At 37.2% G+C, this 119,475-nt stretch overlaps 1 protein-coding gene across 1 annotated transcript; it reads left to right on the top strand.

Annotated features, from left to right (window-relative positions):
• The first annotated feature begins 13,518 nt into the window (after positions 1-13,518).
• MYO6 (myosin VI) lies at positions 13,519-115,927 on the top strand. Its single transcript, XM_030944459.1, has 32 exons — positions 13,519-13,572; positions 42,725-42,863; positions 48,899-48,968; positions 53,598-53,671; positions 55,688-55,817; positions 56,817-56,922; positions 58,779-58,834; positions 61,044-61,141; positions 62,941-63,105; positions 67,601-67,681; positions 70,296-70,476; positions 72,588-72,732; positions 78,471-78,628; positions 79,180-79,271; positions 79,721-79,793; positions 80,644-80,771; positions 81,827-81,922; positions 83,396-83,569; positions 87,302-87,340; positions 88,991-89,084; positions 90,441-90,571; positions 90,684-90,761; positions 91,677-91,806; positions 92,562-92,652; positions 93,881-94,031; positions 95,407-95,615; positions 95,996-96,074; positions 97,804-97,964; positions 105,091-105,194; positions 106,439-106,570; positions 110,896-111,114; positions 112,527-115,927. Exons 2-32 carry the CDS (start codon positions 42,747-42,749, stop codon positions 112,724-112,726), a joined length of 3,762 nt encoding a protein of 1,253 aa, XP_030800319.1. The 5' UTR covers positions 13,519-13,572; positions 42,725-42,746; the 3' UTR covers positions 112,727-115,927.
• Positions 115,928-119,475: the final 3,548 nt, after the last annotated feature.

Below are 119,475 nucleotides of genomic sequence, written 5' to 3'. Positions count from 1 at the left end.
TTGTATTTTGGTAAGTGTACTTGGAATAGCAGATTGCCCACGTTACATTTTCTATGTTACAATTCTGAATGTTACATTCATATGTGCTTTATCTAAGTAATGAACATTTAAAAAGAAAAAAAGTGTATGATTACTATTTTTTCTAATATCCATGCAAAAAACCAAAATACCAGTGTTCATTGCTTGCTTGTTTGTTCTTGGCTTTACGTAGCATCAGACTAATGTAGGGACTTGCTTGGGTATTTCCAGTGTATTTTGATTTTACAACAATCTGAAATGTCATTGTTGCTTAAACTGCAAATATAGCCCTTTATCCCTGTTCTAGAAAGGCTTTGTCATTGAAGTGAGGAAAGTAAGAAAAGATTTGTTCAAGGATATATATATATATATATATATCTGCGCTTTTCTATTTATACAGGTATCTTTGAAGGGAACCAGAAAGTGTCACTTCCCAGGAAGGAATTTGTGGGAGTAGAGAAGGATCTTCTATCTCTCCCTGCAGATAATATTTTCTCTCCTGATTTTTCTACTGGAAGTGTCATTTACCGTTCCCTTCTCCCAAAGAGAAGCAGCTGAGAGTTCATCAGCTGAACTCTGGGCCCCTTGAGATTTTATTTTTGTACACAACATCCAAGTTAACCCAGTGCTTCATGGCCTCCATGAGTTTTCATTTTCACTAAACCCTGAAAATGCAGCTGCTAATGATGTTACTTCCAGGGCATTCCTGCACAGAGAACTCTCTGTGGCACCCTCTGTTACAGGGGGTTCTCTCACCAAGGCAGAGTGGTTGCACATAGAGCAATACAACTGTGGGCTGCTAATCTTTTGTACAGATAACTGTGGGATTTAGGGGAGTTGTTCATTCCATGGTTTCTCTCGCATAAACCCTGGGCCCTATGGAGATTATGTAAGTACCACATATATGTGTTCTGTTAGAAGTGACTCCTGCAGTTTCCTTGTTCAAAGAATGTGGGGGCAATTTCCTGGACTACAAATTAAATATGTAATGTGCACACCTCTGAGTTGTTTCCTCCTTCAAGTTTTTATCCAGTATTCTTGCCACTGGTGGGGAAAAATAGGGATGAAATAGTTCCAGATTGTGGAAATGCAGGGTCTTGTGTATCTGGCTTTAGTGCAACTGGCATATTGGAATAGTAGTTTATACAAGAGAGGGAAGGAAAATAATTTCTTTGAAATAAAGAGACAATTGCAGATAGAATGTATTCCTTCCTAGTCTAGACTTTCCCAATGGTATGTTTTAATTATATGGAATATATCCACATTTCATCAATACAGTAGTTTTCCTTTTTCTGATATTTGTGATGCAAGTTCATATTTTGATGCTGTAGAACTGTTTGGTTCTCTTACTGGGAATGGCCTGGTGCTTCTTCCTTTTCCTTTCTCTTTCCTGTCTTCCCCTTCACCTTCCCTCCCTTTTTACCCTTTTTCAAAGCTGTGAAGAAAGTGTTGGATTTACTGTCATTCAATGTTAAAGGTCTCAAGATCTCCAGTCACATACAGCAAGCTGATATACATGTTAAATATAGGAAACTTATTTTTTTAATAAAACGTGATGTTAATAGAAAAAAACCTACAGAATTAAGAATGAGTTATTTAAGATCTTCCTGACTTGCTTAAACAAGCACACTATTGCATGTGCTTGGTAAGTGTTTTTTATTAACATGATGGTGGGCAATGCTGCAATGTTTCGCAATCTTAACAAGTTTTACCAGTGCCTTTTCTGAATCAGATTTATTCAGTGGAAGTTAGTAGGGTGGGGACTCGATAAGTGTATTTAATAATTACATGACAACACATGCACTTTATGGAAAGTATATGTTGTGTATTTCTTCAGAGGATTCAGGCTTACAAGTGCTTTAGGAGTAGCCTGACTGCATTCTGCAGTGTAAGGGATCAGATGACCACCTAATTAAATGTATCTGTTTGTATTGTTTTTCAGCTTGGGTAGAATAACAGTTAAGAATTCCTATTAAGGTTTTAGATTCCTTAGCATAAAAAATGCATGTACTTGTGGTGCACATTTGCAGGATAGCCGCAAAAGCAGAGGAGACATCTAAGTAGTCCCTTGTGACATTTCTATTTTTCCTGCTGAGAAACTGAGTACACTCTTTAAAAACCAGAGACTTCGAACAGAATTGATTTTTAAGATTGCGCTACATTCTTGTCTTGAAAGAATCTGACTTCCAAAACATTCAGTAAAAAAGAGTGAAAAATCAAGCAAACTTTACAGCAAGATGAGGAAATTATGATGTTGATTTTTTTTTTCATGTCTTGCATAGCAAATGAGTGAAGCAGAAGATGTGTGATTTTTAATTTTATTAATATAGTACCTCTGGAAACTGAAATACTAGACTTCTCTTACAAACAAACAGCAGCGGTTTCCTTAATTTAGTAATTAATATTCTTTCCCTCTGATTTTTAAATAGAATTGATTTTTGGCCACTGGTTAAAGCTTTACGTTGATAACATGACACTTGTATTTTAGCATATGAACAGAAGTAGGTATAAAGATGCTTGCTCTTTGCAGTCTTAATTATTGGGAATAGTGAGAGGTACTGGAGTCTGATAAAAGGTTTTCTTTTTATTTTGGTACAACACTTTTTATAACAGTCTTTCTTCAGTGCTACATACTCAGTACCCCTAAAGAACCTCTGTGCAGTGAGTTGAGTTCACAGTACTTCTCCCAGTATTTTTACTTACCCCATCTACTTCTGGAAATCAAAGGGAAGCTGATGTTACAAACCACAGCTTTGAAACAGTAAAAGTGAGGCAACAGCCATTTTACTTACCTCTCACCACCATATTTTTGAAGTAAATCCATTCTGCTTTACTCAATAATGCCTGCTGAAAGATGAGATGAAAGATGTCTGTTTTCTAGGCTCCAGTCTGGTTAAGGGAGGATGTAATCCGTAAGGTGATTGTTCTCTCAGTTGTGGCCTCTTGTCGTTTTCTGACAGCCTTAATTTTGCTTGTTTTTAACAAATTTGCATTTAGAGTTGTGCAGCCCTGTGGTTACAAAAGGAAACTGGGTAATGTACACCATTCCTTAGGGATTCCTTATTCAGTTTTGAGAGTAATTGCTAGCCACAACCTAGATTCAAACAGCCAGCCTGTTTCTTTGCTAGTGTATATTTTCCCATTTGTTTGTTTGTTTTTTCCCTTAGTTTTTTCTTTTTTCCCCAGTGAAATTCATAGTTGATGTACCTGGGGGAGAGTAAGCAGTGCTATTTGCAATGCATGATGCTTAAAAAGATAGATAAGCTAGGTTCATACATGAATATATATGAACAGAAGATTATCTGCATTTTAAAGTATCCAAGTTCTAGTAAATGAGACAGACTTCACTTGCCTGCCTTTTTTACTTTTTGTTTTCCCTTCTTTCTTAGTTGTTAATGCTTATTAGTCATTATGTAACTCACTAGAGTTCTTTGGGGTATAATTTTACCCAAGCAATCATCAGGTAAGTAATTCAGCACTGGCAGGAAAGAAAACTATTGCATTTTTTAACTAAAAGATTCTTGTATATCTGCAGCAATAGGGCTGAAAGTACAGTATAAATAGATGGTTTATTTTAATAGAATAGTCAAATCCACATTGTATGTGTTGTATACCCATTTGCCCAGGGTAATAGTTGTAGATGATACTTGAAGTTCCATTTTCAGGACCAGGTTCTTTTACTGTAAGCTGACTGGATAAGGGAAATGGGAGCCAGACCAATTTAACTCAGCTGAGTATTTATTCCTCCAAAGCTGTGAGGATCCACTTAGAGGAAAAGCATCATGCTCTGGCCAGCCTGAGCTTCCTGCCTGCAGAGTCTCTGTAGATTCTGGCCTAAACATCAGAGATTAAAATATGTTAGATTTCCTCAGTGGTGCGCCTTAGGGAAATTTATCAACTATTTACACAAAACTCTGTCTGTTTAGAACTGTATTCTAAGTTTAGGAACTTAGTTTACTTTTGCACATATACTGATGTCAACTATGTATACTATAACTGAAGATACCAATGTTGTCTCACAGCAATAGTTTGCAAACTGTTAGCAAACCTCTACCCCATTGTCTTCCAGATGTAACTGTTTAAAACAAGCTGTGGCAGTGCCTGTTTACATCAGGCTTCTCCTTCCTAACTTACATTTTGAAAAACGATCCTGTTTTCCGTATTTTTATGTATATGTTAGAAATGCAGCGGTAGCCTGGACAGGGACATTATTATACATTGGACCAAACCTATGACATTAATTCTAGGAACTCTCAGGAATTCCTTTGTTTGGAATCTCAAGTATCTAGGATCTAAAGATTTAGGATGATAGAATGGTTTGGGTTGGAAGGCACCTTAAAGATCATCTCGTTCCAACTTAGCTGCTGTCACAAGGGCACCTGCCTCTAGACCTGCTCACAGACCCATCCCACCTGGCCTTGATGAATGCACTATTTATGTAGCAGACTGAAAATAATAATTATTTTAGTTCTAGAGAGCTTCATATTTGCATGTTCAAGCCAGGAAATTTATTTCATACTACGCATCAGTTGTATGGCAGATAATGTGTCAATTCTGTAATACAAAAAAGTCAGACAGGCTAACCCCAAAAGAGCACTATTACAAGATGGCACGTTTCTCACAGAAAATGGCACTAAATAGGTCATAAATTGTACTGGAATGCAAACAAATGGAGTATGCTTTTGACTTAAATGTTCATCAGTCCTGAAACTTAAACTGCTTTGTAAACAATATTGTAATAATATCTCCATGTTACAAAAGGGCATTAAAAGGCCGTGAGAAGTTGCACAGCTTCCTCCCATCCTATAAAACCACTGAGATTTCTAGCCTTCAAACAAAATTTGTACTGCAAATGAATGTTTAGGTTCCAGATTCAAGAAGACATTTTTAAGCAAATGTCTGTAACAATATGTTGAATGTGTTTGTATGGACAGCTTATGATGCAATATTTAATTAAAAAGTCATAGAGCTTTTTAATTTTTTTTTCCTTCTGTGGAAGCCAGGTCTTTGTTTTGCAAGGACACTGTTCTGTGGATGAATTTATTACCCCATTTTTGCCTCTACACCTTACTGTACAGTCTTTTTGTGAGTTTTTCATTCTGCTCTGTTATTCTCCATCTTTCATACATGGTTAATGAACTCGAATGCCATATAGTTAGCCTGCTTTCTAGCTTGCTTTCTCACTTGCATCCCTGTGTCTTGGTTGTCTGTGTAAAGCAAGTAAGTTTGTGGAGTCAGTGGAAGTTCCCTATTTCCTAGGGACATTGTTGAATTCAAATAGTTTCTTGAAATTTTTTTTCAGGCCAGCAAGATGCTAGGTGGGTGAACTTGGCTTCGCTCTTATTTTGTTCAGTCAGAGTTGCTCAATATCATTATCTCCATATTGCAAGTTAAGTGCTGGAGTTCAGGGAAAGACATTAAAAGCATTTTAGTTTAACTAAGCTGAATTACTCTAAACTGCTGAAATTCATGCTTCAGCTGCTCTCACTTGTCAGCATTGAAAAGTAAGCTTAGAAGGATGCTTGCTGTTTACTTAGCTACTTCAGAGAAAGCAGTTTTGTGGTTAGAACTGTTTGCTTAGACTGAAATTCTATTGACTTGAGATTTATCTGAAGCCAACGTTGAAGAAAGTGTTTAATTCTGTCTTCCAGTTTCTTGCTCTGTTCTTTACAGAAGTGAAGTGCTTTCAACTATACTTGTATGAAGCTGTTGTTTCATTGCACTGGGTTTGGAAACTCTGGCAAATCTGACCCTAAACATCTCAAATTGGGCACCTGAAAATAAGGATGTAGCTGATGATTTGTATTTGTAAGTATTAAGTTAATGATAAGTATTTGTAAGTAATTTGCCAAATGGGTAATTTTCCTATAGCAATAGGTCATGTGCTCGTGTTTGAAAACCATTACTTAAGATGATTTAAAAAGTGATACTTTTTTTAAAATAACATTCCCATTAACAATATGAATCATACAGCTCATAGTTGTCTTTACTGTGAAATTTGAAGTTCCCTAAACACTGTTAAGTTCCCTAACAGACTTAGCATCTGTGGCAAGAAGTATTATCTGAAGAAAGTGCAATCATAGAAGGGGAGTAAATTACGACTCCTTATACAATCTGAAAATTTTTGGATGCTTTCTATCTTCTTAGTGCTTATGTTTGTCTTACTTAATGTGTGTTTTGTATTGTGCACACTTTGGTTTTTCTGACTTCCATTGTCAGTATATGATGGTCACTCCTAGAACTAATGCTACAGTTCTCATTTTCGTTTTTCCATAAGCAGTCATAGTGTGTTGTCATTTTCCTGCTTACCTAGATGAAAACATGTGAGGGGAGAACTTGTTTTGGTGGTTTTTACAGGTTTTACCCAAGCATCACTTGTCCCTTGCTGTTTTCCCTCCTTCCAAACCCCTGATAAGATCCCTTGTATACTGGATCTCCTCCCAGTCTTTCTTGGCTCTTATATCTGTTAATCTTTTATCATGTCTCTAAGCTCTGTTCTTCTATCTACACTCTAGAAAAAAGGTCACTACTATCTTTTTCCCTCTGTGATCCTGTGTTGCCAACTTCAGCAGCAGAGAAGCTGAGGAAGTATGGGCTGGATGAGCAGACAGTGAGATGTATTAAGGGCTGAATATCTGGACCTGGAGGTGTGATCTATGGTACACCATCTAGTTGGAGGCTGGTAACAAACTGACCAGCCACTCTGTGATTCTGTGAGTTTTGCTGAGTTCCTGCACTTGGTGTGACAAACCTGGCTGATGCTGCTGAGGAAATACCAGGCGCTGCTGCTGCAGGAGTCCTGCAGTTCCAGATGTGCTGTTCTGAGAATGAAGCTACAGGGGTCAAGGCCAGGCCACATCTGATGCTCATCAGAAGTTCACATCTTCACAAAATCTGGTTCCATTTCAAGACTGTTGGCAAAAGACATAGCTCTGGCATAAAACACAACTTGCTTGCCAAATTTAAAACTATGCTACAAGTCTCTGGGCAACTTTATTAGAAAGTATAAACCATGTTACTGTTCTTTAACTATGTCAGCAGAAGCATTTTAGCTAGCATTCAATTTGCAGCAAATACCTAATTTGGAAAACTTTAAACTGGGCAGCCAAAGGTTAGTGAAGATATTATAAGCAACTGAAAGCAAAATGCAGCAGGTTTTGATACCTGCTATTTCTCTGGAATAATTCGAGTAGTAGTGCAATTCCTAGAACTGTTTGTGAACAGATAGGGGGTTCAGATTATTAGCACATTTAGTAACTGAGTCAGAACTGGACAATTTGGCACTCTCTGGGCCAAATAAGCATGCCAGGACAGAACGTCGTGCTACAGTGAGTGTTCAACTTCTCAGTGAAGTTTGCCTTATCTTGCACTTAGTCCTACCACAAGGGGTTGAAGAGCTGGTGGTGGAATTTAAGTGTGGGTGTAAAACCCAGCTCAAGGGCTGCTCACCACCAGGAAAGCACTCAGGGTGAGAGTTGGATAATCTAGTTATTCTACATATGGGAAGGGTATGGGGAACTAACTTGAGTCTGTCTGTGCTTTTGGTACCATTCAAGCGCGTGTGTAACTGTGCTGCAAAGGAATAGAGAGAGCTGAAAAATGTGCTGCTTTGGCAGCCTATTTTTCTGGCAAAAGAGTATTATTCCTTCATACAGTAATCAGGGGTCCCCCAGCAAGCTTGTTAAGTGGTTTGCCCAGATGGATAGCATCAACAGAGTTCACATCTTTGAGAGTGGATTTATTCAACAAGCAATGTAAATTAAACTCTCTCTGTTCTGTATAATAACCTTACAGTGATAAGTGAAGGCTAGACAGGAGGGTGGTGCCTGCAAGAGCTTTGCATTCCTACCTTAGTAGCATTAACAATCTTCCTTTTCAGCATTTTTCTCATGCATATTTTTTTCTTTTCTTGCTTCTTACATCAATATGAAGCTTAGGAGAGCTACAGCTGGACCCCCATATTTTGTGAATTAGATTATTGTCAGATCTCCTCTGGTCCCTGCCCAAAGGTGTGTAAGAATTTCAAGGGGATTACTTATTCGTCTTAATCTCTTCTTTCCCAAAACTAGCTCAAAAACTAAAGCTAAAAATGCCTAAAATGAACAGTCTGAAATGGGATGGAAAAAAAGTCTTGAAGGTATGTTTAACAGGCCATAATTGTTCAGGAACACACTAGATGAACAGTGGCTTTTACAGAAAGATTTACAAATTAGTTAATAACCCCACAGAATTCCCTTTCCTAAGATGTGTGAAAAGCCGTCAGTACCCTGATCTCAGTACTGAATCCACACTGAAGTTCATTTAACTGCAGGTGAGTAGCCCCTGCTCCATGAAGGAAGGACAGCCCTATTCCTGACATCTACAGGTCACCTATTTACTGCAGGCTACTTTTGCTTTTCAGATGAGCCTGTGGTTATTTTATTGGCAGCTGCTGTTCATTGCTGAAAAGGAATTCCATGTAGGTGATCACAGAATGCATCAAGGGAGAGTAGGGGCAGGAAGCTAAAATTTAAAAAAGCCAACTCTGTGGTAATTGCTATTGTGTGTCATCTTAGTTGCTTTTCCCGGGTTCTCTTTCCTACACTAGAGCTCCTCCCTGTCCTCCAGATGATGTATCTAAACCGGTGGGGCCCATTCTCCTTTTAAATATGCATGAGAGTGGGCCCATGATATCTTTGCCAAAGAGAAGCCTTAGCAGAAACAAAAGAAAATTCTTTCCCCAGAGACATGGGGCGTGTTCTACCAGGAATGGAATTCATCTGTCTTCAAACACTGGGATGGCTCCAGGAATATCGTCCAGCTACCCTGGGGTACTCTAATCTCTAATTTTCCTGTCCTCACCATTTGTGTTTATAGAATGGACTCACTCACAAAAGTAAAACAAAAAGCAGTGGACTTATGAAGGATTGCAAGTTCACAAGTCAGGGATTCCCCTTACCTCCTTTCATGCTATAATTTATGCAAGCCTTGTTCTCTGGAGCTACCCACAATTCAAAATAATCTATTTGCTTAATTGAATTATCCTTTAAGAAGAGGAAATTGAAAAATGGGGCCAGTTCAAGAGACTTAGTCAAAAAACAGCTTCAGAAACCAGTCACACATTGCTAGGGGTGAAAATGCAAAACCATTGATCTTCCTAAACTAACATGTTGTCAAAGAAAAAACTACTCACGAATTGAAATGAAACAGGAAGACTTTAAATAGGAACCCTTACCTTAAAACATAATGTCCAAAATTTTTTGTAACTTGTATGAAGCTGTTGAAATACAGAAGGCCTGTGGAAAAGTTAGAATATTAGAAAATATTCAGGCGTAGTCAAAATAGATGTTTATATAAACTCTGCCAGAAAGAGGGGGGGAAAAAAAAGGATCATTTCACTACTGTCAAAATTGGAGAATTATGTATGTGCATATAACACTAAGTAAAAGGAAGCAGATAAAATAAAACTTACACATTTCTTTCCAGTAAATAATTTACATGATAAGGAAATGAATGGTGCTTATCTAGAGTAAGCCTGCTTGGAAAGAAACCAAAGATTGATCCTGGAAGGAACGTCATCTACTACTGCTAAAATCCCAGCAAATTTTCTTGTTCTTTCTCTGAACATAAGCTGCTCAATCTTGAGCCAAGTTAGAAAGGTTCTTTTGCAAATGTATGAACAAGCTATTCTTTATCCAGAAAAATAATAGATAAATTGTGCTGGCAGCTTCAGTAGCCACATTTGCAAACCCTGCATGGGTAAGTCTAAAACTGTTCTATAACCAGTGACTTTAGTTTTTATCAGAAACTGACTGTAAAATTATAAAATAATTTTTGGGGAGTATCTAAGTGCTTAATCAGAATACTCAGCTGTTAGGAAATGCCAAGAGTTGCTGCTGGCAAGCTGTGAGGTGTTTTACCATGACCACATTACACAGATACAGTGTCATTACATCACACATGCACTCAGAGTATGCCAACAAAACAGTGTAAAGCAAATGAACTTCTGGCCTCACATTAAGTCATCAGCTGGGACTTAAGTCAGTGCCCATGGACATTTTTACTGGCAGAACTTTACCCATTACCTGTGATGTGTAAAACAGTTGTAGCTATGTGGAATCTACAGGGAAAGCTAGCTAATATCAACATAATTCAACCACGAGCATTCCACCTGGAGAGATGCATACAGTAAAGTCTTGAAATCAATGTCAAACCAGATTTTTGCATTTAATTTTTCATCATAAAGTGTGGGGAGAGAAACTGAGCAGTCATGATACTAAACAATTAAGAACAACCCTCTCAGGAGTGAAACTTTTAATGCAAGTATGAGAGCCTTTACCTTTTCCTATTTATATTGAATAGTCTAAAGTTTGATCCACTGAGTTATACACAAGAATTCACTTTCATTGAAATTTAAGTAGGACATTGTATAATATTATTTGAAATGAAAACACATGTAATATCCTCTCAGGGTTTTCTGAGAAATCACCTGCAGTCCTTTACCTGCCCATCCTTTCAAACCACCATTCATTGAGGCCAGGCTGGATGGGGCTTTGAGCAGCCTGGTCGAGCAGGTGTCTCTGCCCATGGCAGTGGGGCTGGAACTAGATGGTCTGTAAGGTCCCTTCCAACCCAAACCATTCTGTGATTCTGTGAACACAAACCTAATACCCTCTCAGGTATTTCTGAGAAATCATCCAGGGTCCTTTACCTGCTTATTCTTCCAGACTACCATTCAACAGCTCTGACAAAATATGGTGGTTCCTACAATGACCTATCTTTTTAAAAAATATATGGCAACTTTAATGACAAAAGTTTATAGTAAACATGACAACCTGGATTCATATTAAAATGTTCCATTTTAATATCTGGGTGAATGAAGACACCTTTGACATCTGAAATATTGTCAGCTCTTTGCAGCAGGGCTACAAGAGGTGAATGTGCATGTCAAACATCAAAATGTCCTGCTGCCTTGTATTGTTGATCTTTCTGCCTTTGGAATGCTTGTGGAATTCCTGGTAGGCCATCCAGAACACGGAGTTTGTGCATTGAAGAAGGTGCTTGTATAGCTCTGGTTCCTCACGAGACACCCTCTTGCTGCGGTGTGTACAGTGCGAGCCTGCCCTGAGTTCAGCGGTGCTGACAGGCCACCTCTGTGAGTTGGAGGCCACCTCTTGGCAGTGGAGGCTCCTCCACTGCTGTTTGCCCTGCCTGGTGCACAGAGGTGTGGGAGGAACAGGCTGATGCTAAAGGCACTCTGCCCTCGCTCCCAGCCTCAAGCTGCATCTGCTCCTTAGCCAGCTATTAAACAAAGACTGCTTGGCAGCTCCAACCCATCTGCACTGTTCCTGGTGTTCCGAAATGTCTTAGGCTGAAAATGCAGAGGTTCATCCAATTCTCCTAGCAATGAAACTGGAAATGCTCCTTACATGGCATTTGGTACAGGTTTTTTTTTTGTACCCAGGCAATGGGTACAGTTTTTTTTACAGCAAAACATATTTTGCTTTATTTTCTCTTTCCACTTCCCCCCCCTCCCCCTTCTTTGCTTAGGTTGAAGTTCTTGCACTCTGATTTCACTTGTGAGTCTTCCTGTATTTTCCCTGAAGATTCACAGAACAGATGTTGCTGTGTCTTGGGTTATTTTTAAATTTCCCAGGGAGAAAAGAGGGGAGAAAGTAGAGACATGCTGCTTCTGCTGAGGGAGAGGCACATCAGAGGGTAAGATAGTGCTCAGCACTGCTTGGATTGTTTACACTGGAAGTATTTTGTTGATGGTTTCCTGACATTATATCCTGTTTTGCTAACAGAGGTGGTTTTAGCCAGTCACCAAATTTACATTTTCATTTACTTGTCCATTCACTTCTTTTTTCCCCAGATAACAGTTATCCTTATCTCTCTTTTACAAATAAAAGTAAGACTGACTGTACAAAGTACTGAAAGGTAATGCCAAAGACAAGCTTCCGTGCTCTAGAAGTTATACAATGTTTGATTGTCCAAATTGTCAAACATTCTAAATTATGTCAAGTGAAGATGCAACCATCAAATTCACCTTGCCACTTTGCAGGCTAGTGGAATGTTTTAAAGACCAAAACAAGTCCACAGCACATTTCAGGAGTTGCAGGAATGTTAATCTGGACACAGGATTGAACTCCACCCGTGCTCTGCCCAGGATGCAGGATTACTCATGCACCTAATGCACTGCCATTTTCCTTCCATGTGTACATCCACTCTGATCCTTGAAAGAACCCCCTGAGTTTCCCTAGGTTCCCCCTAAAGGAGCCCCTGGGATTTCTCTTTATCCTCTAAAAGAGGCCAAGGCATTGTTATGAGTATCATATCTACTGGGTAGCTATGGCTTGAAGAAATTTATGTAAATTATTTATGAGCTAGTGGCTGTAACCACAATATCCCTGGTGTTGTCCAAACACTCAAAAAGGATGCCATGAAACACACCTGCTTAAAGAAAGGTAGCTAGGGCTGCAAAATCAAGGAAAACAAAAGATTTTGAAGTATTAATGGGTTTGTTTCCCTTTGTCAGCAAAAGACATATGAACAAACCATCAGGTGGAAAACAAGGAGGGCTTGCACGTACAATCGAGGTCATTGTGTTGCTCGTGAACTATTGTGGGGAGAGAAGCACGGTGCTACGGGAAAGCTGACAAACCAGCTGGCGACGCCAGAAATGAATCGTGGTAAAGCCAAGGGACAGGGAGGTGACCCAGAGCTGCGGCACGGGAGGGGTGGCAGTGAGTAGCACCGGCGGTGACACCCTGGCTGAGCATGATGCAATGCCGCCCGGCCGGGCCGCTCTGCCCGAGTCTCAGCAGCGCAGCAGCCGCGGAGATGAAGGGCTGGGCGAGGGGCACGCCAGGGCCATCCCGCAGAGCCCAGGCTGGCCTGGGCCGCCTCGCAGGAGCTACAGGGGCACAGGGCTGGGGCAGGCCAAGCTGTCCTGCTCTTCAGCGGGTGTGACCATCGCTGCTCCCAGCCCTGTAACACCCGCCAAGGCAGGAGCCTGGGGACACGGCAGGGACAGCACAGGGCCAGGGCGAGCCTGCGAGAGGAGCCGGGCTGAAACAGCCTCTGACTTCCAAGGTTTGTGCAGCAGCAGAGCCGCCACCTGCTCGGCGCCTTTCTTTGTGGGGCAATGGTCAGTAAAGTCAAAGCTCCCAAAATGACCCTTTATGAACCCGCGTCGATAAAAAATAAAGGAAGAGACCCAACACACAAAATAACCAGGGGCCAGCCCCTCAGCACCACCTCTGCCGCGGAGGGCACGGGCTGCGGGCCCGGTGCTCCCGAGGGGCGCCGCGGGGCCGGAGCTCCCGGCCAGGCAAGCCCAGCGCGGGCAGCAGGCCGGGCCGACCTTCCCGGCCGCCACCGCCCCGCCGGCGCTGCCCCCGCCCCCGGCCGGCCCTGTGGCGGTGACGTCCCGGGCCGGGCCGTGCCGGGCGGCGGGGGCGGCGCAGAGCAGCGCAGCAGCGGCGGCAGCAGCAGCAGCAGCAGCAGCAGCAGCAGCAGCAGGGCTGGCAGCGAGCGGGGCGCCGAGCGCAGCAGCAGCACCTCCATCAGCAGGTAAGGACGCGGCCTCTCGGCCTCCGCCGCCCCCTCCTACCCGCGGCGGGAGGCGTCGGCCGTCCGGCCCGGCCTTGGCGCTGCCCCTCGGCTGCCCCCGCCGCCCCTCTCCCCGGGCAGGTGCGATCGGGGCGGCGAGGCAAGGGCCGGGCCCTCGGCGGGGCAGCGCTCCGGCCGGCGCACCGCGGGACCGACCTGCCCAGGCCGGAGCTTAGAATCCTTCTGGACTGTGCTTGACTTCCTTAAATTGTCATGGAAATTCTTTCCTTTGTGGGCTTGTTTGGGTTTTTTTAGTATCGTCCTCTGTGAAATTCCATCCCTGCGGAGTTACAGCTGAGCTCCCCTCCTTGCTTCAGAAACATTTTTGTGCTGGTGGGATTGTTCTTCTAAGTTAAAATAAAATTTGTATAGCCTCTGCTGTCCGGACACAGTACGACTGGTAGTTCAGTGGAAAAACGTCTTCTGGAGTATTTCTGCTTGAAGTACTTTTGCAGGCTGCGGTTTGGAGAGCAGCGTGTGTCGCTGTGATGTACAACTAAAAACCAATACCCCATTCCTGTAACTTGCATCCATTACTGAATAGGAAAGCCTAAAAGGGCTCGTCTCCTTAATGGTCTAGAATACAACTTGCAGTGCAGCAAATATACGGCTGGTGCTTGTCTAATACTTGGCTCTCGGGTTCTGAACTCGTAAATGCCACCAAGGCCTGTAGGATGGAGGTAGCTGAACTAATAGTTGGCCGGTTCTGTAAAAGGATGGTTGTTATCTCTTGTTTCAGCGAACACTGCTGACTGCCAGCCCTGTTTTACAAAGGTGCAGGGAGGTAGTATGTCGCGGCTTGTGCCCTGTGGTGCTCCCGGAGGGAACAGACCTTTGAGGCGACCTAATTCCGTTCAGTTCAGTGGGCATCGCCGGGCTGCGGGCGGCCTATGGACTGCGTTCACAGCCGCCCGAGTACAAAGGTTGGCCACGGGACTGTCTTCCTTCTGTTGCAAGTGTGACAAATTAACAGGGTGGAGATGAACTCGTGAGCTAAATGTCATCTGCGCTTTTTAACTTTATTTTTTAGAGGGAAAAAAAAGCGCCTAACGAAAATAGAAAAATTTTTAAAATGTTAATTTTGAAAACTTAAAAGTGTATGCAAATCTCTTGCATTGTTTGTTTAAGTGCAATAAAACTTCTAACACACAAGTTAACTTTTAAATGTATCGTTTATAAAATAACTGCAAAAGAAAGATCTCAGTGTTGTTGAGGTGGGAGAGTAAACATCAGAATTAACAGAGCACAAGTTCCAAACCCTTGTGATGTTGCTTTTAATAACGTAGAAATTAAGATTTAGCTTGACACTATTTTTAGTGGATGGATTTTTGATGTGTCTCAGTTAATAAACTATTTAGTGAAGACACAGTTATGCCTTTGACTGTAAAACTATAAAGCCATCAATGCAAACATAAAGGCAGCAAACTTTCCTGCGAGGCTGAATAGCTTTCTGAATTAAAACCATGTCAGGATTAGTTTGCAGAAATTCTAAGTTGAACTAATTTCCCCACCCCCATAATTTCTAGTCAGAGGGGGCATTCCTCTATAATCTGCACTAAGTACTGTGTCCTGCAGCCTCCGGCATTGCCATGTGGCTTTGTTTTGATAATGGGTCAGTATTTTGACCCATTAACAATAATGTTCTCATAAGGAAGGTGAAATAGTGCTTCCTTGTGCCTGGTCTGCCAGGGTGGAGAAGGCTTTGTGACCCAGTCTAACATTTGTATTTTTGTGCTATTTGATAACACTGGTCTGAGGAAAGATTTCAGGTTTTAGAAATTTTGACGATCTTATGAGTGATGTGGCAAAGTTGAGTTGGGACTAACTTTTTATCAGAACAAAATGTGAAAGCATACGATTAAGCTGGCAGGTTCAAAATGAACAAAAGGGGTGTGTTTTTGGTTTTTGTGGTAAGTTAAGCTTTGGAAATCCTTCTGAAGCATGTGGATATTGAAAGTTTACAGGGACTTGAAAAGCAGCTGGACAAATTCATGGAAGAAAACCCACTAAGGCTGACTTGTGTGGCATGCCTGAAGTAGTTCAAGGAGTCCCCAAGCTGAGCTCAGAGCTGGGACAGTAGACTGGGAAAGTACTGTCAATTATTTATCAAATTTTTATATTAATTTCAGGCATTGACATAGTGCAGACAACAGACCTGCTGTCTGACCCAGTAGGGCTGCTCTTAGGAAAATTGTTCAACTGAAGTTTTTGAGAACAGCTGAAGTTTTTGAGAACAGCTGAACCAAAGGGACCAGGTACAGAGATAACAACTCGAAGTGATAATTGTCAGGAAATAATTATGAGTCACCATCAAACATTAGTTTAAGTGGTGCTGGGGGCAGTTCTGGCACCTTTGTACTTGTTGACATGGATATCTTTGATCAACAGAATTAGCACAAAACATGAAGGAGAGTGAGTAGGGCTTTCAGGCTGGGTTTTTGATGCTTTGCTTTGGAGGACAGAGGTTTCTGATAAGTTCGAAGGCAGTATTTGAGTACAAGATACTGTTTTCAGGAAGAAGATCCCATAATGCAGATGGGTAAAGTCGACTTGGCAGCAGTACCATGGAAGCAGATCTGAGGGTTATGTGGGATCACAAGAAGCACAGGGGTGCAGTACTGCTGAAGTTCAGCATTTAGCTTTTCATACTAGTGTGGCTTAAGTTAATAGAATAATGTGTCCAGTTTTGGCCACAGCCTGTTAAGAAAGATAAATTCAAATGTGTCCATCTACCAGAAATGGTCACTGGGGCTTAGGAAAGTTTTGGAAAACGGATCTGCAAAGAATATGTGTGTTTGGAAAGTGTTCCACAAAGCTAGACAAGCTCATTTCCAGCAGAAAGAGATGAGATGAGGGAATAGGAAGATGCTAGCGTATTAAAATTAGTGAGAAGTGGTTTGTGTTCCTCTGTCAGTGACTGTATCAAAAAAGATTAAACTAGTTTGCGCCAAAGACTTGATGAAGTTCTTAAAATCTGTTATGCCTTAGGGAAAACTGAAAGAAAGTAAGGTTGTGCAATCTCATTTCTGCAAAGGTTTTTGAAAGTCAAATAGTATTTGTGTTAAGGATTTATTAAAAACAGTCCTCAAAACTGTTTTACTTGTTCGCATGCAGGGGCTTGAGCTTGATGATTTCTTCAGGTGTCGTCTGTATTTGGGCTTGACTTTATGTGGAAAAAAGTAATTTCAATCCTCAAAAGATGAACAGTTTCTCTGATAAAGTCCTATAATCTTTCAGTTGCTGGTCATCTCATGTTACAGCTTAAGGCATTTGGTTTTAAAATAATTAGTGCTGAGGCAAACTACTGCATTTGACAGTAAAATGTTGTGGTTTAGGAGTATAGCCTGTAATACTGTAGGAAATGTAGGTGTACAACCATACTGTGATTTAAACCAGGAAAATCAGAGGGATAAAACTTGAGGTATTCATCATCTACTCTAGAATATACAAAGTGTGGCTTCATAACTTGTGTCCTAGTGTTACACTATGTTTGGTCTGAAACACTTTGAAAAAGGACTTTCAAAATACCTGACTTAAAAAAAAATTGCCATTTATCGTATGTCTCTCATTTTGTATCCACTTTTTAAAGTATGAGAAGGCATTTTAAAATGGCAACATTTTAACATAGCTTGCTATCTATTTAAGTTTCTACTTTGTTATTTCTTGGAAGAACTGACTGTTGTAGGTTTGTAGTAAATACTAGTGACAGTGACTTGTGTTTCTGAAGTATTGATAGTACTATATCAATATAAAGAACACAGAAAATTGTAGTTTTTGAACTGATGGCTGTGGATGAATCTTATGAATTTTCCCCCCCCGAAAAACCCAACAAAACCAGCAGTTTTGCAAAGCTGAATGAGAAGCATCAGCAGCCTTAATGGTTTTTACTAAGGCTCTGATGTCAAGAAAAAGACAGATAAATCCATGGGCACTTGAGTCTCTGGTAGACTGATTTCTGTAAGTAATGACCATATAAATTTAATATATGTATTTTATTGGGGAAAGAATGCTAAAACTGTCTTTGGATAAGTGACCATCTTAGACTACTTATTCAAAAAACTGACTTAGCCAAAGCAAGTTCTTGTTTTGTTGTTGTTGTTGAGCTGTGTGCAGAGACAGAGCAGAGGGTGATGAGGCTGGGGAGGGCTGAGTCTCTTTGGCCACTGTGCCATGGTGCTGCAGCTCCAAGGCAAAGCCTGTTGCCATCTGTGGGCAGCACAGCCTGGCCATGAAAAGGTGGTTTGGGACTCCTTGGTGCACCTACACACCCTAACTTCTTCCTGCTGCCAAGGAAGTTGCAGCCAGATGACGTTTAACCTGCTGGCTACTGCTCCTGTAGGCATGTGTAAGCTCTGCAAGCTAAATTGCAGCTACTGTCAGCAGCAGGGCACGCATGAACGCTTGGTTAAGTGTGGGTTGGTGTCTGGCTGCTGTGGCTGCGCTGCCAGTCATACCCAGGCATTGTGTCACTCCTGAAGCACTTCTGTCAAGTCAAGGGACCTTCCTTGTACTGTGAATGCTTCTTCTTCCTCTGCAAGTGTGTGGATAAAGGGCAGTTTCTGCTTGCTCCAGGGAATGAGAGCTGGATGAGGCATCTGGAATTAAACTTCACTTTCTGTATGCACGGCTTGCATCACTGCTGCTGTGCAGAATGTGGCCAGTCTCCAGACTGGGATCAGGTCCTGGCAGTGCCAAACAGAGGTGCCATGAGCACTACCAGAACTGGGGTGGCCACATCCATATGTGCATCTTTTAGGGCTTGATCTACTCTCATAGAAATTAAAGAGAAATTCTCAGTTTTGAGCTGAAAGTCTGAATGAACCCTGTTTTTGTAAATGTTCAACAGATGGCCTTATTTATCATAAAAGAAATTTTTTCTTTTTTTTTAAGCAACATCTTTCAAGAGAGCTTGCTGAATTCATTTTGCAAAGGTAGTTAAACAGACAAATTAAGAGTATTATTTACATAGTGGATAATTGTTTCACGAGCAAATTTGTTTTCCTTGTAATTAACAAGACTTAGTGGACAGATTTGAAATTCATGGAGGAAAAAAAAAAGAGAAGTAGAGAATTTACCAAAGCCAGTTGTTCACAAAAATCTCTTCAATATTAGCAAGATCTCTGGCTGTATTTCACAAAAATATCAGCGACCTTCTGAATTATATCTAAATGTTTCTATGGATCCTTCAGGCCTGAGCTGAAGCCACAGAAATATCGTTGCTTTTTACATTTTGAGCAAATTCTGATTTGTGTGGTCCAGAGCTCTGTCCCTCTCATCTGCTATATTGTCTTTGTTGCCATGCACTCGGTAAGGTTTTGATTGTGTCAGGTGCATTCTCAGTGTTCCAGATCCAAAGCAGCCCAGCTATAAGGTGATACTGTAGTAGCCATGTTTAGGAAGAAGCAGTCTGTGGGAGGACAGCATGTCCTTCTCCAGTCCCTAGGTGTGCTCTGTGCAGGAGGTCATGCCTGTGGTGAGCTGATGGCACCCTTCCAAGTTAACATCTGTGCTTTGCTCTTTCCTGCTTTCTTTAAGTGCAGTCCATCACAGCTGCTCTGTAGTGAGGGAATTGACAGCAATGAAACTCTTTCACCAAGTCCTCTGTGCCAAGGAGAGACAGTGTTGCTGTGTCTCCTTTTGCTTTGATGGGGTGAGCGCTGTGTGCAGGCGCACCAAACCTGCTTATCGTGGCACTCTGCTTGTTTGAGGGGAGGCATTGGAGAGTTTTGGGGGAGGGTGCTCTGTAGCTGCTCATCCAATTCAAAGTTTAGCTGTGTGCAGTAGTATTTTGTGATGTTTGCCTTGCTTATGTACTGTAAGGTTTCCAGGACAGGCAGCAGAGCATTCAGGAATGAAGAATCTGACAAACATTTTTGATGACTTCAATTTTAACAATTCTGTTGGGTTGCAGTTTTGTAAGCAGTTGGGCTAAGGTAATTGACTGCTGGACCATGAAAGGAGAAATAGCTATATATCTTCTTGCCCTCCCAGCAGTGTGGATGGTCATGGGGCTCCTTCACACCCCAGTGCAAATGGCTGGCTCTGCAGAAAGCAACAAATCCCATCACATTTCTCTTTTCCATATCTGTGAAAATCCATATCCATATTTCCATTTCTCTCTGCAAAGGTAGAGCAGCAGAGAGTAGGGGAGGCAGAGGAGATGTGATAAGTCATTGTCCTTCAGCTCACCCTCTCTCAGGAAACCACAAACTATTTTGCAGTCTCAGACCTGCGTAACCTGCATTGCCTCTACCAAAAGTTAGACAAATGCCTCCAGAGCCCTTTGCAGAGAGAAATAGAGACATAAAGAGTATACATAGGGAAATTTATTAGAATCATAGAACTACAGAAGGGCCTGGGTCGGAAAAGACCCTAAAGATGATCTAGTTCCAACACCCTGCTGTGGGCAGGGACACCCAGGCAGAGTCACATACAAGGACAGTCATAGAGTAGGATGGGAGAGGATTGTAAAAGATCATGGACTTCAAAGGGCCCTAGGATAATATGGACTTTTATTACTGTGTAAAGATAAAAACACTTGGGTTTAGTGCATGTTTTAGGGGAGAGAATGAGTTTATTTTGTGGTTTTGGGGGTGGGGGTTTTTTGGGTTGGGTTTTTTTGGTGTTTTTGTTTTGGTTTTTTTTGGTTTTTTTGTTTTTTTTTTCTTTTTGTTACCTGGGATCCTTTACAAAGATAGGGAAACTGGTGATATCAATCTTTGTCTCATTTTCTAGGCTCCTATGGAGTTATTTTTTCAGTGTTTGCCGATTGCTTTAAAGCCTTGGCAGTGTTCATGCAGGCAGCGTTTATGGCAGGTGCTTGTGCACACAAACAGCATTCTGCACTGGCTTCTATCTCTCTGCTGTACAGCAAGGAGTGTTGCTTATGTGGACATGCCAGGAATGATGCTGTTTCTCCTTCTCTCATACTTGCTTTTCAATGAGTGTACTGCTGGGCCTGTCAGTCTTCCTCTTCTGATTTTTTTTCCAAAATACAACCTCTAATGGTTTTTACAGATTTTAGTAGCTGATCTTTTTATGGCTGTGGTTAAGAGCATTGCTTCAAATTTCAAAGTTCTTGGGAAACAGGAGAGATGGGCTGTCATAATTGTGTTGAATTGGGGTTTTTGGGAACAAAGCACTCCTGTTTCTTCTGTACATGTGCAGTTTTGCAGACGGTGGGATGATCTCTGTCTTCAGTTGTCATCCCATTACAGTACTCTTGCATCTTCTCAAACACCTGAAATTAGTATGGTCAGACAATCTTGGATTGTTTGGACCTTGAGATAGTGTTTGGTTCACTGCATGAATGTCCTCTATTAGTATTTTTTCTCTTTGGGTGTTTGGACATGCACTATGGAGTTTTGCAAAAGTCTTACACCTTAGTATTTTTTTAGATCATTTATGCAAAAACAAATTTTAAACTTTGTTTAGGGGAAGGATGTTTTTTGAAATACCTTTTATGTCATATTCTGATGGTAATCTGAAACAAATTTTAGATCTTGTTTTATGTTTTGCTGTAAAGTTCTACATCCTTTCAAAGGAAAAGATTATTTCTTACTAACCCAGGCAGAGGAATGTTAGCCATGAAGCTTCTTAGCCTTTTATCATGCTGTACAAGTCATGTCTTGCTCAAAAGGTCAACACCCACAGAACATGCTTTTTTACAGTTCAGTGGTCTAAGTAGCTGCTTTTCTTGCGGCTGTAGGAATCTTTCCTATTATCAATGGACATGCAGTCCTTTGATGATATGACATCTGATGCTATGGCTATTTCTGGGTTATGGGCTAAATTATATTTATTCAACACCAAAGCAGCAATGACAAACATAAATAATGTGTTGACCATATACTCTTACAGATTATTCTTTCAGTTTAAATCCTTGCAGCTTTTCCCAGTTTTGCATACATGTATGTATTTTTGTGAAATATTACATCAGATTTCTTTTAACTTAGAACTAAAAATAGTTTATTTTAGCAGCTGTTGGAGTTTAGCTTCTTTGTTTCTGTTACCACAGAGTTCTGTGTCTGTTCACAGAGTAGTCAGCCTAGCAAGGGTTATAATATATAAAGTTTGTTCATAGACTTTCTGGTTTTTCAAATTGCCCTTTGCAGCTTCTGTTACAGTCTGGGTTCGGTTACTGATCTCTTTAGAAAGAGTTTGTTGGTTTTTTTTTTAATGCCTTAAAAAAATGCAGTTATATTATTCCCTGATATTTTGTTTGTTTTTGCTTAATAAAAGCTTGGGATATTGAGTGAGTAATAAGTTCTGACTGCTTGAGTACATAGGATGGAAGTGGAAATTTATATAGTTTAAAAAAAAGCCAAACAGCTGTTTGAGATGAGTTGTTTTAGTATTAATCCTGGTCTCTTTACAAATCCCTTTGGGAGAGAAGAGGGCAGACAAAAGGCACTTCATGTCACTGGCGTGTTTACTGAATCACTGTGCTGCTTTAGCCCAAGGGAGGAGGTGGAAGCAGGAGAACGGGAAACTACTGGGAAGAGGAAGAGTATTTTGAGATGAGCTTCTTAAGAAATACGTGAAGACTGAAGGGTGATGCCAAGGTGGGAAAGTCTGAGGAGCTGAGAGAGCCAAAGGGACCCCAGCAAGAGGAAACGCTTGAAGACTGTAGTAGAAGAAAAATAACTGCTTTTGTGCAAAACAGGTTAGCATTGGGGGCTGCCCTTCCTACCGTGCCTGGGCAGGACTTTGAAGCTATGTTTTCCTCATTGAACGTAAAGTGCAGCTTGATCCCTGTACGTGTCCAGACACTGACCTTGGGGGTGCCTGCTGTGGGTGTAAGACCACGAGACCTTGCAATTTGGGCTAAGTATTTCACCCCAAGACAGGTAAAGTTTTTGGAGTGACATCTGAAGGTGTGCTAAGGTGTGGTTAGTGGTAATTAATGAAAGCTTATTAGCTTATGTTTTTTTAGGACTCAGCATGTTCTCTCTAGCAACCTCTCGTTTCCATTGGTCATCTGTTGGAAATGTCCAAGTAGTTTTTAGGGGACCAGGTAAGACGGGAGGGAGCCTTCTCAAAAGGAGCTGTTACTTCCTCCACTGTACATACTTAAAGGAGAAATTTGAATGGGCAAGATGCAGCTCTGCATGAGGCTGCTGTAGCTTTGTTTTGTTCAGTTTGATCAGCTCCTTAATTTTAAATTCATGGCTTAATTTTGTGTGGAAGATTTTATAGGCAGGCAAACCCACAAAACTCTAAAAAGTAATCTCCAGTCTGACAATGAAGGAGGCACATCGGTGTGCCCACAGGACTTTCTTCCCAAGTGTTTAATTTTATTTTGTTTCAGGCCTTTATGTAAGGAAAAAGCTGTGTAACTTGCACGCATGTAGAGACAGAGGAGAACTGAGTTGAATGTGAAGTAATAGCCGTCTTTTAAGAAAAAGCAATTTTATGTCGTGAAAAATTAGCCTAGTAATATTAGCAAGCATTTGAACGAAGTTTGCTGATTGGTGAGGATGCTGTTTATTTCTGAAGATTGTGTTTTAGCAGACTTCAAGTTACTACCATTGAAAAACAAGGATTTTTTTTTTCCTTTTTTCTGGCAAATCACTTCCCTCAAGCATCTCCTGCAAATGTTTGGAATATGCTGTATTTCTAACATGAGCTAAAAGCTTGTACTAATACGTAGGGAAGTAAAGGAAAACTATTGTACCTTCTCTATTATTATACTCCTGTCAAGGTCTTTGCATGTGTTTCAGAACTAACCAGAAGAAAATGTGGGAGGAGAATGAAGCGTTTCTAAAAGTCTTCCCTTAGCTGAGGAGAATTTCCCCTCTTTCAGGTACCAGGCTATCTTCCAAGGGCTTCCACCCAGCTGGGACAGGAATGGCGTAGTGTGGAGCTTGGGTGCTGCAGGCTATAGCAAGTAATGGGATGCAGACCTTGGTTCAGTGATAGCTGATATCACCTCTTTGCCCTGTTGAATGTAATGGCAGTCAAATTTCGACCCAGATGCATGTGATAGCATTCATTTGGAGCTCAGCGGAGTGTAGAACATAATGAATGCTGCAGTGGATGTTGTTAGCATGTCACCTGGATTGGCTTCGTGGGTTGCATCGTGTCTTGCCTGTCATTCATCTGCCTGGATCACTCTGGTGCAATCTGGATCCTTGCTGGTGCTTCATGTGCTGATATTTGTTGATAGCTTCACAATGTGTTCCCCTCTGGATCAGGCTTCCTTTTTCAAGATCAGCTTCTGCCCCTAAAGAATGTCTAAGTTATTCCCAGGACACATGGCTTTTTTTTTCATTTATGTTACACTACTTGCAGGATATCCTGCCTTTTGTGTTTCACAACTTGCTGGCAATGGGAAGGATTTGCATGGTGTCAATCCTGCAGATGAGTATGCAGCTTTGCAGGCTCTGTGTCAACTGCCTATACCAAATCAGATTGCAAATGGAGTTTGTACAATCGAGCAAGTAAAACTGGCTGCATCATTGTGGTTTTCTGAGGATGAAAGAGATGCTGGCTTTTGCTTTACTTATCAGCCAGGCTTGGTGTCTAGTCAAAAGGGTAGTGGAGAGATGCAGGGCAGAACATCTGGTAGAAGCAGAATTTGAAGATTGGGAAGGGAGTTTAATCAAAATCCGTGTTTTCTTCTTTGTTTTCTGCCTTCCCTAGTGGAGAATGACCAATGTCATACCAGTTAGCACTGGATTTGGAATGGCTGTAATTACTTGAGAGCTGTCAACCTACAGTTAACCCTGCTCATCAGGCTAAGTTTGGAGAATGTGAAGGACACATTTGCTGCAGGGAACATTCCTGTCATGGCAAGCTTTGCTCCTGTGTGCCCAGCACTGCCTGGGAAGCCCTGCAGTAGAACGTGCTGGCTCTCCATGCGAGCCAGAAGGAAGGAATACTTTGTGTTGTTGCAGGCTATTGTGAGCTGCTGCTCTGCTGGGGACTCCTTTGGCTTTTCACAGTGGTCCTTGCACCTGATGATAACGTGCTGAGCTTGTTCTGGTCAGCAAAGCCCCTTGTCATCGTGCCAAGAGCACCCTCACAAAGAAAGCCCTATGCCTTTTACCTCCTAAGTGAATCCTAATGCGGATTCACTGCATTCCTGGATCAAAGTAGCAGTCAGTCTTCCTGTTTTGAAAAAACGGAAGTGGGGAGAATACTGTTGCTTTGAGATGAAGATCTGCTTTTCAGGCTAATTTTAGGTGCAGCTTAATGTGTAAGGAGGAGGCAGTTTAGAGCAGAAGGGCTCGACAAGGGGACATCCAAAATGATGAATGCTGGTGTTGAGCAGGGTGGTGTGGGCAGAAGCAGCCACATGGGAAAGCATGATCTGGAGCAGTGGCTGCTGAGCTGGGTGCATGCTGGACAGGGCAGGCTGAGCAGATGTGATTGACCTTCCAGGCAGAGCCTTGCTGGCTGGGCTCAGAGGCTCAGCACAGGGCAGGATGAGCACAGCTCCACTGGCAAGATGGGCAGCTGTGGGCCTCTTGTGTTCCCCAAAACAAAAAGCAGTCCAGAGCATTGCAAGGAGTTTTTTAGATTGCAGTTTTAACTCTAAATGAGAGTTTCTTTCTAGAAAAAAACTTTTTTTTTTTTTAAGGCATTTTGAGGCTGGGAGAAAAGATAAACTAAGGGATACCTAGAGAAAGGGGAGAAGCCAATTATCAAAGAAGATGAAAATCATTCACCACAATCAAAGCCTATCTTTTATTCCACTGCTACAATAGAAGAGCAGGTCAGGCAAAAAAATCAGTTGTGTGTGCTATACCTCCCTGATGCTTTTCAGCATAAATCTAGTTCAAGAGACCTTTAGTGGTAAAAGCTTACAGGAAGGCTGCTGTAGTTATTAGAGCACTTCCTGGGTGGCTCAGCCTTCATCTCTGAAGCCACACCTGGTGTATTAGGGTTTCCTATGCTGTTATTTCTGTTATGCTGGACACGTTCCCAGGATTCTGTCAAAAGCTTCTGTATCAAAGGAGGATCATCCCACAGCACAGGCTGCTGAATGCGTGGAGAAATTAGGTAAACTACAGCAGCCAGTAAAACTTGAATGAGTTTTATAGAGGGAAGCTGAGAAAGCAAATGCTTTTTTAATAACCTTTGAAATATAATTGTGTTTCTCTATTGTAATTGAATGTCAGCAACTTTTGCTAACTTGTCACTTCCAAAAAAAAAAGTTTATTTTTTCTTAACAGATGTGCAGTGATATTTTTATTTTAGGAAATTTAGATTTGTATTCTTCACAGGTCATAACACTGGGAAATTAGCCAGCATGTTTCACCCTTGTGTCTGAAGGCAGCATAGAAACTGGACGTGCAGGCATTTGAGAAGGCATTTGATTAATCTTGTTTCCTTTATTGTTCCCAACTTATTGGAGTTATTCAAGAGGCATGCATTTTTTTTTTTAAATTAGAGTAAGCCGTAATAGCCAGCAAGTTCTTTTCATTAATCACCGAAGTAAAGCAGAAACTCTGGGAGCTGTGACATTCCTCTGAACAGAAGCTTGATACCAAAATGCAATTGTTTGTATTGTTTTTTATTTATTAATAGAAATAGTTTTTATTGTGTTTTTTTATTTATTAATAGAAATAAGAGAATTCTTCAGACTTTGTGTCCTTCAGTCAATAAAAGGAAGCACATACCTCGCTGTAATTGAAGATAGGTATGCTATTGTGGAGGGTGGAACAGGACTCTCTGTAAGGAGAGGTGGAGTCTCCATTAAGTGGTGTGATTCATATGTTGATGCATTTTGCAAAATAGGTCTGTTGGTTGGTTGTGTTTTGTTTTGGCTTTTTCTTTAGCTCAGTGGGTTGAAAGTTGTATCGTTGGGCTGTTCTGTACTACCTGTACTACGTTTTACTCTTTTTGAATTCAGTTGTTCTTGAGTTCTTGCCTCAGGACTTCATGTAGGTCACTGGGAGGAGGCTGAACCCCATGTGATTGTTCCTGTCTCAGCACCAAAGGAACTGGAGCTTTCTGGGTTCCTGAGGAAGTGCCTGACTTGTAATAATCCTCCAGGATCTTCATTGTACTTACATTCTACACAATTGTTTCTTTTACACTGTTTTGAATTTTTTCTAAGATGACCATAGAAAATCTCTAATCATATGATAATGTGAAACAACTGTACTTAAAAGCTTTTAGTTTTTTAGTTCCCATGAATGATTCAAACCCAAAAACTCATCCCCAAGGAAGACTTTTTACTCTAGAAAGGAACTACAGGAAATCCATGAGTAGTTTACTGTTAGCTTCCCCCTGCCCATCCAAGGTGGCACTCAGGTCATTCAACTGTGTGAAGAAATATCCATCATGAAAGCAGATTTGAAACATTTCTATTTGCAAGGAGGAATTTGAATTAATCATATCTAACTTTTGTGTTGAATTCCTGATCACTGTAGCTTAAGCTCCCATGGAGCTCAAATTTTGGGTGAAAGAAAATGTATGGGAAAAAAAAATCTATCTGAAATAAAGAAATATATTTGCTGGAGTATAGGAAGTGCTGAAGACTTCCAGATTGGAGTTCTAAGTAGAATGCTTGAGTGAACTTGGCTTGCTGCGCTGTAGACCACAGGTCCAGGAAACGGAAAAGGATGCTTTGTGAAGCCTTGAGAAGAGGAGCAGCAGGTTGTCTTGTTGTGGGTCCACTGATGATAAGTTTTGCATGACCTCACAGTCTTTCCTTCAATAGCAGTACAGTCTCTTCTGCATTGTATTTCTCATCTTTTAGAAACTAGCTATATATTAGTTTTCCATGAAAAAAATCAGGGACTTTTGTGGTTTGCTATTTTGTAATCAGCAGGGTGAGGGTCTTGCTTGTAATCAGGAAGATGTCAATTAAATGTTTTTAACCTGAGGACTATGCATGTGACTTTTTGAACTGTTTTCTAGGCTTTTTGATTGACATCATTAGCATTTCTGAGTCCATGGAATATCTGTAAATGCTGAAACCAGCCAGGAATCTGGCTGGTTCTCAAGTGTTTTAGTCAGAAGGCCTTAGTGATTACCTTTGGTTGTGTCTGTGTGTATACTGAAAAAAACCCAAAGAAGTTGCTTTGCAGACTAAGTGTGACAACTTGTAAATCACATAGAGAAATATTAAACCAGAAACAAAAAAAATTAGTCTTAATTTAAAATCTGTGTTAGTGGTTAAAAGTAATTCTTCAAATAATTTTCAGAATTGTGTTTAAAATAGTTTCTGTTTCTATTCTATGTGGTCTCTGTTTCCACTGGCTGTGTATTACAGCTTTTTCTGCTAGATTGAAGTCTTCTGTAGTTTGTTTTCCGTGTAAATATTACATGTACTTAGCCTGTCATTACATGACCCTTACCTTTTTTTTATTTGGCAAAGAGTTGTTTAAAACCAGATGAATTTTTGTGTGGCTGGTACTGAGCATTTAGAGGAAAGTTGTGCAAGGAGATGTCTTGCCTTAGCCTTGTAAGAACAAAGGGATGTGTCTTTGAGGTTAGAAATTAGTAATAATGTATTTTCAGTGGGAAGGATTTTGAAGCTATTGATTTAGATTGTTCTAGAATTGGAGGATGGCTTTAAACATGCTGCTTTTGAACATAGAAGGTGTTAGAATTAAAGAAAAAAATATAAGACGATTTAAATATCTTTGAAGCATGCTTAAGAATTATTTCACGTTATCCTCTTCTCTAATTGATTAACTGGATAATAGGTTTAAATGTACCAAATAACAAAACCCCTGGATTTTATAGCAACTGATCTGAAATTATCTAATTAAGTTTGGGTTTTCTTCTTGAGTCACCTGGGTGAATCCTAATGATTTATAGCAGATTGCATTAAATTGGGTTGTTCCTGTTTCTTGGAAATAGTGTTGAGAAAATTAGAAATGTCTTCAAGAACATAAATTAGATGAAAGTACTGAGTGGAAGTGTCTGTTTCATGCTTTCTGGTCCTTCTCACTCATATAGGCAAATCCATTTGATTACCTTTCTGGATGGTTTTGATATTGAGTGTGTTGACAGCCTGTGGTATATGTAGGCATGTAGCTGAGACATGGTTTAAACCTGTGATGTCAGTTTTGATAATTAAAAAATAATTTAATCTTTTTGATATCTGAACCCCCTGAAATTTCTGCTGAGCAGTATTCTGCTGAATTTCAGTCATAAATTTCATGTGTGGGGTCTTTGAAATATTACTTTTTCTTAATCTCCTCTTCAGGGGCTGCCAAACCAGCAGTTATTTTTAGCTGTTCTAGAGGAGTGTTATTTAAATCCTAAATTTTATATGGGCCATATCTCTGTGATCCACAAAAAGTGCCCTACTTTAACAGTTGAGAAACACAATGAATGTGAACCCTGACATTTCCTTGACATGAAATAGCTCAAGGAAACTTTGGTAGTAAGTTCCAGAAAGTTTGCTAGTGGAGGTTCTGTTACGTTTTTCTTTTTTTCCCTTTATGTTGCACAAACACAAGAACAAAGAATACAGTTGTTAGGTAAATACTATATGGACATTCTTCTTTTTGAAATGTTAAAAAATTTGATGATCAAAGTCATGATTTTCTAGATTGGCCTTGAATATCTGAAGTGAGGTTATGTCCAAATAATTCAGGTCATGCTTGTATGTATTTTAGATTTATTTTAATTTTTTTAAATAAATGTTGTAGGTAATATCAGTTGGGAAGATAAGAACACTTGCTGAACAAAATTTTCTGAGCTATGGGAAAAAATATTGGGTTTGGGAAGGTCTGAGTTTTAAACCTGAATTGTGAAAATATGCTTAACATTGTGGATATGACTGTATTGTTGTATCAAATATTTTGCTTTTAATAAAGGGAAACTTTTATGTCTACAAAAGGGTTGTATGCTCCTTGAGACTACCTGTAATTCAAGGTTCATGTAGACTTTGTTTTTTTTGACACAGAATGGTTTGGGTTGGAAGGAACCTTAGCGCTCATCTAGTTCCACCCCCCCTGCCACACATTTCACTAGACCAGGTTGTTCAAAGTCACACTTTCAGGATGGGGCATCCACAAGTTTCTGGGCAACCTGTTTCAACACCTCTCCACCCTCTCGGTAAAGAACTGCTTAGAAGTACAGATCATACATGTTCTCAGAGATATTTTTCCGTTGTTGCTGGGACTTGTATTGCCTCTGTTGGGAAGAAGGACATGAAGAAATGGGAAATGTGACTCATGTCCTGGGTACCTCTTGTCCTGGCAGAGGGATGAGAGAGCTTTACTTGGGATTTTTTGCTGGTGGTGGTTTTGTGGGGAAGAGTTAACATTGCACCAGTCTTGTAGTTGGGAACTACTAAGCTTCTGTGTGTGGGCCTTTTGCACTCTCCTTGAGAGTATTTTTAATAGTATCTTTCAGTGTGGTTTTGAAAAAATGTGGATTTGTGTTTTATACATTGTCCATAAATCAAATAAAAGTTTACTTTTTATAATGTGATGTTGGAACGGGAACAGAAATTTAGATACATGGTTAGGTCTGTGCAATTGCAAATGCTAGCTGGGCTTTTGACTTAAAGCCCTAATTCAAATTTCTCCTGTCTGACAAGCAGCAGTAAGATTAGTTACCAGAGAGAGGGATCTAACCCCCAGTTTTAGACAAAACACGCTGATTAAAGTTATTTGTAGGCTGAGTAAGTACGAGCCTTTGTTTGGGCTGCTGTACAGGGTTATGTCGAAACCTGCAGGAACAGGACTCACTCACATTCCTGTTGCTGTTGCTTCCACATTTCCAGTCCACAGCATCATCTGATGGGGAGCCAGTGGTGAGTTACCAGCTGAGCATGCAAGTAATGTTTTGCTTTGAGACCTGTTTGATTAGACCACAGTATCTCCGTGTGTCCTTCCACAGCCGGGGTGAGGGCTGCTTGACAGGCACTTGGGGTGCAGTGTCCCTGGGTGGGCTGGGGAGAGCTGCCTGCTGGGGGCTCACAGGATGGGGACTGCCAAAGCATCTTGGGTCAACTGAGGTGAAACTAAAGATAATTTTAATCATACTTTGTGTTTAGAGGGCAAGATCACTACAATTATATAAGCTCTAAAGGGTGGAACTTGTGCTTAGCTGGTGTTTGAACTCCAAGAAGCATAAATTTAAAGTATTGAACATTGGAGGTCTAAGGCAGAATTTTTGTGTTGTAGTAGCAATTGTCTGTCCTTGAGGAGGAAAGAAGGAAGAAAAACGCAGTTTATGTTACTTAAAACAACTATCTTTGTTTAAGGCTGTTTTTCCTGGTTAAGTGATGATGTGTGATTGGTAGCTAGATGTTATATGATCACTCACGCACGGTATTAAAGAATAAAGCCCAGATAAAAAAGGCAATAAATTTGAAGTGCAGATAAAAAGGGGGGGAAAGTACCGTAAGGTGGTTTGTCACTATATTAGAGCAAGAGTCTTTTCTCATGCTGGTAACCATCAGCTGCTGGATAAAGAGTGAGTAGAGGCATGTCTCCATTAGTGTTTTGGTTCATCTTAGGAGTTTACTATAGTACTGAACCTCCTGGTTGTCTGCATTTATGGCACTGCAAGCCCAGGCATCAAATTGCATCCTATTTGGATGAAACCAACCTGGAAGATGTTCCTAAGAAAAACACCTGATAGTCTGCAGTTGTGAATTCATATTCATTCAGGGGGACCAGACTAGAGATACATGGTACAAACTAGAACTAGTAAAACCTTCCAGAGGGTGCAGAGTATGGGCTTAAAATCTTTACAGTTAGTAAAAAAGAAAAAAGAAAAAAAGAAAAAAACCAAACCAGAAATATCTTAAATTGACCATTCAAGTCTTCTATAAGATGTCTTTGATTTTGAATGCATAATATTTTGTTTGCCCTACAGTGTGTTCAGTTTAAAATATTGTAGGAAGGACTAAAAAGCAACAAAATGAAAGAAGTGTGTTACTTAGAGTTGAAAATTATATAGGTGTTTCATTTATCATTTTGTTCCTGAGGTGAAAATTATTGTTATATGTGCCTAATCCCACCACAATGTTAAATTATTGAATATTTGATAAGAGAGGGAAATGAAATTGAAACTAAATATCCGTGTAATTGAAAAAGAAAAAAGGGCCTGTGATAGTTGCAATATATTTTTATTTAGCAGAGTTTCAATCTGTTGTCTGATCTTAGATCCACTACTCCCTTAAAAATGTCTTAACCATCAGATTATCACTGGATTGATAGTTCTTGAACATCTAGATTGAAACCACTGCAGCTGAATTAAATGAAGACTGCATGGGCAGGACTTAGTGACCTGGTTTTATTTCTTAGATGAGTTTCCTAGCCTCTGGAGATTAATTTTTTGTATAAAATATTTTGCATGGTCTGAAATGAAGGCTCAAGTACCACAATTAAATGCTTTGAGCTGCTGACCCCAGTTGGGAAACAGCAGTGGCAGCATGACCGTGCTCATTCTCCCTTTGTTCAGGAAGTTTTTAATTTAAAAACACCTGAGCTGCATTTTATGTTTGAATTTACAACCTGACTAAAAGCTTTCCTTAACTTCTTGTTTCTTTGCCAAAATAAATAGGCTGATCTTAGCATGTGACTGTGGTGGTTTGTCCTCTGCACAAGCTTCTGTATAGAATTTGTAATTATGCTTAAGGGCTGGTCCTGGGAGCTGTGATTCTGCATAAATTGTTTTTGGTTTACTTTCACATCACTATTGAGACTGTGTGTGCCTGCTCCCAGCCCCAGGGGTGGTTCTCTTCTCTTGCCTGTGCAGAGATAGTGTTTGGTCTGTTGCCTGCACGACGACATCTGCTATTGAAAACCCTAAAGCTATCCCAGGCTTCTTCTAAAATATGCATTTGGCTAAGCCTGGTTTTTTGTAACACTTGGGCAGAAAATTTATAACCATTTTTGTGGTGTTGCTGGTTGGTAATTTTTACTCATTGTTGACTTTAACAGAATCGTTAGCAGGGATGCACTTTCTTGCAGCATGCATGTTAAATTAATAAATAACATTTAATATGTGATGGGGATGGGCAATAACATTCAGGTAAGCTATTTGAGATTAAAATCAGTTGATAAAATGCAGTTGGACTTTGATCTCAATCTTCTGAACAAGATGTGAGTGTGATGTTCTTGAGCTGGATTTCCTGTAACTTGAAGAGAGTGTGATGTTCTTGAGCTGGATTTCCTGTAATTCACGGTTCATAAAATATTGGAGCTATGGGAGCTGCATCAGTCCATTTGAAATACCAAATCAGTAGTAAGAAAAACAAGCTGTTTGTCTTCAGCTGTGGCAAAATCTGTGCAAAGATTAGTCCAGAGTCTGTAATCTGCATGATCCTGTACCAAGGTTAAGGGAAGCCTAGAACTTTCTCAAACCTTGCAGAGAGCAGTGTCTTGCCAAAAAATGAGAGAGTTGAGCTGTGGTCAGGATGTGGCTAATGTGGAAGTTGTTATGGTCTGCAGTTTTCCCTGCTGCCAAGATCCTGTCAGTGCTAATAGCAGATTTTGTCTGGTTTGCTGCTGGTCAGATGCCAAGCCTTTACAATACTCAGCCTTCTGTGACAATGCAAGCTATTCGTGAACAGTACAAGAATTAAAGGTTATTTTAGAGTCACAGAATGGTTTGAGTTGGAAAGAACATTCAAAGAGATCAAGTCTTACCCCTCTGTCCTCACTAGGTTGTTCAAAGCTCCATTCAACCTGACCTTGAAGGTTTCCAGGGATGGGGCATTCACAGCTTCTTCAGGCAAACCTCATTGCAAAGAATTTCTTTTTTACATCCAGTCTAAATCTATCCTTTTTCAGTTTAAAACTGTTGTCCCTTGTCCTGTTACTAGGGACCTTGATAGAAAGTCTCTCTCCATCTTATAGGCTTCCTTCATTTATGGAAAGGCCACAATAAGGTCTTTACTAGAGCCCTCTCTTCTTTATTCAGAACACCCCCAACTCTCTCAGCCTTTCTTCATAGGAGAGATGTTCTAGCCCTTCAGTAATTTTTTATGGGTTTTAAGTGTATTTTATTCCTAAATCATATACTCCAGAAAAAATTTTCGAGATTATGTAAATGATCTTTATCTTTTGTGGTAATTACTGGTTTTTGTCTCATAGTAATGGGCCTTCTATACTCATCTTTCCAAGGAAACAAATGGAGTTGCTGACAAAACACGTTCATTGTCACTTCTTGGAGTAGCTTTCTTGTCTTTGCTCTTAAAATTGTCTTAAATGACTCTCATGATCTCATGATGTTAAGAGAAAGCTTTCAGTCACCTCCCTCAGAATTACTTTTATCAGTGAGATCTGTGAACTTGGAAACAGGTTCTATTTTTTATTTATTTATTTCTATACAATATCTGAGTAGATTTTGACAAGAATCTTCCTTTTTTAGTTGCATGTTTCTGAAGGGAGGGTTTCTCCTGAGTTCACTGGTCTGTTGCAGATTGTCTATGTTTCAGCCCATTGCCTATAAACTACACCCATGCTTTTTGTAATAAGTACAAGCTGATATGGAGAGAGGAAAAAGAAGTTTTAAACAGGTAATGTAAGTGTTTTTAGGAACTAATTCTGTCTTTGAAAGAGTTATGGATTCTGTACAGTGAGGGATGGCAATAAACAGTTCCTGGATTATACCTGTCAATTTGCATATGCTGCTGATTGTCATTGGTTTCCAGTATTTTCTCCTCTAATAAGGTGGCCAAATCAAAGTTAGTACCATTTGAAAACATCTGATTTACTTGCTATTTGTTATAGTGGTAGTAACTCAGAAAGTACAAATATATTTTTTCCCTGCCCAGGCTCTTTGTATTGGTTTGAGGTCATGCATCTGAGGTTTCCTGCACACCCTCTAGCAACCTTTGATGATGCCATCTGAAGTGCATAGTTTATTTGGCTTGACTTGGCTCCTGGCTGAGTATGTATTCTTAGTTTCCTAAAATATCAGTCCCATTTACACTGATATGTACCAGGAGTTTGGCTATGTTTTTTGTAGTTGTACTTTAAAAAAAACTTACCAGGCAAATGTGTCTCTGTTCAGTTATTTATGCACATGTATTTATCAAACTGATCAAACTCAGTGCAGGTTGGTTGGTTGCTTATTTCTGTATTTACCTAGTTTCATTTGATTGTTCTGTAGCAAGAGGGTAATATAGCTGAAGTTCAAAACTTGACAAGACATGGGCTCAGAGGAGGGGTCAGAGGTGTGTTGGTCACCCTCAGGACCCCCTGGGGTATTTCTGAATTATTCATGGAGGCAGCCATGGAGAACCAAGTTACTGATAGGCTCTGGCTTATGATTCAGCTCTTGACTTTCTCTGCTGGAATTGTAGGGCTGCTTGAATGTCAAGGGCTTAGCATCACTCATCTAAAAGTACAAAATACTGTCACTGGGTAGTGTAGGCTTTCTACTTCAAGTATTTATCTGAAAAAATATTTAAGTTGTGCAGAGTTCTTGGATTGCTGGTGAATTAACAAAAATTCAAAAGCACTCAAAAGTGGGATTTGTTTTGTGGTATATTTTTTTCTGTTTGGCTTGGGTTTCCCCCCCTTAAATTGGTGGTTAGGAATATTGTTCTGATTTTTTTGTATGGAGGGCATGAACTTTTTTGGGGTTTTTCTGTGTTCATATGAGTTAGAATAAATTACTGGGATTCAGTCTACCTCAGCCTCTTTTTGAATCAGCTGGACAAAAGCTGGTATAAAATGCAATATATGCTTGCTTTAGCTGGTACAAGGCCCTACTGGCTGCACCAAGATGTGCTTTAGCCAGCATTGATGGTGGTCTACAGAGGATTAAAATTCTGGTGTCCTGATTGCTTATCATAATGGTCAGCTTCTGCAGTTCAGATTATGGAAGCCAGTGACGAGGGATTGGTATTTATATGATAAACAACCAATATTAATGATAAGTGATCCATTTAATTTTAAGTATTTGGGAATCAAATTAAGGACTTTCTTAGTGTTTTTGTTTTCCATTTGCATAATTAGATTTTCTACTTTTTGTGCTGAAGGTGAGATCCCTTGTATTTGATAGATTTAGGCCAATTGGTTGCTTTTGTTTCACCTTGTATACGAAGCTCAAAGAGAGACAATTGGGTGCATAGGCTTAAGAGGGAATAAACATAGCAGTTCTTGTATTAGGTCACCTGAAGATGAGCAATAGCTTGGCAGCAGCACATGCTGGGTGGGGAAACAGGGCACTCTAATTTGACAGTAGGAGAGTATGAGATGTAGAAGATGAATGCGTGGGGAAGCTGAAAAATGACATAACCAGAGGAGAATTTAGAGTTCATTAGCTTAGAGAGAGTCATCCTCAACCTTCAAGAAGTATTTGCTCTTTCTCATGTTTACACTTGGAAAAAGTGGCACATGAGGGTATAAACAAATACACTGTTAAAGTACTAGCTGAAGGGGTTTGAAGTTACTTGACCTTGTTGAGGCTGCTTATGGAATATGATTTAAGCCATTATGCTTGAGTACTGCTGCCAGTGGTCACACAGCATGACTACTGCCATGGAGATAGTTAATTCCAGAGTTCACCTTGTCTGCCTGAAGTACTCCAGCTAGATCTGTAGGAGTGCATCCTATGTGCTCTTTATATATTATGAGATGGCTTAAGATACTTTTGATTTTGCTTTGATGTCTTTGTCTGTTTGGTGACTTCAGCCATGGTATGCCTTTTCTTCCCCTCTTGCTGCCTGCTGGTTTCACTAGGGCTGACTTGTAAAGCCTATAAAGCATTAAGTTTAACAACCTGTTTCAAAAGTGTTTTTATAGCCTTGTTAGTTCTGTTTTTTCTAGTCTTCATTTCTCTTTTGTAATGCTTCTGAAGTGGTGTCCAGACAATAACTGAGGAACTTTTTCTTTAACTTTGCTGCTCAATTTTGACACTGTTTTTTATGTTTTGATACTTTTCCTCTTTCTGCTTTTTGCTATTACTGCAGTAGGCATTGCTGTTGGTTGAAAATGCTTATGCAGATCCCCTTGGCATACTTAATTCTTGGTTTGTCAGGAAACTCCACTCAGGTTATTTTAATGAACAAGAATTGGGACAAAGACCTCTCTATTTTCTTAGCAGGAACTAAAATAAGAATAACATTATTGAGAGAGTAGCTTAAAAAACTGGCAGAAGAGCAGGAATCACAGAGGAAATCATCACATCTTGCTGATTCTAATATGAATTGAATTTTAATTTCTCAGCGTCATAGTCAAAAGACCACAACCTCTGTGGTTAGAATTTTACAAACTTACAAGCTGTACAAAATTCCTCTCGGTCTTGTGTAACAGCAGTTGAATTGGACAAATATTTGCTAGTTAATATGCCATATATGTTGCTGTCTTCCTTTGCTAAGTCTCATTTGATCTTCCATCTTCCCCACTCCTTGTCCTCTTCTCACGTGGTACAGTTCATGAGAATGTTTGCTGTTTGTCCTCTGCTGGTGTGCCACAAGTGATCTTTTACTGTGTACAGCCTCACTTGTGGACTCATTTCCTCTGCCACATCTGCACAGTTGGTATGTTTGTTAAAATTGCCTAAACTCTCCTTCCTCTGGGTTTTTTGAAGCTTCACTGTAACCTCAAATGGCAGATTTCCTTGTTCATGTGAGGTTTATTTTTATTTCTTGAGCAATACTGAGAATTTTGCACTTAGTAAACAACACCTGAAAGACATTTAGCCTTACAGAAATCTGTTCAGTTGATGTACAGATTATTTTGGATAGGCTTCCTACAATAGGTGTTTTTTTAGTGGGCTACAGTTTTGTTATATTAAAAGTGCACAGACGTTCAGAAGTGCTGATTGATTCAATATGATGCATTTGAAAAAAGCATAAAACATATATTTCAAAACTGAGGGTTCTTGGGCAATGCCTGTATCACCTCATTTTCAGGATGGTAACATACGTGAAATTCAGTTGCTGTGGGGGAAATTTCCTACCATTAATTTCATTCCTTCTTTTTAACAGCTTATTTTGATGCAATAGCCATTTAAATATTTGAAGATAAAGTAGTATGTTTTTTTTTCTTTGTTTCAAAATACATTTTCTTACTCAGACCATCTCCTGCCCTGTGTCAGTACTTCTCAAGGTGGTCAGGAGGGGAAGAGGCAGAGCAGAGAGCAAGGCAAGAAGGCAGCTGGGCTGAAATGCCTCAAGCAGCAGTTAACACACGGGAAGGTGAGATGGTTTAGAGGAAGCTGTACAGGTCTTTGGCTAATCCTGACCCTACCACACCCCTTCTTCTGCTCCTTAAAATTTTTTCTTCCAGGAGCATCGATGTTCCAGGCAAAGGTGTTTTCAGAAATTATATGGAGTATTGCAGTCGTGCTTTACTGATTGGGAATTGCCATGTTTAATGAGGAGAAAATAAGTTTTCTCCTTAGCTTAAACCATGAGGGACTGTCTTGTCTTTTCTTATTGACTTGCAAACGCAACAGCACATTTCCTATGTGAATGTTAAATAAGTGAATACAGATACAAAAGAGTGGTTCATCTGGAAATACTACAGAAATCAGTTTCTGGTTGCTCAGTATTGAAAACATGCTGATATATGCAAATACACAAAGAAGAAAATGAGCATGCCATGAGAATAATTTCATCAGCTGTTGTGCTCGTGTTGTCCCAAGCAGTCAGAGCAGGTAGCTTTAAAAGAAATTTTTATCTAGTAATTCTCACATGTGGACCTCAGATACTCTGTTTTACATGCATACATCTGCAAAAGGTTGTGACAATTAACAAGTTGGGGTTAAGATTTTCAAAGCAAGTTGGTTTTGGAGGTACTTCTGTGCTGTGCTGTATTGCAGTCTATTTCTTCTTTTCCAGTTTGGCAGAAGTCCCTGCCTCACAGAGTTACTTTGCTGGTGTTATTTTAGGTATGAAAATGCTGCAGTGTGACATGGATAAACTAGAATGTGTTAGAGCAGAGTTTTGTAGTAAATTGGAAAAGTAAAGAATAATAATAGTATTGGTTTAATACTCAGTTAAACAATGGAGCTATAACTGTATTGTAATTAGCTCAAATAAAAATTAATCTCTACTATAGCTGCAGTTCATTTGAAATACTGTGTCACCTGCAGAAGAACGCTGCATGCTGTCTGAGCTTTGATTCGGCAAAGTTTCAGCTGAGCAGTAAACTAGGGTTGCAAAAGTAATTTGACTGACAGTAAGGTATTACTCTGTATGAATGTTTTTCTCTGTCTAGTCTCTTCTGTATGTTTATAGGACATTTCCCAGATCAGTCTCATTTGCCTGCTGTAATCAGCAGAATTTTGGGCAGCTCTTAAACACACAAGTGCAAGGTGGTTTTAATATTAAAAAAACATTGGTTTACAATGATAATTTACTACTATACCTATTCTAATTAGTTTATTTTCCTCGGACTTAGCCATTTTAGTGAGTTACTGTTGATTATTTAATGAAGTCTAATTTTTCATTTGTTTTAATTAGTTTAATTGAGCAATCAGTACAGTGCCTTGGTATAGCAGACTGTTCATAGGATTGTAAGTAGGATCAGATCATGCAAATGCTTGCCTCTGGGCTCTGGCAACAGGTTTAAAATTGCATTAGTATATTTTGCCTTTGTAGAATTCTTTCACCAGATGGTAGCATTTAATTTCTATTTAAATAGTCTATAACACCCAAATGTAGTTGTATTACATTATTTTAAAATCAATACTACTTAGGTAAACATAAGTGGGAGGAGCATAGTGTGCTAACTTTCAACTGAGGAATTCTTAGTTGTTTCCTATACACAATGTGCTACGTAGATAATTTTTTTTGAGAAAAAAATGTCATTAAACATTCTCCAAAAGGGGGAATAATAGTGCAGAAAAAAAGTTACAGAAATATTGGTGGATGTTTTTCTCTGAATCTGGGCAGTGATTTGTCTTCCAAGTTGTTTAAACACTAGTTCTAGTGTTTAGCCAGTGCTGAATGTGTTAAATACTCTTATTGATAATTAAGGAAAGGTCTATTACTACATACCAATTATAAAGAAATAAAATCTGACATTTGAAGGAATAGCTATTAAGTTTACCAGCTTCAGGCAAAGGCTTATTTTATTACTATCCCTCTTGTGCTCAACAGAGAGAAAAACTCCAATACTCCTGAGGTCCTTCTATATAGAAAGAGAAAAGGGGATCTGGCTTCCCACTTCTAAGCATAACCTTTGCAAATTATCTTCCTCATTTTGGAGATGTCTTAATTGTGGAGACCAAAATGATCCAGCAACTTAAAATCAATTAATGTATGTTAAGTGCATATATACAAATACAAATGTGGATGATAACTTATTTTGTCTCCTTTTTTGGAAGCACCATCCAGGTTACTCCTTGTGTTTTGTGGTATTGCTGTTAAATTTGTTGCCTTAGAGCTTTTAGCCTGGGCATGAGTCTCTTTGCTTTCATTGTTTTCAGAAATGGTGTGTTTAGCTGTGTGACAGACTGCATGTAGATTGGATTTAGATGGATGCATATCGGGAAAAAAGTTTGTTCCCACTGGTAGTTTCTGTTCACTGTGAAATGCTGGTCTGTAAACTGGCTATTCAGGAGCTTGTTCAGGACTAGGCGTCCTGCGCCTGTCCCAAGGCAATGGCACAATACATCAAATGGGGGTGTAAATAATAGAGCAGGTAATACCTGGGAGGTTTTGATATCCAATTTCATTGTGCTCCCTGCCAGAGTCCCAGCTGACAGAGATGAAGTGGTGCTAAACCCAAAATGTTACAACTGGTTTTACGTCACTTCTCAGCCAGAAGACTGTATTTATTAAAATTAATTGTCCCATTAATAAATGACTCACTTGTATTTAGATTCCTTTCATCCAATGGTGTCTTAGATGCTTGCAAAGCCTCAGGTACTTTTCTTAAATTTGTGTTTCCTGGCGATGGCTGAATTCAACCACTGCTCTGTCCTTCAAGAGGATTTTTTCAGCTTGTGACACTCCTCTGTCATAATTTATTAATGAAGTATGAAGTTGCCTTCAGAATAGGTAAGAATGCAAAAAGGCCTGTCAGTGAACAAAGCAGAAGCATCTGGATGTGAACTGGGGAGGTTGGATTCCTACTTCTGCTGAAGTCTTGGCAGAAATTTTAGGGTTTGTTTCTCGTGCAACATGGTTATGTCCGGAGCCCTGACCATGGTACTCGGGCTGTAAAAGACAGCCTTGTTTTTAGTGGTTGTGTGACATATCGTTTAACTACTGTTTTGAACTAGCATTTTAAAAGCAAATGATAGGTTTGTGAAGAAATGAAGGCTTGGTTATATCCAGAAATAAACTCAGCTGTTTAGCAACTATGCCCACAATGGCAGTTGGATCTAGAGGTCAGGTCTGGCTGGAAAGAAATTCCTTTTTCAGTATCATAAAATAAAGAAAAAATGGCCAGCAGCCAGTTGTGAGTGAATACAGATGTTGTTTACAGGATTTATCGTATAGTGATGGCAACACATGATGAAGATGCTGTTTTGTAGAGTTCATGGGCTGTGGCGAAAGGGTGGAAGTAAACAGGAGAAAATGTGATACTGGAGGTTTTAGAACATAACTTTCCGTGTGTAGTTAAAAGAACTTACTATGTTTTGTACATGGGAGAATAGTAAATCACAAGTTTTCATCAATATTTCACATTAAAGTTGCCAAGGAATAAGACAGCTTGCTGTTAACTAAGACCAGCAGCATTCTCAAAGAGATCACAGCCAGCCTTTTCCTTCCCTTCCAACTTTTCTGACCTATCCTTGGAGGCAGTAAAAAGCAGGTTATGTGCAGCATGTGGTGACAGATCCTCTGAGGGGCAAGGATGTCCTTTTCTGCTTGTAGTTGTACAGCTTTCTGGTGGGCCAATCACTCTTTTTCCTTGCGGCTGCTCATGGCAAAGGAATCAGTAGCCTTCATTGTTCGTGAGAAATTTTGGATCTTCTTTTTCCTTCAGATATGGGAAAAGAAAAATGTGGGACACTCTCCCAGGCTTTCCCTTAGCTTCTGGAGTTTGTTGCCAGTGTTTTCTTTGCTGCTTGGCAGGCTCATTTCTTTCATGCTGAGAGAGGCAAGTTACACCTTGGTGGTATGAGATTACTTTTTACAAATTTTGGAATCACTAAAACATGTCAGTTTAGTAGGTGAATGAGTTTTAGAGAGGAGTAAGGAACAGCAAGGAGAAGTGAGCCTTTTAAGCTGAGTGGACTCTATTCTTATTAGGGTAAGGACTATAAAGTAGGTTTAAAAGAAACCAAAACCAAGCCAACAAAAAAACCCCTAAAACCAACCAAACACTAAAAAAGGGACCAATTCAGCATATTTTAAATGGCACCATTAGCCATTCAGAGTGTGCCAACCTTGGCAATTTTCCTGGTTAGCTCAATGAGTATTGCGTGCAATCAAGTACTCCCTTTTAATTGGGAGCTTATTTAGCAGTATAACTTGAGGAGCATAAGGTTTGACTATCTTGACCTGTGCATCTTTTTCACTTGCAGATAAAAATTATTTTTTAAACAATTTTCATATCATTTTTTAATAGAAAATCATTCCTTAAGAGGAAGACCTGTAATGTTATAGTATCATGAGGGTCAGCCCTTAAAAGACTTACAGGATGATAAATCAATTGAGACCAAATATATTTGTGGGTTATTTGAAAGCCATATGTTCAGCCACACAAAAAGAGTGAACACATTCGTCTCAAATGCCAAGAGACTGGATTTCTGCTCACATGCCTCAACGTGTGCTGTTGCAAAAATACAAATATTTGTACACCAGCTCAAATACAGACAAGTAGCCATTAGTCATATGACTGACTGCATGCACATGCAAATATATATGTGTGTCTTTACATGTGTATCCATATATGTGTACATACATACACTCCTAGTATAGTCTTGGCTTTGAATCTATCTTCCACTTCTACTTTGATCACGAGATAGACTCCCTTCTTGATTCACAAGTTAGGGAGGCTGGACAAAGAACTTCAGGGAGCAGTGTGTGGATCCTGTGAAAAATGATTCTGGTCTTCAGTCTTGTCCATGCTGAAATCCAAGGGGTGTCCTCTGTAGGTGAAGCATTGCGAGTTGGAGAAAGGCTGGCTCCAGTCTGCAGGGGCTGTCTCCTTTCATACTGAATAATAGAAATAAACATAATAAACTAAAGTCTGTCATAAATCCTGTTGGTTTATTCAATTTGTATACAAAATTTTTTGATTAATTTTAGTTTTATTTTTTCTTACAGGAAATACTGGATAGATCCCACAATGGAAGACGGGAAGCCCGTTTGGGCTCCACACCCAACTGATGGGTTTCAGATGGGGATGATTGTGGACATTGGCCCTGACAACTTAACTATTGAACCTTTGAATCAGAAAGGCAAGGTAAGTGTGTCACAAACAAAGGAATAGAGAAAAAATATACAAAGAAACCACCTTACCTGTAGTCCAGGTCTTTGCCACTATCTTCAACTGCACACAGCCTGAAGGAGTGGAAAATCAGCTTTCTATTCTAGGTTTGGCTAAGGATCTTTGTTCAGCTTTAGCTTGTATTGCAATGGACCTCTCACACTGACGAGAAGCACGTATTTGTCAATTATCTGCATGTGCATGGAGTGTGTGCTCATGAAAGAGAGGAGCTTTGAATCTCTGTAGCCATTTGATTCAGTACTGTATGCTTTAATTTTCTCAATTAGACACTGATGAAGAGCCTGCTGTTAGATTAGCTTCTCTCTTTTTCCTTACATGCATGGGAAGCGTCCTACAGGGATGTGCTGGGCCCTGGCTCAGATTAGACACCATTAGACTGATGAAGACTGAGAGATGAATCCTCTTAACTCAAGTGCCTTGAGAAGTAATATGATAAAAAAAGGTGCTGTGGAATTGCTACATCAAATTAAAGTCAAATAAATGTAACTTTTAAAATGAAGACCTAATTCATCCTAATTAGTGTGTTCCAGTGGCTTGATTTATCATGACATCTTTCAGACTCAGTATGTCGTAACTAAATGTCAGTTTCTACAGGAAGCACCTTGAAGCTATCAATTATCCTAATTCAGATGGTCAGATTCCTGGGTTGTACTAGCTAGAAAAAGATTAGCATTGCCTTAAAAATTGTGGTTTCAGTCTTTTGAATATATTTTTTGTGCCCTTTCTAATAGTTTTGGTTTTTCTTGTGTTCAAGGATGAAAAAAAGACAACAATGTGTTTTGTTGTCTTTTTTTTTTATGTCAGCAGTAGGAGAGAATGCCTTGTCACAGTCAAAAGGTTATGCAGCAGTCCTTCCTTTTGGGAGAATGATTGAAGGCTTTCTTTTTTGTGCATCTTGGACAGGAAGTTGATTTTGCCTTCCTTAGAAATACAAAGAAAGTGTAACAATTGACTTTTGAGTGAGATAGATAAAGTGTATATAGGTTTAGTAGTAGCAGTAGTATTCATTTGTCAGTTTGAGGAGGAGCAAGATTATTCAGACAAGGATATTAAATATTCCAGATCTATGGGTAATATGAAAATGACGTAAATAAATTTCACCCCCACTGCTGTTTCTGTTTATATTCCCCAATGGTCCTGATGCCATAAGGAGCAAAAGCCTTTACACTGAAACAGAAACAATAATAATGATGTTTCCGAGTCACTATTTATTTCTAACATATGCTCCTTTCAGGGACCATAAATAATTAAAAAAAAAAAACAAAAACCAAAAAATGATCCTAAAATACAAATAGTTTGTTTCATGGTTTTCTCAACAACAAAAAAAATCTCATTTGTCTAGGGAGTTTGTTATTCTGCTGTTGGCTGTTTTGAATTAAGCAGATCAATTAAGAGCCTAATGTTCATTCAGCTAAGGGAACAAACACTTCACAGTCTAAATAGAGATTATGGTCCTGTATTTTAAACTATCCAACTTAATTGATTAACCATATATTTATAAAGGTGGACTAAAAGGTTTTCTTCATTACCTTCTCAGTCTTTTCAAGGTGTCATTGGTTTCTTTTTCGAGAAATATTTCTCATTGCTTTTTGACTTTTTAAGACGACTCTGTCCTTGTGCACTTAGACCACTCATTTGAAGTAGTCAGCATTAATACTCATTGTCACTTTGTTTTCTTAAAATGGTAGTTCAGAAGTGCACTTCAGCAAGAATGCGTGATCCAGCAGCTCTGGAGTTGCCCATGATAATTACAGGGAGGAGAGGAGTAACCTGATCTTGTAAACATATCCCGGCAGTGCAACTTATTATTATTTTTTAATCTGGGTCATTACCATGTCATATGTATTCTCTGTAGGCACTGGTAGCTTGCCAGAGGTCACAGTCTGAAAAGGAAATGTGTATGCATGTGTTTGATTATTGCCTTTTATGACACTGTTGTCAATAGCTGCAGTATATGCTGCAAGGCAGCAGTTTCACCATGTCTTAAACCCCTCCCTCCCATCCCCATCCGTGGCCAGCTCTGGCACTGCAGAGTGGCACCCTCCCAGCTCCGCCTGCCGAGCTGTGCCTGACACCCCAAACCAGGTCAGAGAACAGATCCAACTGGAAGAAGTGGAAAGTTTTCAGGATGGCAGAAAGCAGTGGAAGGGGGGCAGAGGAGCTGAGGCCATTGTGGCGGCAGGTTGCTTCACATTTCATTATGAAACCAAGTTAGCCAGTCCAGACTCTGCGAAGGTCCAACACACCAATTCACTTAAACGCCGGCAGTAGCAGTTTTGGGCACCATAGCCCATCCCAAGTGTTTACAGCTCTGTGCAGAACTGTGTGTCTAAGGGAGCTGGGGATCTGAGTCACCCAGCCTGCCCTGCATGTACAGTACGGTGAGCCGCAGGAGTGTTTTACTGGAACAGAGGGTGCATGTGTTACATGATGGGAACCTTTTCCCAAAAAGTAGATCATTGACTTGTAAGGTTTATAAATGCTAGGACTGGAAAATAAATACCAGGAAAAAACAGCCAGAGAAACTGGAGAGTGCTTTGCTAATGAGCATGGTCGCACCTAGAGCTGGAGTCCTGCCCTGAGAACAGGCTCCAAACTGGATCGGTTGTACCAGAGCTGGCAGTCCTGGCCCATGGCCCACCAGCAGTCACATGCTGGTGGTACAAGGAAGGAGGCAGGTAGAGAGGGAATCAGCTATTAAATTCAACTAGTATTGTGCTTTCATTTCTCCTTAAAGTGTTCTTTTATGAATGTACTGGGATTCGTAATCTTGGATCCTGTTGCATATATCTTATTCTTCTTTGAGGCTAAAACAAGGACAAGGCAAATGACAGTGAAATTGCTAAACGGGGGATTTACTCTTTTCTTGGAGGTAGCAAATGTAAATAAAGTGATTAGGAAGAGATGCACTGGAAGGGGTTGCACCTTGAGATGCCATTCTGGGCACCATGGGGCCCAGAGGAGTAGGGGGCAGGCACTTCTTAGAGCATCAGCAGTCACGAGTTTCTGGCAGTCACTGGGAGGGTGTGAGGTGCTGCAGGCACTCGCTGACATCCCTCCTGCCATCGACTGAGAGGTACCTTATGGCTCTGTGCCACTTCTAAAGGGTCATGGAAGGCTTTATGGGCCACCTGCTCTGGTATGCTGTGAATAACCAGAAAGGTATTTTTCCCAGCTAAGTATAAAAGAATAAATGTACTTTGAAAGTAAGGATCAGAATGTTCAAAGTTCAGTGCTTCAAGCTAAGGTGGTTTTGTTTGTTCTTTTTTTTTTTATACAGTGAGCACAACTTGCTTGCACAAGTGAGATGTGCTCTTGTCTGTCTTACACATGGTTTGTACTGCTGTAGGTTGATTTGTGAAATACAGCTGAGAGTAGGGATGTCTCCTGTCTGTATCTGGAAGGTATAAAGGAAGGCATGGTTACACATATTGGATTACATGGTAGAAAGAAGATCCTGCTTGAATGGAAAGATATCTTTTTTCACTCATCTAGTTTCTGGGAGAATAGTTAAAATTGCCATTGGATTTCAAGGGTTGCTTCATTACAAAGACAACAAAAAAAACCCTTTCAGAATGCCCTAAACCTTGTTTTGCTTCCTAAGACCATTTTATTGTCTCATAAGATTAATATCCTCTCCACTCCCTTAGAACAAACTTGTCCTAAGTTATGATTAGTGCAGAAGTCTTCCCTCAAGTATCTGAAGGTTTTTTTATTTAAAATAATTGTTTAAAAAATTTAAAAATAGTAAAATATAATAAAAAATTTCTTTGGATATTTTCTTATTGATAGATTAGATTATTAGCTTATTTTCTTTTTAAAATACTAGATTTTAATACTTGGAGCAGTGCATGTCTAGCTATCATACTTATCTATGTGACAAGTACCTTACTTTACATAAAGTATTCCAAATGTGATGTACGGCAGTGAAATTTTTTTTTACATGTTGAAACTGTACCTATGTTCTTATCTAAAAAGCCCAACAGAAAAGCATTAACTTTCAGATAGGAGATAAGAAGACAGCATCAATTCTCTGAATTGTTTTTTTTGGTGGGGGGAGGGGTTGTTTGTGGTTTTTTTTCCTTTAAATTTATCTTGACTCAGAAGGCTTAGTGGTGAGGACATTGAAAAAGCCATTTGTCTTCTGAGACAGTTCTAGTATGGCTGACTTCAGCTCCAGAAATTTTAAAGTATCAGAAGTTTATGAAGAGTCTCACAGAATAGCTGGAAATCTCTCCTGTCTTTGTTAGTGATTAATGGGTTTACACATCAGCAGACAAGAACAAGAAGTGAAGTTACATTTTTGTGAAGCTCGTCATATTTTTTTTAAACTTTCCCACTGTTTCACGCACAGGGAACTGATCACGTAGGGAAGTGTTGTATTCCAATACATCTTTACCAAACAAGATTTACCTTCAGTGTTGACAAACTTGTAGAGAAAATGATGATGATGATATATAGTTACTGTAATACTGTGAGAGGGAGAAAAGGGTGTGGTGAATCTCTGCCCTGCTAAAACTCTGAATAGCAGCAGGCATCTTTCTGAGGTAGGTAAAGACATTGAAGGCTTCCATGGCCCTCACAATCTCTGATAAAGAATATTTTGGAGGAAGTTTGTGTTATGGATGTTCAGATGTTCCAACGTCATCGAGCAGCTTTGTTTCTCTTAGGAAAACATCTTGTACATATTTTTTTGCATTAGATCCTGATAAAGGGATGATAATATATTTTATTATGGCTACAAATTGCATACTTTATGATAACTTGGTAGGGAAGGGATACTGTAGATTTAATGCTTTCCGTCTGGCAGCAATTAGTTCTGCTCTGAGACATTTTTAACTCTTCCCACTTCAAAGAGAGTTGCAATTTGTGGCTGTTAATGATGGTGTAAGCCCCAGGACCTCTCAGACTGTTGTGCCCAAGAAAATATGAAACAAGTTGCTGTCTTTCTCCTAAATTTCCCATTGAGATGTTTCTCATGGGACTACCTTGCTGAGTACAAACAAGCAAACATGTTTGTTTATTAAGTTCATTCTTTAGATCCAGTTGGTTGCCTTTTCAAATATTGGACCAGACTTCTTGTCTCCATTTCCACGGGGAAAAGGAGCCTGTGCCTGCAGTGGCATGGTGGCTGTCATGTTTAATTGGTACAACAGGGGTTTTGTTCATTCATTGCTAGCTTAAACGAGCTGTTACTACAGTAAACAAAAAAAAAGTAGAATTAAAAATTTCCTTTGTACAATAGGTATTTTTGTGCAGATGCTGTAATGCATACTTGCTTGGATGTTTTTCCTTCCTTTTTACAGCAATATAAATTATGATTTCTGGAGATGAAAAAAGAAACAAAGATGCTTTTGTTATGAATTTTTCCAGTTGGATGTGAACACTTGATAAATGGTCGTTTTGTATAAGTGGAATACAAGGGTTGAAGGAAGGTCTTGTTTTATTGATTTATTGAAGAAAAAAAAAACCAAAGAACAATAACCAAAGCTACAGTATTTGGTGATACAGAGGATGTTATGTATTGAACATTAATATTTTAAGTAGGAATATTTTAAAACAGCCTATCATAACAACATCACAGTCCTTTGACTGAACTAATGATTTGCATTTTATTCTTTCTTCCTTGCAAAACTGAGGAAATTGTGTGTCATTTACAATGCTGTTACCTTTGGATTACTTTTTTAGTCTTATTTTTTGTATTGCACAGTATGACATGCAATTTTTCACCTGAGAATCAAATATTATTGCACTAAAATATATATTACAGTGAATTCATTTTATAATGTAGTGTAGTAATATAAATGCAGCACTTTTTGTCTGCATCTAGTAACTCAGTAAAATTTCCAATTCTGAAGTGTAAAGCTGGTGACTTCATTTGAAATCATGCATAATTACAGTGCACTCACTTGTATGATTGCATGAGATGTCTTTGAACTATATTTCTATTTTATGGAATTCTGACAATGTTAATGTTTCTTATCTAACAGACTTTCCAGGCTGCTATCAACCAAGTGTTTCCTGCAGAGGAGGACAGCAAAAAGGATGTGGAAGATAATTGTAAGTTATGAATTTAAAAATAAATTTTGCATTTGAAAAAAATATATGCAATGAAATGAATATTGTTTCCTTACAAGCTTCCTCTTTCTTCCTGGTTGTCTTTCTTTGAATTTATGTATGATCTTTGCTAGTCCTTTAAACTTCTTAAAGGAAGCCCGTTTAAAATATAATTTAATGTGGTTTTTAGTTTTCATATGAACACTTGAGAGGAATGGACAGTTACATGATTCCCATATAGAACTGTTGCTTGACTTCAGAAATATTCCATTCAGCATTATGGGTGTAACTATACTTTCTATAGTGTGACCAAAGCCTCAGTGTCTTTATCAGCACCTGCATTTGTATAGCATTTTCTTGCATTTAAGGAATTTCTCAGATAGCATTCCTGTGGAAGTAGAGGTAATGGAATATTAGTTTTAAGATTACCTTCCCAAAACTGGGGATGGGAATCTAGACCTATCAGGACCACTAAAAAGGATAGACTTGAATTGGATATAGGAATGCTGGTGGAGAAGGAGTTTTGAGGTGAGCTTGTATAATAAATGTCCCTGTTGATCTGCAGGGCTTTTGTTTTATTGAGTATTTTGTAGTTAGGTGGATAGAAACAGTTGTCAAATCTGGGGAGAGGGGAGAGAATACTGAGAAAGCTGAGTGAGTGCTGTGATTTCAGACAACTGTTAAATGTTTTGCTGTTGCTGCACTCTATATGAGCAGATCACAGAGCCTCTCCTGTCTTGAATACTGATGAAAGCAAGTCTTTTCAACATTTCCTATAGTGTTTACTGCTTGGTGAAAATACTGAAGATTTTGTAAATAGTGGGCAAAAAAACCTTCTATTGTTCTTAGTTTAAAATAAAGGCTAGGGGTCTGGTCTAGGTGATGTAAGCACAGTTCCCATCCTGTAATAGGGTTTAGTATTTGCATCCCATGACAGGAAATGCAGCTGTTACAGCTTCTCCATGAGAAACAAAAAGATGAGATCTGAATCTTATGCCCTGACTTAGATGGTGCAGTGTGGTTAGAATCAAGTTGGTAGCCTTGCTTCCTGCTGCTTATATTTTTGCAATAAGGATGTGGGTTCAAACTTTTCGAAGCTGGTATCTGTATTCTCTGTACATGGGGGATTGTTAGGGAAATGCACTTTATCTGTGCATCTGTCACAATGGTTTTACTGAGATGTCCTGACACTCTGTGTCCTGGTCAGGGAATTGAAATTTGGAATGAGATTATGGAAATAATTTAAGATTCCAACAGAATACTATTCAACTAAGTTAGTCAAAGAAAATATCTTCTTTGGCTTTGTGAGAAGATAAAACTTAAAAATCCTTTGTTCAATAATCCCTTCTGTATCAAACATTATTTTAACTTTCCAGTATACTCTAACTTGCTGCTCAGAAGTTGCAGTTCATTTGCAGGATGTGTGAATCCCAAATTCAATTTCCTTCTGTGTCCGAGAGTATTTGTGTTTGGTATCATTGATTTCTAAGAAAAGCAACTATACTGAGTGCTTATAAAACTGTTCTAAAAAATCCTGAAAGGTGAGTAAAAGGACAGGGTATTGGATAAGACTGTTAAAAAAACCCCAGTTCTACAGATGCAGAGCCTTGCAATTACTTCATAAAATAATTTTCAATAGAAACCCTTCTTTGTGGTATGAGCAGGAGAGCCACTGTGAGTGAATTTGGCATTGACATTTCCTAGTTTTTAGTGCTTCACTTCACTTATGTGAACTATGTGTGTGTGGAAGTAAATATATGGAGAACTAAATGCACATATATACACTGGTTATATTTAGACACGAGCCATATGAATATTCAGAATTCTCTCTCTCTCCGGGGACTTCCTTTGCCTTTGGATATGGATGCCTCTTCCAAAGGATTTATTCTAAAGAAGATGCATTTTGAATTTGCTGACATAAGCCTTAGTTTGCATGTCTTGAGGTGGTGGCATTCCCTTGGGGAGCAAGCTCCTATTGCGCAGAGTCTGCAGGTATAGCTGCTTTAATTGCGATGAGGGCACTGAGGACACGATGAAATCTGGGGTCCTTTGCTTTTGAGATAAGCAACCTAATAAAAAGTTGATGATTTACTGCTTCCTTTACAATACTGCAAACTCAGACAAGTTCCTACAAAGATATGGTCAAGGGTGTTGATAGACAATTACTATGTAATAATTTCTCATCTCAATACTGAGGATCCAAATGACTTCAAGTTTGCTAATTTTTTACCACTCCCCCGTCCCCTCCCAGGCACATAGAGGGACAGAAGGAGACTTCAACTTTCATTAGAGCAAGCAGGAGTTTCTGTTTCTGGCCCATTTCCTTTTAATGTCTCTTTCTCTTGGGATGACCCCAATAAAAGAGGTGAAGGCAGACCTGCAATCTGTGGTCCCAGTGCCATTTTCTCAGGCATGTGAACTGAGAATGCCCGGGCAGGGGAAGACGAGTCCTGCTGAGCAGCACCGGGTGTCTGTGCTCGGCTGCTGCAGCTCCCGGTGACTGTGGGCTTGTGGGGGAATGTGTGTCTGCTATGCTGGCAGAGGAGGAACTGTGGGGATAGGGGCCAGCCTGCTGTTTCATGAAACAATTGTGCACAGCCATGATTTCAAGGCTGTTATGATCCAAAGGGAGAGTTTACCTAGGGTGAAGCTAAAGCGTGCCTTGTGTGCTTCTGCCAGCACAGGAATATCAGTGCAAGGGGTTTTGTGGAGGAAGGTGGTTTCTTCTGAACAAACCAGAAGCTACAAAGTCCTTTGAGAAGTGCAAATTATTCCAGATATTTGAAACAAAGCTGTATTTAGTCGTGTAATGGAGGGAAGGGCTGTTATTCAGGAGAGCTATGCAAGCCAAAGGGAGGCTGCAATTTGCTGGTTAACCTGACTTTGCTTCAGGCCAGTCTAGTGCAGATAAGGAGGGGACAGAGCCACCTCCACTCCTCAGTCCAGTGCAGGAGGAAGGGTAAAAGATGCAAAACAGAAACACAGATGTTTTTGAGAAGCTCCCATTTTCCTTTGCCAGTTCAGCAGGAGGAGTGTTGAAAGAGATGTTAAGAGCTGCTTACTGAACTTCAGGTAACCTTGCGGGGCAAGGTGGCTGGGCAGGTTGACTTTAGGTCATACAAACTGGCAGCCCTTTCTGCACATTTGTGTAAATAAGTTAGAATACTTTGCTGCTGCAGCCCTTGAGAAAGGGTGTCAGTTCAACATAAAACAACTTTGTTAGTCATTATAGATAAGAGGTGTGTATGTGACACTTGTGTGAGGTGCAAGCTAGTGGTTACTATTACAGAGTCACAGAACCAATTAGGTTGGAAAAGACCTCTGAGATCACTGAGTCCAACCTCTGACCTAACACCACCGTGTCAACTCCACTGTGGCATTAAGTGCCATGTCCAGTCTTTCCTTAAAAAGAAAAGACATTATTGGTACAGTGCTTATTCCATCCACAGTAGTTGGATGGATAGAAGTTTTTGTCCTGTATTACTGTAAGGTTTATCAGTGTGGCAGTCTGTCAGTTGTCACTACACAAAATAGTGTTGTACATTTGACTTGAAGCAGAGAGATAAAAAGTATTGAGCATATTTTAAAATGAAGGCTGTGTAATGAGTAGTGCCCTCATTTGGTTTAGGGAAAATATTTTTAACAGTGTTATAGTGGGAACTGAAAATTACCTCTGTAATTAAGGCTGCTGACACTTTCCAGGGCTTTGTAGCTGAAAACAAGGACCAGCTTTGCCAGAATGTGAACCTGTAAAGTCTGAAGCTTTCTGTGGGTGGGACCGCCCTGTAACATTTCAGCAGTTACAGAATCACAGAATGTTCTGATCTGGAAAGGACCCACAATGGTCATTGAGTCTAGCTTTTAAATTAATATTAGCCCATAGAAGGATCAATCCCACAACACTGGTCTTGGTAGCACTGTGCTCTAACCAAATGAGCTAATCTCAGGGTCAGGTGTTTTATGGTAAAGAACAAAGGAGAAAGATACAGCTAAGTTTTGATGTGTTAGCATTTTTTTCCCCCTAACAGTTTCTCTGAGGAGGCCTAGTACTCACAAAATTCAGAACTGAAGCAGGGAAGGGTTAGTGCCTGGTATTGTGATGCTGCTGCTGCTGCTTCCAGATCCAGATTAGATGTTTATATTCATCAATTCAAAAATCACCAGAAGCCAGCTGTTACTCCAAATGTCAGTTGGGTGGCATCACCCTGGGGACACTGTGGCTGAGATTGGAGAGGGGAATTGGAAGGAAGGAAATAGTCATTGGTGGGGATTTTGGTAGGCAGCAGTTTCTGTGCTTAGAGGCTGGTGTGAAGGCAGATGCACCATGTTTGACTGACAGGCTGGTTAAAGCAGCTTACACTGAGCAGAGCCTGTATTTGAGGCTTCTGCAGTCCAATTCTTTGTTCAGCAGCTTTCTGTAACTCCAGTTGTACAGTTAAGAGCAGGTTTGTGGTTTTTAAAATGTATATAGAGTCAGTACTCCTGTCTCAAGACAGTGTGAAGAAATGATAGGGTTAAACTGTAAACAAAGAGAGGGGAAGAAAATTCTCCTTAATTGAAGATTTAGGTTTTTTTCTGTACTTAAAGGTAGTCCTGAGCTCTTAATGGTATGTGATTGTTTTTTACTTGCAGGCTCTCTGATGTATTTAAATGAAGCCACTCTCCTTCACAATATCAAAGTTCGGTACAGTAAGGACAGAATTTACGTAAGTATTCTGTGTCATGACAACCAATCTAATGGATATGTCCTTTCAAAAATTCACCAAGTGTTTCCCCTTCTGTTTTTTTTCCTTGTAACAGAACTGCTAATGTGGAAAGGTCAAGGTTGTAGGTCTTTTTTTTGCTTTTTTTCCTTATATTATACTTTTAGATCAGAATCCCAACTGATTTTTAGCAGGCAGAGCAGTAGGTTTTTCTCTACATGACTGTTTGTGTGCAACCATAGCACAGCTTTGTATCACAAATGTTCCTACAGGTAACTTATTTCACTGTTAACAAAGATGGTTTTCTTTCTTCATTATTTTTGAACGAAGCAAACAGGTGCCGTCTTTGACACCTCCTAGCTCAGATGTCCATCTTAATCTTTTATATTGCTATCAAATTGCCTAATTGTACTTAATGAATTCTGACTAAATTACATTTTGTCCTTGCCATCTGCCCAGATACTGACAGCTGTGAAACAGAAGATAAGAGTTTTCTTTCTTTCTTATTTTTTTTTCCCTAATAGAAAGCTGGCTAGGGATAATACAAAACAGTTCCACATATTTTAAAGTGTCTGTGTTAAAATAATGAACTTTTCTTTTAGCACATATTATAAAATTAATTTAGCTAAACCCTTTTATATAAATATAAAAAGAAAGTATAATTGTTTTCTTCTGTTGCAGTTAATTTACATAGCTTTAAATTTTTTATGGCTCAAGATCAAGCACCAGCTTTAAAATATAAATAAATAAAAATGGCCATTTGAATGCTGCTCTGGAGAAATAATCCTTAAAGAAACCCAACCAAACAATAAAAACCCCCAAGGAAGTAAAATTCTGAATATGAACTGATCATGGGATAGGATAGTATTTTCATAAGGTAGGATAGTAGTTCATAAAGCCTTTCTTCAGTGTAAACAAGTACTACTAATATGTTGTCCAGAACACATGTATTTTCTGAAGGAAAAAAAGAAAGACTTTTTTTTTCAGTTTATAATTTAACTACATTTCCCTTGTGAACAGTTTTATGCCTTTTTAAAAATCCTGGTTAACAATATTATCTTGTTATTAAAAGGAAAGTTAGTATTTGCAACTCTTGAAGGAAAGTTTTCCTTTGGTGAAATAAGTGCTGAAAATAGAACTACTAAAGAATCATCATATATTGTGTGTTCCAGTCTTCTATTAATATATCACACAATAGTTTCCAAATTTTAGTCTTCTAGGGACATTCTCAGTAACAACAAAGCAATAAGTTATTCAGCTGAAGGTTTACCTCATTTTCTTCAGATCTTTTCCTGCAAATGTGATTTTTAATTTGATTCTGACCCCTCTTCTTTCCTCTATGTAACCTGGCAATTATAACTGAGCTATAAGAGTTTCTTTCAGAAACATTAAAAAACCCCCTCTTTTCAGTCTTCCTTGTCCTATGGAAAGGTGGAAAGCAGCCTTTTTCTGAGATTCTTCTCAAATGCCTTCTCCGGAAGAGAGCATTTGCATTCTGTATTTCTCTCTGTGGAAGCAGCTATAGCTAATTTTCTTTTGGCTGAATGCTTTATTGCCTGGCTTGAATGCATTCCCAGGCAGGATCCTGTCAGTCCTTCCTGCTGAGTTGCTTCCATTAGATATTGAAAAGCTATCCTCCTCACTGGAGGACCGTGCGTTATGCTATCCATGAGCTTAGTTGATTTGCTTTTGAGCAGGAGGTTTTGGCGTCCTGTCCTTGATCCAGTAATGCAGACAATAGGAAATAATTTAAAAGGAGACTGGGAGAAAGGTCAGATTCAGGACATACTCCACAGCTCAGTGGTTAGGGAATTTTCCCAGGATAATTTCATGGAAATGCTGAGAAGATAATTAAAGGAACTGTAAAAATATATCCTGTCTGGTGTTTGCATTAGCTGGAGAGGATCATAAATGCAATTGTTATATGGAGGCTACAGTCTGTAATAGTAATAGATGAATGCTGTTAACCACTTGCTTGGATACTGCCTAGTAATTTGCTGTTCATTGTTTTCTTCACAGACCTATGTAGCCAACATTCTTATTGCAGTGAATCCATACTTTGATATACCTAAGTTTTACTCTTCAGATACTATTAAAAAGTACCAGGGTAAATCGCTGGGAACATTGCCACCACATGTTTTTGCAATTGGTATGTATTGAGCCTGTATTTGTCTCTTAAAAAACAAACATTGAATACTTCAGAGTTATCTGTAAATTGCCACCTGTAGCAGTAATTAACTTATTTTGAACTATTATAAAATAAAACCACTGATGGCTAAAATTGCAAATCTTCTCATCTTTTTGAAGAACTTGTAAATGAGCAACTGTGACAACTCTATTAGGCTTATTCTGCGCTTCCAGTGTTTAAGTCTAAGCAATTTAAATATAATTTGCAACCATTAAAAAAACCTAAAAAAGAAATAAAGAAATTCAAATTTTATAAGTGAAAAAGGCATAATAATGATTGGCACTGTCTTTCAGTGTAGTAATTTTCTTTGCCTTAAATTATGTTGCCAGAGCACATTCACTGTTTCTTTTTATATGCTTGTGTTACAGACAGAAAGTACATTGAAATGTTATTTATGGCTTAAATCTGATTCCAGTCACTTTTGAAAATAAAAAATAATTGGAAACTATAATCAAAGTTTGACATGTTAAAGGCCTTCTCACTGTTTTGTATTTTATTTTGAAATAAAAAATAAAATTAGCTGGAGTATTAGTATCTGCTGCATAATAAGAGAGATTTTTTTCCTAGTTTCTTCAGATGTTACTTGTTGCAAAGTACACCTGAATGTTTCCCTTTAAAAATATATATAAAATTAACACAGACTACTATTTTGCAAATACATTTAATTAAAAAGATTTAGCTCTAGATTGTTGATTTTGTTTTGTTTTATTCTAGAAAAAGTTGAGTAGGCCTTTGTTTCCAAGACTTTGAGTTCTTACATGTCAGTGTTGGAAGAATTACAACTGTAGTATAAATTAAAGGAAAACAGAATTTAATAAACTATAATTAATTTAATTGTAAACATTTAGTTTCTATTCCTGAAAATGTTACATTTAATTTTCTGCATTGTAGCTTAACTTTATCCTTGCAATTCTGCTGAGTATTAATTTTTGTCATGTTAACCATATTCTTCTTTTTAAGCTGATAAAGCATTCCGTGACATGAAAGTGCTTAAGATGAGTCAATCCATCATAGTCTCTGGAGAATCAGGAGCTGGCAAGACAGAAAACACTAAATTTGTTTTGAGGTTTGTATGTTTGCACCAAAGTTAGTATGTGAATCTCTTGTGTTTATGCATTTTGTTGACATAGAGGCAGAGCAAACTAAGGTCATCAGTGGGTTTAAGATACAATTCAGAAAGATATGTATTAGTTTCTATGTGCACTTTATTACAAGAAATTGAGTTAAAAGCTGACATGATAATGTGCAGAAATAGCTACATACTCACAGAAACTTTAACTCAGTTGTAGTGACATCATGTAGTTATTATGGTTTATGATACAGTCATTTTTGTATTGCACATCTGGTAATGTGGTTGATAAAAAAATGTAACTAGACATATTAACTGTATCTTGCAAGACACTGTTGGTTTTGCCATAAATGTGTATTTCTGTGTTCCCCCTGAGGTTTTTTTTTTAGTTTGTTTGAGTATCTTTTAAACTTTAAAATACTTTACCCAAGTTTACTAAGTAAGACTGAATAGTGGTATTTATTTATTTATTGATGTTCATGTGCAACCAATACTAAATAAAGTGTATTAAATTATATGGAAAGCCATATTGCTGATATATATCAGCCTTGCTTCCATATCTGCATTATCTTTTAATGGCTTTTTATCACTCTGGAACACTAACTAGAAAGAACTGCTCCTTTAAATACACCTATGTCAATAGGCGGCCTGATGATGCAGGGAAGCACAGTGTGGGCAGTGTAAATATGCTCCCTTGCCATGCCTTGGACTTGTTTCCCTCTACAAATATTTAATTCCCTTTTCCCTAAAATAATGTATTTTCTAGTATTTCTCTACAGTAGAGGTATTATTTTCCACATCCCGTGAAGAATTGTCACAACTGCCTGTCTGTCCTTCATACTGCTCTGCACTGGCCCTGTGCAACCTTTCATAGATAGCTGCAAGAATTACTGCAAGATGCTGGCAATAATTTTTTACAAGGGACATCTGACTCTATTCCTGATAAGAGTAACAGAAAAAGACAGCAGGAACTGGAAGAATATCTCACAAGAGATGCTCTTAAAGAAGATTATTCTTCCACTTCTCAGCAAAGGAAGAGCTCATTATACAACAGGCGAATATCATTGCAGCTGCTTCTCCCCACCACCCTCCACCATAGAGTCCCTGTACAAAACATAACTGAGTTTTAAAAGCTGGAAGATTTTACCCTTGTGGGTTTAGAAAGTAAAAGGTGCTAGTACAGCTCTTTTAGTGCTTCTAAATTTTTTTTGAAAGCCCCATTTTCAAGAGCTGTTTTTAACTTGTCCCAGATTCATTTGAGAATTTCCAGAAAGCATGCCCTGTGAGCAGGGAAAAAAATTAAAAAAGACTGGGACTTTGGAGCAAGTAGATTGTGGTTCTAGTTTCTAATTCTTTCTTCAATGGCTAAAATGAATCCTGCCTTAATTGTACCCTTGTAATTCCTTATCCTTACCATCTCCATGTGGATTTTTATTAACACTGATAGTTATGAATACAAAAACAGTATGGATGGCAACAGTCTTAAATTCAGGAAATAGACATGAAACCTTATGTATTGAATAAGATTATTAATAAATACAGATAATACAGTAATAGTTTGATTATATTTCTATTAAACTGTAATTTCCATATGCATGTTGAAAAGAAATTTCTAGCAGGCCTTAGAGTATTGAAAAAAATTGGAAGTGTGCAAGAATATTTTTGTTTTAGCAAAAAAGTTAAAAGTTTAAAGTAAAGTTTATTTCAAAGCGCATAGGTATTTGAAACTTAAAATCAGAATGCCTTTCATATAGTAATTAGTTAGTATTTGTGCACAGCCATGTTAAACCCTGCTTAAGTGAGGAAACCTGACATGAGATGAATGATAATGATTTCTTTATCTTACTTTACAGGTATTTGACAGAATCCTATGGCAGTGGCCAAGATATTGATGATAGAATTGTAGAAGGTATTGAAGTTTCTTTCATTTAACTAAAGGTTCCAAAACTATTTCTTTTTCAGAAATGTGAGTCAACAACAAGTGAATAAAAGTAGTATGGAAATGCTATCAGACTTTCTAGAGCATAATTTACAGGTAGTTGATCTTGATCCTAGGTTTTGAAATATTTTTTATTTGTAATTCACATTATTTTTATTTATTATAGTATCATGCTGTCATTTATCTAGAAAACGTTTATGTGTGTGTTTGAATTGAGCTTTACACATATAATGTACTCAAGGTAGTATGGTACCCAAAATGGAATTTTAAACTCCTTAAAATCTGCAAGGACAACATTGTTTTTTCATTACTATCTGTTAGTACCAGGAAAATATAATTCCTCCTCCTCATTATCGAGTTCTCAAAGTCAAATAAAGTAGGGAAGTTCTTTTAAATTATGATTCTGGATCATATTTCTGTTATAACATTTTTTGTCAGAAATCAAATAATTCAGAACAGCACTTTGACTGTATCTATCTTTACAGTAGACTCCAAACAAGGTGAAGAGAGACTGTGTTGATCCTTCTCATTGAGCCTCTTGAATGTTGCGTGTAGTTCCTAATTGAACAGAAAATAGCTTTTTGAGAAAATAGAAATACCTGGAGAGCAAACAACCTTCAGCCAACCTAATAATTCCTCATACATCAGTTTTAGTCCTCTATAGCATAGCATAAATTTATTTTGAAATTTCTTGACTCTGTGTCTTTTTCTTAAAAAAATAATTTACTTTTGCTTTAAATTTTCCTGCTTTCAAATTTGAACCACTTATTCAAGAGAAGAACTTCAGGCTTTAATCTCTTGTTGCTGTAGGTCTGCTTAAACCAGTTCCTTAATGAAATCCACTATGTGCTAAAGGAACTCAGAAAGTGGGCAAGAGTTGGATAATGCCTGATGCAAATTAATTGGTACTTGTAGGTATTCTTCAAAGAGTTTGGGCTTTTTAATTTAGAACAGCATCTGATGCATGAATTCTGAAGGTTTTTAGGCATGATTTTAATGAATATGCTTGTGGCATATGTATTACTAGAGGAACCTTCAGCCTAGCTGAAAGACTTTGTGCAATTTGGTTTTGTTCATAATCCTTTCTTTAAAACTTCATATTACATAAAATGCCTGAATAATTATCAAAGATCTTGTAAGAAGTCAGATTTGCATTTTTATGAACTTTAATTGTTAAAAAAATGAAAATACAGCCAAACAAAAAAAGGTTAATTCTCATGTCCTATTACATGATGCATTACCACCCACATTTTATCCAAGCATTGATGTCATTCCTTCATTCTTTAATTTTTGTATTTAAATGGTTGTCAGTGGAGTTTTAAATCTGAGTTTCTGCTCACTTAGTTTCCAGTGCTTATTTTTAGCTAGAAGCCTTAAAATATCTTGCTGATATTTTTAGTGGTTTATTGTTAACGTGCTTTAGTAAACTATTTTTCTTTGATCTTCAAAGCTACTAAAAAGCAGTCTTTCAGAGGCCTTCTATTTCATAATTAATAAGCAGTTTCAAACTGTTTAAACTGTGCATGATATTTGTATGCGTGTGTATATATATGGATATGAGAATTAGATTCCTTGCTGCCACTCTTTCTGTATGGGCTTTAACATGCTGAAAAGCAGCAGCCAGTAAAAAATAAAATCAGTCAGTCACTTAATTGACCTAATTTGAAAGGACAGTGTTAAATGGTTTTTGAAATCAACAAACTTTTCTAATATGATATTTATTAATTTCCAAGTCAATCTAATACATTGCATGCATGACATTTAAGTGGCATTTTTGTCTGTGGAATAAGTGGGTAGTTTAGATTTCATGAATAATAAATAATTGGGAAGCATCAAATTCTGTGCTGTCTCATGTAGTTTATGTATCAGTTATTTATCTACTTCCTGTAGAAGAACATCACTGAATAACTTTTGGTATTTATTTGTCTCTGAATTTCTTGCTGTATTGATTCAAGTACATTGCAGTGTTACAAGACACTTAAGTACTTAATTTTATGTTTCACCACAGTATATCCAGTATAATTTGCAAAATATATTATTCCTAATAGGTAATATTTTTCCTTTGATTTTCAAACCTTATTCCAAATAAGTTCCCCGGTTAATTGTATTTGTTCTCTCTTTCTTTTTGGTAGTTTCCTGATTGAATTTTAACACTACAAAAATTAATTTTTTTAAACAGCAAATCCCCTATTAGAAGCTTTTGGAAATGCAAAGACTGTTCGAAACAACAACAGCAGTCGTTTTGGGAAATTTGTTGAAATTCACTTCAATGAAAAGGTACTGGAATTTTGTTACAGATAACCAGTGATGTTTTTTTTGGCATATAATGGAAATGCTAGACTAGCAGGAGGCTGAACAGACTTACTAGTCTTGCAGCAAATAGCCACTGTCCTACTTTACAGATTCGATTTGAATTGTGTCACCTTGAAAGAAAAACCAGAGCCACACTGTACTGGAAACCAGTGGCAACTCAGTAGGAAAATTGCTTCCACCAACAAAAGGTTAAAAATGGGTCCCTTCATTGCATATGTGAGTCTTCTCATATGAAGACTAACTCACTTGCTATTAGGTATCCATCCATTCCTTTAATGCTCAACTAAGTGTAATTTATGTATTAGACATAAATGTATTTTGACTTCAAACTTTTTTTATGTATTTGTATGAAATTTTGGGACCTTACATAGTAATCTGTGTATGACAGAAGTCAAGGAATTGGTTTTTTGATAAAAATACTATTCAACTGTGTATCTTAAGAAAAATTATCTTTGTTCAGGTGTAGTTTTGTTTGGTGGAGATATGTATACACACATTCCACAGTTAAGGATGGCTGTATGGTTGGTCAGTATGTCCAAGTTGAAGACTCCTGTGGATGTTCTCTGGAGATTACATACATGCTTCCTCATTTTTTTGACTGAGGACAGACAAACTGCAAGAATTTGTTTCTTTTCCTGCAGACTTAAAGCTCATTTGTTTCGTCTTGAGCTTGCAGTCTTTTCCTAAGTTTTCATCACTTGGTTTGTAATTTAACTTCAGAGCTTTTGTAATAGTTTACCTAGTAAATAATCAAATTTCTTTGTAGGGAGAGGGACTTTATCTGTTGGTCTGGTTCATTTTAGTAAAGTTATGGAAAGGATCAAAATTTTTACCTAAAATGATGAATTCATGATCTGATGATGGATTCATGATCTGTTCATCTACCCATCAACACTTTTATGGTGTTTCAGTTGAATTACTTCAGCTGAAGCAAATAGCCCTCTGAGTATCTTCAGAAACTGCTTCAAAGCTTGTTTCAGCTTACCACTGCAAGATCAGCCTGTTTACTTGAGCCCCTTTTTTACAAGGCATCACTTCTCACTTTGTGGTCACCTTTTTAGGTCTGGTTTCTCAAAGTGACATGAGTACAGACTGAGACCTCCTGAATAAGGGAATGACTGCATAACTGCAATCAAATTTGTCAGTCAGTTAATCCTTCATAGTTCCTGTAATGGCCATTAAGTTCAGGAATTTCCTTGCAATTAAGATTTCTCTAGGCATAGGGAATTTTTTCATAAGCCAGATAAGAAATAGCTCTCAAAAATCTGTGTCAGAATTCCTTCTAGATAAAGAAGTGCAAGTGTTGGAAATAAAATGTTGTGTCATAATTAATTTGCTTAAGATGTTGTCCAAATATGTACTCTGTAATTTTAACCCTTTTATTTTACAAAAATCTCAGTGAAATGCAGCTAAAGAAGGTTGTAATAGCACTGTCATACAGAAAGTGTAAGGATGGCTGTAGCAATGCTCTTTGCAATAACTCCTGAGGTTCTGCTATGGATTTCTGCTTTTTGAGGTGAAGAAGACCTTTTTATTAAGAAGAGTGTATGTATATACAATACATGAGTTGGGGAGAGAAGCAATGGTAAAGGCAATGTTTTTTTTTGCTAGGCTTAATATGTATTAGGTATAGATAGCTTTTAATCTTTTTTGGACCAGTTTCTATTGAGCGAGTCATGATCAGACAAAAGTAAATTGAAAACCTGAATCTTAAACAATGCAACAAATATTCAGATAATCAGAAAAATATTTCTTCTTCCTAGAACTCGGTGGTTGGTGGATTTGTGTCACACTACCTTCTGGAGAAATCTAGGATCTGTGTGCAAGGCAAAGAAGAGAGGAATTATCATATCTTTTACAGGCTTTGTGCTGGTGCTCCAGAAGACATTAGGGAAAAGCTATATTTAAGTTCTCCTGACAACTTTAGGGTGAGTAGCAGAGTCAGCATTTGTAAAGCTTGTCATATCGTCATATATGGATTTGTCATACAGATCATATTAAAATCTCTATTTATTATCTTTGACAAACTCATTACTATTAAAAAACCCAGATTTTCTTTTTGTTAAATCTATTTGATCTTGGAATAAAGCTACCTGACATTTTTCTTTACTGGAAGAATTCCTATACTTTGTCTTAAAATTGAGAAATCTGTGGTTTTCCAGAAAATGTACTGTTGCATACCCAGCTGTTGGTAATGTTGTTATGGGCTCTTCTAGAGATGTAAAGTGTGAATTTCTTCAGTGCAAATCAAATCTCCTGGTACATATCAGTCAGTTCTTTGCTTGTGTTCTGTCATTTGTTTCCATCTCTCACCATTTCTTGCCTTATATTTGGCTTGGAACATTATGGAAGTGGAATTTTGTGTATTCCTAAAATAAACAGACCAAATCTCTTGGGTTTTGAAGGGGTTTGTAATACAACAATGTGGAATTACAAGGAAATAAGCTACATGAATGTCATCTCTTTAGACTTTCTTGATCTTAAACGAGATGAGAAGCACTGCAAACAAAGAATTAAGTTATTGTGCTGACTGTTTTCTTTGTTGGTTGATCTTCCTACTTGTTCTAAATAAAACTTGGACTGTGCTTATAGGTTGCTTTCCCTTTTGTACTCAGTTCCATCAAAATTCAGCTGAGGGCTAGAAGCTTTAAATATACAAATGTCTTGCCAGTTTTGTGCAAAGCAAAAGGTGAGACCTGAATCAGTGCACTCTCTGTGGGGAAGGTGGGATACCCTGCTCACCAAAGAGGCAGCTCCTGCCCCTTGGCTTGGCCAAGTCAGTCTCTCCTTATGGATGAGCCAGGAAATGGGCACAGAGCTGCACTTCCACATTGTGTGCATTGTACATTTGTACTGTGGTATCAAGGTGATCTTGCTCTCTAAAAGCCGTGACAGTATTCTAGGACAAGTTTCTTTACTTTCTCAAGGCATTCTCTCAGCATTCACAGACTTTACATTATTTCTTTAAATATTTAGTTTGTATCTTTTTTTATATTTTTTTCTATTCGTACTTGCCTGTGTGATGGAAACTTGTTCTGATGCTTATTAGGAAAGAACTGCTTCCATTCCCTAGAAGGAAAGTTTTTCTTTTGAAACCCTCAACAAACACAATATCGAAGAACACCCAACACCATTTATATTGGTAAAAGGTGGAGCTAGTTTTCTAAACTTTCTTCTTTACTCTGCAGTTACTCCATGCAGTATTCTCTTGTGTGATTTAAAGCTAAAATGTTGAACAGATTTTCAAGTACGTGTTTTTATTGTTCAGTCACTTTTCAATGAAAATTTATTTATTGAAGTTAATAGATTTTATTTCTAGAATATGCTGCCTACCTACTCCTGAGGATTTTTTTTTTAAATCAAGAATTCTGCTCATGAAAGAACCCAAGGTTGTAGATGTCAGGGTCAGACTTAAAACCTTCTTAAAATCAGGCTGATGCAGGATAGCACTTAACAGCTTGAGTTCTTTTACAGAGGACATTTTCTTGCATATTTCATGTATAAAGAGTTTGTAGTCACACCAGCCTTATCATACTGTGACCTTTTTTTTGACTTCTACTAAGACTATAGCTGGCACTTTAATTTCCATTAAGGATTTTATTGCTTTACCATAAGTTAGTATTTGAATTCTGAGTTTCTTGCACGGGAAAGGTCCACTCTGCATGTTAAATTACAAAACTTTAATGCAGTTTTTGTCTCTCTCTTAAAGTAGATATCTTTAATTAAAAATCAAACAAACAAAACCTTAGGATATTTTTCATCTTTGTAAGCTTGTAAATGAATTTAAATATTCTTAAAGTTTATTACCTGTATTGCACCAAATTTTCATCAAGTACCATTTTATGGGAGATTTTTAGGAAAACAAAATTGTAAAAGATAATTTTCCTCCTAAATTTGCATTTCTTTTGTCAAGATGATTTTTGTGTTCTTTGTTCTCATTTGCTACTTCAGTTTTCATCATAGAATGGTTCTGACTAAGCATACTTGTGTCACTTTTTTTTACCACATTTTGTTGACTGCATATCTGTTTCAGAATTCATAGAAATGCCATCTTTCAAGCTTTTGATAATAGATTGTGATATTATACAAGGCAAAGTTTGATGATTGATCAGTATTTTTCAATCAGTACTAAATTTTACAAGAAAGATATTAATAAAAAACCTCAAACTCTAAAATTGGTTATTTAGAAAAGCTCATCCCTTAAGTCACATTGCATTGGCTCTATTGTGCACCTTGCCTTGAGCTTTATGGCTTATCGAGGCAAAGTCCAAAATAGGGCCAGCTTGAGTTCTAAGACTCAAGCCTGGTTTCTTTAAAGTACACTTTGTTAGAAATAGGACCATCTCAAATTTAAGGTGGTTTTTTTTTGTTTGTTTGTTTGGGGTTTGTTTTTTTTTTGGGTGGGGTTTTTTTATTTTGTTTTGTGGTTGTGGTTTTTTTTCTTTTGGTTTTTGGGGGGGGTTGGTGTTTTGCTTCTTTGAAAAAGAATAAAAATTTTTTTAAGATAAGAGGATAACTTCATTCTCTGTAATCTTTGGTCTTGCTTCCCTTTGACTTAAGTGATCCCTTGGAATCTCCTCCCCATCCTTTTGGCCGTCATGGCATAGGGACACATTGCTCTGGGCATGTAAACCAAGACCCTGTATTGGCTGCACCTGCCTGATCTGTCCTCTGGATTGCAGCAGCACTGATGGCCATTACCTCTATATTAGTTCACCTTTCCCCTGCAGGTTCCCTGGGGAAGTGAGAATTTACTTGGCCAAGGATTATGCAAATAGCCCTGCAGTTCTGCAGGTTTTACACACCCATTCTCAAGCACAACCCACATGAAAGCGTGCAGTCCTGGGAGCTCGTGCTTTAGGTTGCCCTGCAGAAGTTTTCAGAAATTCAAGGTCACGAGGAAACCATGTGCTGGACCTTGTAGGTCTTGGTGCCTTGGACTGAATCACATGGCTGTGAAAGCAAAGCTGCACAGTAAATCTGGAGTAATTCTGTACCTGGAGAACAGTAGATGGGGATGAGAATCTGAACTTTTTTCTCATCTAAATTTCAGGAAGAGAAGTGAAAATTGCCTTATGTTTGGGTTGCTGAAGTTACAATAGTGTGTTATACTTCACCAAAAAAAAAAAAAAAAGTCAAGCAAACCATACAAACCAAACCCCAGGTACAATGGTATTTAGATGTACTGTACGTTAACCTGAAACTGTGTATTTGTGCTCTTTTAAAAATAGAATTTCTCCCTAATTTAATATATAAATTTACTCAAGGTTTTAGCTTTCAAATGAAAGCCATTATCTTGTGATTAAATGTCTTTTATGTAGGTTATAATATAATACCATGCTGGTTCACATTCTCAACCTGTCAGATAAGTTTCCACGCTCTCTTTTTGAAAAGTATGACCTTTTTCACTTCTCATCCCCAGTTTCTGGGATTGTGTTACTAATGCTGTAATACAGGGATATAGTGTGTTTAAAATACACTGTGATTTGCATTCTTAATGGCTGATAAAGAAACTTCTGTACTTTGTTAAACACTAAGCTAGCTTTGAACAGCTGTCACTTTGTTTTAATATTAAATTTGTCACCAGGTTTTCTTCTGCTGTTAGAAATGCTTTGAAGAATATTTAGAGGTTTTGGAATTTTGCATGTAAATTTTAATCAGAGAGTGGAATTGTCTGTGTTCACCTCTTAGAAAACATCTTTGTTCAATCAAAGAGTAAAGAATCAGTTCACTTCCTTCAGACAAAGGGCTCTGTCCAAGCTTTTGAACAGAGTTCTTACATTCAGATGAACAAATCAGAAGGGAAAAGCTGGTGATCCCATTTTGCTGAAAGCAACAGGAATTATTTAAATCTAAATTCAGTCTGATTTACTGAACAGTAAATCTGAGATTACTATACAACATAAGGTGGATATCAGAAGCCAGGTTCAAAATAAGGCTTCTGCTTAGACTATGCTGTAAGCTTTAAATATTCTTCAGAGTTTTTAATACACTATGTCTCCCACTACCAAATATAGAAATTTTTGGTGAGGAAAAATTAGTAGTTTCATATTACACACATGCCAGAAAATTAATTCTTTTGATTCCTAATTTTGGTTGTCTTTTCTGTAATCCTGGACTCCTTGAATAGGTTTAATAAAATCAAAAAGTAAGAAAATATTGTGTGGTTTAATGAATATCCCATTGTGTGAAAAAGTGTTTTAGTTGTCAAAATCAAGAAACTTTCAATAGAAGTTTGGTACTGTTGCAGTTCTTTAGTTTTGTAGATGTAAATATATTTTCAAGGAATTAATGATGAGCGTTTATCATTTTGTTTGTATCAAATGCTTAAATGAAGCCATGTAGGGCGAGCCTTAAATAAAAGCATATGTTTTCCTTACTTCTATCTTTAACTATGCATTTCCACTTTTTTTATTGTTCCAGTATTTAAATCGAGGCTGTACCAGATTCTTCGCTAACAAAGAAACAGACAAGCAGATTTTGCAAAATCGCAAGAGTCCTGAGGTAGGTTTTTATCTTCAGTTAGTTTATATTGTTAAATAATGGAGATAGAGTTGAAAGTGATTACAATTTTATAGTGTGGAATGAAATGTTCATTTTACACATCGTTATAGGTCTAAGAGGGTACTCTCAAAGATGCTGTATTGAGAACTCTGCTTTGGAGTTTAGTCTTAGAAATACATTTTAACATGCATAATAAAATCCAAAATGGAACAGTGTATATAAAATGGTTTTCTCTTCATTCTTATAATAACATAACACTTAATGATGCAGCTTGTCTTCTGCGGAAAACAAAAATCTAATACTTTTGTAATTTTCTTTTTAAAAATCTTAACTACTGGTAGGAATAGGTCAAAAGCAATGTTTTTTCTGGAGCCATTTTTACTACCTGGAGTTTTGAAATGATGCTCCAAACTGTTCTATAAATCAATAGTGCAAGCTCACTTCTAGCCATGACTATATACTCCTCCTCAGTGCACTTTAAAGGTTTTTGTTTTCCCCTTGCTGTTAACTGCTAGTTATGGCAGAGCATGGAATTTCCTGGATAAAAGTCTGAAGCTTCAAAACATTTATACCTCCTTGGTCCATCTCTGTTTACATTTTTTAGAACTGGAATTACCAGAATTTGTAGCACTTAAACCTTTGAGCTGTTCACATGAGGATACTAAAGAATTTGTTCTGAATTAATAGTACTTATGAATTGGAAGTTATTAAAACACTTAACTAAACTTCTACTCTGTTCTCTAATAAAATTTTCATCTACTCGAAGTATGAAAATCACATTTGTGTAGCTGGAAGGTATTTCAAATATTAATCAAATCCATATTTGTGATTCAGTAGCAGGGTAAGCTGCATATATATCTGATAAAAATAACTTAAGAGCCTCATTCCACCAAGTGGTCATGCCATCTCTTTCATAATGTGATCTTGAAGCTCGTGCTCAACTACGAGAGACTGTATAGATAGTTCCTTTCCTCGAGTCAACATTATCAAGTCTGCCCCTGGATTTCTAGTGGTCGCATTATTGTAACACTCAGCATGTAGTCCTGACTTCTGTTGTTAAATGTAGGCTATTTTTTATAATCAGGATGGTGGAGAATCAGATACAAAAATACTTACTTGACATCACTGTGAGGCAGAAGGCTGGTAGATACTTCATTCTTGTCAAGCATATAGGCTAGCACTGGGGAGTTTTGCCTCAGTCTACCCAATTTGCCTTTCATAAAGGATTGTAGTGAGTAGGCATAGAGTATCAACATTCACTTACTTTTTCTTCTGGAAGATGAACCTGTGCAGTTTTCTGTTATTAATGTGATTTACAGGTGGGTGTTGTCATAAAACTTGTCCTCTGATGGACCTGAAATAAGAGAAAACTTGATTTGAAATAAGTGTTTCTCAAAATTAAAACATACTCAGAAAATAGCTCTGAAAATATATATAAGACATGAAGTAGCAGAACATATGATACCATAATACTTATATGTAACTGCCATATCCATTTGAAGGCTTAACAAAGGATCAAAGTTAAATGATATTTAAACCTAGTATAGCTGTTTAAACAGGAAATATATTGCCTTGTTCACGCTTTTAAATTGGAAGTTTAGTATTTGCTGTCATTTTATTAAGAATATTAAGATTGTTTTTTTAAATAAAAGTAGCTGGAATAGTCAATTAATACTTCAATTATTTTTGTGTTTTCCTTATCAGGAAGATGAGGTGATCATTTTACATAATTAACATGTAGTATAATGTTATTGATGTGCCTACATGTTGTGTGAAGTGAATTTTTCAGATGCATGTGGTGTTTGGTTTTGAAAAAGTCATGGTAGCTTATTTGACACTAACAAGGCTTTCATTTAGTAAATTATTCTTTTTAATTGATAACATTTAAAAACAAGTGTACAACCATAGCTCAGTCTGTGCATGTTCATGTAGTTTTTTGATTGCATGCAGGTGTGTTACTTTCTACTATTTAAACTGGTTTGTAGCTAAAATAGCTTTCAATGTATTTAAATTTGAAAAATCAGCAAAATGTTAAATTAGTATTTCAGAACATAGCTATTATTCTTATAAGCCATAGACCACTGCAAACAACTTTTATGTTTCTTAATTACACCAAGAAGTTAACTGGTATATTTCTCTAAATAAGCCTGTTTATAATAGAGATAACTCTCCTCTCCTGGTTCTGATTTGTCCTGTACTCCTGTCCTTCTGTCATCCTATTGCAAGGACCTCCATCTTCTTTCAGCTGCTTGGGGCTAGAAGGATTCCTTTGTATTAAATGCTCCAATAGCGCCCTTAGACAAAGTCTTCCTTCCCCCTGCTCATTAGCTCATATTCCCCTGTCCTTAGCAGTCACATTCTCTCTAGCTTCTGCTTTCTGAAGATAGTTTGAAGTTTGCTGTGAAATTTAAGTTTGAAGATCATGCTTCCAAGTATCAACAATTTAAAATAAATTAAGGTTCTTGTGAAGCCTATATTGTATGAAGAACTCGAATCTACTTAGTTTGGCATGCTTTTGTATGCTTTTCCTTATGACTTATTCTTGACTGGAAATATTTGCTTACATTTACTTTAAAGGACTTACATAGAATTTTTGGTTTTTCGTGTTTTATAGTATCTTAAAGAAGGTTCCTTGAAGGATCCACTGTTAGATGATCATGGAGATTTCAACAGAATGTGCACAGCAATGAAAAAGATTGGGCTGGATGATGAAGAAAAACTTGATCTTTTTAGAGTAGTGGCTGGTGTCCTTCACCTTGGAAATATCGATTTTGAGGAAGCTGGGAGTACTTCAGGTTAGATGAAAATAGAAACTGTTTTTCATAAAAATACTGAAAACGCCTTTTGATTAGAGACATTCCCTTTTCATGTGAATTACTGCTTTTGAAAGCTTCTTTCTGTTCATGGGTAATTCAATCTTCACCCCATTTTGAAGTCAAGTTTACCTGTTTGTTTTAGAGTTGTACTTCTTTACGTGCTCTGAAAGCAAATAGGGTTGCCCTGAAATTGTTCAAGAACTTATTCAGTGAAAAGTTTAATACAAAGAAAAGAGCCATTTTGTATTTTAATGACAGCTTTAAAGTCCAACTTCTCTCTAATATCACAAAGAGATCTTGACATTAGAAATTAGTAACTCCATCTGTAGGGAAAGGCATTATGTCCTTTGGCTTCCAAAAATAATATCATGTTAGTATTTTGAGAGATGAAAAAAAAAGTTACAGCAAAAAAGTAGGTAAATATAACTTCCTCATTTTAAGACGTTGCTCACAAGATGAAGCAGTACAAGTGTAGTTGGGACTTAATTGCAGAATGTGCATGAAGGTTGATGAAGGAGAACTAATGATTTGGGAATTGTCCTTATTACCTTACTACTGAAATCAGCCTCTCTAAATTGAGAACTGCTGTCCATATATTCCTGAAGGGCTGATTCCTCTGGGTCTGGATGTACTACAAATACAACTCTAGTACAAAACATAAGTATGTAGGTCTAACTTGAGTTGCAAGACAGAGTGAAATTGGTTTCTCCTGGTCCTGCTTCAAGTATGTATAGCTGTTGATGCAGTTGTTTGAGAGAGTAGACCAAAGAACATTTTAAAAGGTGTTCTGAATGATGAATTAAATGAGTGGTAACCTTAGTCAGGTTCACTAGCTCCTGGCCCCAAGTACAGAATCAGCACAGTACATACAAAACATTCTGTTCAGAAGAGATCATGGGTGGGCTCCAGTCCCATGTGTCAAATCAGGGCCAGTACTGAATTCAAATTGGGTAGCTTAGGGTTGGCACAGAAATGGGTTGTTTTGGTTTTGTTTTTTTATCCTCTCTCTGCTCTGGATCAAATGAGAACCTCCCCAGTGTCAGTTCATGCTGTTGCCATATTCATGAAGATCACAGAAATGAACATGATTAATGAGAATAAATCTGGGAAGATGCAGGTATAGAGATGGGTAGTGGCCTCATGTAGCTCAAACCAGTAAGCTTCCCAGAGAGCTTCCCTGTTTGGGCCTTTTGTGAGTTGTGACTTAGGCATTGACCAGGTTAAGCAGTGAAAGAGGTGCAAATGTGAGTTTGAGGAGCAAATGAATGAGAAGAGTGAGAACCACAGATGGTAAGGAAAGTCAGGGTTTAGAGAAGGGAATGTCACCAGAGAACTTATGTCCTCTAAATACTGAAATTCAGATCCACTTTTTTCTGGAATAAATTATAGATCTTCTAAACTGTAAAGGAACTTCTAAAATGTAAATTAATATATTGAACTTCTAAATTCTAAATACAGGTTTTGTTTTTCCTTCACCTTGTGTGTCCACACACATAGTGTGCATTTGAACTGCTTCAGGCAGTCTCTTACCAGAGAGAGACTGGTAAGACCCTCTAGAGTTCTGTTGCTGCTCTGCTGCAAGCAACAGGAAACACATGTAAGTGCGTGCTAGATTTTACTAAAGTGGGTGGTGTTCCAGTTGGAGATCTCTGCTGGCTGAGCCCGGGCGCCAAGGCAGGTGCAGAGCAGCAGGACTGCACCTTCCGGCTGTTTACCTGGGACATGTACACAGCTTTATCTGAAAAATCCAAGTGCCAGGAGCCTGCCCTAGCAGCCACTTTTGCTGCATTGCCAGGGAGCCTGGAGGATTACAGGAGCATCTAAGTTCAAAGTTTTAAGACACTAGAGTTAGTTTGTAGGGGTTAGCACTTCTCCATTTTGGGGTAGTTCTTCCCTACAAGCAGCCTGGAAAGTGTTCTAGAAATACCGAATTTCATGTGTAGTTTTTGGGCGAGATGTTATTTTTGTGTTTGTTTTGAGGGAGTTCCCTGGGTTCTGTGAGCTGCCTCTTGGCACCGAGCTGCTCTGAGGTGCCGTGCAGAGGCCGCGGTGACTCCCTGAGGGCTGCTGCTGACGCTGTGTGTCCGCAGGGGGCTGCACGCCGCGCGCGCGGAGCCAGGCGGCGCTGGAGCGCTGCGCGGCCCTGCTGGGCCTGGACGAGGACGACCTGCGCGGGAGCCTCACCTCGCGCGTCATGCTCACCACGGCAGGGGGCGCCAAGGGCACGGTCATCAAGTGAGTGGCGGCGCCGGCGAGACGGGCGGGGCGGGCGGGGCGGGGCGGGTGCCGCCCGTGAGGGGCCGCCGGCGCTGCTGCCCAGCCGAGGGCCGAGCCCCTGCTCACCCACCGGCCCAATCGGCCACAGCTCCGCTTAGCCAGCTCCAGGGCGGAAATGAGATGCGCTCGCACCAAGCGCAGCTGTGTAAAGCGCTTATTTTAATGGCTCACCGAGCACAGGTGCACCCTCTTGGTCATACAGAAATCACAGTGCTGAAGGCTAGCAGACTTACAGCACTTTGAAAAAGTAACTCCTGTGCTGTATAAAATCTCTCGTGTGTTAGTGAGTACGCTGTGTGGCCAAAGAAAGTATAGCAGTCAGCCGGTTAAATCCACAGCCTGCACAGCAAATTTGATATGCTAAATCATTTATCAGATACACTCTATCAAGGGATGTCAGTGTGGTGCCTGGAGTCTTTCAGAAGACGCTTGAATCTTTCTCCTGAGGGCTGCGCAGTGCTCCCGTGAGTGCTGCCCTGTAATAATTAGGGCTAGGATGCTTAAATTAGAGGGCAGGATGGCCGCCCTTCTTAATGTCTCAGTGATCACTGTCCTTGTGTTTGTCATATGTAATTCTTCTGAGATCAAGTTTTAACTTTAAAAACACCCCTGCAAATGGTAATCCAGAAATTGCTGCTTTTTGCTGGTTTTGGTAAACACACATTTAATCTTGACTGTAAATAATGTTTCACAAAAACATGGATAGAAAGTGTGTCATTTTATTTTTTTTAATTTTTTTTTTCTGAAGCTATTATCCAGGTAACTTCCTAGGCACAGAAGCGAGATAATGATTCCTTTCTGTATGCACATGGAGAAGAATTAAGGGCAAAGAGCATGTATAAATATGGTACTGGTGATAACATTTCAAAACCATGAAATTTATGACTCTTGCAAAACTAAGTTGTATGAAAATGACAATGCAGTTACCTTTTATTGATGAAAAACCTCTAGCTTCTACCACAAATTTTCTCTTGCTGAGATTGATCCATGTCAGCATGCAAGCTGTCAGGGATGCTAGCTAAGATACCTGCAACTGAATTGTGTGTTTTAACATTTAGTTTTCTGTGTTGAGTATTTTCTGGAGCTCACATCAAAAACTGAACTTGGACTAAGCAGTTTTGAGCACATTAAAGTAATTCTCAGTGTTCAGCTGAATGTATCAATCTTTTAATTGGGAAGCTAATGGACATTCACTCATTGGAAGAATACAGGTGTGCTTTTTATTAACCTATGGAAACAATCAGATTGTTTTAGTGAATTGGAAATACTTTATTCACATTACACCAGATGTTTAATATATGAAACTCATCATTATCTGTATTAATGGGGTTTATTTGAGTTCCTTGCAATTTCTTTGGAAATTTATTACAGAAATTATTATTATGAAAAAAATTCTAATGCAGTGACAAATGGTAAATAATGTTGGGGGAGTGTGAGAGGATGATGTGTTACTCACATTCAGTTAATTCAGTTAAAAGCTCAAGATCTAAACCGCTTACTTGTGTATTCAAAAGTCCATTTCTGGAGAGTAAATTCTTCTATCCCCGCCCAATGTAAATGTAAATTCCTCCTCTCTCTCCCCCAGCAGTTACTAGAAATTGGGGACTTTCAGTCATTGTCATCTTGCTGCCTTATCAGAATATATGGAGTGCTACAAGTAATTTTTTTTCCCCTTCATTGCAAGCTTAATGTATAGGAAGATGTCAGTCTTGCAGGAAAAAGTATCTCCAGAGGAAAATATTGACCGAGCTTTTACTATTTGCTCTTTTCCAAACCATGTCTAAATTGACAGCAAAATCTTTGATATATTCATCCAGGAGAAGCTTTATCAGTACTATGGATAACAAAAGAGTAGAAAATTTCTTATTGTGCAGGACAGATGGCACTCATGGTAATTCATGGCAATATGAACATTGCAGGTTTTGAAAGTCAATAACGTTTTTAACTTAATTCAAGTTGGGATGCACAATAATTGCTGATCTTTCTCTGTTGACTTACTGCTTACCTGGTTATTCTCCATCTTTCATTTGCATTTTTTAATTCTTCTCAGTTTACTACCACCCACTTTACTGAAATATATCATGTGGATTTTTACATTATGAATTTCTTGAAAATAATTCTGTATGCTAATCTTGTTACCAAGATTTTCTGCTTTCTTAATTCAGTATTATTAGAGCCCATTTTTTGAGAATACCCTTAATTCCACATTCCTTTTAAGTGAAAGTGTTAAATAGAAGCAGAAGGGCTTTGAACAAATTGTATCCATGTCAGATTCAGATGGCACCCCACTGGAAATGCTCTCAGGGAACTGCTGATTCAGCCTCTGACAACAGATTCGTTTTGGCTGTTGTACGTGTAACACAGACATAAGGCCTGTCTGTGTATTTTCCTTTTGAGAATGTTTGGTGGGACATACCAAGCTACCACTGTTACGAGGCACACCATGTGATCACTTCTCAAGTGACACTGTCAAGGAAGGTTTCTTAATTTTTGTTACTGCTTTGAGTTTACTTTGGATTAAAACTGTAAAGATTTTCTGATCAGCAAATGTATCCTGATAAGCCTGTAGTGTTATTAGCACTGTGCAGTTTCAAGAGTCTGCAAACACAAGGAGCTATGTTTTTATGCCAGCAGATCTTATTTTTCCCATGTTTTATTTTGGGAGTATCAAAAATGAGTTCAGCAGACTCCTTACAACATCTCAATGATTATTGCATGAAGCCTCTTCCTAGCATTTTATAAACTTGTGCATCTAAAAGCAGACATACTCTAATAAATACACCAATATCATCTTCTCACATGGCTTACTGCATGTAAAAGTGGATTGGACTGTTTTAGACATTTGTTACATAGACACAATTTTTCTCTGGTAGTGTGGTTTAGAAACTACTTGACTGCTATCAGTATTAGAGTTTTGACAAGTACATTGGTTTTTTTTGTTCCAGCAACCCAAAGAGCTGGTCATTTCTCTCTTTCTTAGGGCTGTTTTGTGTGCAAGTAAATCATGTGAGTCCTAATAGGTCACAGTGAATAAATAGCTCAGCTGAAATCACTGTGCTCAGAGTATAACAAAGGCTTTGTTCTGCTGGGCACAGTGGAGCCAACAAGGAACAGTAGGAGGGTGATGCTAAATGCAATCTCTCTGAATTTTATTAAATAATCATGTGCAGTGAATTGCCTGGGGGACTTGACAGCTGCACTACGTCTATCTCTCCTTGTCTCCCAAAACCCCAAAATAATTACCTTGCTGGATGATGTTTTTGCCATCCATGTGAAGTGTATTTACAGAGAGAAATAATGTGTTAGGTTTCAAAATCTGGTGCTTCTCTTAGACTGTAAATGTGCTACTGTGCTTTTCTCTTGTTCAGTTTCTTCTTTTCCAAGAAGACTTTCACAGAGGACTCCATCATAGCAAACTAAATTATTTTACAAGGTGAAAAAAATTAACTTGCGTCATTCCAAGTCCTCCAGCTTCTTTTGCAGTACATTTTTGACCAAAATGCATTTTTTTAGTGATACTACTGAAGTATCCATTGGAAAAACTTTTTCAAAACTTTTTTGTACTTAAGCTTTTTTTGGATTACAAATATGCTGCTTATATTCTTTAATTATGTGGAGTATTTAATTAGGTAGGGTTACTTAATCCAGGCTACTTTATTTATGAACCAGTAACCATATTGGATGACAGTAATTGATGGATGTCACTTCACCTGCTCTCTCCCTCAGTTGTTGTCAACCATGGGCAAATTATACATGTTTTTAATTGATTTGTTCTGGAATATATTTGGGAACTGCATGGAGTTTGCATGGAGAGATTTTGTCCACAGACTAAATCTACCCCATCCGTGCTTTCCCCTAGGTCTCAAAACTCTAGATCATTTGAAACCTTGCTGAAGAAATTGGCATGAAGACCAACAAGGGTTTTTCTTGCAGCCTTACCAAAGTACTTAGAATTTGGCAAAGTTTTTCTCCATTGCATTCAAGTAGCTGATAAATTCAGGAGAGGGAAGGAAGGTGAAATGGAGGAAGGAGAATTATCTTTTCCTGTTCAGCCAAGAAACAAGAGAAAGAAAGAGATTAATTTGTCTTTGTGCAGACCAAAGAAAGGAAGAGCTGAGGGAAAGCAAGTTCATGAAGAGAAAGCTACTTGTTCTGAACATCAGTTCTGTGATGGGACTCTTGTGTATCTACTATTTCAGGGCATTTTCAGCATTGTTTAGTGGTTCTGAACTTTCAGTTGTGCAAATTGCATTGCAGGGTTACATTTTTCTTTCCATGCATGTTTGCTGCATACTGTGAAATTTAGCAGCAAGGGTTTGTGTCGTCTTTAGAATTGCGCTTCACAGTGGCAGAATTTGCTATTTTGAACACTAGGACCATTTTGTAAATACATCCTCTAGCAGTACAACTATTTGTCAAGTTGTTTAAAAAAGTAAGTGAAAACCATAAATGATTTTAATATATTGTATTATGTAATAGGTCTGCAGCTGACAGGAATTAGTATTCTGATCTCTTAAACGTATCAGAACAGAATGCAAAGGTACCTTCCTTGTATTTATAAGCTGAGATTTCTGTCAGTACTCATTACCTTAAGATAAGATAGATACTTAGTGGAAGACAAGATTGTGTGTTAAAGCTAATTACTATCAAATGTAATGTAGCTGCAAGTGTCCTTTGGGAATGGTGACTCTGGTTCCATACCTTACCAGTCACAGTAGAAAGTGATCTCCATCACTGTCATGATTCTGCATCAGAAGTATTATCTTTGAAGAAATAAAAAAATAGTAATTATTAGTTAGTTAGTTTAGTGCTTATGAATTCTGGGAAATGAAGGAAATTATGCAATGTGGATAAGCTGTTGTTGTGGTTTAACTCCAGCTGGCAACTCAGCCCCTTGTAGCCACTCAGTCCCTGCCAGTGGAAGGGAAAAGAGGAAGGGTGAAAATGAGAAAACACATGGGTTGTTGATAAAGGCAGTTTAAAAGGTAAAGCAAAAGCTACACATGCAAGAAATGCAAAACCAGGAATTCATTCTCTACTTTCTGTTGGAAGGTCAGTGTTCAGCTCCCCAGGATAGCCGGCTTCATCAAGTGTTGTGGTTACTTAGGAAGACAAAATTTTAAATTCATAGAATCATTCCCCTTTCCCCCTTCTTCCTTCAGCTTTTATTGATGAGCATGATGCCATATGATAGGGAATGTCCCTTTGGTTAGTTGGGGTCAGCTGTCCCAGCTATGTCTCCTCTCAGCTTCTTGTTCACCCTCAGCCTCCTCACTAGTGTGATGGGGTGAGGAGCAGAAAAGATGTCAGAGCAAAAACTGAACTTTAGGCTTTATTCTAACATAACAAATAGTTATGTTAGAATAAGTAAATAGTAGAAATATTTTTATAGATGGTGTTGTATATAGTTTAAATATCTTTCTCTGGAAACTGTCAGTAGAGTTTCTAATTATTTAATAAACAATTATGAAAGCATCTGAATCTCATTTCGACTGATGTTAGCAAAACATTATTGTTTTTTACAGCAAAGATAGTCTAACTTAGCAAGGTTGTTTCCTGCCTTGGCCTAGAGATTAGGGGAGGTTTTTTAGGTCCTAATTTATGGTATTGGACAGGCTGTTTTTAGGTTTAGAGTCTAATCTCAGCATTTCACAGTAAGGAATTCTGAAAAATAAGATCTGTATCTTGTTTTTTAGGGTACCCTTGAAAGTGGAACAAGCAAACAATGCGCGTGATGCCTTGGCTAAAACCATGTACAGTCATCTGTTTGATCATGTAGTGAAAAGGGTAAACCAGTGTTTTCCATTTGAAACTTCTTCTTTCTTCATTGGAGTTCTAGATATAGCTGGTTTTGGTAAGTATACCTAAAATAATTTCTAGTTGTCACTTTTTTCCACCAAAGATTCAATAACAAATTCGGTAATGAAGAGTAGGAGGGTTTTTCTTTTTGGTGTTGATGGTTCTTGTAAAGCTTTTGCTTTTTGCTTCTTTGACTCACTAAAATTCAAAACAGGGCATGTTTTGTGATGTGTTCTAGTCCTGCCAAGGTTGTCCAGGGGAACAGCCTTTGGTTTTCAGGTCTTTAGAGTTTCGATATCTACTGCCAGCCTGTTGTATCATAGATGCATGAGGGTGTATTGGTACAATTTCGCTGTCTGGTAGCATCTTGCTTTGGTTTGCTGCCAACTGTCTGTCATTTATCTTAGAAATATTATCTGCTGCAGTATTTGTAGATGGCTTGTGTACAACTTGGAAATCTGTAAAAAATTTCATTTTGCTGAAAGAAATGGCTATGGATCTGAACACATCTTTAAATATTAGCACTGTGAAGCGTCTCTTATTTACTATTTAATTTAAACTCTTGGAACACTGTTTTATCATAAAAGTTTAACTTCTGTCTTTCAGAGTACTTTGAACACAACAGTTTTGAACAATTCTGTATAAACTACTGTAATGAAAAACTGCAGCAATTTTTTAATGAAAGAATTCTGAAAGAGGTATGATATATTTAATGTTATATTTGAGGATTTGGTTTTTTACTGTTTGAGGAATTTTTGGGGGTTTTTTGCTGAAGAGATGCCTTAAGTAGCACCGCTTTTCATAAGATTACACATTATGTTTGAAAAAAAATCAGTTGATATACTGTTTCCATATTATATGACATCTGGTTGTGTCAGAAAAGAACGTGGATTTTTGAAAACCAGCAATGACCTATCCAGGGACTGGATAACTGCTAATACCTAATGAACATATTGACTTGAACAGGCTTATCATTAAGGTGTTAAAGTTGGAATACATTAGGCTGTATAAGAAAATTCTCAAATGTGTGTTGATTCATGCTATATTTTTTAAAAATGCTTTTCCTTGATTTAAAAATTTTTTTCCTGGATTTTTTTTTCAGTTAAAAAAAATTAAGAGTGGTGTTTTCTCTTTTCAATTACTTTAGGAACAAGAACTTTACCAAAAAGAAGGCCTGGGGGTTAATGAAGTTCGTTATGTAGATAATCAGGACTGTATAGGTATGTACTTCTTGAATTGTCAAGCTTTTTGTTACTGTCATGGGGAAAAAACCTTCAAGCAGAGGAGGTGAAATATGCATAGCACTAGTAATTATATGGTTTTGTATATTGCCTCATTCAATTCACAGTCTTAAGAGTTCATAGGCATTTCTGCAGTACAAGCATAGCAGTTTCATCCTTTCCACAGGAAAAAGTTTGTAGTAAAAATTCCTCTTAAAAGAGCAGTTTTATAGAGAATGGAAAAAAATGCAAAACTGTGACTTTGTGTCTAATAGCTTCAAGAGCATGAATTTCTGTGTCAGCTTTCAAGGGCTTTGGAATATGTGTGTGAGAGGTCAAGGCAATTCAGTTGTTAAAAGTTGCGAAACCACCAGTGTATGCTAAATTCTGGTCTGCCTTTCCTAAAACAAATTTCTACTTCTCACTGGGTCGTGTTATCAAATGGAAATATTAAACTTTTAGTTTTGACACGTGGTGAAATGTGTATGAAAAGCTTAAAAATCTCCCCCAGCAATTGAAGCCTGACCTAGGATCATACTGCAAGAAGACTTAGGCACTTTTTGGATGGCTAATTTCAGCTTGAGATCAAGAGTTAAAATCAAACAATTGGTTCCTGATATTTTCTCCCATGTTCCACAAGCTTAAAACTTCTAGATTTGATGGATATCCTATACATACCTGTTAAGATCTACAGAAATGATTTGCCATGACTTCTTGTATTTTGTTTAATGGCTTTCCATAGGTACTTTTGTAGAGAATCAGATCAGCAGCATTTAGGAGTGTAATGTTCAAAGGTGATACAAGTTGATATATTCAATTTCCATAAATATATGGGGTTTTTTATTACCAGATTTGATTGAAGCAAAATTAGTAGGTGTACTGGATATTTTGGATGAAGAAAATCGTCTTCCCCAACCAAGTGACCAGCATTTTACTTCAGTTGTGCATCACAAACACAAGGACCATTTCAGGCTCTCGGTAGGTTTATTCTTGTTGTCTGTCTTGTTTTAATGAAACAGTTCTTGGAACAGTTGATAGTAACACTTCAATGTAATGAAAATCTTTCACAAGAAATCTCATACCGCCCAGTCTGCACAGTCTGTACTTCTTTGTTAAGGACAAGTTTGGTGATTATATTTGATGAAAAGTTCACTGAAGACTTCAAGCAATTCTAATATCCGTCTGAAACTAAAGCCATATTCTTGACTTGCATTTGAAGTTTTTTAACGTGTAAAACATGAAAAGGAAGTAAAAACGCATTTTAATTTAGATTGTTTCATATCAGATGAGTTATTTTGTTGTTATTGTAAAAAAATTTCTTGCTTTGGAGAGCATTTGACTCATGTCTAATGTCTAGCTAGCACTTCAGAGATGAATATAGGAATCATACTAGGAAAATTTTTTTGTTGCTTATTTTTTAACATACAGCACTGTTTGGCAGATTAAGGCAAATTGTTGAAATTTATGTCCATGAATTGCGTTGAAATTTAAAAAAATGCCTAAAAATGTGAGTAAAGGAAGCCATCATTTAAAATCCATTTACCAAAATTGTCATCCATTTACTTTGTGTTAAGTTTCCACTTAATCCTGCTTGCCTGAATTGGTATGCAATGAAACATTCTGGTAGTATGTGTATGATCAGCTGGGTGCTTGCCTGTTAAGATATACCATCTAAAGCCATATCTTGAGCTTCAGTCTAATCCTATTCATATAACAAGGTTTTTCATCAGCTGTCAAATTTATGATAAAGGAGGTGTTGATTAAAGGCGCAACCAAAATGAACTGGCTGGTATTAGCAATCCTGGTGACATGTATTTTGAATGCAATGTATTTAAGAGTGTGGAAGAGTTTGAAATTGGGTTTTTAGACCATCATGGTTTGGACAGGAATGGTAATGATCAGCACAATTGTGTTTACAGGAAATATGATTTTAGCACTTAGTGCTCCTGGCAGATCATGGTGGTGTTCTAAGAATAAACTTTTTCTTAGTCTCCATTGCAATACTTCTTTGTAATTCAACTTCTTAATTCCAGATTCCTAGAAAGTCTAAATTGGCCGTTCACAGAAACATCAGAGATGATGAAGGCTTCATTATCCGACACTTTGCGGGAGCAGTATGCTATGAGACGGTAATTTTATCTATGGAACACCATGTTTATTGTGTTTTGTAGAACATTTATATTTTTTCAGTGCATATAGCTTAAATGACAGAATTTCTTGTGATCAGAAGTTCAAACATTGATATGTCTTAACTTTGAAACTAATTTTTTGCATATTTGACAGAATTGACAGTTTCTTTTAACTTTTCAGGTTACAGCCCATTTTAATGACATGTGTTTTGTGTAAAAGTTTGCTTCAAATCTATAGGTAATGTTGTCAGTATTAAATATATTGATTCACAGCCTATTGCAAATTTTGCATCAAAAGGTGTTTACATCCTGGGGAGAGGATTAACTATATGATATAAAAGTATTAGTGAAGAGTACCTTTTTGGAAGCATGATTATCCTTGTACACAGTCCCCATCATACGTTGTGTTTTCCGTTTCTACTGGCAATGGACTCATGCGTGTAAAAATACAAAATACCTGAAATTGCTACCCTCAAAATACATTCCAGATTCTTGTGCTGTTTTGACTATTACTTATTGTACAAAAACACTGTAAGACCTGAAGCCGGTATCTAGACCATCAATTTTCAAAAATGAAAGTTTAAGATAAAATGAAGATCCATAAGGCTTTGTTGGTCTGTATAACTTCAGCATGTATGAAGGACACTACTTGTGTTACTTACTTGGCTGCATACATATTCCTCTCTTGTGTCTTCATGGCCCAAGGAAACTTTGGAGGCCTGTGTTAGTCCTTTGATTCTTATCAAAGAAGAATCCCACCCTTTTGTGGGATATCTGGCATTTTCTTCAAAGCAGTCTTGGCATCTTCTGTTCATTAATATCAAAGTCTCTACTAAGTTGCACCAAAAGCTGTTGAGGATTTTGTAAATGGGAAATTGGATACTAATGTATTGACCTCTTGAGTTTCACTGTAATGTATTGTTCTTCTCAAAGTTAGTGATCCAATTCAAATAAACCAGATATATAAAGTTTGTAGGAAGTGGCAATATGTTTTAATAAATCAAGTGTTCATAAATAGTCATAGTACTTCTAAAATAACCTGTTTTCATTTCATTTTCCAAACTGTGTAGGTTTAAGTGTGCACATTAATTCCCATTTCACGATAGATCTTAAGTGATATTACAAGCAGTGAAGAATTAAGCTTCTCAGAACTCCCAGGTGATGATGTGCTGAGTGCTGGAAGTGGAAGTCAACAAAAAAACAACTGATCTCTTTAAAGGCACCAAATCTTTCTTTGGGTTTCATAATCCCAACAACATCCTTCAAATTTAAGAATGTCTTTTCTCTCTGGCGTTAGAGTTTTGTGTATCCAGCTGAAAAGTTGTTCGAAATAATATATTTATATTTACCCCATGTATTCTTGCTGATTTTTGAATTAAGTATGTAACTATATTTTCTTTAGTTTTCTAATTAGACTGAAGTATCTTGGACAGTAAAACAAATGTGCTTTTATCTCTTGGGTTGTCTTTTCAGATGCAATTTGTGGAAAAAAACAATGATGCTTTGCACATGTCTCTTCAATCTCTTATATGTGAATCCAAGGACAAGTTTGTTCGAGAGTTGTTTGAAGCCAACACTAACAACAACAAGGATCCCAAACAAAAAGCTGGAAAACTCAGTTTCATCAGTGTGGGTAACAAATTCAAGGTAAAATCATTGAGTAAAGAGTCCTATCTTCTTGTAATATATGCCAGTTTTATGTTACTTGAATTAAATAGAGCCTAAGGTTGGGAGAACTAGCAGTAACTTGAGATTCAGAAGAAAATTTGGTTAAATAGATGGTTTTCTTCTGTTGAAAGAAAATAATTATAATTCTGTTGAATTATAAGAAACTGGCATTTTAAGCTACATGCTATGCATTTCTGTCAAAAGTATCTTCCATAATAGTCCTTACAGAGATTATACAGTGATTTTTAGGTCAGAATCTTTCAAAGTCACATAGAAGTCTTTATTCAAAAGATTTTGAGATGTAAATTTGGATTCTGTGGACTTTAAAATTTTCTAGATGTGACAAAATGTGTTCTTCCATCCGATTGTAATTATACCTTCTAGAAGATGTATTGATTCCCTACAGTTGGCCAAAGTCTCGAAATTCAGTGCCTAATCTAACCATAGTTTTTTCTTTTCTGAAATATATACTTAGTCATGGCTTACACAGGCAGGTATTCATTGTGCTGAATGTTTCCTTTCCCCATACCTGAATCTGATGCTTCTCCTCATTTTCTCCTTTCTTCTGATGTTGTAAAGCTGACTTTCAAACCTTGTCTTCTCCAAATGTTTTCTGCATCCTTTTCTCATTCAGCAGTTTTATTTTAGCTGGACTATTCCAGCTCAGGATGGCTAGAAAGAGAACAATAGGGGAATTAAGAGATGAAAAGCAGGCACATCGTGGGCTGCAGGTAAATTTTTCAGTCTCATGGATTTACAGTTGGTAGAGCTGCAGCAAATTCAGCAAGAGCTCTTTTCAACACATCTGGGCCAGATCCAATGAAGGATTTGTATGCCTTCAAGTCAAGTGCTGAAACAGTTTTGGTATGCTGTCTTACCTAGGGCCACTAAAACCCACCTCATGTTCCTAGCTAGACTCCTTACACAGTCCCTGGGGAATGCAAGTATCTTAGATAATCCAAAAAACCTGCACATAGAGTGGGACCCTGCCAGTAGCAAAAGAGTGTTTCTGCATTTCTGCTCCATATCAAGGTTAAGTACTGGATCAGGACTGCAAGATAAATTCCTTCTTTCATAATCATATTTTGTGGCTAGCATTTGGACCTGTTCTCTAAAGATGCAGGGGCTGAAGAACAGGAAGGATATGGTAGCAGCACACTTGCTTTTTATAGCAATAGTATTCTGCTTCAGGTATATACTGTATTCTGTGTTCTATGGCTATTTTATTTCCTGTAGTGGACACCAAGATATTGGTTAGTCTGACAAAGGGTGTTCTCATTACACCTTTCTGGAGTTGTTTGGTTAGGTAGCCAGAAATAAAATTTTTATGGTGCCAGAAAGAATACAGGGCCTGACTTGTAAGGTGGTGGTTTTGGCATTTAACTGGGAATTGGGCAGACTGCTCTCTTGAGTTTTGCTCTGATGAGTCTTTTTAACTCCTTCCTATTCTATAGTAGTTGTTGAATTAAAGTGCAGCAATTGGTTTAATATAAAATACATGATCACCAGGTAGTCTGAAAAGTTGCATACAGATAAGCCATGTCCTGAGCAAACCCTGCAGCCATGAGTCTGCTTTAAATGAAGCTAGGATCCACAATTTTTTAGGACTGTATTTTAAAAATGAAATCAACTGGGGGATCTTTTGAGGTAGTTTCCTCTTTGTTCCATCTGGATTTTCCGTTTCTCTCGGATTTAGCACCCGATGTTCGGTGGTGCAGTCTTGTGCATTATACCACTGCCCAAGGAGAGGTGAATTAAAAGGGAGGCATTTTTAAAGTGAAGCAGAAATTTTGTGGGGAACTTTTTTGGATTTCCTTTTGTTACTTTGGTATTCACCTCTCCACCTAGAACACAACTAATGTCCTTCTTGGATCTGGCCCATCAATCTATAATTCTTTCAATGTTTTCAAGTTTCATGGCATTTTGAATGTATGTGTTACTTCCAGTAATTCATTTAGTGTTACCTTCCCAGACACAGCATGTGATGCTGATGAACACTAATAGCCTTGAATATTTCACTTCAGATGACATCAAAATAAGGTTTTTTATCTTACTATATGTTTCATCTCTTTAAGATTAAGAATTCTTTGTGCATTAATTTGTAAGTCAGTCTTCTGAACTACTGAAATTAGAACTTCTTCTAATTTATATAAATTATTAGATGATGTTGCAGGGACTTCTCTTTATGAAATCCTTCACACATCCCTTCCTTATAACTAATTAAAATCAATTCTCATTAATCAGTTGAGAAAATAATGATTAATTTATCATTGGATCTCTTCAAGATTATTTGAGATGATTTTACCTTATGCTAATGAATTAAATTGTGACAATTCAAAGAGCAGTAGTTTTAGCAATATGTTTTGCTCATATACAGATTTTGTTGGAGAAGTTCACCTGAGAATGTCTCTGGCTTATTTCTTGTCAAATCACAGAGTATAAGGAAGGGGTATTTTTCGTCAAGCAGAAATGTATTCTGTTGATGGAAATTAGTCTGTCTCTTGCAAACTTAAGCGTTTCTGGCTTAAGAAAACATAATTATTATGATCAAGTTGAAATATAAACAGTATGTGTAAGTGAGAACTGAGCAGGAGGTTATTAGTGTTTGTCATGCTTCTTGTGGCACTCTTTCTAACCACATCCATGTTAAGTTAAAAAAATCCCAAACCAATTTTATCTACCAGAGGGACAGCTGGCAGCTGTAGGTGATGCACACTACCCATACAGATCTTGTTTCTTGGATTCAAGGTAATTGAAAGATCTGGCTAAAAAAAATTTAGTCAAAAGTCAGATCCTTTGAATTTTGCTTCCAGTGTTGAAAATGAATACGTTGGGACATACTGAATTTTGTATTGCTGCAGTCTATATACTTAAAGTTTGCTAATAAACTAGAAAGGCTGGCCCAGCAGTAATTTATGTTAAAAAAAAAACCAAACAAACAAAAAACCAGACACACCTCTAAAATAAAAATATTGCTGTTTTTCTGATGTGGTTTTGGAATATTTTAAGTCCCTACCAACTACTTTCAATACCAACTCTAAATTGTTTTCTCTGGTAGGTTTAAGTCTCTGGTTATCCTGAAAACTTGACTCCAAATAATAGTATTACAGGCTTTTCTCATCACAGTATATTTAAATGTAACCTCCGCAAGTGTAATTTTAAAATTGTAGTTTTTTGTCATCAATAGAGAATTAAAAAGTTGGAAGTTTGGAAATAGAAATAGATCATTGCAGGTTAATGTTGACATAACATAAAAAAAAAAACAACCCAGAAGGAAAGCCTGGGAACATGCTTTGTGTTAATTATGTAACACACAAATAATGCTTGTTACAGATTAAATTTGGGATTTCACAAATTTTCAGTGTGTTTTTTAAAAATTATTGCTGATTGGTCTAATTTTTTAATATAATTTTATTACATAGTCATTATTTTTTATTTTCCCAAATGGACGTGCATGTTTTTTGTGATAACTGTGTTGTAATAAGTGACTAGTCCATGCGGTATTGTTGTACAATTAAATACAAGCAATTTCCTCAGGGCCATTCATGCACACTTGCATGATTTTGTCTATTAAAATTGGTGAATGTTTGGTTTATCAGTTCTGTCTCACTAACAATGAACATGCATGCAGTAGTGCTGTACCTCTATCTGGTGTGTATATTTCTGTTCATGCCATGGTAAGGCTCTTGAAATACCTGTTTTCTTTTACAGACTCAGTTAAATTTGCTTCTTGAGAAGCTTCACAGCACTGTAAGTATGTATACAGATGAAGGTTCACAGTTTTCTGATGTAAGGCAAAATAGATAATGTCGATATTAGGGCTTACAATAAATGTGATTAGTAATTGCTTTAGAGTTCACTGCTACGTGGCATTTTGGGAACATCTTGTCCATGTAATGGTTATTTATTTACTGGAAAAAGTAAAACCAACCACCTTCAAAAAAGTTGTAGAATGAAAGTTAAAAAAACTGAATAAGCAGCGTGAAATCTGTCTGTGCTGCAATCTCCTGTTTTGTCTCTTATACTTTCTGTGCATTGGTTATCATTGATGACTAATTTTCAGAAAATTTAGAAATGTTTCTTAGAGGTAAGTAGTTTAAGAAATAATTTATTATTAATTATTGTTTTAATGTTCCATAAAGTCATTAAAATATTTTTTTCATTTTGCTTTTTTTGATAGGCTGTAAATGCACAGGTGGTCAAAGAAACTGAGTCCCCTAATGAATATTTGTTAATTTGGCTGATGTAATTAGATGGTTTGTGGAATTCTCCATGTACAACATGCCATTTTACTTTAGAACTTGGAGTTGTAGGAACACAGTGCTGTTTCTCTTGACCACATGTTCTAACCAATTAGAGATACTAGGTTATGCTCTGTCAAAAAAAGAAAAAGGGTGGAAAATTAAGGGAAACAAAGTAGTGGGGTGTTCGGAGTATAGCCAGCATATACGATTTTACTGTAGTCATGAGGCTGGTATGAAGGGTGATCTATTTCACCCTGAACATTCTGGAACTGAAATACAGTCCAGGGAAAAAAGTGTGTGGCCAGGCTTGCTGTACTCTTGAGTTTAGCTAGTCTATGACTGGGGAGATATTGTTAATGTAGAGTTCCCTTGGCAGTTGCTGTCTCATTCTTAGCTGAGAGATGGAAAAAGAGAGAATATGCCGCAAATGGGGATTAATACTACGTTTTCTCAGTCCTAGTTTTGTTTTAGTATATGCAAAGTTGTCATTAGCAATCACCTGTTAAAGCAAAATCTGAATAATTGGGTGGTGCTTGGCAAAATGTTATCCTTGATGAATGTCAAATCATCAGAGAGAGCAGGGATCAAAACTGTAGCACGCGTGGTCATAACAGAGGAGCAGACTGGAGCAACATCAGGGAAGGGAGACTGCAGCTGTGAGCCAAAGGAAGTTGTGAAAAGTAGAAGTTAAGGAAGGGCAGGTTCATCTGGCATGATTCTGATGTCAGGAGTCTGGTTTGCTCATGTGAACTCTGGGGCATTTTAGTGTTGTGACTGAGGGTAGTAGGATCTAGAGTCATAAATCATGGATTATATACATGTTAAGGAGAATAGTTGAGTGAAAATTCAACAGAATTGAGGATCCAATTAATAGCTTTAGCATTGAGATCAGTTACATCAAGACCAAGGTTACAGTACAAAACTGGTATATGAGAGAAAAAGGATGGGGTTAGGTTAGGACTTGATTATCTTTAAGGCCCACTCCAACCCCTTAACATTCCATGATTCTATGATAATGTCAGCATTTCTCTTTTAGAATACTATTATTTTGTATCTTCCCCCCCCCCCCCAAGTCCCCCAAGTCTTAATTATTTAACTGTTATTTTAGGAGTTTTAAAAATCTGTGTATTTTGCTAACTTCTTGCTTTGGTCATAGGGGTCGAGCTTTATTCGCTGTATCAAACCTAATCTAAAGATGACAAGTCACCACTTTGAAGGAGGACAGATCCTCTCTCAGCTTCAGTGTTCAGGTAATGTATGCCTCTGGTATTTTCCCCTCTGATTATTACTTTGGTGATGATATATTACCGTAAGTTTGACAAATGTGGCTTGAAAGCAGTATTTCCTTGCTTGATCTGTTTTCTAGAAGGAAGGTTATTTATGCCTTCTAAACAGCTATTTAGATTTTTAGTAACCTGGCATTCATTTTAGAAATAATTCATCTGAATTGGCATTAGGACTCTTCTTTCAAAGAAGGGTTGCCCACAGTATTAATAGTGCACCAGTTCAGTCTTGAACAATAGAATTTAAAATTTCTGTGGCAGTTGAAGTGTTAGAAACTCCTGTGTGCATTTAGAGGCAGTCAGTGTTAGCTGAGACATCTAATAATTGAAGCACACCAGTGTTCTTTGATTTTATAGATACTGTGATTGAGTTTAATTATACTGGTTTGCTTTCTCAAAAGTTTCTATTTATATCACTACTAATTTGATTTGGAGCTGAACACCTAACATGGATGAAATGCTGCATCTTTGTTATTCTTGAAATGTTAGATGCTTTCCAAATTTATAGCTTTATTTGCTCATGCCCCATTGAACTTCTTGAAAAACAAAAACAGTATAAACAAATTCAATTTCTGTTAAAAGCAAGTATGCAAAAGATTAGGTTTTACAACAGCAACCACAAGTTAAGATCTAACTTAAAAACTTATCTGCAGCCTCTGTGGATAGGGGTATGTAAAATAGTGGGTAAAAACTGATATAGCCTGTGCTGCTGAAGTAATTTGAATCTTACTGACAGTGTCTGGGATTTACTGATATCCTATTTTTGCAACCAAAATGTAGTAACATTATTCGGGACATTGAAGTTATATCTTAGCAGCTGATATTTTGTACTTCAACTGCACTAAATGTTCTAGGACTGCCCTGCGCATGTATTTGAGGTTGTATCTGCACCACGTCTCACAAGTACCATTCACATGATTAAAATAAATGCCTGGTTATGCATTATTTGGTGGTTTGGGGTGTCGATTTGGGTCTTTTTGTCTTCCCTTTAAAAATGAAAATGTCAAATCTGCTGAGAAAGAAAAAAGGTTTTGGAAGAAATATTAGAAGAAAAATCATATGGATGATTGAGTGTTACTTACCTCTCAAATAGGGAGAAAACCTTATGGGCTTTTCTCATGTGTTCAGTATTAACTTTTTGTGACTGATCACATAATCAAAAAATGCTACAGGCTTGATGAAATCCCAGCTGAACTTTGTGGTTTAGTCTCTGAACAGTGTCTGAGTCTTATGTCATAAACCTACTTACTGTTTATCATAAAATTCACTGCTTAATTTGCATGTTACTGATCCCAGGTTTTGTGTATGTGTCTGTGAATTTAGGGATGGTGTCAGTTCTGGATTTGATGCAAGGTGGTTTCCCATCACGAGCTTCATTTCACGAACTATACAATATGTACAAGAAATACTTGCCTGAAAAATTGGCTCGACTGGACCCTAGGCTTTTTTGCAAAGTAAGAAAATAATTCTTCTGTATCATCCACAAGAGAAAATATATTGTGATGTTGCTTTTCATGTTTTTTTGAAGGAGGCAGAATTTAATCCTTTCTATTTTCTGTGTTTCAGGCCCTATTTAAAGCCCTGGGACTGAATGAAAATGATTACAAATTCGGACTAACCAAGGTGTTTTTTAGACCCGGCAAGGTAATCTTTTTCTTGGAGTTCATGATTATGAATCTTAGAATAATTTCCATTTGAAAGGACATTTGAAAGTGACATTGTTTAACACATTGATAAAAGTGTGGCCAACCTAAATAAGGTTGCCAAGGATTTGTATAAATAATTTTGTTCATTTTCTTTGAAATAAACCACAAAAATTGTATGGATACAATTGAGTTTATAGTCTTTGTTGCTGATGCTACAGTATTTCTAATGCAATGTTTGTATTACAAGAATTATGTTGACTTTTAAAAAGATGAAGTTAGAGCCAAGAAGAAATATTTTCAAGTAAAACCTGTTTATAACTGAAATCTCCTTCCGTGATTCTGAGCATTGCTGCTTCTATTCAGGGTAAGGAGATGAAGCTGAGAGCTATTGTGATGAGAAAGGAAAATTATTATAATCTCAGAAAAATGTTCTTCCTGTCTTATAATTACTGAAAAGCAGAAGTGCAGGATTTTCAGAAAATGTTGCCTTCAGTGGGAAACTTACACAAAGGTTAAAAATTGAGAAGTGCTTTCAGCTTTTATTTTTTTCCACAGATATATAATTAGATGTGTCTTGAAGTTGCGGTAGATAGAGTTCATTTCCAGGATGTACAAAAACAATTGATTTAAAAAAAATTGACAATAAGTATTTTTGGTGTTTAGTAAACGGTTATATTATTCAAAATGCCAAGTGTTGGACATCCATACAGCAAACATATAAAAAATCCACACTTGTGATTTCTGTTATCATTAAACAACAAAGTGTAATAAAATTATCTGCTGACTTTAATTGAAAGCTGATATAATGACATACAGTTTATGTTAAAAATTTTAATTCAGCATGATTTCAAACAATAATGTCTAACACTCTCTGTCCTCCTAATATGTCAAACTTGTTTTAATTGTCATTTAGTTTGCAGAGTTCGATCAGATAATGAAGTCTGACCCGGATCACTTGGCAGAGCTGGTTAAACGAGTGAATCGCTGGCTTATCTGCAGTCGTTGGAAAAAAGTTCAATGGTGTTCTCTCTCGGTGATTAAATGTATGTGTTTTATTTTTTATTAACTCAAAATGTTGGTTAAAAATACAGCAAAGCAATTATTAACACCTTGAAATGTTGCCAAGGACATGTATAGCAGATACATACTGAACTCTAAGTAACTGATTTCAAGGTTGGTGGGATTTTTCTTGAAGTTACTTTGCTGAGTAGGAATAAGGTGGTGTGGAATAGAGATTGGCACTTGTGGTGTGCTTCAGAAAAGGTAGCTGGGAGATGGGGAAGGGTCTGATGCGGAATGTCAGCAATCTCTGATAACACGGAAGGTGAAAACTGCATTAGAATGGAGAAGAAAATCATAAAGACCTTATGCCAGTGCACACATGGCTGTGCATTTGGGCCAGCACAGTCTGTGACTGATTGATTATTATTTGTTACTGTTTATAGTGAAGCAAATAAGATTTCTGAATTCTTATGAGATTTCAAACATCAGAGATTGTAACACTAAAATCTTGGGATTGCTCTAACTTTTAACAAAAGTTACTGGTATCTGTGGGTCTGGAGGGGTGTATGAGTGTGCACACATTTCATTGTTCCTGTTGGGTTTGGGTGGGAGCCTCTGTGCCTGGCCCAAGGTTGTGAATTTTGCTATTCTGTTTCTTAAATGTTGTGGTTCCAATATAGAAAAAGCTCTCAAGCACACATAGTCTGCATACAGTTTTGTGACATCAAGTGTGTAAGGAAGATAGAAGTTGTGTTAAACTGTACAAAACATTAAGATTCAATCTGTGTGTTTACAGTGAAAAATAAGATAAAATATCGAGCCAGTGCCTGCATTAAAATACAAAAGACTATTCGTATGTGGCTTTGCAAGAGAAAGCACAAACCACGGTAAGACGATATTCCTTGGTTGAAGAAAGTGTTTTAAATAATATTTCCTTGGAACTGTAAGAGGAGGTTTACTTTATTTAACTAAATATATCTGAAATCATAAAGTGATGCTAAGTACAGTTAAAGGAGACTGAGAGGTTCTGTGTTCCTTCAGTCTTTCCCAAGGATGAATAGATGAAATCTGAACCTTTCCTAAGATGTTTCTTTATCTCTTTGTTCATAAAATCCTTCAGTGACAACCTTTTTTTTTTAAATTTTTTATTAAGTCTGTCTGATTTAATTTAAGCTCGTTAATCGTTGTCCTTTACCAGTTCACACCTTCCTTCCTATATAGGCTCCCTTTCATTTTTGTCTTAGAAATAATAACTGTCTTATCTCGTCATGAAATTAATTCCATTATCTGATTGCAGGGAATACTGATGGAAAAACTACTTCAATAATTAAGCTCTGCTGACACCTTAATGTTCTTTGACAGAGACGCAACTCTGTTCTAGTTGCGGGCTTCTCATAAATTCTTTTACATCCTTTGAGAATTATGTTTCATTTTGAATCTTGGCATTTCTGACATTTTTTTTTTGAGCTAATTGGTGCTCATCTTTAATGATTTGATTTAGTTTCTACTTTTGTGTGTTGATTTGCAAATCCCAGTGCAGTGATATCTGTTTAGGAAGATTGTCTGCAGAGTTGTAACTTCTGTGTGGGGCCTTCAATAGTGGTTCTTAAAAAAACTCTTGAGTTTTCCTGAACTCTTCCCCAGCCTTGTTTTCTCAGTCCTTTGGGGTGTAATGACAGTGTTCATTCTGGGGTGTAATACTGTGTAGTTGAGTTTTATCTGATTAATTCCATTATTGCTCTTTGAATAAGTAGCACTACTCAGCCTTTATCCCTTCCAGTTAAAATCCTCTAGTGGATACTAATAATCATTAGTACCCATTTATTATTGTGAGAAAAAAGCCAACCCAAATTAATTTTCAAATATTAAATAAATATGCATTTTTCCACTTTGAGACACTGTTTGCTAAGTAATTTTAGTTAGTGCTTGGAAAAGGCTCCATTGCTTAGTTACTTGATGTGATAATGTTCGAATTTCAAGAAGAGGGAGAGTTTTGTCAGAAGGTATAACTTCTCTCCCTGTCTACCTTTTTTACATGAGTGACTTGTGGAGTTTTAAAAATATCACCTTCTAAAGTAATTTCAAATAAGCAAATAAGCTGTCTTACCTTCACAGCATTGATGGCCTGATAAAAGTACGTACACTGAAGAAGAGACTTGATAAATTTAATGAAGTAGTAAGTGCTCTGAAGGAGGGAAAAGCAGAGACAAGCAAGCAGGTCAAGGACTTGGAGGCTTCTATTGATGCATCAATGACCAAAATTAAGGTATGTGATAATAATGAGAGAAATAGTATCTTGCTACTGGAATCTTTTAAAAGCTTCATCTAAAGGAGAAGGCCAATGCATTTTTCTTAATAGAAAATATACTTTAATATAGTGGTCTTAATTTTCAGTCATTAGGTAATTCCTGTTTAAAACTATCTGTAAATATGACTGAAGTGAATCCTGAAAATAGGTGCATATGGCTTTGGTATCTGTGTGTCAAAATTGGCACTGAAGGTTTTAAAGAAAAAATGCATGTTGATATTATGAGACAAGCGTTGTCAATAAGTTGTTTGTTGCTTTCATTATTGGAATACCAATTACAATTTTTACCATTATTGGAATACCAATTACCATTACCAATAATTTAACTTAATAGGGGCTGAAACAAGGCATTTATTACAGAATAAAGACTTTTATTACGGAATAAAGAAATTTCCGGTTATGTGATTTTTCAGACTTGGTAGTAAAGAGAATTCAGCTTGCTGATTATGCTTCAGGTCTGTAGTCCTCTCTTTCTTACCACAGAAGCACAAAGACAAAATGAAAGCACACTGGCATTTATTAATATTAGAAAAATTTTGGTTTCTTGAATTCATGTTTCATGCAATATTATAGCTTTCTTAGTGTACCATATTAAGACTTCTCTATTTAAAATCACTGTTGAAAAGATGGTAGACTTCTCTATCATGTCAATGATAGAGAAGTCAACTTAGGCTTCTCTATCATGATACACTATCAGAAAAGGTTAGCAAACCCCCATAATGCAGTTTTATTAGTAAGATGTGAATTGTAAAATGAAATTAAATTGTACCTGTCAATAAGGTTTGAAAGTGTGTCTAGCAAAGGCTATTTTTGAAGCATTTTCAACCTGTAATTTGTTACTAATAACTTTTTAGAAAAAGTTAGTCACAACACAGTGCAGTATTTTTTCTGAGTGCTAGCAGAAATATTAAGAAAAACTATTTTATGCTAAGACATAAAAGCAGAGCTGTAAATAACCTCTAAAGAAGATAAGAGCACAATGCAAAATACACAGGGAAGGCCTTAATTTCCATTCTAGCATGTTAAGAATTAATTTCTGTTTCTTAAAATGGTAAGATTTAAAATATGAAGGTATGTTTTGAGAGGAAGTTAAGTTAATTTCAGTGATGAAATGAAGATGATTTTGTATGGTTTTATAGGAGAGGGGAGAGGAATGGGTCCTCAGGATTTTAGAAAGAAAGGGAAGGATGGACTCAAGCTTCCCAAGCCTGAGGTGTATAAATGTTTTAAGTATAGTGCTCAGTGATCTCATTTCACTTAATATTTTTTTAATATATGCTTTCAAAAGTGAAGCACAAATAAAAAAAGAATTACCCTCTTATTATTTTTGCAGACCACTATAATGACTAGAGAACAGATACAGAAAGAATATGATGCTTTAGTTAAAAGCTCAGAGCAGCTTTTGAGTGCACTGCAAAAGAAGAAGCAGCAAGAGGATGAAGCAGAGAGGCTACGACGCATCCAGGAGGAAATGGAAAAAGAAAGAAAGAGACGTGAAGAGGAAGACCAAAAACGAAGGAAGGAAGAAGAGGAAAGACGCCTGTGAGTCTTGAATTTGAATAAGTTGCTGGTTATAGATTGAGAAGAAAACAGGGAAGGCTTTTAAATGAAATTGTTTTTGATACACTTTCACTTAGAGAGTAATTTGGATTGTATTTCTGTGCAGTGTTGAAACATTTCCTTTCCCGGTGATTTATAAGGCAAGGGACAGAAGAGCATATGGAAGAAATTATATGATGCAGCTGGAAATACAGATGAACTTGAAAAATTTCATAATTTACATGTAGTATCCTGTCATCAGAACTGTACTGATTTCTGGACTACCAATCAGTTTTATGAAAGAGACTTTGTATTTCTTACTATTTCTTGTTCACTTGTGTCATAATAACACGCATTCATTTTCTTCTCCTCTTATGTAATAGGAAATCTGAGATTGAGGCAAAGAGAAAACAGGAAGAGGAAGAGAGAAAAAAGAGAGAAGAAGAAGAAAAACGTATTCAGGTTAATGCGTTAGCTGTGTGTGGCTTTGGGGGATTTCTTGTTACTGTGATGGTTTTGGGGTTGTGTGTTTGTTTTCTTGTATTTATTTACTTATTTATAAATCTTTTTTGTAGCTTATGTACTCCACCAAGTCTAATGGCTTCTTTCTATAAATGCATTTCTCAGAGTCATTCACCAATGTTGCTTTATTAGTAAATATAAGGCAAATGTCATGTTTAGGATATGCCAAGACAGATCACCTATTTCTAGTTCCTATGCAACTTCAAGTATTCTGAATGGAGGCGCATCTGTTTTTAAAGGGTTTTAAAAGTTATTTTAAAAATATGCAACGTTGGAGAATCCTAGTTTAGCCTTTGAAGGTTTTGTGGGTGGTCCATGTCAGGAAAGTTTGGCATTCTTATACTAAAGTCACATCTCGACTTTGATTGTGTTATTTATTTGTTTAACTGCAAACACTTTGAGAGTACTGGTAATAATGAGAGGATGCAGGACTGTCCTTGGTAGCTCCTTTGGCTATATTCATGTACACTAAATACATGCAGCTCAAACCCTACTCCTCCACCTTTCCCCTTGATTTATGACAATTCTTACTGATTTCATAATGAGCTCTCCTTCGGAGGTGTGTTTGGATCCTATATCCCTCTTTTCCTTTTTTGTTGGAGATTGCTTGGGTGACCTGGGATAGAAGTCTTACGAAAAAAGAACATCTATAGTGATTGTCTTTATCAATGTTTCTTGGTTTCCGAGCTGTGGATATCTGCAATGCAGAATGTAATTTACACTTTTACTTTAAAATGCTGTGTTTGGATCCAAGTGGATACATAATCCTGTAAGGTGTTTCATTCTCCCACATACAGTTCCTTTCTCATTATCTTTCCTCCTGGTGGATGGTTTTATCAGCTAATCTAAAATGAGATTCATAAGGTAAAGTCACTGGTGTAACAGTACAGTTTTTAGTGTTTTAGTGGTGCAACTTCACAATGATGGGTGGGAAGCAGCTTTGTTTCCTTTGTTAATTTTTGGGCACTGCTAAAACTTGGTGTATGTGCCTTTTGAAGGTATGAATTGGATGGTCCCGTTTTATTTACTGTGTGTGCAAGGCTTTTTGTGAAATAATGATGGTAAACTGCTGCTGTTGTTTGGCTCTGCAGAGGCAGTATATTTGAATTGCTCCTGCACTGCACTAAGTTGGAATTTTTACCATTTGCTTAAATTCAAAGTTAGATCAGTTCCACAGAGAATTCCAGTGTCTGTCTTAATCCCTTTTCAAAATGAAATACAGACCTATATCCAAAGTAGTGCCTATTACAAAGTCCTGTGATGCCAAGAGCAGAATATCAAGGAAGTATTGTGCTAGTGCTATGGAGGAGCAGCCACAGTCTCTGTTTCATTTGAGTTTTAAGGATTCTGAAAACTTCTGAACATTAATTTTTATAATAATGAACAAAATAATTCATATATTAAAAATAATAATTACTTGGCACTTTATTAAAAAAGTTAATATAAGTGGCGGACAATATTTGATAAACTATATGAAAACCAAGATTCAGTTTGTAGCTGTTTCATTTTGCTTGGGTCAAACTAAATACTAATGCTGTTAATTTTTCATTTCTGTAAACTGTACATGTTTTCAAAAGCTAATATACAACATAGCATTTTTTTCAAATACTGCTTCTGTAGCATTTTGGTTTTTATTGGGTAAGGCTAAAGGTGTCTTATTCTCAAACAGGCTGAAATTGAGGCTCAGCTAGCTAGAGAACGAGAGGAGGAAACGCAGCACCAGGCAGTGCTTGAACAGGAGCGTCGTGACCATGAGCTTGCAATGAGGATTGCCCAGAGCGAGGCAGAACTCATCAGTGATGAAGCTCAGCTCGATTTAGGTTTGCGCAGGTATGGAGTTAAGGAGTTAACGTTTTCCTCTCTGTAGTTTTTTTCTCCCTATCCTGATCCCTTTGAGAAGGCTATGCTCTTGTTTGGTTAATGGAACTTTGAGTTCATTAAATGGAGCTTTTAAGTCAGTGTATTAGAATGTTTTTCAAATTAAATTTTGAAATTTGTTAGATTGCTTTTGATTAGACTTTCTTCATTTTGCATCTTGCTACATCAGTAATTTTGTAGGTGCTTGTGGATATGACTGCAGGTCTTTCTTTTTTTGAGTTCTAACAATGATGGCAAACTTAGAATTCTGATTTTTATGACTCATTTAAAGTAGGGAATAGAATTTCTTCAGTGGTAAGTAATAATAAAATACATCTTTGCTAGGACTTGATGGTTCCATTTTTACAGTGAATTTGTGTGGGATTTTTTTTTAAACAAGTAGCTCTCTTTGACTGCAGAAATAAAAGTAATTTCTGGGCCCTGACTGGTAAGTTTTTTCAAGTGGAATGAAAATACCTGATATAGATGAGTTCAAATGTTAAGTGTTAGTCTTGTTTTGTGTCAATTTTTGATGTGCGATAAGAAGAGCTTAACTTTTGATACACAGAACCACACTGCCTGTCTGCAGAGCAAGAACTCTTCATGTGTAAAAGGTGATGTCTTAGAAGCAACTTAGAAGTTCTAGTAAAAATGGTACTTACTGGTCAAGTTGCATAAAGTGACCTGTGAACATGGTCGCATAATTGGTGACTTCGTTAATATGACTCTATTCAGCTTGCTGTTGTTGTTGAAATGAGTGCAAGAAAATCCCTTGTGTTGCCATGAAATTTCAAGCTCCTAGATGTGTTTCTTTTGCTACCCAAATTTCATCTAGATGTATACTTTTTTTTAATAACTGTATGCCTGCTTGAGATAAGTGGGTAATTTTTTTGTCATGGTCAATACTGACTTTGAGACAGTTCCACTGAAACAGTTGTGTTTTTTCCCTTAGTTCTGCAGTCGCTGTCATATTGTCTCTAATTGAGACTGACATGCTCCATTCACAGAATCAGAATGGTTTGGGTTGGAAGGGGACCTTGAAGATCATCTCTTTCCAGCCCCCTGTCATGGTCAGGGACACCTTCCATTAGACTAGGTAGCTCGGAGGCCCATCCAAGCTGGCCTTGAACGCCTTCAGGGATGGGGCAGCCACAGCTTCCCTGGGAAGGCTGTTCCAGTGCCTCACCACTTTCCCTGTCTGGATTTTGGTGCAATACTTTGAAGGTAAACACAAAGTCGCTCTAGTGTTGCAACCTGGCAGAGTGCTCTTAAATATGAAAGAGGGGAAGCAATAGACAAGAGCTCAGAAAATTCAGTAACTTTTCTGTCAGTGAAGTTCTAATCTCCACTGTGTTTCCTACTGCTCGTAGGTGATTTTGGCATTGGTCTTTCTTGTATAATCCCAGAATGGATGAACTAATTGTCATCATAACTCTTTGACTGCCACTTTCTCTGCTGTGTAGCTAGCACAGTTCTGCTGTGCAGCTGGTAGGTGACTGAAGACCCTTCTGAGTGTTTGGAAAATGCTGAATGGTCTGAACACGTTAGCATAAAGATGGAAATAATTTCTTGCGCAAGATAATACCTAAATCTAGAAAAGAAGTGATAGATTTTTCTGCTTATATGAGATCTTTTTTATCTCATTGGCAAATTTTTTTTCCTTGTTTCTGAAGTCTACTTCAAATAGTTAATCGCACATTCAAAACGTGAATAGAATGCTTTTAATTTAATATTTGATTTTATTTTGGCTTGTTTCAAATCAAACTAAAACCTTACCCAGGCCCCAATATCTTCTACTGAAATCAGATGATTTTCACATAATTTCAAGAGTTGCCTTAAAGGTAGCAACTAAAGAAATTCAGTGAAATAAAAACTATTGGTTAGAACAAGTGATGTAATTCAATAATTAAATCATAAATTCTCAGGACTTCTTTTATATTATACCAATCAAAATTTTGCTAGAGTCTAAAGAAGTTATAGTCTACGGTCTTCTACATTTGAGACTGACATATTAGCTTGTGATGCACTAAAATCACTCACTTTTCTATAAGTATATATACTTTCCCTGCTAAATTTTGCTGTAATAAGATAAAGCATGTGTGACTTCATACTGAATTCATGCAGTATAACTGCTTTTACAGTGTTTTCACAGTTTTGTAAAAAATGGTTTCATTCTTACATATTGGCATGAATAAAAGGGTATTTTCCATTGTATGGTTGTAACTGTTGAGCAAAAAGAGGAAGAAAAGGGTGATTTTATGTGCTCAGTTTTAAGAAATATGCGACACTTTTGTGTTGTCATATTTGAACTTGAGTGCCTGTAGTTTATTTCTTTTTTTCACAATACCTTGCTGTATTCACTTTCATAGCTTTCATAGATATTTCAAGAAGCATAAGTATTAACAGTTTCCTTGAAAAATATATTTGTTGGCTTCTGTCAAAGAAGAAAAGTTGTTTGTTCTGGCAGCAGATCCAGGATTTTCATTTGTGCTTGTTCTGTGCTGGATCTGCTGGACCTCTTCTAGCTTTATCCAATTTTACTACTCATCCACAGTTTGAAAGGATGTGTAATACGTGATTTACTGCACCCAGGGGTAAATTAAAGGTAATGATTAGCAGTTAAGTAAAAAAATAATTTAAATAGTAGGTATCTGCTTTCAATTGGGCAGTTTTTTTTCATTTATGTGGCTTTTTGAAACATACAGTATGGCATATAACATCAAAAGAAAACGAGTCTTAGAGACTGTTGTGAGTGTATCTGTCCTGGGTTTTGCATTGGAACAATCAAAATAAGTCCTAGTGTAGCATAGATAGTGCTACCTGTGCTCACCTGTGTGTTTCCAGTACAGCAGTTAGACTTGGGGTCTGTTCACAGCTTGCATGAAGAAGCACCCATCCTGTTCCCAGAGCAGCTACAGGAGGATTGCTGTTATTTCTTGTGATATGCTTATCCAAGCATGAAATAGATCAGTAGTGTGTCTCAAAGTCTCTGATTTTGAAAGATTGGACAGGGGAGAAAGGCCGGGGGAAGCTTTCACTTGTACATTTTTTTTCCCAGATTATAATTTAAGTCATAATTGAATGAGAAAGTTTGTGGGGAAAAAAGAGTTTTATATAATCAGCTAAAAATAATAATAAAAATTCATAAGATAATAAAGAAGATGTGAGAGAGCAGGAAATGCTATGACCCACCTTTTCTTGCTTCAAAAATAAAGAATTTAATAATTAGAAAGAAAAATTTAATAATCTTGCTTCAGAATATTAAAATATTAACTAGGTAGTAGTTTGTCTAACATTAAATGTCTTCTATTTGCAGAGCCAATGGAACAAAGCCACAAATGACTGCGTATGGCATTTTTTTCCATTTGAATGCTCTAATAGATAAAAGCCACATTAATCAATCAAAAGAAATTGATATTGTCCTCTTATTTACTAACACCCCATATTAATCTTTGTTAGTATGCATCTGTAATGTCTAAATCAATTTTTAATGCCTTATATTCACTACTTTGCTTACATCTAATAAACCCTTAAATAATCAAATATACCAAATAACATCTATTCAAAAATTATTATATAATTGCTTTAAAGTTTTTCACATACCATCCATTTTTCACTGCCCTGCGTGATTTATTGTTCTTTACAGAATCAGGACTCTGTGTGTGTGTATGTGTATATATATATATATATATATATATCTACATGTAATCTATATCTCTATATATATATTATATATATATATGTTTGTGTGTGTGTCTGAATGGAAATAATTTAAAATAAGTAGCTGTTTCCTGTGCACTTAATTTAATTTCAGTTTGATTGTCAAGACACTTTCACGGTTATAAAGGCTGGTTTTATATCCATGTATTTGGTTTATGCTCATTTACCAATTTTCTTGTAGGGAACAAATGGCCACAGAAATGTCAGAAATACTGTCTAGGTAGGTGAGAAGGTATAACACCAGTGAATAAATCATTTTCTAAAAACAAATCACACATTAAATGGGTTGAATTATTGTGGAATTAAAAGTAATGGAATCTGGGTTTTTTTTCAAATGATAAGCAGATAAGTAATTTTTTTCTTTCAGATAAATTGCGTTTACAATTTTTTTCAGCAATTACTTCTTTGCTATTTAATTTATTATATTGAAAAAGAATAAGAACCGTTCATGTACCCTGTAATTTTCTGTAATTTCATTAATGCTTCTCCAGCTTTCTTCTCCTCTCACCTTTGTGATAAACAGAGCACAAGGCTCCACATCTCTTAAAGGCACATTTCTACAGATTCAGCACAAAGCTAATGAAGCAATTTAACAGTAATATAATTGTTGGTGCATTTAATAACAAAATATTCTCATTAGAATTCTCTTAAAATAAAAGCAGTTTTGAAAATTTCCGTGGTAAGACCATATTAAACATCCTCTTACGATATCCAAACAAAATCCATTTCTGGGATTTCTTGAATGGTAATGTGAGATTTTATGCATGATGCAGAAGAAAAGATAAATACAGGTTTTGGTCTGAATATACTAGTTGGTAAAATACTAATACTCTGTTCAAAGAAATTTTTGTGATTGTCTTCCATATCAGCAAGTAATTAGAAAGTGTTTTCTGCAACTTGATGGTAGAAATAACCTTTGACATTGATTTTATGAACCTTACAGAAGAAGAAAAAATGTTTAGAGGTTTTGAAAGTGAATCTGTTGTTTAACAAGTTACTAAGCTATGTATATATAGTCTGAAGATGCTCAGTCTCACATGTTTAATGGATTTTCTAGTGGTATCATGGATGATTGGAATGCAGCTGGTAACTAAATTTTTCTCCTGCAGTGTTATTTTAAGAATAGGAATAAACCGCATCATGTGTAATTAAGGTAGCATGTGAATTTAAATGGCCATATTGTATTGCATATATTGACATAGTTCCAATGACAGTGGCCAATTTTTAATGTACAAAAAGATGAAAAAAATTTGGGGCCAGATCAGGCTCTGTGTTCTGGTTGAATTCAAAATGCAATACTTCTCAGTATCTGCTTGTTTAAATAAATTTGTCTCACTTTTCATACACTGGAAACTTTTGACATGAGACTGATCTTTTGTATTTTTAGTCTGAAAACACTGTTTATGATACATAACTCTCATATGGAGCAGTGAAGATGGAATGTCAAATGTGATGCTCCTCTTACTGCCAGACTTATGCTTGAAGTCCTGTAGAAAACAAGCAAGTGATCTTCAGAGTGCAGAGTAATATCCTAATAGAAAGACTAAGCCTTTCAATTGGATTAGCATTCTTAAAGATTACTAGTTTAACCAGAGAGGGTACAGCCTAGTTCTGTTGTGCTAAATTAGACAGCAAACTCTTGGAGTGGTGGGTAATGTTGCTAAATAAGGAAAATCCTTAGGATTTGTCAAATTAGGCTAGAAAAGGTTAGACACCAGGCAGTGGAAATTATTTATCAGGAATCCTTAATGTCCTACAAGTATGCCAATAATAACAAAATATTAAAGTATATATTTTGAAGAAGTTTGTCCAGTTATTTGTTCTACAGTCATGAGTAGTTCTAAGTCAACTTTTTAAGTTCAACTTTCAAACTCCAACTGGAAGCTGTGTGTGGACTCGGATTAGTAGTATGAGTAGGCATTAAGCTGCTACTCCAACAGCAAGATTCTGTAGTTTTAATTATACTGAAGAGATGGTTCCGTTGTTATTAAGAGGAATGTTAGGTTTACTCAATGAAATTTAAATTGCATTTGTTATCTCTGCTTTCAAAACTGCTGTATCTGCATAAAGAAAAAATTCAGGTTATAATAGTTTTTTATAACCTTCTAATTAAAAAAGGAAAATAAACATAAAACTTCACGGTACCACATGAGACCTTTATGGAAAAATAAATGTTAAAATAATATTCACTAGATTATACCTATTAATACTGTGCCTGTCCCACAAAGATATTACTGCACAAACAGACCTTCCAATGAAAAAAGCCTTTTTTTTCTTATTGCATCAAGAACTTTGCTACCTTGTTAAGGATCTAGTTTCTTTTCAAGAAATTCCCTCAGATCCTGAAAGAATTCAATTTTTGTTCTTAGTCATGAGCAGAGACTGGTTAAATCTTGTGTCTGCTCTTGAATTCCTTAGTGTTTAAAAGGTGTGCTGATCATCACTGAACATTGCAGTATTTTCTACTTATTTTATAAGCTAATAATCCACAGGAGGTTTGCTGTTCCTGAGGGAGGGTTCTTCCACTTACCCATACCGCATTTCTTGGAGAAAAAAAGAAATTCAGGCTTATGTTTATATCTAATGTTTGTTTAGTACATGAAAACCTTGTACATTTTCCTGAAGATGATTGAGATTTTAGTAATAATTTCTCACAGCATTTGCTGTTGCCTTACATGTGTATTACCTACATGGTGAAGACCTTTTGCCTTTGGAAAATACTGGGTTTTGATGAGTCTTTTTTTACTGGTCAGCCTTTAGTCCAAGTGGTCTTTTTTACCCTGATATATCTTGATGATCAATATCATCACCCCCAACCCCAGAATAAATATTGCTGTTATTAGATAGCCAATATTGAATTAATTTGGTTTCTTTTCTCAAGTTAGGCTTTTGTCAAAGACAGAATATTTTCTCGAGGTTAGGAGCAATGATTTTGTCCTAGCAATGATTTTAAATAGCAGAGGAAATGCCTTTTCTTCCTTCTCGTTGTTCTACTTCAGGAATATTTTTCCTTGTCTGTTTTTTGAATGGAACTAAAAATGTCTATTGTCAGTCTTTGCTTTCTGCATCTTGGTTCTCGCTAAGTAAAATGTACATCAGTGGGATGAGATACTCAGAATATGTGTCTTTCCATACATGAAAAGTATCAATGACAATTCCTTTTAACCTTTAGGAGGCAAATCAGATTATGATATGATTTTGAGCATAAAATATATTTTCATTTTCTCTTGATAATTTGAACATCTTGAAAATACTATGGTATTTTGTCTGTGTAGTAATAAATATGGCACATTATTGATCATGGGATCTCTTCCTCTTCTTAAAACAATTCCTGTTTAATACTTGAAAAAATACATATATATTTTAAAAATAATTGCAGGGGTCCTGCAGTGCAAGCCACAAAAGCTGCTGCTGGTACTAAGAAGCATGATCTCAGTAAGTGGAAATATGCAGAGCTTCGTGATACAATCAACACCTCCTGTGGTAAGTGTTTGTTTTTTTCTGAGAAAGAGTTCAAGTTGTAGTTGTACGAAAAGTGTTACTTTCTTCCTATAACAAAGATTAAAAGTTTACATGAGTCTGAGTGAATGACATATTAATTTAAAAAATTCTCTTACCCCCAGAAGAACAATACACAAAGCTATTTCCATATTAAGGAAACAGAATTTCCTTTGTTATGTCTTTTAGGGATTATATATTTATGATAATGAACATCTTGGGCATAAAATACATGTTATAACTTCTTAATTAAGTTCACTCTGTTTGATGTACTTCCACAGAGGGAATAGTAGTTATTATGCTTTACCTAGAATTTACATGTTCTAAGAATTTTCTTGCTATCACTTCTTGCTGTCACCAGATCACGAAGAAAGCAAAAATACGTTCTGTCTTAGATATTCCTATTATTCTTTCATTTTCAAAATGTGTAACTTCTTTTTGGAAGCTTATAGTGGGACATTAATCACCTTGGCCTCAATGCTGTAAAATAGAAACAGATAAGAAATATTCCTCTTTTAGATATTACTGTTTCTTCCTGCTTCTTATTGAAAGCAGTTGGTTAATTTGTGATTTAAGATCACTCAGAATTTCTTCCTGGATTGGAAACTAACTCATTCTATTTCAGTGTTTTTACATATGCAAGACTGGAGCAATGTTTTCAGCTATGTAGATGGTGCAGTAATAAGTGGAGTTCTTTCCTTGTGAAGCCAGCTTAGATACTGTGAGATAACTAATGAAAAAGCCTTGTCATCATTCAATTCTTAGCATAATGAAATTCAGAAGAATTAAAATATGTACATGAAAAAAGAATACAAATCTTAGCAGTCAAATTTCTGTTTTTCTTTTTTTTTTCAGTTGCAGAAATAATGTTCAGCAGTGCAATTTAACCTTTTTTTAAAAATTTCTTTCTGTGCTGCTTGTATTGTGATACTGTCAACAGAAATGTTTGTAGCACTTTACTGCTCCAAATGTCCCAGTACAGCAGCTACTTTGGGAACTGCCTTTACTCTAAAGCAGAAAAGGATTCATCAAACTCTGAGGGACTTTTTGGGCCATAAAATACAGGCCCTGTGCTGCAGCGAGTGAGGGGTTTTTATATTACATTTTATCATATTAGTGTCACAACTTGATCTCCAATCATACACCTTATCAATATAAAAAAGCATTTAATAAATGATTTTTCTGACTTTTCTCACTCATGCCTTCCCCTTCTCCTTTTTTTGGGATAGATATTGAACTCTTGGCAGCTTGCAGAGAAGAGTTCCACCGAAGGCTAAAGGTGTATCATGCTTGGAAATCCAAGAATAAGAAACGCAATGCAGAAACAGAGCAGCGTGCTCCCAAATCCGTCACAGACTATGGTGAGGAGAGATAGTTTTGTGTTTATAGTAATTTTGGTGATAATATTCTAAAGAGAACATTTCTGGAATGGATTCTGGGTTTGCTAGGTTGAAGAAACTTGGAGTTTTTTAGGAGTGTCTTATGTTGATTTAAGGTAAATATTTTGGAAAGATTGGAACTGGCAAATTCTTCACAGAAATTAAAACACTTTCAGTAGACCCAGCTACTTATGCTGAACAGCTCTCTCTTAAAACCTTTTCTCACATCTAGCTGACATCTGTTAAAAAGAGTTCTTGATCTGCTGATGCAGGTGCTGGCATTTTTGTTAAATGTTCATTGCTGTGCTACTTTAGTATTTCATAATATATAGCCATGTAGACATAGATGTAGATAATTTTAAAAGGTGCTACTAATTCTGTCATTTACATCACTGCTTACATACATCATGTTACATCCTCCTTTAAAAAATCTGAGTGTTGATACTGTAATTCTGGCTCATGGGGTGACAGATTTTGCTTAGACCCTGCTTTCTATTTAGACCCCTCATTCTACTGATTTCACAGGCAGGTGTTTATTGACAAAGCAACACACTAATCAGAGTAAGTTTCTCTTGCATTCATCAAGAAAGTGTGGGAGTTTAAGACTGCCAGACCTGGAAATTCCATACCTGGTTTCTGGAGTGATATTTACAGAGTGGACTGTTACTCTTTTCCCAACATCCTACCTCAAAAGTCTGGTGATCATCTGTATAAAAGGAATCTAAGAAATTTATGTAATCGCAGTAAATGCATGGAATAATATAGTCAGATCATTCCTTTTGTCTTTTGGTTCCATTATATTTGATATTTGTGTTCCTGCCACACAGTTCATGGAGAGACAAAGCGAAGACGGGGAGAAAGTGCTCTCCCCAAAGTCGTAGGAGCCTGAGATTAAGGCATTGTCCTGGGACATGGAGAATAAACATCCCAGGGAATCCAGGTGCCCTAGGTAATCTCAGTTCCGTGTGCAAAGGCACCTCCTTCCCTTGATTCATCTACTTGAGTTATGCATTGCTTGAGCATTACCTGAGTTTTGAGGTTTTCAGGTAATTTTAGTATGGATATATGGCAGGCAAAATCTGGACCCCCTGGAGGAGATATTATCAAAGAATGGGTCCTTGTGGCTGAAATGTGGTTTTAGGTGCCTAAGAAAGCTTGTGACTAAATGGCAGGAAAAGGCATTTGAAGCACTTCTGCCAAGTGGTAAATTGCTTTGAACATTCTCTCTGGAGCTAAATGGGTAAAATATTCATACACAGTGTTGCTGATGGGAAGTATCAAAGAGCAGATGATGGTTGGATTTTTGCACACAAAACTGAGAATATTCATATTCTTATCACTTTTATTGAGTTATTTGCTGCATTCTTTTCAGTGTTTTTCATTGTATTTTTTTAGCTTCATTGAAATATGGCATAATATTTTCAGAAGAAATTGATAGTGACCTTTAGAGACTCTTAATGTTAATGCCAGTATAATTGTTTGCATTGCAAATAATTATACCACAGGGGCATTTCACATACATATGTATTGTAGTCATCTGAGAAGGTAGTAAGAAGAAATTTTGATTTCTTAGATGTTTAAGCTAAGTCTTTCTGGTGTCAGTGGATGTGGGCTTCAACTGATGTAGTTTTTTCTTTACATCTCTTCATTGATTTAATGTAGTTTTACAGTATCCTTTAATGTAATTTTATAAGTATACTTTATTTAAATTCATACATTCAGTATAGAAGGTAAGCACTGGTTTTTGTATTATTACTGGTATTGACTGAGCTCTGGAAATTTTTTTCCTAGCAGAAATGTCAAAAAACTAAAATACTACATTAATTAACCAGCAAATTTGTCAGAGCAATTTGGGCTTAGCATATATACCACTGAAGCTTTGTAACAGGAATTGCAAATTATTAAGGTGATTAATTTTGAGGTTAAATCTCGATGAAAATAGAAGTAGAAAATGAGTAGAAACACTTAGAATCTGCATTTATGTTGTAACTAGAATTCCCATTTGTCTGTTATCAGCATTGGTGAAAAATGTTGATGTTGTAATGAAACCATAACTTACAAGGGATCAGCACTTTCATGTTTTGTTCAACATGTAATATTTGTTCACAGATTTTGCACCATTTTTGAGCAACTCAAGTAAGTGAGGAGACAGTTGTTTAAGCTAACTTTGAAGAATAGGAACACTTGAGAGCTCTATACTAACATTGAGCAATCCAGTGTTTTGCTACACATGTACACATAGAAGTTAATTGTAAAAAAAATATATAATTTGACAATGTTATTCATCTGATGGAATTATACATTACTCTAGTAATTTAAAAATGTACTTGTCTTCATGAAATCTTACCCATTTGAGGAGTCATGGGAAGGGAGAATGAAATAACCTTCTTACATAAATTATTGGAAGGTATAATCTCCTGTTTTTTTCCACAGCCCCCAACACCCAAAAAAACATTCTTGTTCTAGCATTTTTTTATTGTCTGCACATGGCTTTTTGTTGTAGCAAAACTCTGGAATCAACATAATGTAACAACTATTTTCCTAGCACACAAACTAACATTCAGGTGATGGTTTCTTCTGAATAGAGAGCCACAGTTCTATAGCACCAATAGAGGCTCCATTGGCTGCTTAGCATTCCTGTTCTCTAGATTTGCCCTTTTCTCTAGATTTAGATATGCCTAGGGGTAGAAATGAGCCTTAGCAATTACCATTGCAGTGCAAAAAGTATTCAACAATACTTAAGTACTGATCTGCTGGGATAAATGTTCAGACAATGCATAAAATTAAATTAGTTTTTTATATACTCTATCTTCCTGTAAGGTGTGTGTTTTATCAGAGTTGATGTATAAAAGTAACATTCACTTGTTAAAATCTGTGTGCTTTTTCTTCTGTGTTTGTTGTTAATTAAAAAAGGAGATTTGATGTGTATGACATATAGGGGTTTGTTAAGGTTCTGCTCTTCAGGTTTAGAAAAATTATTTTTGCTTGAATCTAGGCAGAAGAAAATTCAAGGTGTAGTTGCTACTCTATATTAGTCCTGTTCATGACTGTAAAAATAAGTTATTAAAAGTAATTGTCATTTTTCATATTAATAAATGTTAGCTCAGAAATTCTCTTTGTTGCTCAATAGACAAGGAAAAAAATTGAATTCACTTTTAATTATTCCTTTTATGCTGAAATGTATAAAAGTTAATCCTGATTTCCTTCTGTAGAGATGGTGAAGGTTCTGTGTTGTATTGCATTTAGCAACCAATGGATTATTGCAGTTCTTAAGCAGGGTATCTGTAACAGTGGTGTAAACCACTAAAACAAGATCACTAGCAAACTTTTGCAGGGGTAGTTATTAAAGGAAAGGATGTTGCTTTTAAGAGCATTTACTATTTAAAACTAATTATGATAGTGTATATGTAAGATTAAGAAGGTTGATCATTTGATGAATTAACATAGAGAGTATCTGCTTTTATTTGAAAACGAGTTTCTCTCTAGAGTCTGAAATATGGGGAACTCAAAAAGTCCAAAAATGCATGTGGAAAATATTTACCAAAATTATATATGAAACTTCAAAAAATTTCATGTAACTTTCTCCTTTAGAAGTTTAGTCAGCTGATCTTAATGGTCTGAAATAAAAAATTCCTTGAAAAAAGAAAGCAGCCAGAAATTACTTCTAATGCCAGATTTTGACTTCTAGAAATCTAGGCAGAAAATTGTTTGGTGGCAGCTTTGTAATAAGCATTATTTATTGTCAACATTTCTATTAACAAATTAGTAATTTCTAACAGTATTATACATCCTTTTGTGTTGACTGTCAAACATCAAGTGATGCTTTTGTATGTTTGCAACTGAAAATGCTTCTGTGCACTGTGATCTTTATTTACAAAGAAATGGACTGAACTAAAGCAATTACTGATAAATGTTTCTGGTTGGTAAGTAATTTTACATGGGAAGTTTTATCTTAAATATTGATTAAAAGCAGAATATGTTATTTTATTTACTTAGTTTTGTTTAAACTTGCCATTGGGCAACATGTACAGCAGTTAACATGAGCCATTTCTGACCAATGTTTTAGCTGTTGCAATTAACAGAATACACATTATATGAGATGGGAATACTTTGTAGGTTTGCTGAGACTTCAGATAACCTTGAGAGAGAATCTCTTGGGTTTTGGGGGGGGTTATTTGTTTTCTTGTTTGTTTTGTTGTTTTGTTTGTTTGTTTTTTAATGTGCTGATAAATAAAGGAAGTAATATAGCTTTCTTGTTTTCTAATTGCTTTGTTCACCTATTTCTGGGGGGATGTTTTGTATGATAGCACAACAGAACCCCACAGCCCAGCTACCAGGCAGACAACAAGAGATTGAAATAAACAGACAACAGCGCTACTTCCGCATTCCCTTCATCCGCCCCGCGGACCAGTACAAAGACCCCCAGAACAAGAAGAAGGGCTGGTGGTATGCACACTTCGATGGGCCCTGGATTGCTCGGCAAATGGAGCTTCACCCTGACAAGGCACCCATTCTGCTTGTAGCAGGTTGGTATTGAAACTTCAAGAAGGTTCAAAGTTGATGACAAACTTTTGGAAAAGAAGATGAAGTTCCAAGTTCCCCAAGTTGTATCCTTTTTTTTTTTTCTTCTTTTTTTCATCAGCAGTTCTTATCTGGGCAGAATTTGAGGATTTTGGGCTGCTGTTGATGGTGGCCAAATGTTTCAGAATATCATTAGGACATGTAACTGGTCCTATGTTTTACTTCTACATGCACTTCAGTTTGGGAGGCTGAGTGGGAAATCAAATGGAAACGGTTTTATTATTACAAGTCCTCAGATTATTCATTGAACTGGAGACTGTGAAGATAAAACATCACAATTTATCTGGGAAAGGTCTTTTCATTATTATACTGTTTTTTGTAATTCTTTGTAATTCCTTGTAATTCTGTAAAGAATTAGTAGGAGTTTGCATCAAAATGATTTATGCGTATGTTACATTGTCTGTCCATAGCATGGGGCTAATAGCAAGCTGATGCTTTTACCCTATTTATGCTACTTAGTATGCGAAAATAGCTTTTTAATCTTAAAAATTGAAAATAAATTTTTCAATGGACAGGTAGAGATTTATCTGGTAGTGAAATGTATCCTCCTTTTCTGGAGGGTAAGGAACAGGGGAGAAAACACTGGGGAAATGCTTCTTACGCTTCTGATTTTTGAGATTTTGTATTTAACTTAGACACTGAAGAAAGGCCATAGCCAATTTGTTTCAGTACAGGATTATGCTTTACTAGCAACAAAAGTTTGTTTTCTGCAAATTATTTTAAGTAGAATTCCTTATACCAACTGTTGCTATTCAGTGCCAAAGCCCATAGCTAAAAGTAGTACTGCTGTCATGAGTACCTGTTAAAAATAAGATTATGATTTAGTTTGTGAGCTACGCATATAGTTTCAGTGGATTGCCTATGTTGGTCCCATTTGGTAAACACTGTTTGTTTTGTGTGGTAGGCTGACAGATTAGCTACTTGATCCAAAGTCTGGAATTCTTAGTTGCTTTGCTACATTAACCATAAGTAAAGCAGTTCACTGTGAAGTGGCCTGAAACTGAAGGTATGTGTAATCCAAATGTGGTTGTCATCCTGTAATGGGTTTCAGAAGAATATATCAAGATTATGATCTTTCAGCTTCTTCCCTTTATTCCTTTTTGCTTGCTGTTTAAGCACAGCTTTGTCAATTGCACCATCTGATACTAGTTTATTCTCATACTGTTTTAGTGTTCTCTGTGTAACAAAAAAACAGGAAACTGAAAAATGTCTGTATCTGAGGACTTCCTCATAAGCTCTGAAGTCTACCAGTCAACCAGATCTACAGAGAGGAAATGTAATTAACAAGGATCTAATTTTTATTGATGGGATCTTTCAATGATGTAAAATATGTTTTTTTTTCCCTTTACCATTTCAGGTAAGGATGATATGGATATGTGTGAGCTTAACCTTGAAGAGACTGGCTTAACCCGAAAGCGAGGTGCTGAAATTTTACCGAGACAGTTTGAAGAGATTTGGGAACGCTGTGGAGGCATCCAGTATCTCCAAAACGCAATTGCAAGCAGACAAGCTCGCCCTACCTACGCTACAGCGATGCTGCAGAACCTGTTGAAATAACCGGGCAGTTGGCACAGGAGCGTTCGAGATGAGAACCTTGCCCACGATACAAAGGGAAGAGTTCCTCTGTGCTACAGAGGGCCTAAACATTCTGTAATCAGAGTAGAGATGTTTAATATAAAGTGAACAGATTTTATTAATCATGTGGTTTGTTAATTTGTACTTCATGATGTTTAATTTGTGTAGTGAACTTTAGTAGGTATGAGGACCCTGAAGACACTTCAGGCAGTGTAGTTTGCTGCATTTTGTTTTTATGTTGCATTTTCTTTAACAGTTTCTGTTATAACACTTAACACTTTTAAGCAATCTGTCTGTACTTGGGTACATATTGCAAAGAACTGCACTGCAACCAGCTTTTTATAAGATTCCTTCTTTAAAACACTGAGTAGCTGGTTTCAAGTGGTGGCCTAGTAAAGAGAATATGCTATTTCTAATAACTGGAATTGTGAGGCCTTAGCTTTGACTTCTGTTATGGAGAAGTTGGAGTATACTTTTATATAATCTGAGACATTTTATGTCCTGATTTGCAAACTGGTTAGTGTCTGTATGTAATGATTTTTGTTTTTCCAGAACCTGATGGGAAATCCTCCTCAACTTGAGACCTATAAACCCCTGTTTAATTCATTCTCTGTCTTGGTTTAAGAGAAATGGTTTTCTGTACATTCCAAGAAAAGCATTCATATACGTCAAAATAGTATAATATTGGAGGTCCTCAAAGAATGTACTGCTCTTTAGGGCTTATACCACTTCTCTTGTAGATTTATTTTTCTCTCTTTTAAGTACAAATCTGCTTTAGACTTTATTTTTCTGACCACATTTCTATTAGCAATTCTTGGACAGTTTGTTTAGCCAGGTAGTGTAATTTCAACATATTACACAAAATTGTCCAAGCTTTGTATCTGAAGGTATATAAGATTAAGGATAGCACTAAGGGAAATATGCTCAGCTTTTTGCTGGCAGTATAACTTAACTGAGTATTGAGGGCTGAGCCTCAGAAATCCTCTTTATTTTACCAAGATAACAAGATATACAAGGTCTGTAACTTTTGTTAGCCTATGTAAAAAATTGGTCCAACAACATCATGCGTCTTAATATTATGTGCCGATGAAATAGATATAATTTTTAGTGTACTGAAATATCATAGTGACTTGGATGCTGAGCTGTATATTAATCTCCTCTATCGAGTTTTGTAGCTTGTAACAGTTCCCTTATTAAGCCATTTGTTTGGGGAGTTTTTGTGGGTGGGAATCATTAATTTCATACACTTTTAAGAAGCATCTCTTTCACTTATGTGAACATTGCTTTACCTTGCTAGCCATTATTTCAACAAATTAAACATGACCATTTATTATCTCTCTAATAGAAATCCAAAATATAAGTAGCTTGATGTCCAGTTACATAGCTTGATTTAAAAATGAATTTTTTCCCTTTTTAATTGACAGTTTGCTTACAGTATGAAATAATTTCCACACTCCTTACTAAGCATGAAACCTCCTGGAAACTTTCATTTTAAAAATGCGTAAATATACTGAATTTTCAAGAGGGGTGATTCTGTAGCACAGAGAAAGCTCCTTGCTGACCTTAGACTGTGGTTGCGTGCCACAGTCTGCTTGTTATATAAATGCACTCCTTATGGGAATAATGTGGAGATGTTCAAGTGGTATTTAACTGTCTAAATACCCACTGCATCAGGGAATCTCAGCTTCTGCTGCAGACCCACTCTACTTCCTGGTCATGTGATTGCAAATGAGAAAATTGTTTTCATTTTACCCAAATTCTTCACTGAAACAGTCATTTTTGGCTGGAAGATGGAAGGAGAAAGGCATCAGACTCTGCTGGCTGGGAAGTTGTGTGTAAGCCTTTACAGTGTTGCGTGAGTTTAAAGGTGCAGCTTATGAAATTTAGATTACTGGTTTAATGTGTTACTGCATTGGAACCAAAATGTGACAGCTTCCAGTCCCCAAACACTTAGCACTGCAAGAAGCTGTGCTCGCTCATACGATCCAAGGAAGAAAAATCACTGACCTGACCTGTGTTTGTTTCTGTCTGGGTTTAGCTGCTTGACTTAACACATTCCATCTCAGTGTATGTATCTTTAAAAATCCATGGATCTTATGAGATGGAATATTGTAAGCAAAGAACCTCAAATGCTTACGTGTGTGTAGGTATATACACATGTATGTGCTTAAATATTTTAGTATGTATGTGTGTAAACATACCTGCAGGGAATTTTAACTAAAATTAACTGCATGCTTCCACTCTCTTCCTTTAGTTATGTCAGGATTTCCTTGACTGGCATTGGAAAGAAAATTTATTTATCAGAATGGAGCGCATGGAAATTTTTCTTTACTAAATTACTAACAAATATGAGCTAGCATGAAAACAAAATGGACTTTGAAATAGTGGAATAGGGTCTGGTGGCTGGACATCTTAAATTAGATGTTCCCACCTCCCAGTATTGCTCCAGAAATATGCCTGAGGGAAGCAGAACATGCATTCCAGAAATCAGGGTATTCTAGTTTGCACAGTAGCAGGCTGCTTTTTTTCCCCCCTCTTTTTTTCACTCCACACCAAAAGCAGCTTCTGCTCCTAGTTTTACTTATCTTTTTGTGAAACATAATTAATTTTCAATTATTTTCAGATTATTTTATTTTTTTTACATGTCTGGCAATATTTAACTGCCTACCAATTGTTTCCATGGTCCCCTGTACTGTGTCAGATAATTACAGTTGGTTGATTTGGAGAGGAAATATAAAAGGATGGAAGAGGGTTGATATTTAGGACTGTAGTATGACTTGATGCCTACTGATCTATAATTATAGAGAAAATTATAGAGGTTTTTAAAGCACATTGACTTGGTTCTCTGCGTGTTTAATTTAAAAAAATTAATTCTACCTGTCTGTCAGTGAAGCTGTCCATTGTAGTTGAGATCTGCCTAAAATGTTCCACAAAACAAAGAATAGGAAGAGAATCACCACACTAAGCTACATTCCCCACTAGGTGACCCAGGAATATGCATTTTCTTGAGAATGCTACTCTGAAGATCCTACGGTCATTCAATACTTGTCTTTTATCCACTGATAAGATTGTGTTTTTCTTTACTTAGTTGAATCCTCTGGGTTTTTCTTCAAATATCTTTATTTTAAGTATTTAAATGACCTCTTAATACTGTACTGAAAATAAAAAATAAAAAATAAACACATTCCATGTTGAAATCTTACTTGTATCATCTTACTGTTTTGTCTTTGAAGAGTTGAAGGATAAGGGTTAATTATGTTAAGAGAAAGGTAAAAATATTCCTTTGCTGGTTATTTCTGCTGTTTTTCCATGAGATATTTTTGGCGCTTAAGCCTACTTTTTAAAACTTTATTCTAGTAAAGATTTTGTCTTTACTTTTGTAGGTAAGTGTTCCTCCAAAATAACATTCTGATATTAGAAAATTCTGATTTTGTTTTCTTAAATCTCAAGCTTCATTTCTCAGTATTTATTGAAACAAGTATCTTTTTGCTTTCAATACTTTTATAAACATTTATTGCTATAATTTCCAATGTGTCTATCATTTGCTATGCTATGTACTCTGCATCCTTTTAATTTTAGATTGTGTCAGTCAGTGACTGGTGACATCAACTCTGCTGCTTGGAATGTGTGCGCTGTGAGGGAAGCTTTATGTTTGGGATGGAGATGTGGTATTGCTTTTGTGGGGGTTTTGTTTGTTTGTGTTCCCCTTAGAGTCTTAAGGAACTTTCTCATCTTAAGGGCCAAATCACAGTGATAGTTTTTTAATTTAAAAAGATTCAAATAATTCATTCATTATCTAGGAAATGTAATTTTGTTTCAGTTTCATTATGGCTGATATCATCAACTGTAACTTTATATCAGTTTTAAAGTATCATGATGAGCTTAAGTGCAATATTAGGTACCATTTCAATTCCCTGTGAAATTGTCAAGTAAATAATTTTATTATGTTTTATTGAAATACAAAAGGTTTACGCCCAGCAAATATATTTGGTAATTAATAGTTGAGAGTGATAAATACAATCATGAATAATCATTATTAAAATACACATTTTAAAATTCCTTATTTTTTAACCTGACTAATGATGACTAGTATAAGTTGAAATACACTAAACACATACAAAAATACATTTGTAATGGAAAAAATTGAATGCTATCAGCATTCTTAATGCATTCTTAGCTTACATGAGCAATAGTGAAAAGCTAGCATTTGTAGGCAAGGATGACTTCCAGTGCCTTGCAAAAAGTACCTTTAAAGTAATTTTATTCTGAAATGTTGCTGTGTAAAAACACATCTTAGGTTTCTTCTTTATTTTTCTTTCCTACTTAAATAAAGTAAGTAAAACCACTATTTCAGCTGTAGAAACTCAAGCTTGTGTTCTTGGTGCACTGCCTTCATCCGTACGCAGTCACCAGTTCCGGTGGTTTTGCAGGCAAACCCGTGCAGTTGTTTGGAATTCGTAAACAGTTCTTCTGAGCTGACTTGAGAAAGGAAATCAAAGTTCAGTCTTTGCTGTGGTAACTGCACGGTACGAAGTAAAAATTGTCACTAAAGTCAGCTGCTGTCCTGAATACATGGAAGTTTCACATCTGGATGAAGGGTTGTCATCCAGGATAGTCATGAACTTTGTAGGAGCCCAGTTTGAGCTGTAAGTACGACTTCTGGTGTGCACCAAGCAGCAAACCAGTGCCTGAATACAACACTGGTGCTGAATATAAATAGACATACATACTCAAGAAAAAGATACTCATGGTTAAATAATTTTCCTACTTGAATCAGGATTGTTGATTCATAAATTAATAAGCCTACAAAATACATAATGGCCACCCATTGTCTGCTTGGATTTCTCCTACAAAAGCTAACAGTAACCTCTCAAAATTATTTGTGTGGATACTGACTCTAAAGTGTAGGTTCTCATGTGCAATTCTAATCTACTCATTACCAGGTGGATGCTTGTGAATACAAATCTCATGTTCTGAAAAGATGAAGCTCCACATATTGTACCTCAGCAAAAAGTTTGAAGTCTTAGGATAACCTGTCACCAGAATTAAACAGCTAAGTGAATATGTAGGTATGTAAAAATGATGTATTTATTAACAGAAAAATAGGAATCTGATGTTCATAGAAACCCTTGAAAAATTAAATGCAACTTCTGTGTGATTTGCCAGGTGAGCATTCAGGGAGGGAATGAAGAAGTTCCCAAATGCTTTTAATGTGGCTTTTGGTCAATGACAGCTCTAATTTCCATTCACCATTTGCATCAGTGTATGTAAGGAAGGTTAGTAGAGGGGTATAGAAATGTACTGAAGCTCCATTGACATTTTTACCAGAATGGTTGTAACATACAATACTGAAAAATGTCTCATCTCAGCAAAATCTGTTTCTAGCACTCAGCTCTTAAATAAAACAGTTAAGATGTGTAAGCACCAGAAGCTTAATGCATGCATGTTAATAGTGGGGACTTCCTACCAGGCATTTTAGACGTGCTCAAAAGCTGCTCAACTTGGTAATTTGTTTTCCTTCAGTAAAACTATTTTTTTAAATGTGCACTGATTTTAGAGCCAAAATACTGTATCTTTAGGAATCCTTTATTTTTTTTTCATACTCATCCTGAAGTCCAGTCTTGAATAATGCAGACCTTCTTTCTTGAATACCTGTAAGAGAAAGTCCCATATGACATTTAAAAAGCATTGCTGAATTTGAAAGTATACTATTTATCTAATAGCTAATAGGCAAGGTCACACGAAAATCTGATAATTGTAGTTAATCATAAGAATCGAGCTTTGAGAAGAGAAGGCTTCAGGGAGACCTTCTAGTGGCCTTTCAGTACCTAAAGGGGGCCGAAGAAGGAGAGAGGCAGACATTTTGCAAGGGCAGGGAGTGACAGGACTAGAGGCAATGGCTTTAAAGTGAAAGAGATTTAAGGATTTAAGGATGTAAGGAAGGAATTCTTAACGATGAGGGCGGTGAGGCACTGGAGGAGATTGCCCAAAGAAGTAGTGGATGCACCATCCCTGGAGATGTTAAAGATTGTTAGTTCATTAATTACTAAGTGGGTAAAACTCCACCCAATCAAAATCCCCCCTGATAAGGAAGTTTTGCAATAATTTTCCATGCAGTGATTCTATAACTAAACTGGGGACATTTTTCATTTTTGGGAAGGATTTCAAGGTTATTTTAGCTTCTACTGAAACTTCATGCCTATTTTCATATATGCCTTTATAAATACAGAGCTGTACTTACTCTAGATAATGTTCTAAAAAGCTGTCACTGCTGTCATTACATATCGCAAACGAGAATTTAAATACTGAATTCTCAATTTGGCCTACAAGCTCTAGATAGCCACATCCTGAAAATACAGTTCAAGTGCCATATTCCATTTAAAAAATTTTAGCCCTGAAGGAGTTTTCTAGATTGTGAAATCAAAGCGCTCCTCTTAATTTCAGCTAATGAAAGGTGTTCTACTTTAATTTTCTTCTGCCATTGGCTTTTTTCAAATCATTAAAAACATGTTGAATCTAAGGGTGATGTAAACATTCACTGTGAACTTAAGTAAAAGTGAAAAATAGACTCTCAGTTTTTTAAAATCCATTTCAATTTTGTGGTTGTTGGATTTCTTACTAAATTAATTTACTTAACTAGATCTTGAGAAGAACTTTGTTAATGTACTTTTGGCAATTAAAATATGGTCTAAATGACACAGACCGTGTTTTCTTTCACAGATGTGCCATTT

Source organism: Camarhynchus parvulus, chromosome 3 (assembly GCF_901933205.1).
Source record: "Camarhynchus parvulus chromosome 3, STF_HiC, whole genome shotgun sequence".
In the NCBI taxonomy this organism is placed as follows: Eukaryota; Metazoa; Chordata; class Aves; order Passeriformes; family Thraupidae; genus Camarhynchus; species Camarhynchus parvulus.
The sequence above is the reverse complement of the archived record's forward strand: the minus strand, read 5'-3'. Positions and strand labels throughout refer to the sequence as shown.

Coding starts and splice junctions, on each gene's coding strand:
- MYO6 (XM_030944459.1), top strand. CDS start 42,747: ATGGAAGACGGGAAGCCCGTTTGGGCTCCACACCCAACTGATGGGTTT. Junction 58,835..61,043: donor TGATGATAGAATTGTAGAAG/GTATTGAAGTTT, acceptor TTTTTTAAACAG/CAAATCCCCTATTAGAAGCT. Junction 83,570..87,301: donor GTGTGGGTAACAAATTCAAG/GTAAAATCATTG, acceptor TTTCTTTTACAG/ACTCAGTTAAATTTGCTTCT.